Below are 117,500 nucleotides of genomic sequence, written 5' to 3'. Positions count from 1 at the left end.
TCGGTCCGATTATCGGTTATTGATCGGTTATTGGTTGTCGCTTCATTGTGAACAGGTCTGTAAACTCGCTCCAGTGATGTCATCAGTGATGTCACCGCGTTTCCAGGTAAAGCCGTCTCTGGATGAAGCGTTTGTGATCCAGGAGCAGAACGTGGCGCTGAACTTCATCGGCTCCAGAGGAGCGAAACCCGGAGTGACGAAGGAGCGACGGATCAAATATGCCAAAGAAGTTCTGCAGAAAGAAATGCTGCCGCACGTCGGAGTCAGCGACTTCTGTGAGACCAAGAAGGCGTACTTCTTAGGGTGAGTCACACCTGGGGGACATCTGAGTCACACCTTTACAGGGCTGTGCGGGTCTCTCAGGTTTCTTTAATTTAAAGTTAGTCACGACATCGGTATCAAAGAACGTATCGTTCAGGAACCAACGTCCGAGTCGCGACATCGGAACGATAATCAAACATGTTGATGGACATGTGTGTCTTACAGTGTGTCCTTCTGTGTGTGTTTTCAGGTACATGGTCCACAGGTTGCTGCTTGCCGCTCTGGGCAGACGTGAGCTGGACGACAGAGATCACTATGGCAACAAGAGGCTGGACCTGGCTGGGCCACTGTTGGCCTTCCTGTTTCGAGGGTGAAGTTTCTTTCACTGATTTTATCTTCTGTGTTTTATTTTAAATACTGATAGGAAATTGATTGAGTGATTGATTACAGTAATTAGTGTACATTCATGGAGCATGATTCAGTTCACTGTGGATCAATATATTGTCTTGATACAGATGTTTATCTCCTGATAAATGAAGGTTGTCTGATGCTCAATGACAAGTGTTGTTTTTATTTTCATTTGTTGTTTTCATTATAATGAAGATGAAATGGCATGACACCTGTCGTCTCTGTCATTCAGGATGTTTAAGAACCTGCTGAAGGAGATCAGGATTTACGCTCAGAAGTTCATCGACCGAGGAAAAGACTTCAACCTGGAGCTCGCCATCAAAACTCGAATCATCTCAGACGGACTTAAGTACTCGCTGGCCACCGGGAACTGGGGTGACGTCAAAAAGGCTCATCAGGCCCGAGCCGGAGTGTCCCAGGTGAGCTCACCTGTCTGTGGCTGTCTGTCATTAAATACTATAATAAGTACAGTCATTAAATACAGTCACAATAGGGTTAGTTTATTATTTTCACGTTACATGAAACACCACATAGAGGTTTTGCCTGAAACAGGAGGTTCCCATGAAGCAGGAGGGTCATGAATGAAAGTTGTGTGAAGGTCGGCTGTCACACAGCGGTTCTATCACCTGTGATCTGCTCTGACCCACGCACGTTTTCACATCAGTCTTTGTCACATAGGTTCTCAGTCGGTTTGGTGTTTCTGCTCGTAGGTGTTGAACCGTCTGACCTTCGCGTCCACACTGTCTCACCTCCGCCGAGTCAACTCTCCGATCGGCAGAGATGGAAAACTGGCGAAGCCCCGACAGCTGCACAACACGCTGTGGGGGATGGTGTGCCCTGCTGAGACGCCCGAGGTAACCACTGCAGGACCCCAAGTGTCAGAAACAGTTGGAACCAGTCTGACGGTGGACAGTTGAAAGAACAGCTCCTCTGGGCCTGACTGACTGGAACCAGCAGCCGTAGTGACGAGTGTGTTGATTGTTGCAGGGTCACGCTGTGGGCCTGGTGAAGAACCTGGCCCTGATGGCCTACATCTCTGTGGGATCACAGCCATCCCCCATCCTGGAGTTTCTGGAGGAGTGGAGTATGGAGAACCTGGAGGAGATCTCGCCTGCTGCCATCGCTGAGTCAGTCACTGCACTTCATGTTGTACAGTGTGATAAACATGGACTTATGTACAGGTGTGTAACGTGTGTATCCTGCTTTGCATGTTTCAGTGCCACTAAAATCTTTGTGAACGGCTGCTGGGTTGGAATCCACAAAGATCCGGAGCAGCTGATGAACACACTGAGGAAACTTCGCAGACAGATGGACATTATCGTGTCTGAGGTACCAACGCTGATCTCCAGGACACCGGTCCACAGAAACACTGCTGTCAATGCTCACAGACACACAAAGAGCACGAGAAGGTCTAAATTTTAACCAATGCTCAGATTTCATTTGGACCAGCTGAAGCAGTGCTGCTGTCACTATAGCAACAGGAGCAGATGAAAACTCAGGGATCAATTTCTGGTGTAATTATCAGAACCACACTGTGTTGGATCTGTACAACTTCTGAACCATCACCAGGCGTGTTCTCAAAAACACATGAGTATGTTCATGCTGCTTCTGCGTGTTTCAGGTGTCGATGATCAGAGACATTCGAGAACGTGAAATCAGGATTTACACCGACGCCGGACGAATCTGCAGACCGCTGCTGATCGTAGAGAAACAGAAGCTGCTGCTGAAGAGACGACACATCGACCAGCTGAAGGAGAGAGAATACAACAACTACAGGTGAGAGTACAACAACTACAGGTTGGAGTACAACAACTACAGGTGTTCCAGGGTCTGTTGAAGTATTGATGTTTGTTTGTTTGTTTTGATGGTCAGCTGGCAGGACCTGGTGGCGAGCGGCGTGGTGGAGTACATCGACACTCTGGAGGAGGAGACGGTCATGCTCGCAATGACCCCTGACGACCTCCAGGAAAAGGGTGTGGCCTACTGCTCCACCTACACTCATTGTGAAATCCACCCGTCCATGATCCTTGGAGTCTGCGCTTCCATCATCCCCTTCCCTGACCACAACCAGGTACAAACAAACATTTTCCTTCCTTGACTCCATCATACCAAGAGAAGCAGCTGTGTTTGAGCAATAAAACGATGATGAAGATCTTCATGGTCTTCCTCACTAACATGTTGGTTTGTTTTCAGTCTCCCAGGAACACGTATCAGTCCGCCATGGGCAAACAGGCTATGGGCGTCTACATCACCAACTTCCATGTGCGAATGGACACACTGGCTCACGTGTTGTACTACCCTCAGAAACCGCTAGTCACCACCCGATCCATGGAGTACCTGCGCTTCAGAGAGCTGCCTGCAGGTAACACACACCTGTATACACGACACACAGGTGTGTTGCTGTGATGCTCCTCAGGTGTTCAGAAAAATAAAATGATGGCTGGAGGTCAGACTCGGTGGACCTGGACCTGTGTATAAATACAGAAAGGCTGTCTGGAGCTTGCCAGCCTTTTTGCCCTACTGCTCTGATTGGCAGACAGAGCTCTTCTTTGTCTCGAACTGACACCTGATTCATACTTTGTAGGTATCAATTCAATCGTGGCGATCGCCTCGTACACGGGATACAACCAGGAGGACTCGGTGATCATGAACAGGTCGGCTGTGGATCGAGGCTTCTTCAGGTGCGTCACTGCTACACCTGCATCAGTTAATGATGTAACCTGAATATCTCTGTCGGCGTCCATCTTTAAGCCTTGTGTCTGCCCTGCAGGTCTGTTTTCTATCGATCCTACAAAGAGCAGGAGTCGAAGAAAGGTTTTGATCAGGAGGAGATCTTTGAGAAGCCGACACGTGAAACCTGTCAGGGTGAGAAACTTTGAAACAGGAGCTGACCTCTTTAATCACCTGTCAATCAATCACATCAGGTGTGAGAGGAGGGTGGAAAAACTAATGTCACAGACTAAGCTGAAATTATATTCCTCCTCAGGTATGAGACACGCCATCTACGATAAACTGGATGATGACGGACTCATCGCACCTGGTGTCCGTGTGTCCGGTGAGGACGTCATCATCGGGAAGACGGTGACGCTGCCGGAGAACGACGATGAGCTGGACAGCACCAACCGGCGCTACACAAAGAGAGACTGCAGCACCTTCCTGAGGACCAGCGAGACCGGCATCGTGGACCAGGTCATGGTGACCCTGAACCAGGAGGGCTACAAGTTCTGCAAGATCAGGGTGAGGGGGCACAGCAAAACCTGAGATTGTGCCTGAGACTGTATCTGTTGGACCTGTTGTATCTGAGACAATAGTTTGTTTGTTTTTTGATGAACTTCCTGTTTCCTGCAGGTTCGTTCAGTTCGGATTCCTCAGATCGGAGATAAATTCGCCAGCCGACACGGACAGAAAGGAACGTGTGGGATTCAGTACAGACAAGAGGTAAACAGGAAGTCAGCAGGTAGGAGGTAAACAGGAAGTCAGCGGGTAGGAGGTAAACAGGAAGTCAGCGGGTAGGAGGTAAACAGAATATATGTATGTTGTTTCTGAGGACAGGTAAAGCTGCCTCAGGTTCAGGTGTGTCTGCAGGTGTTTCATCAGCTGAACAGCAACAAGTGATGATGTGACAGTTTTCAGACATGTTTATTGGGGTGTTGTTGTGTTTACTCACTGCACCCACTTGAGGTCAGAGTTTTACTAAAGTCGACTTCAGACTGTCGACATGTGATCACATGCTTTTAATCTGAACTTCAGTTTCACTGTGGCTTATTTTATGTGTAATGTGTTTTATTTTGAAGGACATGCCATTTACCTGTGAAGGAATCACACCTGACATCATCATCAACCCTCACGCCATCCCGTCCAGAATGACAGTCGGTCATCTGATCGAGTGTCTGCAGGGCAAGGTAATGACCAATAATATGATTGGAAGGGATCAAAAACACGTTGATCAATCGCCATGTAAGCTGACTGATGGTGTACCTAAAAATGAACAAATCGATTATAAACATGATTCATGTCAGGAAACAGCATCCAAAGTAAAAGCTGAAACAATGAAAGGTTTTATTTTGATAGGGTGTTGGCCAGAGCTACGAAGCAGGTTCAACATATCAGGATCTCTCTCTGTTATCAGGCTTAAATAAACCAAACAGACGAGATCACATGAAGCTCTTCTTCAACTCCATCAACCGACCAGGTTTCTCAATCCAGCTCTGAGCACGCACACAAAAAATGGGTGGGATCAACAGCCTATGACAAATCACAAACATGCACGGGTGTCCTGTCTCACTCCTCAGAGGACTGTCTCACTCCATCATCTTTGGTAAAGACATTTTCCAGAGAACTGATTGGTCAGTGGGCGGAGCTTTTATACGTTTTGATTACCTGGAGCAGGTTAGCTCTGCAGCATGAGTTACCATGGCGAAGTATCTTTGTAAGACTTGAACCAGCTTCGTAGTCGTGGAAAAACCCGAAGTTAAACCTGAAGTTATAGTGGTAACCACAGATGGTGCTTCAGAGTCCAGGCTTCAGTGTTTTGATTGGCTGATAGTTTTATATTTTCCCGTTTCAGGTTTCTGCTAACAAAGGTGAGATCGGTGACGCCACGCCGTTTAACGACGCCGTCAACGTGCAGAAAGTGTCGAACCTGCTGTCAGAGTACGGATACCACCTGAGAGGAAATGAGGTCAGAGTGAGGTCAAGCCGGTTACTTCCTGTTATACTGATATCACCATGTGTTCTCTTGCTCGTGTGTGACAGCAGTGGTTCAGTTCTTCCTCCTCATTCCTTGGGGTTAGGGTTAGTTAAACTTGGTTTAGAGTTAACTGAACTTAGTTTAGGATTCATTAAACTTGGGTTAGTGTAAGTTAAACTTGGGTTAAGGTTATTTAAATCTGGTTTATGATTTGTTAAACTTAGGTTAGGGTTAGTTAAACTGGGGTTAGGGTTAATTATATTTGTGTTAGGATTAGTTAAACTTGGTTTAGAGTTAACTAAAGTTGGTTTAGGATTCGTTAAACTTGGGTTAGGGTTAGTAAAAACTTGGTTTAGGGTTAGTTAAATTTGCGTTAGGATTAGTTAAACTTGGTTTAGGATTAGTTAAATTTGGTTTAGCGTTAGTTAAACTGGGGTTAGGGTTAGTTAAATTTGGGTTAGGGTTTGTTAAACTTGGTTTAGAGTTAACTAAACTTGGTTAAGGATTCTTTAAACTTGGGTTAGGGTTAGTTCAATTTGGCACACGTGTGTGAAGAAGTTTAGATTAAGTTCTGATGTGGAAAAAAGGCTCGGTAAAGTTTTATGTGAATTTGCCGTCAGTGCGTTTCATCGTGACGTGGTTGGCAGGTCTGTGTGTGTGCAGTTGTACATATGTTACACAGGTCACGGTTCGGCTTCAGGACCTTTGGAGCGTCTCAGAAGGAAAAACTTTGTTAAAGGTTGTTTTGTCCATTTTGTGTTTTGTTGTTGTTTCCTGCTTTGTGCTATAATCTGCAGCTGCCCCAGTGCATGGTGGGACACGCTCTGAACAGGTGCTGTCCTGATCAACACGTCTGTTGGTCACTCATGTAGGGTTGGAGTTGATATGGATTATTGATCTGTTATCAGGTTTTGTATAATGGCTTCACCGGGAGGAAGCTGACCTCTCAGATCTTCGTCGGCCCGACGTACTATCAGCGCCTGAAGCACATGGTGGACGACAAGATCCACTCGAGGGCCCGGGGCCCCGTCCAGATCCTCAACAGGCAGCCCATGGAGGGACGATCACGGTGAGTGGTACACCTGTCCACCTGTCCGCACCTACAGTGAGACACTCCGCTGTCTCGCAGGAGGACTGGATCTCACCTGTCTGTCTACTGCCCCTGCCTGTCTGTCCTCAGAGATGGCGGTCTGCGGTTCGGTGAGATGGAGCGTGACTGTCAGATCGCTCACGGAGCAGCTCAGTTCCTCAGAGAACGTCTGTTCGAGGCATCCGATCCGTACCAGGTTCACGTGTGTAACCTGTGTGGACTCATGGCCATCGCCAACACACGCACGCACACGTATGAATGTCGAGGCTGCCGCAACAAAACTCAGGTAAACAAGATAAACAACCAATCACAATTAGACTCAAGTAAACAAGATAAACAACCAATCACAACTAGACTCGGTTAAATATGATCAATCACCAATCACAACTAGACTCGGTTAAACATGATCAATAACCAATCACAACTGGACTCGGTTAAACATGATCAATAACCAATCACAATAAGATTCAGGTAAACATGATCAATAACCAATCACAACTAGACTCGGTTAAACATGATCAATAACCAATCACAACTAAACTCGGGTAAACATGATCAATCACAACAAGATTCAGGTAAGAATGATCAATAACTGATCAGTTGTATTATCTTTTGTTTGTTGCTCATCAGTTTGTCTTTGTTGGTTCATCTTTTGTTTTTTTTGTTCATCTTGTGTGTTCATTTTGTTTGTTTATCTTGTTTTGTTTGTTTTTTAAATCTTGTTTGTTTATCTTGTTTGTTTGTGTTGTGTTCAGATCTCTCTTGTCCGGATGCCGTACGCCTGTAAGCTTCTGTTCCAGGAGTTGATGTCGATGAGCATCGCTCCTCGTATGATGACTTCGTAGCCAATGGGACGCCTCCTTGTGGACTCCAATGTGACATCATCAACAGGAAGTGAAAGTAGTTCAGTCTGATGTTTTTTAGTTTCTCACTTTGATTTTGTACAAGTAAATAAATCCGTTTTCATCTGAGTCACGTGCTTCTGTTTGGCAGTCGTCATTGGTTTATACACAAACATCACATGACACTCCTGATGGGAGGCTGTGGTTCAGTTGGTAGAGTGGGTTGCACACTAATCGGAAGGTTGGTGGTTCAATCCCAGCTCCTCCTGTCCACATGCCTAAGTGTCCTTGAGCAAGACACTGAATCCTAAAATTGCGAACCATCAGTGTGTTGCAAGTCGCTTTGGATAAAAGCGTCAGCTAAATGTAATGTAATGGGTCATATAATAATGAAATATAATAATTATAATATTCTGTCTTTCAAAGAAATGTCTCATTTTCATCTTGAATATTTAAAAATAAATTTCTCTCCAGCAAAGAAAGATTCTACAGAAACAACTTTAATGAATTCATCTGTTTATTCAACAATAACAAATATTGATTATTGATCAGCCTTGTGGTTTTGACATTTAATTCAGAGAAAATTTGTATTGATCAATGAAGTTATATTTTATTGTTTTTGTCACTGAACAAAAAAAGTCCCAAAACAAACTTTTTAATAAACAAAACTAGTTTTATCAATAACAGAACCAATCTGTTTAACATTTCTGTTGCTATGGAGACCTACAGCTCAACTTCATGACTGTTTCAGTCTTTCCAAAATAAAGCCAGAATTATAGTATCTCTGCTGCTCACAAAAGAATAATAAAAGACATTATTTTTTTAAAAATGTAAAGTTTAAATTCAGAAAGAACAGATGAAGCTTTACAGAAGATCATCTTTGACAACAAAATTCTGACTTAAAGTCAAACTAAATGCGTTTTTAAGTTTCAGAAAAAACAAAGTTTCCGATTTTCATCTTTATGTCCTCCAGTGTCTTCGATGATTTCTGATCAGCTGATCACAGCTCGTCCTCCTTCGTCACTGAAAGGAAGTGACATCATCAGTAAGGATACACTTTTTAAATAAACCTTTATATTGTTCCGTTTATGCCAGTGAATTGTGACAATTCATCTGATTAATATTGATATTAATATTATTGGTATTAATTATGTTATAAGTGATCACACTACACTTCCATTTCACCTTTTACCTTGAGACAGGTGAGGTCACGCAGGTAATTCAACCAACAATCAGGATCAATGACAGGTCGACAGGTAGTTCGAGTTCATCTTCTGACTGTGATGTCACTGTCTTGTTATTTGTTTCTCTGTTTGTTGATGATGTCAGTGTTGTTACCTTTCTTGACGATGATGTCATCGATGGACTGGACCAGGTGGATGGCGCCGACAGCTGAAGCATCACCTTTAGAGTTGGTGGCGTGACACTCGTACGAACCTTCTTCTTCTTTGGTCAGAGGGAAGATCTGAAATAACACAGTTCATGTTGATTGGTCCAATTGAGAGCTGCGGTTGTGACATCACTTCCTGTCAGCAGCTCAGTCTCAGCTCACTCTGATCAGCTGTGATTGATTAATGACTCCTGTGTTCAAAGTCCTAAATTAGAACTTGAACACTACATGAAGAGGGTGATAAATAAGTGTGATCAATAAGTGATCAATAAGTGTGACCACTGACCAGCACCCAGCCGGTCACTTCATGTTTCTCCGGTCCTCCTCTGGTCTGAATCGCCAGGTTGTCTCTGTCTCCTGGAAGAAGCTCCATCTTCCTCTTCCCACTGAGGACCTTAAGGAAGACATCATCATCATCATCATCATCATCATCAACAACAGTCTTGACCCTCAGGGCTCCGAGGAGGTCAAACTCTTCGTGATGTTTTCTGCAGCGCCACCTTCAGGTCACCGTTTTTCTGTCTCATGAAACATGTTGATCTTTTCTCAGAAGTTACTGATGTCATGATTAATTAGCTGCTGGAGGAGCTGCTGTTCTCTGAATGGTCAGCTGAGTAAATCTCAGACTGAAGCAGTGAAAATGTGAAACTGTGGCTCATTTCCTGTTTTCGGTTCCAGGTGGAGACTTTTATTGTTTCAAGCAGAAACAGGAAACAGGAAATCAGCAGTAACAGGAAGTCAGACAGAAAGTTAAAACTCCAGCTCAAAGGAATCATGTCTGTATATATAATTCTTCATGTTTCAGTTTTCATGTTTGTTTCAGTCTTTATATTTATTCACTATAAAACAAGAATCTCAGATGAAACCAGCAGACAGCAGACGTTTTGTTTCTCTTCACATTTTAAATCAATGAGCTGCTGTGTGATGACAGAGGAACTCACCTTTTTCCAGGTGAGGACAGGTGTGGGCACGCCCACCGCCTCACAGCTCAGGTACACCTGAGAGCCGCTCACGTTGTACACCTCACCTGGAGGAGTGACGATGACTGGAGCTGCAGAAAGACAGACAGACTGTGAGTGACAGGCAGAGTTAAATTAAAGATAATTAACATGAAGTTTGGTTGGAGGGAATCAGGCTGGAACAGGATGAAACAAGTCCAGGACTCTGTGGCCTCGGAGGAATTCAGTTTGCTGTGAGCGCTGCGAGCATCTCATGTAGAACGGAATGTGATGTTTGCAGAGGGATGAAGTAGGATTACATCAGTCACTGTCTGTTACTGTCGGCCCGCTTCACAACACAGCCTGCTCTCTGATCATCTCTGTGTGAGGGTACGCTGACCTGTGACCTCACCTGTGTTTCAGTCTCACCTGTGGCACAGCGGCCCTTGTTCTGGATGTTGATGGTTTCTTTGCCCTCCGCATGGGCTATCAGGCTGGCGCTCTTCAGTGCGCAGCCGCTCCTGTACGTCAGTCCGTCGGTTCCGCAGACCTCGTAGTTGCTCTTACAGACGCACACTCCCATCTTGTTCTTCTTGTCCTCGTTACTTTTGACGCATTCCAGTCCGGAGCCGCAGCGGCGCGCTGCCGCTCGGCGGCCGCCGCACAGCTCTCCCTCCGCGGCGGCGCACACCGAGCAGCAGCCGCAGGAGTCCTGCAGAGAGCCGGCTGCACAGCCTTCCGCCGGGAGGGGAGCGCACAGAGCCGGATCACACGGTCCGCAACCTGGACCGGCCGAAAGCACCGACAGAAGCGGAACCAGAGCCAGAAAGACGCTAAATGACTTCATGGTGTTCTGGTGGAGTTGTCTGACCCGGACTGAAGTCTGGAGGAGTCTGAGGTCTGATCCGGACTCTGGGCTCTTTAAAGCAGCTGGCTCCGCCTCAAACCGAGAACTGATCTCAGACCTGCAGAGACCGACAAGAACCGAAGAAATACAACAAAAGACCGAAGTTTCGATTTTATTTACTGTTCAGAAGTCGATAAAACTTTTAGTTTGTTTACAGTTTTGCAAAAAATAAAAACAATGAAAACAAAACACAATGAAAAAAAGTTTCATATGAAACACCATGTGACAAATCGGAATGATTGATCAGGATGATGATTGACAGTCGGTGGTGGTTTCACTGTTTTTATCCGTTTCTATTTTTTTTAGTTTTCGTTGAGGTTCCGAACTTCAGACATTCGAGTTTCAGCAGGTCGTGAGAACATAAACAGTTGCAGTCAGAGGTCAGAGGTCATGTATCTTCTTCCTGTTTACTCCACAACAGGAAGAAGTCTGTTTTTATTGTTTAAAGGAACATTTTACTTCATGCCTGAACAGCAGTAAAACAGGAATAAAGGTTCTGTTCATGTTTCCATCCCTTTATTATCAATAATCAATACAACCAATGACAAGTCAAACAGGTTCGCTGTCCTCCAAAAACCCGCACTGAGGACCGGGACGGGTCCGGACCAAGGACCAGGACTCAGTCTGGACTTCAGGTCCTTATGTGGATTTAGACAAAGAACAGAAACTGGACTCTCTTCGAAGCCCCAAATTTGGACCGAACTGACCGGACAGACGCAGAAGACCTGCGTGTAGATGTAACACCTGATGAAGTACTCCAAGTACTTATTTGAAGTATTTGGCGCTGAAAGCAGACAGCAGGTCTCTGTATGGAGTCTCGGACCGGAGGGTCCGGAGTCGCAGGACTTTGTGGACCGCTGGAGAGCGCAGCAGGAGGTTGTGACTGAACCCGACCAGACTGGAGGTGAACCAGTACAGAGCCATGGACTGTAGGGGGGCAGACAGAACCAGAACCATAAAAACTACAGGCCCACGTAAGCAAAGTGATCTGAGAGAAGGTGACCAACGTCAGTAGAGAATCTGAACGTCTCCACAGGTAAAACACCTGGTCTGAACCAAGGTCCAATTTAGTCTGGGACCAACAGTTTCCTTCGGTTCAGGTCTATCTGGGATCATTACTGCTAAACACTTCAGAATCAATTCAGTCAGCAGATCAATCAATAACCAAAATAATCTTTAAGTTAGACATGGTAGATAGTTAGGTCCTGCAGCAGGTCCGGGTCCTAGTTCAGGACCTGATTCAGGTCCTGAAGCAGGTCCGGGTCCTGATTCAGATCCTGAAGCAGGTCTGGGTCCTGGTTCAGGTCCTGCCTCAGGTCCAGGTCCTAGTTCAGGTCCTGCCTCAGGTCCAGGTCCTGCCTCAGGTCCTGATCACTGCCCTGATTTCAGATGGGAGCAGGTTAATCTGAGGATCCGGCAGGAATGCGAGGCGCGACTCAGCACGTTGTCAAACATTCATCGACTCGACAGATCTGAACATGAAACCCCCGCATTCCTCTGTCTGCACCTGAACCTGGATTTGGACTCACTCTGAAGCTCACACCAACCAATCAGCAGCTGGGATACAAAAGTGGCAGAGTGTGAACTCACGGAGGGGACGGCAGCAGCAATGGGGATCATCAGAACGGAGAACCCTCTGATGGCGTTCAGGACCAGCCGCTGGAAACCGGACACTGAGACTCTCTGCAGAGAAAACACCTGAAGAAGAATGGACACTTAGACTGATGACATCATAGGTCAGGTGGTCACTAACCTGCTGACAGACTGACCTCCACAACCAGCAGGTTGGTGAGTCCCAGACAGACAGGTAGGATCCAGGTGAAGTCCGGGACGGTTAGGTCAGGGAACCACAGAGCGCCCCCTGCTGCCAGCTCATCATGCAGGTCTGCACAAAATACACACAGGTCAAAGTCCTGGACCAGGACTGATCCAGAGTCAGGCTATTAGGCCGGTCTGGATTCTGGTCCGGACTCCATGTTCTTACCGGACTGATCCAGGCTCAGGTTTCGAAGGGCCAGAGAGAGACTGATCCAGATGGGCATCTGAACCCAGACCAGCAAACTGGCTTTGAAGGGGTGGCAGTTGTCCCTGATGTAGAGCTGAGAAACGAGGCGGCGCAGGTTCTTCTGGAACTGGAACCTGAACGGACAACAAAGTTCTTCTAACGGTTATACTGAGACCTCTGTAGAACCAGGACTCACTAGACCCTGACCTCTGTAGAACCAGGACTCACTAGACACTGACCTGTGTAGACCCTGACCTCTGTAGACCCTATAGGCCCTGACCTCTGTAGGCCCTGACCTCTGTAGACCCTGTAGGCCCTAACCTCTGTAGGCCCTGACCTCTGTAGACCCTGTAGGCCCTGACCTCTTTAGGCCCTGATCTCTGTAGACCCTGACCTCTGTAGGTCCTGACCTCTGTAGGCCCTGACCTCTTTAGGCCCTGACCTCTTTAGGCTCTGACATCTTTAGGTCCTGACCTCTGTAGGCCCTGACCTCTGCAGGTCCTGACCTCTGTAGACCCTGACCTCTTTAGGTCCTGACCTCTGTAGGTCCTGACCTCTGTAGACCCTGACCTCTTTAAGCCCTGACTTCTGTAGGCCCTGACCTCTTTAGGCCCTGACCTCTGTAGACCCTGACCTCTTTAGGCCCTGACCTCTGTAGACCCTGACCTCTTTAAGCCCTGACCTCTTTAGGCCCTGACCTCTGTAGGCCCTGACCTCTGTATGCCCTGACCTATGTAGGCTCTGATCTCTGTAGGCCCTGACCCTGTAGACCCTGACCTATGTAGGTCCTGACCTCTTTAGGCCCTGACCTCTGTAGACCCTGACCTCTTTAAGCCCTGACCTCTTTAGGCCCTGACCTCTGTAGGCCCTGACCTCTGTAGACCCTGACCTCTGTAGGTCCTGACCTCTGTAGACCCTGACCTCTGTAGGCCCTGACCTCTGTAGGTCCTGACCTCTGTAGACCCTGTAGGCCCTGACCTCTTCAGGCCCTGACTTCTGTAGACCCTGACCTCTTTAGGCCCTGACCTCTGTAGTCCCTGACCTCTGTCAACCCTGACCTCTATAGGTCCTGATGTGTGGTACAACAGCTGTTTGTTTGTTGTTATTTGTGTTGTTTCTTACCGGCTCTGTTTTTCCGTCCAGCGTCTCTCTCTTGCTCGAACTGAAACTTCATATCGAAGCCTCTTCGCCAGCTCGGCAATCTCTGCCTGCAGCGCCTCCACCTGCACATCACCTGTAGGTTACTATGGTTACCAGTATCCAGGGTCACTTACTAGAAGTCCTGTTGTTAAATAGTTCAATAATTAAATGAGTCAAGTGTGAAATAATGTCTGATTGAAAAACATCACCATCAATCAACAACTTTTTCTGTTCTCAGGAGAAACCATCGACATTAGAAAACATCGACATTAGAAACCATCGACATTAGAAACCATCGACATTAGAAAACATCGACATTAGAAACCATCGACATTAGAAAACATCGACATTAGAAACCATCGACATTAGAAACCATCGACATTAGAAACCATCGACATTAGAAAACATCGACATTAGAAAACATCGACATTAGAAACCATCGACATTAATTCAATTCAATTCAACATGAAGGAAACAGTTCTGATCATATTCATCTGGAAATGGTGATTAATGATCAATATGTAACCAACACTGACCTTGGAGATGATGACCAGCTGGTAGGCGGCGAGCGGCAGAGTGATGAGCGTCCTCACCGACAGCGTCGCCATAACGATGTTCAGCCACCATGGCAATCCGCTCACCTGCTGAACGCCCACCAAGAAGTGTTCACACAGGTGAACTGGCGTCGAGTCAGAGAAGTTGCTGTACCAACCGCTGGCACCCGTTACACCTGCAGCATCACCAACACCACCGCTGCTGCCGCCACCAATGCCCGTCAGAGACCGGACGCCCGTCAGAGACTGGACGCCCGTCGGAGACCGGCCACCGGGCAGAGTCCTATGATGCGCTGCAGAGCAGATGAGATCAGGTGCAGGTGACTTCCTGTGGATCACAGCTGGACAGACGCCTCGTACAGAAAACTGCAGGACGCAGGACCTGACCGCCCCCCCCACATTCTGCATGGTGACCCTCCTTAAAGTCCTGAAAGTGAGACACGAACAGGACTGAGGTGATGTGGTGGATTCAACATGAGTCCTGATACACCCAGAGAGTCTTCACACGAAAAAACACAGATGGAAGCTCAACATAAACACAACCGGAACGCACCTGTATGACGTCAGCAGTCAGGTGACCTGGACCCAATAAATAATCAAAACTCGGATTTTATTTTTGTTTTCATTCCTTCACCTTCGTCTCCACATCCACACGCAGTAGAGCGTCCCAGATATATAACGTCACACTATTTACTGCCTTGTGTCGTGTGAATGTGACGTCATTTAGAGGCCAGAGGACGCTCGTAAATCGAAAAAATACACAAATAAATATTTGAAACAATAAAAACCTCGTCGACGTTTCACGATTTCAGCGCAAATTATCAGCAGAAAGACGATTTACCGGAAACTGTCACCACCAGATTTAAGCAGAAAACAACTTCATAATAAAAGAATTGAAATTGTCCAATACAAAAAACATTTACAACGTCACGTGTAAAAGCAGATGAATGCCTCTCAGTTCATATAATTGTAAACAGAAACGTCTGGGTCTGTTTGAATGCCTTTAAATAATGTTAATGTTTGCCTCCACAGACCGCTGAGCTGTGTTACAGTGAAGGTCTCATACGGAAGTGTGGCAGCGACTTCCGGTAGACAGCAGCCATGGCGGAGTACAGCCAGGCCGGGCTCCTGGCAGCTCTGCTCCTCTTCGCGGCCCTCACAATCCGGGACGTTTATCTCGGCAGAACGAACCCGCCGCGTGGACACCAGCCGGCCGACGGCCTTGGACTCTCCCCGGACAGCCTGCCGGACACAGAGCCCGGGAAACCCGCCAAGTCGTCCCTGTATAGCGGGCCCGTTCTCCGGTTCCGGTACTGGTGAGTTAGCATGCAGGCTAACAGCTAATGGCAGCATCAGATAATGTCCGTAATAACCATCAGAGTGTGATCAATAAATAACATAATAATAATATGTTATAACCTACTTTAATCAGGAAACATTATAATAATACTAATAATCTGGGGCGTCACGGTGGTGCAGTGGTTAGCATTGTCGCCTCACAGCAAAAAAGGTTCTGGGTTCGAATCCGGTCCTGGGCCTTTCTGTGTGGAGTTTGCATGTTCTCCCTGTGCTTGCGTGGGTTCTCTCCGGGTTCTCCGGCTTCCTCCCATCATCCAAAAACACGCACGTCAGGTCAGGTTACCTGGCGCCGAGCTAGTGGCAGCCTGCTGCAGCAGCTCCCCCCTGAGAGCCCCCCCTGAGAGCCCCCCTGCTGTAGTGAAGACATTTCCCCTCGGGGATTAATAAAGTAAAATAAATTTTAAAAAACAATAATAATAATAACCATCAGAGGGTGATCAATAAATAACATAATAATAATAATATGTTATAACCTACTTTAATCAGGAAACATTATAATAATACTAATAACCATCAGAGGTTGATCAATAAATAACATAATAATAATATGTTATAACCTACTTTAATCAGGAAACATTATAATAATACTAATAACCATCAGAGTGTGATCAATAAATAACATAATAATAATAATAATATGTTATAACCTACTTTAATCAGGAAACATTATAATAATACTAATAACCATCAGAGGGTGATTAATAAATAACATAATAATAATAATAATATGTTATAACCTACTTTAATCAATTCAATTCAACTTTATTTATATAGCGCCAAATCACAACACAGGTTATTTCATGGCACTTAACACATTAAAGTCTTTACAGCAAGACGTTACAATATTATACAGAGAAACCAACAATTCAACAATTCCCACATAAACTAGGAGGAAAAAACTCCTCATTAAGGAAGAAAAACCTCCAACAGAACCAGGATCAGAGGTGGGCGGAGCATCTGTTAACAGAACCGGGCTCAGAGGTGGGCGGAGCATCTGTTAACAGAACTGGGCTCAGAGGTGGGCGGAGCATTTGTTAATAGAACCGGGCTCAGAGGTGGGCGGAGCATCTGTTAACAGAACCAGGCTCAGAGGTGGGCGGAGCATCTGCCTTGACCGGTTGGGGTGAGAGGAGAGCAGAGAGAGAAAAGGACAGCATAGAGATAGAAGAGAAGAACTGTTGGTGGAGACGACAAGTACAGAGCAGAGACATGCAGCTCCATGACGGGACATCTGGAAAAGAAAGAACAGAAACTACACGAGTGAAGGAACTGAATGGAGACAACAGATAATAAGAAGAAACTATGGGAGAGAAAAAGATGGTGAGGTATGAGTCAGTTAAAGAGTAGGAGGAAAGAAAAGAAGCTCAGCATGTAATGAGGTCCCCCAGCAGCCTCGGCCTATAACAGCATAACTAAGGGTTGGTTCAGTAAATCAGTAAACATAATAATAATTCTGCAGCAAACAGGTAAGTTAAATCATAAATTCATAAGTTTCAGTTTAAACAGACATTAATATGTGTGCGTTTGTTATTTAGTGTGTTACCTGGTTTATTTAAACCTGGCAGATGACGTCACGTGAAGCCGGTGAACAACTAGTTCAGTCATCTCGGGGTTTCAGTGTAATCAATCACAACTGTAGGTGTCAATCACAGACCATTACAGGTGGACTGACAGCAGAGTCACATATTTGATAAACTATAATGTTTTAAAACTATGAAGTTCAACCCAGAGCTGGTGAAGGGTGTTAAAACATCACACTTAGAGGTTTAATATCAGTTCACCAGAAAGTTCCCATGATTACATGTGTGTTGGTGAGTCTGTGTCTTCATGACGTGTGAAACAGTTCATGTTTAACATTTCATATATATATATAATATGACAGGTAACCACATGACCTCTGACAGGTGTGTCCTGTGTTTGTGTTCAGTATCTCCTGAGGATACAGTAAAGTGTTCCAGGACTACTCTCTAGCCATTAGTCAGGTGTACCCGGACATCCGCATCGAGGGCGAGAACTACCCCCCCACCCCCGTCAACAGGTGAGCTCTGACATCACTAAACTAATCCCCCAACCGCCAATGAGCTATGACATCACGTGCAACCCCCCACCAAGATGTGTGCATAACCCCTCCATCCCATCCCCACCCACCAGGTGTGCAGGCAACCTGATCTCCTACCTGAAGCTGTTCTCCATCCTGCTGATCGTCAGCAGTCAGAATCCCTTCGTCCTTCTCAGCTTCGACACGCCCAGATTCTGGACCTGGAGCCAGGACAACAAGGTACTTGTGGCACTGTTAATTCTGTTACTGTGGCAACAGATGCTGCTGCAGCCAGTAACCACAGCAATGGACTGAACTCCACCACCGTCTTTATTGTTTGTCAGATCTTCTCCTGTCTCATGGTCTTCTTCCTCTGTAACATGATGGAGACTCACTTCCTGTCTACAGGAGCCTTCGAAGTCACTCTGAACGGTGAGTTCTGATTGAGCCAAAGCATTGTGACATCATAATGATATCACTCTGAACACTGAGGCTGATTGGAGGAGATGTCTGCTCAGGTTCAAAATCGAAAAATTGGCCGCTGACGTGACAATTGATGCTTAGCACTCAGATTACTGTAGTACTCAGATTGTCTTCCGTCAGTACCGTCCTCCGTCAGTACCGTCCTCCGTCTCATGTTCTCGTAGACAAGTTGATGTTTGTTGGATTCTCTGAACTCTGCAGACATCTTTCCTCATGAATTCTCCATCACAGCTTTTCTTGTGACGTTTTCCACCGAGGTCAGGCACACGTGTTTAGAACGAGAGACAGCAGTCACTTCCTGGTGTAACGCTGTATGTGGTCCCCTCTCAGACGTCCCTGTGTGGTCGAAGTTGCACTCCGGTTACGTCCCCAACATCCAGGAAGTGTTTCAGATCCTCGACAACCACCTGAAGATGAACCAGGTGGATCACATGACCTTCTCCTCCACTTAGACCTGCACACACAGGTAATCACACACACACACACACACACACACACACACACACACACACACACACACACACACACACACACACACACACACACACACACACACACAGACATAGATGTGAGCTTTGAGTCACCTGAGCATGTCGGTCTGATGTTGTGACGTCACTGACAAACTGATCAATGAACTTCATAAATTTTATTCTGCATGTTCAGTCTGAAGTCTGTTTAATAAAACTGATCACATGACACAAACTCTTTCCATCAGCTTGTCTTTGTAGTTTGTGATGATCAGTTTTGATAAAAACACCTGAGACTTTTGACCCTGTGAGGATGCCATAGTGCAGGGGTGGCCAACCAGTCAAGAGACTAAGAGCCACATTTTTTACTGTGTTACCGCAAAGAGCCACATCATACACATGGGCACACATGAACATCACCCCATCCCTTCCTCTACACACACACCTCAGCCAAATGTGTGACATTATCACACACACCAACATGATAATGACAGAAATTGACTCCTACAGTACTCAGACCACAGGCCAGTCATTTTCAACAATGAACATTGTGTGCACTGTCTCACACACACAAACTCTCAGTTCAACAAAGTCCACAAACAAAAACATAATAATTTACAATAGCGTTTTTCACTTACTATGCATGTTGCTTAGTGGGACTTCTGGCACTCCTTGCCTTGAACAATCCTCTTCAAATCTGGCTTGTATTCTGTTGTTGCCACTCGAAGCAATTCTTTCTCATGGGTGTCAGTCAGAACAGATCGATGCTTTGATTTCACGTGTTTCAGGGTAGAAAACACAGACTCAGACGTATGTTGACCCAAACATTGACAGTATCTTAAGCGCAGCCCGTTTGACATTGGGGTATTTTTCCATTGGCACACTTTTCCAGAACTCAATGGTCCCTTCCCTTAAAGCAGGTTTCAGTTGGTCCTCCTCACAACGATCGATCATCTCCAACTCAGCCACAGCCTCATCTGTGACTAGCGGGGCTTTCAAACAGTCCGTCTCCGCATTAAATGGGTCGACGAGGAACGTAATCTGTGGCCTTTTCAGTTGTAGATCACGGAACGGGATGACAAAGCTTTCGTGCAGGTTTTCAACCAGTGTTGCATATCTGGCTCTTTGCTTATTCAGGGCGGCGCTGGTGACTTGCCCGCTGGCTTTTAGCAGAGTGGGAAAATGCGTTAAATCTCCCTTTTGAATATGCGCCTTGAACAGCTTCAGTTTGTTGACAAACGCAAACACACTTTGCACCAGGTCAGGCAGCATTTTTAACTTACCCTGCAGGGTCAGGTTCAGTCTGTCCAACTGACACAGCATGTCGACCAAAAAGGCCAGATCCATAATCCACTCGACGTCCGAGAGCTCGGGATAGTCCTTGTCCTTCTCTTCCATGAACAGTTTCACGGCATCCAAAAGCTCAAAGAAGCGAGCGAGCACCTTGCCTTTGGACAGCCACCTCACAGTGCAGCGGCAGGTCACCTGGAAGTCCTTGGTCCAGCTCAGCGATGAGATTCTTCAATTGCCTGTGGTTAAGCGCATGTGTGCGGATGTAGTTGACGATTTCCATCACAGGCTTCATGACGTTGTCTAAATTCAATGATTTAGACACGAGTTGCTCCCTGTGGATGATGCAGTGGAAATTCCAAAACTCGGGAAATGTTTGGTCAGCTTTGCACAGCCCCACAAGTCCGTTCACAGATCCGATCATGGCCGGCGCTCCATCCGTGGCTATTGCAGTTAGCTTCGGTGTGGGCAGATTTGCTTTCGCAAATGCAGCCATCATTGTTTCTTTCACATCTATGCCACGGGTTCTGTCTTTTAATGGCACAACATCAAGGAGTTCTTCTTTGATCACACAATCTTTTGACACAGACCGTGCAAATATTGCCAGCTGAGGCTCGTCTTGTATGTCACAACTCTCATCCAATGCGACACTAAAATACTCACATGCTTGAAGGTCAGAGTGCAACTGTGATTCAATAGCCGTGTTAATGTCCGATATTCTGTGTTCAACAGTGTGGCGGGACAGTTGGACATCTGATACCATCCGTTTTAGTTTGTCGTTTTCAGGAGACAAGATTTCAACAACGTCACTGAGGCATTTTTTAACGAACTCCCCTTCATTAAATGGCTTTTTAGCCCGTGCAATGTCCCAAGCCAGTTGATACGATGCAAGCGTGACAGTCTCTGAGTGCTTCGTAATTTTTTGGAAAAATTGTACCTGTTTTTCTGCCTGACTTGTCAAAGTGTCCAACTTGTGCTTGCGAAGTTCAGTCCCTTTTGGAAATCCCTGGTCGATGTTAGCAGTGAGCTGAAGTGGCGCTGAAGATTTGAAGCTTTGAAATGCGCTGATGACGTCTGACATATCAGGCAGAATGGCTCGCCATTATGTTCAACAAAAAAATATAAACTTTCCCACTCTGTTAAAAACGTCCTGTGTTCATCTTCATATTTTCGTTTAGCTGTGCATTTTTTTCCTGCCATTTTGAGAGCGAACTGGACACTAATTGTTTCCTCCAATGGGTTTGCCCCTCCTGCTTTGCGGAATTTCACCTCATGCGCATGCGCGTTTGACGAAAATACCATATTGAACTCAAGCGAAGCGAACACGCACAAAAAAAACCACACAAACACAAATGTTGATATGAACGTAAAAGAGCCGCATGAAACCAGGCAAAGAGCTGCATGCGGCTCGGGAGCCGCGGGTTGGCCAGGCCTGCCATAGTGCTTATGACTGATCTGATTGGTCAGTTGGAAGCTCCAGGGTTACCACAGTAATCTGCTCCGTCTCCATGGTAACCTGTTTCATCATACAGACATACTCAGTCAAAGTCGCAGAGATCATGTGACCTAGAGTGACCTCTCACCTGTTTGTCCTCAGCTGTGCTGCGTTCAGGTGTCCCGGGTCAGTGGGACGTTCAGTCGCTGGCGTTCATGAAGGTCCGGCCTTAAAGCAGACTCTGCGGGGCCCCACCGGATTTCCCCCGCCACGTAACGAGCGCCCCCTCTGTTCTGGGTCACATCTCAGCACTACAGCACCCATAATGCATCTGTCAGCTGCTGAAGGGCTGAACACTCTACTGGACTCTACTGATCAGCAGCATCAGTATAACCGATGGTACCACTGTTAGCTTTCTGCTAATTAGCCTCCGTCTGGACAGGAAGTGCCAGATAGGAAACGGAAACAAGCCGAAGTTGTAATTAATGGATGTTTTTTCTGTACTGAATTCTACTCATCAGCTCCTTCTGTTTTTGTTTAACTTAAAAACCTAAAAACTGAATTTTAACTGATGACTGCTTAACAAACATTTATTTGTTTTTGCAGTTGATGCCAAAGTTTCTGTCCAATCAGATTTGTTCTGAGCAGGTAAACAGGAAACACTGCAGACACAATAAAATGACTTCCTGATCAAATACAACTGGCTGTTTATTACTGTTTACATATGTGTGTGTTTGTGTATATGTGTGTTTATATTAGAGTTAGGTTAGTGTTAGAGTTACAGTTAGGTTAAATTAGAATTAGAGTTAGGGTTAGGTTAGAGTTAGGTTAAGGTTTAGGGTTAAGTTAGGTTAAGGTTTAGGGTAAGGTTAGAGTTAGGGTTAGAGCTAGGCTAAGGTTTAGGGTTAAGTTAGGTTAAGGGTTAGGGTTAAGTTAGGGTTAGAGCTAGGCTAAGGTTTAGGGTTAAGTTAGGTTAAGGTTTAGGGTTAAGTTAAGGTTTAGGGTTAAGGTTTAGGGTTAAGGTTAGGTTAAGGGTTAGGGTTGGGTTATATTTAGAGTTGGGTTAAAGGTTGCTTCTGCTTGGTCATTTAATCACTATTTTTCTCGTTTAATCTTTACTAATATGATTTCAGAAAGTAACTCGAGTAAATGGTGGACGTAGCAAGTGTCATTACAGCTTTGTTTTACACCACCAGCAATTGTTAGCTAAAGCTAACTTCCGCTACAGAAAGACCGAATTTATAATATAAAAAGGAATACTTTGTACAAAGTTTTTTTTTTAAATATGCAGTGTATATTTAATGCTATCATTTAACACATACACGTTGCGTTCGCTGCCATTAAAGCAGAAAAAAAATAGTTTTTAGGCATGTTTGTTCAAATATGTATACGTTTGGTTTAGCGGGAGCTAACAGGAAGTGAGGCTAAGCTACACGGAAGTGTAGCAGACCAATACGGAAATGTAGTTCGCCTGTAGTTTTTGTCCAGTCTCACAATTCCTGTAGTTCTCAGCTGTGGCCACAAGAGGGCAGCAAACAACCTGTTCTGTACTATTTATAGACTCCGTGTAAGACCATGGCCTCTGATTGGATCACCGCAAGAGCCCTATTCCCCAGTTCATGACTATTTTCTTCCACTTAAACGTTACCTCATCATCTTCAAGATTGCTAAAAAAGAAACATAAAACACAAATAATGGAATTAAAGTAAAGATTCTGGTTTCATCTGAGTCATAATTTATAGAAACAACAGAAAAATGAATGGAGTTTGTTGCAGCTGCAGGAAACTGTTGGTCATTAGGAAGCGTTGACTGAATGTTTACTGAGCTGTTACAACTAAACCAAACTTAATTTACATTTCATCATACATTTTTTTTCCCATCATCATTAAAACCAGTAGCCGGTTCCGAGAGACGTCTTCTGTCTGTCTCATACACAGATGTCCCATCTGTCTCTCTACATGGTTCTCATCAGTCTCCTTTAATGAAGTTACAAACAGCTTCAACAGCTGATCAATAAACTGCTTTTATCACTGTCCTTCATCTGTCCAACTGTCTTCCATCTGTCCTGCTGAACATCCAGCTGCTGGTGGTCGGACATTGGACCATGGAGGAGCTGGACATCCTCTGGTTCTGTTCTCAGAGCCTGAGACTGGTCCAGTTAAACTCTGTTTAAAGATGACAAGAACCAGAACCAACAATGAGTCATATGTTCTACAAAGAGGAGGAAGAGGTGGTTCAAGAGGATGATGTGGTTCTAAAGGATGATGCGGTTCTAGAGGATGATGCGGTTCTAAAGGATGATGCGGTTCTAGAGGATGATGCGGTTCTAGAGGATGATGTGGTTCTAAACGATGATGCGGTTCTAAAGGATGATGCGGTTCTAGAGGATGATGTGGTTCTAGAGGATGATGCGGTTCTAGAGGATGATGCGGTTCTAGAGGATGATGCGGTTCTAGAGGATGATGCGGTTCTAAAGGATGATGCGGTTCTAGAGGATGATGCGGTTCTAGAGGATGATGGTTCTAAAGGATGATGCGGTTCTAGAGGATGAGGTTCTAGAGGATGATGCGGTTCTAGAGGATGATGCGGTTCTAAAGGATGATGCGGTTCTAGAGGATGATGCGGTTCTAGAGGATGAGGTTCTAGAGGATGATGTGGTTCTAGAGGATGATGTTGTTCTAGAGGATGATGCGGTTCTAAAGGATGATGCGGTTCTAAAGGATGATGCGGTTCTAGAGGATGATGCGGTTCTAGAGGATGAGGTTCTAGAGGATGATGTGGTTCTAGAGGATGATGCGGTTCTAGAGGATGATGTGGTTCTAGAGGATGATGCGGTTCTAGAGGATGATGCGGTTCTAAAGGATGATGCGGTTCTAGAGGATGATACGGTTCTAGAGGATGATGCGGTTCTAAAGGATGATGCGGTTCTAGAGGATGATGCGGTTCTAAAGGATGATGCGGTTCTAAAGGATGATGCGGTTCTAGAGGATGATGCGGTTCTAGAGGATGAGGTTCTAGAGGATGATGTGGTTCTAGAGGATGATGCGGTTCTAGAGGATGATGCGGTTCTAGAGGATGATGCGGTTCTAGAGGATGATGCGGTTCTAGAGGATGATGCGGTTCTAGAGGATGATACGGTTCTAAAGGATGATGCGGTTCTAAAGGATGATGCGGTTCTAGAGGATGATGCGGTTCTAAAGGATGATGCGGTTCTAAAGGATGAGCGGTTCTAGAGGATGATACGGTTCTAGAGGATGATGCGGTTCTAAAGGATGATGCGGTTCTAGAGGATGATGCGGTTCTAAAGGATGATGCGGTTCTAGAGGATGATGCGGTTCTAGAGGATGATGCGGTTCTAGAGGATGATGCGGTTCTAAAGGATGATGTGGTTCTAGAAGGTCATGAAGAATTTTGTAAATCAGCAGCAGGATTTAAATTCTCTTCTGGATTTGACAGGAAGTCGAGGAGGAGATGAAACAGGAGAACTGTGATGTGTCTGGTTGGATCAAGACTCTGAGGGTTTGGATCAGTTGCTTTGATCAATGCTACCAGTTAGCACTGTGAGGAAGAAGAGACTCCTCATCATCACCACAGACATATCTGAAGAAGGAACCGAGGTTGAACGTCCAAACTTGACTGAACCGGTGCAGCAGGAGGATACGCAGAGCTGACCATCACTTCACACTCCGGAGCAAGAGGTGGCGCTACTGCAATTTATAGATCAGCTACCAATCGCAGATAAAAACCAAAGAAGACGACGAGGCGGACGAAGAAGAAGTCCTCCTGAAGCTGGTAGGAGACGCTAACGTTAGCATCTGCAGTCTGGCGGGAACAAGTCAGTGAGCTGTTTATTATCCGGTTAAAACGCTGCACCGTCTGAACGGGAAAGCTGCCGCTGAACCACACACCTGCTAACGGCTACCAGCTACCGAGCGGGAGAAGACTGACGGTGAGTGAAGGAAGCTAACTGTTAGCTGAGAAGCTAACTGTTAGCGTTGTTCTGTGACTCACTTCCTCTTCTAAACTCTGAAACCTGATTCCTCACCTGTACCCGTCTTTTCGAACCAAAACACACCTGTTTGAAACCTGCTGTGACCGTCACACCTCAGACAGGAGACAGACTTTAGCTGCTGTGAGCTAACTAGCTGCTAACTCAGAGCTAACTGTTGTAGAAGCCAACTGACGTCAGAGTTAGAGGCTGTCAGTCAGGCGGTAGTCACCTGTACACTGTTGTTCACCTGTTGTTCACCTGTTGTTTACCTGTACACTGTTGTTCACCTGTACACTGTTGTTTATCTGTACACTGTTGTTCACCTGTTGTTCACCTGTACACTGTTGTTTATCTGTACACTGTTGTTCACCTGTACACTGTTGTTCACCTGTACACTGTTGTTCACCTGTACACTGTTGTTCACCTGTACACTGTTGTTCATCTGTACACTGTTGTTCAGTGTTGTTCACCTGTGGTTTTCACACAGACACTAACACAAGGACACACGTCTCAGGATGTCTCGGTACCAAAGTTTCGGTTCTCCTGACGCCCGTGAACACAGGATCAGCTGATTTAACCTGATGTGTCTCTGTTTCTTGTCCTCAGTGTCCTCAACGTCCTCCGTGTCCTCAACATCCTCCGTGTCCTCAGTGACATGAGTAGCTCTGTAAGTTTTCTTCTTTTGACCTTGCATGTTTTGATCTGCAGCAAAAGCTTCAGTTTGTTTTCATAATAATATCAGATTATCAATGATCAGTTATCAGATTATCAGGTTATCAGATTATCAATGATCAGTTATCAGATTATCAATGATCAGTTATCAGATGATCAGATTATCAGGTTATCAGTCCCCCCAGGAAATGTTGCGATCCTGCTGATTCATCAATATTTATCTCTGAACTATATGCAGGTTTTATAATACCTGTAATTTCTCACTAATATAAATTCAGTCAAATATCTCCAGAAGAAATCAAAACAGGAAGTTAGGGGGAAATGTAGTCTTATCATGAGAATGAGGATCCAATCATCTCACTCCCCTGCATCAGTTTGATCAATATAATGTGTGAAAGAGTTTATTCAGAGAAGCTGCAGTTAAAACAAAAACTCTGAAATCCTGGTGGGACTGTATCAGATTATCTCTGATTATTTCTGTTTATCTCAGATTATCTCACATTTTAGTTTATCTCAGTTCATCGCCGATTATTTTAGATGATCTCAGAATATTTTAGATGATCTCCGTTTGCAGCCTGATGTTACCTGTTCAGGTGCATGAAGCTCTGCCCACAGCTGTAATATCATATGTGTGTTCAGGCTCAGAGGAAAAGGAGGACCACAGGAAGTCCTCTGGTTTCTGGACCCAGCACCAAGACCAGCAGAGCGCCTAACACTAGGAAGACGTCTGACAGAGAAGCTAGTAGGACGGCTAATGCTAGAAGGACGTCTGATGACTCCGCCTCCCCCACAGAGACCATCGATGTGATGGACAACACAGAGGACGGTCAGCATCGATCAACAATAAGGATTACTGTCCTCAATGTTTACCAATAATCAAACAGTAATGTTGGGCTGAGACACGTCAGAGAACTGGGTCACATCTGGGATCTGGTTCTGAGAACTGACCCGGGAACATTAACTCTATGAAACCGTTAATCCACATGAAGAACCCAGAACAACTCAGAACATTTTATATTTATTAAAGATCACAAACATCTAACAGAACCAGAACCAGAGGTAGAGAACATCTGTTAACAGAACCAGAGGTGGAGAACATCTGCTAACAGCTGCTTTGTCGTTCTGGGTTATTTATTGTAGATTGATGGATTTTTTAAATTTATTTAAATGTATTTTGAGTGTTTGTTTACAACAAATGTGAATAAAGTTTTATTTATTAATTGATTTTATTTATTAGATGTGATGTGTTCAGGTGTGGAGGAGGTGGAGGAGGTGGTGGATCTGACCGCCGACGGGTCAGAAGGTGCCGTGGTCGACCTGACGACCAACAACGACTCAGTGCTGGTAATAACAAACAAACGTGTTTCTGGTTGTTGATGTTAAAACGGGCCAGATCTGATTTTTCTTCTCTTCTTTCTGCTGCCGGCCGTCAGCTGCTGGATGAAGGTAAAACTTTGATGAATCATCTCCGTTTGTCCACACGAATTTTCATTAAAGGGGAAATCCAACATGTGCTTGTCTCCATCAGGTCCTCAGAACAGGAGACTTCCTGCAGGAGAGAGTTACGTCGTCAGCAGCGACGAAGACGACGACACCACGCCGGCTTTCAACGCCGCCACCATGTCTTCTGGACACAGTTCCAGGTAGGAGACGGAGGATACATCCCTACCACAGGTCTTTATGGAGACGGAGACAGGGACAGAGAGGAGGACAAGGAGGCTGAATTAGAGCAGCCTGACGAATGGAGAACGTACTGAGGGAACCGATGTGAAATGATGATTAAAGGTAGAACATTGATCCATGTTGTTGGTTCTAACAGTTCTGAGGAAGTCACGACTGCAGTCAGAGAACTGTTCTAAACAGATCCCACGTTCCTGTTCTTCTCCGATGGGAACACTTCTATTAGACTGCTGAGAGCTGAAGGTTCTTCTCTTCTATTCATGATCAATAACATGCGGTTCTGCTGTTACTGAAAAATTTCTTATGTTATCAGACCCTTCCGTAGAGTCAGTAGAACCTTCAGTAGAGTCAGTAGAACCGTCAGTAGAACCTTCCGTAGAGTCAGTAGAACCTTCAGTATAGTCAGTAGAACCGTCAGTAGAACCTTCAGTAGAAACTTCAGTAGAACTTTCCGTAGAGTTAGTAGAACCTCCAGTAGAGTCAATAGAGCCTTCAGTAGAACCTTCAGAAGAAATTTCAGTGGAACCTTCAGTAGAGTCAATAGAACCTTCCGTAGAGGTTTTTTTTTTTTTTTTATAAAAACATGAAGCTTCAGTAGAACCTTCTGTAGAGTCAGTAGAACCTTCAGTGGAGTCAATATAACCTTCAGTAAAACCTTCAGTAGAGTCAATAGAACTTTCAGTAGAACCTTCAAAAGAGTCAGTAGAACCTTCAGTGAAACCTTCAGTAGAGTCAATAAAACCTTTAGTATAACCTTTAGTACAGTCAATAGAACATTCAGTAGAGTCGGTATAACCCTTAGTAGAGTCAATAGAACATTCGATAGAACCTTCAAAAGAGTCACTAGAACCTTCAGTGGAGCCTTCAGTAGAGTCAGTAGAACCTTCAGTAAAGTCAATAGAACCTTCAGTAGAACCTTCAAAAGAGTCAGTAGAACCTTCAGTGGAACCTTTAGTAGGGTCAGTAGAACCTTTACTGTAGAGTCAATAGAACCTTTACTGTAGAGTCAGTGGAACCTTCAGTAGAGTCAATGGAACCTTCAGTATAACCTTCAGTAGAGTCAGTAGAACCTTCAGTGGAGTCTCTGTGTTGCAGGTCGGTTCCGGGGACAATCAGCTGTCCCGTCTGTCTGGACTCGTACTCTGAGGTGAGACACACATTCATCTCCGTGTCACATGACACCAGCAACACACATGACCTGGAGTTATGAATATTAACATTTAAATCCATATAAGTGACTTTTACTTTGAAAAAACTTTAACTGTGATTCACCAAATAACTTCTGAGGGCGGGGCTTCAGGCCGACCCTAACTGATTATTTTCTTATATGTGCTCTGATTGGCTGTGGTTTTCCTCCACAGATCATTGAGAGCGGTCGATTGGTTGTCTCCACAAAATGTGGTCACGTGTTCTGTAGTCAGTGTCTGAGAGACGCTCTGACATCATCGCACACCTGTCCTACCTGCAGGAAGAGACTCACCCACCGCCAGTACCACCCCCTCTACGTCTGACATTACCACTGGAAGCTCTGTGACATCATCAATGACATTATTAGAGAAATTTTTTGCTGCTGAGACATTTTGGACTTTTTTTTTTATAAAACATGAAGCTTCAGTTTGTGCTGCGTTTCATCAGAGACAGTTATGGATGGATGGATGGATGGATGGATATTAATTTATACCTGAGTTCACTTGTTTTCAGCTCAGATTTCTGTTTTCTATTGTTCTCTTACAAAATTTGAAATAAATTCTATTGATTGTGTGATAGTCGTCCTTCCTGTTTCCATTTCTTGATCTTTGATTGATCAGTGAAGGTGATTTATCACTGATCAATACAGAAAGCAGTAGAGATGTTGTAACATGTCAATAAAACCATGAGATGATTTATAAATCACATCAACTTTATGTTTTATTTCAAATAAAAGATAGAAAACATGTTGAAATTGTGACTTTTAGTGTTTTGTTAAAAATATGATTATTTTACATTTGATGAAAGAAACGGACAGACAGACAGGCCGGCCTCTCGGCAGGTATCGCGACAGCGGATTCAAATCTCGGCTACCTAAACATGAAGGTATGACACACGCGCCCTGTCTGACGCCTCCTCGTGCCGCGGCACTGCGCTTGCGCAGTTTGTCCGACACAGAGACGGAGAGATTGGACTCGAGCCTCCGCACTGTGCAGCTCTCACCGGAGTGAAAGCGGAATAAAACACCGATCAACAACTGGATCCGGCCACCGAGAACCCACCGGGCCGACCGGATATTCACCGGGACAGCAGCGAGAGACGAGGCGGGGGGTGAAGTGAGACAGGCGGGGAACGGTGGACAGGGAGCCCGCCTGTCTGTCCGCCGCAGACAGGGAAACAAAGCGGGATGAAGCAGCCGTTGAAGCCGCTTTCAGACGGCGATTAAACACTGAGTCACGGTGCTGCAGCTTAAAATGAGCTTTTATTTAACGGACTTCTGAATGTAAAGAAGGCTTCAACCAGCGCGGGGTTTTCAGGACTGAAGGCCTGGTAATGATGCTCCATGTTCGGACACACTGACATCGCTGTCCCCGTGTCCTCCCCCCGTCTGTCCTCCACCTGACAGGCTGAACCCAGGGAGGACAGGAGGACAGGACACTAGATGGGACCCGACCTAAAATATCTGGAGGACATACAGAGACGATAATAACATCTGGAGGACATATCAAACATCTGGAGGACATACAGCGACAATAATAACATCTGGAGGACATACAGCGGCAATAACAACATCTGGAGGACATACAGAGACAATAATAAAATCTGGAGGACATACAGCGGCAATAACAACATCTGGAGGACATACAGAGACAATAATAACATCTGGAAGACATATTAAACATCTGGAGGACATACAGAAGACAAAGCGTGACGTTTTGAGGTTTGCATTTTGTTTCAGGACGTAGACTGAGACTGGAAATCAAATATTGAGGACATAAAGCTTGTGGTGCAGAGACAGAGACAGAAAGAGGAGTCAGGGACAGACGTGGGCGTTTCCTGTTATACTACAGAAGACGTGAGGAGGACAGAGACATAAAGACACGTTTCAGAGGACAGAAACTAACGACGAGATTTTAAGACATATTCAGACCATAAAAACGTATAGATAACTCCAGGAAGACAGACCGAGACCTTTTGGACGTAGGGGACATTAAAAGACAGAATCTGATCTGACAGAGTAGAAGGAGACGGGGACAATGACGTATACTGGTTTTAAAACATTTTTTTTAAATGACTGAAGACATTGTTTGGAGGACAAGAGACACTTGAGGACAAAAACTGACATTAAAATGTGATTGCGAGACTTCCAGGACATAAAGAGACGTGAAGAAGACGTTTGAGGACTAAATGAGACATTTGAGGTGACTGGAAAACAAAACCATTCAGAAGACATTTAGTGGACATAAAGAAAATGTCTAGTGGACTTGCAGAGACATTAAGGATGAGGACATGGAAGACAGATGTAAGACCTTTAGTGGGTATAAAGACATTCCTGCTCTGGCCGGATGAATGCATACTGAGCATGCTCACCAGAGACTTCCTGTTAGCTCGATGCTAATCGGCATGACCATCCCAATGTTATCCAAACGTAACATCGGTTCAGCGCTGGAGTTCCAGTCGAGGGTTTAGTTCCTCTCACTGACAGCAGGGGGAGACAAACGTCCCACTACAGGTTCCCATGACAACCTTTAGGACAGAACGGGACAAGGACATAAAGACGTCCTTTCGAGGACATAAACCGACGTAAACAGTTTTTTACTGAGGACGGACAAGTCTGTCCCGTCCCTCCGGTTCAGGAGTCACTGGAACTCTACGAGCCTGTAAACCTAATCAGGGATCAATACTTCCTGATCGGGGATCAATACTTCCTGATCAGGGATCAATACTTCCTAATCAGGGATCAATACTTCCTGATCGGGGATCAATACTTCCTGATCAGATATCAATACTTCCTGCCTGAAGGCAGCCAGCTGACGATGATCAATAAACCGTTTGTTTTTAATAACATCTAGCAACAGTAATTGGAGTGAATTAAATTGAAACATATTGATGATTGATTACTGATCGATTTGGTCCTCTGACACATCGTCATGTCCTCTGAGACAGACAGATGAAAAAGACACTGAGACCTGCCTGTCCTCCACACGTGTCCTTCATATGTCCTACATGTATCCTACGTGTCCCTCATGTCCTACATGTATCCCACATGTGTCCTACATGTGTCCTACATGTATCCTACATATGTCCTACATGTATCCTACATATGTCCTGCATGTATCCTACATATGTCCTACATGTGTCCTACATGTATCCTACATGTATCCTACATATGTCCTACATATGTCCTACATGTATCCTACATATGTCCTACATGTGTCCTACATGTATCCTACATATGTCCTACATGTATCCTACATATGTTCTACATATATCCTACAAGTATCCTACATATGTCCTACATGTATCCTACATATGTCCTACATGTATCCTACATGTATCCTACATATGTCCTACATGTATCCTACATGTATTCTACATGTATCCTACATGTCCTATGTGTCCCTCATGTCCTACATGTATCCTACATGCGTTCCTCATGTCCTACGTGTCCCTTATGTCCTACATGGCTCCTACATGTGTCCTACATGGCTCCTACATGTGTCCTACATGTCCCACATCATGTGTCTCTCCAGAAGGACTTCCTGTCTGGTCTGACTGACTTTATTTTTTACTTCCTGACAGTTTGGATGTGACGAGGACCGAGACGACAGCATGACGTCCCTGAGGTGGATCCGTCTCCCGGTCCTGTCGGTCCTGGTCCTGATCCTGGTCCAGGTCTTGGTCCAGGCCCGCTCTGCATCAGCGGCCCGCTCTGACAGGAACATGGTGTCGGAGGAGTACGTGGGCGCCACAGTGAACGCCACAGTGCTGGACGGACGAGGGACAGCCGTCCACATGATGAGCAGCGACGACGGGACGTACGGACAGAACTCACCTAAAGTGGACACCAGGGGTGTCGTCATCGCACCTTCCCCGCATCACGGAGGTACTACACACATACACACCTGAGGACACAACACACATCATAACACACCAGTTGTGCTAAATGTTGTAGTTCTGCTGGATGTTGTAGTTTAGCTTGATGTTGTAGTTCTGTTGGAGGTTGTAGTTCTGTTGGATGTTGTAGTTCTGTTGGATGTTGTAGTTCTGCTGGATGTTGTAGTTCTGTTGGAGGTTGTAGTTCTGTTGGATGTTATAGTTCTGTTGGATGTTGTAGTTCTGCTGGATGTTGTAGTTCTGTTGGATGTTGTAGTTCTGTTGGATGTTGTAGTTCTGCTTGATGTTGTAGTTCTGTTGGAGGTTGTAGTTCTGCTTGATGTTGTAGTTCTGTTGGAGGTTGTAGTTCTGTTGGATGTTGTAGTTCTGCTTGATGTTGTAGTTCTGTTGGAGGTTGTAGTTCTGTTGGATGTTGTAGTTCTGCTTGATGTTGTAGTTCTGCTTGATGTTGTAGTTCTGCTTGATGTTGTAGTTCTGTTGGATGTTGTAGTTCTGCTGGAGGTTGTAGTTCTGTTGGATGTTGTAGTTCTGCTTGATGTTGTTGTTCTGTTGGAGTTCTGTTGGTTGCAGTTCTTTTGGAAGTTGTAGTTCTGTTGGATGTTGTAGTTCTGCTTGATGTTGTAGTTCTGTTGGAAGTTGTAGTTCTGTTGGAGGTTGTGGTTCTGCTTGATGTTGTAGTTCTGTTGGATGTTGTAGTTCTGCTGGATGTAGTTCTGTTGGATGTTGTAGTTCTGTTGGATGTTGTAGTTCTGCTTGATGTTGTAGTTCTGTTGGATGTTGTAGTTCTGCCGGATGTTGTAGTTCTGTTGGATGTTGTAGTTCTGCTTGATGTTGTAGTTCTGTTGGAGGTTGTAGTTCTGTTGGATGTTGTAGTTCTGCTGGATGTTGTAGTTCTGCTTGATGTTGTAGTTCTGTTGGATGTTGTAGTTCTGCTTGATGTTGTAGTTCTGTTGGATGTTGTAGTTCTGTTGGAGGTTGTAGTTCTGTTGGAGGTTGTAGTTCTGCTTGATGTTGTAGTTCTGTTGAAAGTTGTAGTTCTGTTGGAGGTTGTAGTTCTGTTGGATGTTGTAGTTCTGTTGGATGTTGTAGTTCTGCTTGATGTTGTTGTTCTGTTGGAGGTTGTAGTTCTGCTTGATGTTGCAGTTCTTTTGGAAGTTGTAGTTCTGTTGGATGTTGTAGTTCTGCTTGATGTTGTAGTTCTGTTGGAAGTTGTAGTTCTGTTGGAGGTTGTGGTTCTGCTTGATGTTGTAGTTCTGTTGGAAGTTGTAGTTCTGTTGGAGGTTGTAGTTCTGCTTGATGTTGTAGCTCTGTTGGAGGTTGTAGTTCTGCTGGATGTTGTAGTTCTGTTGGATGTTGTAGTTCTGCTTGATGTTGTAGTTCTGTTGGATGTTGTAGTTCTGCTGGATGTTGTAGTTCTGTTACATTACATTACATTTCACTTATCTGACGCTTTTATCCAAAGCGACTTACAATAAGTTCATTTCAACCATGAGGGTTCAAAACCAGAACAACAAGAATCAAGAAAATATAATTTCTTCCAGAAAGCCAAACTACAAAGTTCTATCAGTAAGTTCCATTTTAAGATACTAAAGTTCTACTATTCAAGGTAAAGTCTGAAGAGGTGTGTTTTGAGTTTGTGGTGGAAGATGTTCAGAGTTTCTGCTGTCCTGATGTCGGTGGGGAGCTCATTCTACCATTTAGGAGCCAGGACAGCAAACAGTCGTGATTTTGTAGAGTATTTAGCTCAGTGAGGAGCAACAAGCTGATTGGTAGAAGCAGAGTGGAGGGAGGGGCTGGGATGTAGGGTTGGACCATGTCCTGGATGTAGAGGAGAAGAAGGAGGAGAAGGAGGAGGAGTGGAGGGAGCGGGCTGGGATATAGGGTTGGACCATGTCCTGGATGTAGACTGGACCCGATCTGTTCACAGCATGGTATGCAAGTACCAATGTTTTGAAACGGATGCGGGCAGCTACTGGTAACCAGTGAAGGGAGCAGAGGAGGAGGAGGAGGAGGAGCAGGAGGTCCTGCTTGATGTTGTAGTTCTGTTGGATGTTGTAGTTCTGCTTGATGTTGTAGTTCTGCTTGATGTTGTAGTTCTGTTGGATGTTGTAGTTCTGCTGGATGTTGTAGTTCTGTTGGATGTTGTAGTTCTGTTGGATGTTGTAGTTCTGTTGGAGATTGTAGTTCTGCTAGATGTTGTAGTTCTGTTGGATGTTGTAGTTCTGCTTGATGTTGTAGTTCTGCTGGATGTTGTAGTTCTGTTGGATGTTGTAGTTCTGTTGGAGATTGTAGTTCTGCTGGATGTTGTAGTTCTGTTGGAGGTTGTAGTTCTGTTTGATGTTGTAGTTCTGTTGGATGTTGTAGTTCTGTTGGAAGTTGTAGTTCTGCTTGAAGTTGTAGTTCTGTTGGATGTTGTAGTTCTGCTTGATGTTGTAGTTCTGTTGGAGGTTGTAGTTCTGCTTGATGTTGTAGTTCTGTTGGAAGTTGTAGTTCTGTTGGAAGTTGTAGTTCTGTTTGATGTTGTAGTTCTGTTGGATGTTGTAGTTCTGTTGGAAGTTGTAGTTCTGCTTGAAGTTGTAGTTCTGTTGGATGTTGTAGTTCTGCTTGATGTTGTAGTTCTGTTGGAGGTTGTAGTTCTGCTTGATGTTGTAGTTCTGTTGGAAGTTGTAGTTCTGTTGGAAGTTGTAGTTCTGCTTGATGTTGTAGTTCTGTTGGAGGTTGGAGTTCTGCTGGATGTTGTAGTTCTGCTTGATGTTGTAGTTCTGTTGGAGGTTGGAGTTCTGCTGGATGTTGTAGTTCTGTTGGAGGTTGTAGTTCTGCTGGAAGTGTCAGCTGGTGCAGCGGGTGGAGCAGATGTGTACTGTGTTGAGACACTGCGGAGGTTTTCAGGCAGATGAAGGTCGGAGCGTCTCTGCTCCGAGGTGTCAGATTACAGTCAGATGGTCCAAGGACACTGCAGCTGCTGGATGGAGCTGCAACTGTCTGCAGCGTCGCATTAAAGATCTCAGACACACTGACCACAGCTCGCAGCCCGATGTGTCTTCATGTTAACTAATTGGGGAGGCTGTGGCTCAGCTCGTAGAGTGGGTTGCCCACTAATCAGAAGCTTGGTGGTTCAATGCCCGCTCCTCCTCCTCCTGTCCACATGCCTAAGTATCCTTAGGCAAGACACTGAACCCCAAGTTTCTTCCGATGGCACCATCGGTGTGTGAATGTGCTCCTGATGGCAGCTCAGTCTCATTAGTGTGTTAATGGGTGAATGTACAAGCGCTTTGAGACTGTAAGGTGATAAAGCGCTATACAAGTGCAGACCATTTACCATTTAACGTTTATTATCATATATCAAACCAACGAGGTGACACAAAGAGCCAAAATACATCCAGTGAAGACATCAATAGAATCAATAGAACGTTAGATTCAAGCTTCAAGAATCTCAAAAGTTTAAACTGAGATTTGATGAAAAGATCAACTTTAATAATAAACCTAAAATGTTAAACTTTAAAAATTAACTCTGAGTTCAGCAGCAGAAGGCCTCAAATTAAAAATCAAAGACACCAAAGAAAACATTTTTAAAAGACAAACATTTGGATGAAGAGGACATCTGGATTTCATCAGCTTCAGATTCAACTGGAGACTCAGAAAATCTCTCCTCCCTTTACGGTTTGAAGATACATGGAGGAAAACGTTTCTTTGTCTTGACATCAACATTTACAGCTGCTGCAAGATGAAACAAGAAAAAGACAGATGGTAACATCTGGTCACATCTGGAAACACAAAGACTGAAGAGTCCCCGTCTGATCCTGGAGCCCAACCAGAGGCTGCCGGGTGATGAGCTGAGAAGGTTCAGATCACAGGGAGACAGAGAGGACTCACATCTCGAATGAGGAGTCTCCAGTGAGGAGTCTCCAGTGAGGAGTCTCCAGTGAGGAGTCAGGTGTTCCAGAGTGACTCTGTTACGCTGAATTCCAACCTGTCCGTCGATCGTTCCTTTCAAGCAGGTTTTCAGGTTTTTGTTACTTGTTCATAAATGAGGCGTTTGCTCATCTTAAAATAAATACTATTAAAATAAAAATGTTTTTGATGTCCAGTTTTTTGGAGAAATTCTGAAGCTATCGATTGAGTAAAAATATGTAAGCAGGTTTTTATTTGTATGTTTATTAACTTGTGTATGTGAAGCAGTGAGCACTCAGGCAGTAACCATGGTAACACTGTGTCATCTCAGTGGTGGACCGTCAGGGCTGCGACCCCACCACTCGGTTCCTGGTTCCCCCGCGGAGCGTCCATTGGGTGGCGCTGCTGCAGAGAGGCAACTGCACCTTCAAAGAGAAGATCCTGAAAGCGGCCGCCTACAACGCCACCGCCGTCCTCATCTACAACAACTCCACCGACAAGACCGTCAAGATGGGACACGAAGGTCAGAGGTCAACCACACACACAAGGTCACCTGCATCCTGACAAACACCTGAGCACAGCGTCAGGGAGGTTACAGGTGTAGGAGGAGGGAGGGGGAGGAGGAGATAGAGGATGAAGGTGTGTTTGACTTCCTGATGATGGCAAGTCTAAATATAGATGAACTTCTCATTAATTGATGAAGTCACTGTGACCTCACAGTTTGTGCTTGGATGTGTGGAGGTGTGTGTGTGGGTGTAAACACAAACAGCAGATCTGTAGAAAAATAAACATTTATGTGGCACTTATACTGCAGTACAGTGTAGTAGTTTTATATCTACTCAAAATATATTTGGTCCTGATCCTGGTCCTGGCCCTGATCCTGGTCCTGGTCCTGGTTCTGGTCCTGGTCCTGGTTCTGATCCTGGTCCTGGTCCTGATCCTGGTTCTGGTCCTGGTCCTGGTCCTGATCCTAGTCCTGGTTCTGATCCTGGTCCTGGTCCTGGTCCTGATCCTGGTTCTGGTCCTGGTCCTGATCCTAGTCCTGGTCCTAATCCTGGTCCTGGTCCTGGTCTTGGTTCTGCTTGCAGGTACCGGTGACACCGTAGCGGTGATGATCACCGAGGTGTACGGTAAAGAGATCGTGTCTCACTTGGAGAGGAACCTGACGGTCCTGGTCTCGGTGGTGGTGGGTCCACGTGGTCCAACCAAAAACATAAACCGCGGCTCGCTGGTCTTCGTCTCAATCTCCTTCATCGTTCTCATGATCATCTCGTCCGCCTGGCTCATCTTTTACTTCATCCAGAAGATCCGCTACACCAGCGCCCGCGACCGCAGCCAGGTAACACGCTAAAGTACTAACACGCTAACATGCTGACATTCAAACATCCAGGCTAATGAGCTAATACTGTGTTCAATGACACAGCTAAAAAATCTCTGACCTGCGAAACTCCTCCCGCTCCTCCTGCAGCTCTAGAAACGATATATTCAATTTAAGGTCACCAATGCCTGGTGCTGTGAATCAGTATGTACAGTCCACTTTATAATGAACATGCAAGATCAACCATAGAAATTCACAATGAATCTCAGCAGTCCTGCTGGTTGTGTTTCTAGATGCCCTCTGACCTGTGTGTGACAAATCAGCAGAAAATAACACATTTCAGCCTGATGTACTAAAGTATAATTTACATTCACTTATGTCAAACAAGTCACTGCACTGTCCACTGAAAATAGTGCAGTGGATCACAGCATCTCAGTTCGTCCTCAAAGACAGTTTGTCCCGTTTGTCCCCCTGTAAACCTTTTGTCCATCTAACGCCGTGTGTCGTCTGTCTGTCAGCGTCGTCTTGGCGATGCAGCGAAGAAAGCCATCGGGAAGTTAACGACGAGGACGGTGAAGAAAGGAGACAAGGTAAACCCACCTGACGGTGTCTCCTGTCCCCCGACAGACACCTGATCACACCTGAGGACACCTCAAACCACCTGAACACACCGAGCTCATTCTTCTAATAATGATTTGTAAACTATGCAGCAACAAGAGTTTTACTACATTTATTAATGTGTGTGTGTGTGTGTGTGTGTGTGTGTGTGTGTGTGTGTGTGTGTGTGTGTGTGTGTGTGTTGAAGGAGACTGATCCAGACTTTAATCACTGTGCGGTGTGTATTGAAGCGTACCAGCAGAACGATGTGGTCCGAATCCTGCCCTGCAAGTAAGTCTGTCTGTCTGTCTCTCTGTCTGTCTGTCTGTCTCTCTGTCTGTCTCTGTCTGTGTCTCTCTGACTGTGTGTCTGTCTCTGTCTGGTCTGTCTCTCTGTCTGTCTTTGTCTGTCTGTCTCTCTCTCTGTCTGTCTATCCTGGTGGTGTGTTGCTAACATGTAGGACACGTGTGTCCTGCAGACATGTCTTCCATAAGGTGTGTGTGGACCCGTGGCTGAATGAACACTGCACGTGTCCAATGTGCAAACTCAACATCCTGAAAGCTCTCGGCATCATGGTGAGTCATCGCTGAGATGAGATGAGATGTGATGTGATGTGATGTGATGTGATGTGATGTGATGTGATGTGATGTGATGTGATGTGATGAGATGAGATGATGATGAGATGTGATGTGATGAGATGAGATGTGATGTGATGATGTGATGTGATGTGATGTGATGAGATGAGATGTGATGAGATGTGATGTGATGAGATGAGATGTGATGTGATGAGATGTGATGTGATGAGATGAGATGAGATGTGATGTGATGAGATGTGATGTGATGAGATGAGATGTGATGTGATGAGATGTGATGAGATGAGATGAGATGAGATGAGATGTGATGTGATGTGATGTGATGTGATGTGATGTGATGAGATGAGATGTGATGAGATGTGATGTGATGAGATGAGATGTGATGAGATGTGATGTGATGAGATGAGATGAGATGTGATGTGATGTGATGAGATGTGATGTGATGAGATGAGATGTGATGAGATGTGATGTGATGAGATGAGATGTGATGTGATGAGATGTGATGTGATGAGATGAGATGAGATGTGATGTGATGAGATGTGATGTGATGAGATGAGATGTGATGTGATGAGATGTGATGAGATGAGATGAGATGAGATGAGATGTGATGTGATGTGATGTGATGTGATGAGATGAGATGTGATGAGATGTGATGAGATGTGATGAGATGTGATGAGATGAGATGAGATGAGATGAGATGTGATGTGATGTGATGTGATGAGATGTGATGAGATGAGATGTGATGAGATGTGATGTGATGTGATGAGATGAGATGAGATGTGATGTGATGTGATGAGATGTGATGAGATGTGATGTGATGTGACGTGACGTGACGTGACGTGACGTGACGTGACGAGACGAGACGAGACGTGACGAGACGTGACGTGACGAGACGAGACGAGACGTGACGAGACGTGACGTGACGTGACGTGACGTGACGAGACGTGACGTGACGTGACGTGACGTGACGTGACGTGACGTGACGTGACGTGACGTGACGTGACGTGACGTGACGAGACGTGACGTGACGAGACGTGACGTGACGTGACGAGACGTGACGTGACGTGACGAGACGTGACGTGACGTGACGTGACGAGACGTGACGTGACGTGACGAGACGTGACGAGACGTGACGAGACGTGACGTGACGAGACGAGACGAGACGTGACGTGACGTGACGTGACGTGACGTGACGAGACGAGACGAGACGAGACGAGACGAGACGAGACGAGACGTGATGAGACGTGATGAGACGAGATGTGACGTGATGTGATGTGATGAGATGAGATGAGATGAGATGAGATGAGATGAGATGAGATGTGATGTGATGTGATGAGATGTGATGTGATGTGATGTGATGAGATGTGATGATCCTATATTAGTACCGAAGTGGGGAAATTTACAGGATTACAGCAGCATAGTAGATAGTGCAAACCTTACAAACAAGTAAAAACAACATAGTACAAAGAACGTGTTGACATCATCAACACCTGAGACCAGGTGTGTCCAGATGACTCCTGTTATTGATGGCCTATGTCCTCTCTGTCCCCGTAATGTCTGTCTTTCTGTCACCGTCCTGTCTATCCACAGACCAGTCTTCCCTGTGTGGACAGCGTGGTTTTAGACGTGGAGCGTCTGGGTGTCAGTCAGCCATCTGGCAGCCAGAGGACGCCGCTGGTTGACAGCAACCAGCCATCCATCAGCTTGGAGCCACTCAGCCCCCCCCACCCTGAGGCCACGCCCAGAACGCCTGCTGACATCACCATCGCTGTGACCAGTAAGAACATGACGCAATACGTCCCGACGAGACGGTCAAGAAAGTTCAACAGAGACGTCAAAAATTTACTGCAACTCATGTACAACTTTACACCAATAGAGCAACTTCACAGTAACACAGCAACTTTACACCAACAGAGCAATTGTACCCTGATCCTGACCGTGACCCGGTGTATGTTTCCATGGTTACTAACCTGTGTGTGTTTCCATGGTTACTAACCTGTCATCATGTCTTTGTCCGGTCAGGCGGCGGTCACTTCTTCAACAGGAACTCGATGTCGCCACGCAGCGTCGTCTGTGAGATGGAGTTGCCGGACATCCAGGCGTCCCTCGACCTCTACGACGACAACAAGTCCTGAGGCCCCTCCCCCATCACGGACACCATCACGGACACCGTCATGGACACCGTCATGGACCCACCTTCTGATGGACGGACTGACTTTTATAGACATTGAAGTCTCCACACAGTGTGGGGTCTGATAACACCACGACACCGCGACAAACATTTACCAACATTTACTCCACCAGACTGAACAGATCCTCGGTTTGTTTCTCTGCAGATGGTTTTCAGTCACAAAAAACTAAATAGCCACAGAACTGAATTTAAGAACCAACCTCACTCCAGGAACGAGAGCATTTACTGCAACCCTGTGGTACTAATGGTTTTGTTGAGTTTCTAGAAAAGTTTCAGAGATTCGGGAAAAGTTCTAGAAAGCCCCTAAAAGTTTTTTTTTTTCTTTTTCCCTGTAATAGCTCCTGAATTCCTAAAAATGTTCTGTGAAAGGTTCCTTGGAAAGACTTGTTGATCTCGTGAAGAGTCTTAAAAAGTTCCTAACGTCCAAACAAGGTCCTTGGGCTCCTAAAAGGTTCCGCCTAAATTTTCTGGACTTATAGAACTTCCTAGAAAAGTTCCAGACTTCCTAACGTTCTGAAGATCCTGAAATGTTTCTTGAGTTCCTGCTAAAGTTTGTCCGTGTTTAAAGACCTTCCTCGCTCCAGTAATGGCCCCTGAAAAGGTTGCATCTCGTGTTGGATCCGAAAATACTTCCTGGAAACGTTCTTTTGTGGGTGAAAGAGTTTCTTGAAAAGTTCCTGATTTACTAAAGCGGCTCTTGAAATCTGTTAAAGGTGCCTGTGTTTATGGAAAAGTTTCTGAGCCCCAAAGGTTCTAGAAATTTGTGTGAAGACTGAAAACTTCCTAAAAATGTTAATGGAAGGTTCCTGTAGTCTTCCTGGAGGGTTCTGGAACGCTTTATAAATCTTGAACATCCTCCTGGTTCCTACATACCTTCTTGTTTTGGTTTCTGAGATTCAAAAAGGGAAAAGAGGTGCAAAGTTATCAAGACTGTTGGACCGGAATCTAAATTAAACCTCTCCTGGACTCCCATCAGAGTCTGGAGTTTGTCTGAAGACCTGGATCAGAGTTCCTTGTCTGTAAATACACACCGAGCTGGTTCTTCTCTTTAGGATATGGAACTGGAACCAAAGGGAGTCCTGGACCGGGACTGGGACCTGCACCCGCACCCGGATCCTGGAAACAATCATGTGAACTTTTAACAGTGTTAAATCCTTTGTAGCAAAAAATTCTGTTTCTCTGTATAACAAAGAGACGTCAGACTTAAAGGAACAGTCCACTGCTTCAGGAACCTGCTGTCTGCAACGAGGAGTTCCTCAAGGAACCATTCTGGTCCTCTGACCACAGAGACTTAAAGGAACAATCCTGCTCTCTTCTGCTGTTAGCTTAGCTTGGCACAAAGACTGGGAGCAGGGGACACTGTTAGCTTAGCTTAGCACAAAGACTGGGAGCAGGGGACACTTTTAGCATAGCATAGCACAAAGACTGGGAGCAGGGGACAGTTAGCTTAGCTTAGCACAAATACTGCTTTGTGTGTCTGCAGGTGAAACAGCTGGTTGCTCAGGCGTTGTGTGTACTAATACTATAGTGTGTAGTATATATACTACTGTACTATAGTATAGTGTAGTATATATACTACATATTGCACATATAAATATATATATGTGTGTACCAGCAGAGACTCCGAGGGCTCCTGAAGTGATGGACTGTCCCTTTAAAGTGTATTAAACAGCTTCTGTAATAATAATCAGTATATAAACAGTACTATACAATCTATAACCTGACTGATCAATATTATCTCTGAAGTGACCTGAAGACATCCCGAAGTCCTCCTGGCTGTCCTCGTCTCTCTCTGTCCTCGTCTGTGCGTCTCATGGTGATGATGAAGATGGAGGAGGATGATGATGAAGATGGAGGAGGATATGATGCTTTACCGCCTCAGCATTAAGTGTCATTAAAGTGTCATTAATACCTTCAGTCTCCGCCTCTTTATGACCTCACAGTCTCCACCTCTTTATGACCTCAGAGTCTCCACCTCTTTATGACCTCACAGATCCTCCACCAAAGCTTTAACATGTTTCTCTGTCTCTCCGATCCTGTTTGTGGTCTGAGGGGTCAGCCGGGGGAGAGAGTGCACCTCAAAACTGCCTGTGCTCCTCTGCTGCTGTCGTCTCCATCGGCCCTTCAGCTGGAACCGGACCGGTCTGAATCTGCACCTCCCGGTCTGAGGTCCCGGTTCTCATAATCATCTTCATAACCACAGTAAATACTTCATAACCACACTAAGTGCTTTGTAAATACTTCATAAACACAGCAAGTACTTTGTAAATATAGTAAATACTGTGTGTAAATACTTCATAAATACAGTAAGTACTTTGTAAATATAGTAAATACTGTGTAAATACTTCATAAATACAGTAAGTACTTTGTAAATATAGTAAATACTGTGTAAATACTTAATAAACACAGTAAGTACTTCATAAGCACAGTAAATACTTCATAAATACAGTAAGTACTTTGTAAATATAGTAAATACTGTGTGTAAATACTTCATAAATACAGTAAGTACTTTGTAAATATAGTAAATACTGTGTAAATACTTCATAAATACAGTAAGTACTTCATAAACACAGTAAGTACTTCGTAACCACAGTAAGTACTTCATAAACACAGTAAATACTTCATAACCACAGTAAGTACTTCATAATCACAGTAAAAACTTCATAAATACAGTAAATACTTTATAAATACAGTAAGTACTGTGTAAATACTTCATAAATACAGTAAGTACTTCATAAACACAGTAAGTACTTTGTAAATATAGTAAATACTGTGTAAATACTTCATAAACACAGTAAGTACTTCATAACCACAGTAAATATTTCATAAACACAGTAAATACTTCATAAACACAGTAAGTACTTCATAATCATAGTAAAAACTTCATAAACACAGTAAGTACTTCATAAGCACAGCAAATACTTCATAAATACAGTAAGTACTTCATAAACACAGTAAGTACTTCATAATCATAGTATAATAAATACTGTGTGTAAATACATAAACACAGTAAGTACTTCATAACCACGGTAAGTACTTCATAAACACAGTAAATACTTCATAACCACAGTAAGTACTTCATAATCACAGTAAAAACTTCATAAATACAGTAAGTACTTCATAAACACAGTAAGTACTTCATAAATACAGTAAGTACTTCGTAAATATAATAAATACTGTGTGTAAATACTTCATAAACACAGTAAGTACTTCATAACCACGGTAAGTACTTCATAAACACAGTAAATACTTCATAACCACAGTAAGTACTTCATAATCACAGTAAAAACTTCATAAATACAGTAAGTACTTCATAAACACAGTAAGTACTTCATAAATACAGTAAATACTTCATAAATACAGTAAGTACTTCATAAACACAGTAAGTACTTCGTAAATATAGTAAATACTGTGTAAATACTTCATAAACACAGCAAGTACTTCATAACTACAGTAAGTATTTCATAAACACAGTAAATACTTCATAAACACAGTAAGTACTTCGTAAATATAGTAAATACTGTGTGTAAATACTTAATAAACACAGTAAGTACTTTGTAAATATAGTAAATACTGTGCGTAAATACTTCATAACCACAGTAAGTATTTCATAAACACAGTAAATACTTCATAAACACAGTAAGTACTTTATAAACACAGTAAATACTTCATAAACAGTAAAAGTACTCAGGTATCAGGAGTTTCAGAGCGCCCTAAACCTGCAGAACTAAAACAGTCCAGCAGGTGGCAGTAATGTGGTTACTTCATGACGCCAGGCGTCCAGAGGGCGTGGCTTTTTTTGCGTCACACCCGGAAGTGATGAGGAGTCATCAGACCGAGTGAAAACAACAACATTAGCTCGATGTTTGTCTGAATTAGACGGAGCCTTGAACTTGACTCTCCGGTGTTTCTCCGGTGGAGGGTGAGCAGCAGCCCGCTGACACACCGGCCGTTGTCCCGGTGTTTCCCCTGCGGAAGGAGAGCAGCAGCGGACAGAGATGTGGATCCAGCCGGAGGAGGTGCTGCTGGCCGGAGCTCTGTGGGTGTCGGAGCGGGCCAACCCGTTCTTCATCCTGCAGAGGAGGAGGGGACACGGCCGCGGTGGGGGGCTTTCCGGTGAGTTAATGCTGTGGTCCGGTTCGGTCCGTGTGAGATGGTCCGGTCCGATGTGACACGGTCCAGTTAGGTGTAAGACGGTCTGGTCCGATGTGACACGATCCGGCCCAGTCCGGTTCGGTTCAGTGACACGGTCCGGTCCGGTGTGAGACGGTCCGGTTTGGTGTAAGACGGTCCAGTTAGATGTGACACGGTTCGGTGTAAGACGGTCCGGTCCGGTGTGAGACAGTTTTCAGGCTCCGATGTTGAAGTTTTGTGTTGAAGCGTCCAGTTGAAGGAGAACCTTTCTGATGTTTTCATTCTGGGTCCATCAGAACCGATCTGGCTGAATGTGATGATTCATGAATCACATTTAATTAAAAAAAATACACCAAAAACAACAGAGACCAGATACCGGGTCAGACTGCTTTTAGGACCTCATGGACCAAAACTGTCTTCAACAGGCTCTGATGTGCAGCCAAACACATGAAAGACGACCGATGCGGTCCGTCCCACATCTGTGTACCTGGTTAACCTGGTGTTGGTTTACATGGTTTACAAGATGTACCTGATTTACAAGGTGCACATGGTTTACAAGGTGCACATGGTTTACATGGTTTACAAGGTGCACTTGGTTTACATGGTTTACAAGGTGCACATGGTTTACAAGGTGTACTTGGTTTACAAGGTGCACATGGTTTACAAGGTGCACATGGTTTACATGGTTTACAAGGTGTACCTGGTTTACATGGTTTACAAGGTGTACATGGTTTACAAGGTGCACATGGTTTACAAGGTGTACCTGGTTTACAAGGTGCACATGGTTTACATGGTTTACAAGATGTACCTGGTTTACAATGTGTACCTGGTTTACAAGGTGCACATGGTTTACATGGTTTACAAGGTGTACCTGGTTTACAAGGGGCACATGGTTTACCAGGTGTACTTGGTTTACAAGGTGTACCTGGTTTACAAGGTTCACATGGTTTACAGTGCCTTGCAAAAGTATTGACCCCCTTGGCATTTTTCCTATTTTGTTGCATTACAACTTGGAATTAAAATTGATCTTTATTTGGATTTCATGTAATGGACATACACAAAATAGTCCAAATTGGTGAAGTGAAATGAAAAAAATAACTTGTTTCAAAAAATTCTAAAAAATAAATAACGGAAAAGTGGTGCGTGCATATGTATTCACCCCCTTTGCTATTAAGCCTCTAAATAAGATCTGGTGCAACCAATTACCTTCAGAAGTCACGTAATTAGTTAAATAAAGTCCACCTGTGTGCAATCACATGATCTCAGTATATATATACACCTGTTCTGAAAGGCCCCAGAGTCTACAACACCACTAAGCAAGCGGCACCATGAAGACCAAGGAGCTCTCCAAACAGCTCAGGGACAAAGTTGTGGAGAAGTACAGATCAGGGTTGGGTTATAAAAAAAATATCCAAAACTTTGAACATCCCACGGAGCACCATTAAAGCCATTATTAAAAAATGGAAAGAATGTGGCACCACAACAAACCTGGCAAGAGAGGGCCACCCACCAAAACTCACGGACCAGGCAAGGAGGGCATTAATCAGAGAGGCAACAAAGAGACCAAAGATAACTCTGAAGGAGCTGCAAAGCTCCACAGCGGAGATTGGAGTTTCTGTCCATAGGACCACTTTAAGCCGTACACTCCACAGAGCTGGGCTTTACGGAAGAGTGGCCAGAAAAAAGTCATTGCTTCAAGAAAAAAATAAGCAAACACGTTTGGTGTTCGCCAAAAGGCATGTGGGAGACTCCCCAAACATATGGAAGAAGGTACTCTGGTCAGATGAGACTAAAATTGAGCTTTTTGGCCATCAAGGAAAACGCTATATCTAGCGCAAACCCAACACCTCTCATCACCCCGAGAACACCATCCCCACAGTGAAGCATGGTGGTGGCAGCATCATGCTGTGGGGATGTTTTTCATCGGCAGGGACTGGGAAACTGGTCAGAATTGAAGGAATGATGGATGGCACTAAATACAGGGAAATTCTTGAGGGAAACCTGTTTCAGTCTTCCAGAGATTTGAGACTGGGACGGAGGTTCACCTTCCAGCAGGACAATGACCCTAAGCATACTGCTAAAGCAACACTCGAGTGGTTTAAGGGGAAACATTTAAATGTCTTGGAATGGCCTAGTCAAAGCCCAGACCTCAATCCAATTGAGAATCTGTGGTATGACTTAAAGATTGCTGTACACCAGCGGAACCCATCCAACTTGAAGGAGCTGGAGCAGTTTTGCCTTGAAGAATGGGCAAAAATCCCAGAGGCTAGATGTGCCAAGCTTTAGATACATACCCCAAGAGACTTGCAGCTGTAATTGCTGCAGTTTTTTTTTGGTCTTATTTCTTGTTTGTTTCACAATAAAACATATTTTGCATCTTCAAAGTGGTAGGCATGTTGTGTAAATCAAATGATACAACCCCCCCCCCCCCAAAAAAAAAAAAAAAAAAATCAATTTTAATTCCAGGTTGTAAGGCAACAAAAAAAGAAATACGCCAAGGGGGGGGGTCAATACTTTTGCAAGGCACTGTACATGGTTTACAATGCGTACCTGGTTTACAAGGTGTACTTGGTTTACATGGATTACAAGGGGTACCTGGTTTACAAGGTTTACAAGGTTGTACCTGGTTTACAAGGTGTACCTGGTTTACAAGGTGTACCTGGTTTACATGGTTTACAAGGTGTACCTGGTTTACAAGGTTTACAAGGTTGTACCTGGTTTACAAGGTGTACCTGGTTTACAAGGTGTACGTGGTTTACATGGTGTACCTGGTTCACCTGGTGTACCTAGTTTACATGGTGTACCTGGTGTACCTGGTTTACATGGTTCACCTGCTGTATCTGGTTTACATGGTGTACCTGGTTTACCTGGTGTACCTGGTTTTCTGTGTGCAGGTCTCCTGGTTGGGACTCTGGATGTGGTTCTGGACTCCAGTGCCAGAGTGGCTCCGTACAGGATCCTGCTGCAGACTGGAGACTCTCAGATCTACTGGAACATCGCTTGTGGTGAGTTGGTCGAACTGGGAGCACGGGGATGGGCTTTATTGTGTTATTTTAACCCTTAGCTGTGTCTTTCAGGCTCCTCCAGGAAGGAGATCACAGTGCACTGGGATTGGCTGGAGTCCAACCTGCTGCAGACCATCTCCATCTTCGACAACGATGAAGACGTCACCACTTTTGTCAAAGGAAAGATCTCTGTATGTCACTTCCTGTTTCTGCTCAGACCGTTTTCAAATTATCGCGTGTTCCTGTTGTTGAGTGATGTCACTTCCTGCAGGGCATCATTGCAGAGGAGAACCGACTGAAGCCGGGCGAGGAGCATGAGGAAGACAGTGGGAAGTTTCGGGAGGCGGAGCTGAAGATGAGGAGGCTGTTCGGGATGCCTGACGAGGAGAAGCTGGTGAATTATTACTCCTGCAGCTACTGGAAGGGCCGAGTGCCACGGCAGGGCTGGCTCTACCTATCCGTCAACCACCTGTGTTTCTACTCCTTCCTGCTAGGCAAGGAGGGTACGAGCGGCCAATCACAGGCCAGAGTTTAATGATGCCATCCACACTGTTTCTGACTTTTATTACGTTTCTAATTGAAGTGAAAACAAACCCGTGATTTGTTTGTGGCTTTGACCTTTATGATCTCTGTGACCTCAGTGACCCTGGTGGTGCCGTGGACCGAGGTGACTCAGCTGGAGAAGAACGCCACGCTGGTGTTCCCGGAGAGCGTTTGCGTGAGCACCCGTCACACCGAACATTTCTTCTCCGTGTTCCTCAATATCAACGACACCTTTAAGCTGATGGAGCAGCTCGCAAACATCGCCATGCGCCAGCTGCTCGACAACGAAGCGTTCGCCGCCGACCGCTCGCTGCCCAAACCGGGCAAAACGCTGAAGAACGTCTCTGCGCTGAAGAGGTCTCACTCTGTTCAAAACTCTGAGAACCAGAGAGCTTAAATACAAACTGTGTTCTGTTTCTACACGCTGTGTGTAACATCAAACTACAAACTAACTTCACACTAACATCACACTAACTACACACTAACATCAAACTAATGTCACATTAACATCACACTAACTACACACTCACATCACACTAACTACACACTAACATCACACTAACTCTGTCTCCGTCTGGACGTCTGATCATCTGTTTCCTGTCTGCAGGGATTTGGACGCCCGGGCGAAGAATGAGCGCTACCGGACAATGTTCCGGCTGACGCAAGACGAGCGGCTGGACGGACACACAGACTGCACACTGTGGACGCCGTTCGCTAAGATGCACGTGGTCGGACAGCTGTTCATCTCCAACAACTACATCTGCTTCAGCAGCCGAGAGGAAGACCTGTGTCACCTCATCATCCCCCTGAGAGAGGTACACCTGACCATAGACCTCCCCTGAGAGGTACACCTGACCAGAGACCTCACCTGAGAGATACACCTGACCATAGACCTCACCTGAGAGGTACACCTGACCAGAGACCTCACCTGAGAGATACACCTGACCATAGACCTCACCTCAGAGATACAGTGGGTACGGAAAGTATTCAGACCCCTTTAAATTTTTCACTCTTTGTTTCATTGCAGCCATTTGCTAAAATCAAAAAAGTTCATTTTATTTCTCATTAATGTACACTCAGCACCCCATCTTGATAGAAAAAAACAAATGTAGAAATTTGTGCAAATTTATTAAAAAAAAGAAAAACTGAAATATCACATGGTCATAAGTATTCAGACCCTTTGCTGTGACACTCATATTTAACTCACATGCTGTCCATTTCTTCTGATCCTCCTTGAGATGGTTCTACTCCTTCATTGGAGTCCAGCTGTGTTTAATTAAACTGATTGGACTTGATTAGGAAAGGCACACACCTGTCTATATAAGACCTTACAGCTCACAGTGCATGTCAGAGCAAATGAGAATCATGAGGTCGAAGGAACTGTCCAAGGAGCTCAGAGACAGAATTGTGGCAAGGCACAGATCTGGCCAAGGTTACAAAATAATTTCTGCAGCACTCAAGGTTCCTAAGAGCACAGTGGCCTCCATAATCCTTAAATGGAAGAAGTTTGGGACGACCAGAACTCTTCCTGGACCTGGCCGTCCAGCCAAACTGAGCAATCGTGGGAGAAGAGCCTTGGTGAGAGAGGTAAAGAAGAACCCAAAGATCACTGTGGCTGAGCTCCAGAGATGCAGTAGGGAGATGGGAGAAAGTTCCACAAAGTCAACTATCACTGCAGCCCTCCACCAGTCGGGGCTTTATGGCAGAGTGGCCCGACGGAAGCCTCTCCTCAGTGCAAGACATATGAAAGCCTGCATAGAGTTTGCCAAAAAACACATGAAGGACTCCCAGACTATGAGAAATAAGATTCTCTGGTCTGATGAGACCAAGATTGAACTTTTTGGCGTTAATTCTAAGCGATATGTGTGGAGAAAACCAGGCACTGCTCATCACCTGCCCAATACAATCCCAACAGTGAAACATGGTGGTGGCAGCATCATGCTATGGGGGTGTTTTTCAGCTGCAGGGACAGGACGACCGGTTGCAATTGAAGGAAAGATGAATGCGGCCAAGTACAGAGATATCCTGGAAGAAAACCTCTTCCAGAGTGCTCTGGACCTCAGACTGGGCCGAAGGTTCACCTTCCAACAAGACAATGACCCTAAGCACACAGCTAAAATAACAAAGGAGTGGCTTCGGAACAACTCTGTGACCATTCTTGACTGGCCCAGCCAGAGCCCTGACCTAAACCCAATGGAGCATCTCTGGAGAGACCTGAAAATGGCTGTCCACCAACGTTCACCATCCAACCTGACGGAACTGGAGAGGATCTGCAAGGAAGAATGGCAGAGGATCCCCAAATCCAGGTGTGGAAAGCTTGTTGCATCATTCCCAAGAAGACTCATGGCTGTACGAGCTCAAAAGGGTGCTTCTACTCAATACTGAGCAAAGGGTCTGAATACTTATGACCATGTGATATTTCAGTTTTTCTTTTTTAATAAATTTGCACAAATTTCTACATTTCTGTTTTTTTCTGTCAAGATGGGGTGCTGAGTGTACATTAATGAGAAATAAAATGAACTTTTTTGATTTTAGCAAATGGCTGCAATGAAACAAAGAGTGAACAATTTAAAGGGGTCTGAATACTTTCCGTACCCACTGTACACCTGACCATAGGCCTCACCTGAGAGATACACCTGACCATAGACTTCACCTGAGAGATACACCTGACCATAGACCTCACCCGAGAGAGGTAAAGAGTCCAAATGAACCTCAAACTCTGTCAGCCCGTCTGCTAGTTGTTCAGGAAATAGACTGAGCCAACGGGTATTTCAGAGCTTTGTAGATATGAGAAAAGCTGGAGAAACTGACTCGAATCTAAGTTTATCTAAGTGGTTCTACGTGGATCTAAGTGGTTCTACACGGATCTAAGTGGTTCTACGTGGTTCTAAGTGGATCTAAGTAGATCCACTGTGATCCGCCCATTCTATGTTCTTTCCATTCATCACAAGCTGTATTTATTTATTTTATTTTATTTTTTATATATATATTTTATTTTTATTTTTATTTTTTAAATGTGTGTGTGTGTGTGTGTGTGTGTGTGTTTATTTATTGGTCTTTTTAAAAAAAAAAAACATTTTTATCTATATTATTTTGTATACGTATTTCTAAATTTTTATTGTTATTGTGTGCACCTTTTTGTGTTTCTATGCTGCAGTGACGACTAAATTTCCCCACTGTGGGATTCATAAAATCGAAGTCTATGTGCGTATTGGTTTCAACTGAAGAGCAGTTGAATTAATTTCACATATTTGTAGCTGATAAGTTGTCAATAATTCGAAGAGTTTGTTTGATACAGGGTTTAGTTCTAGTTCACACGCAGCAGGGGGCGCTACTGCTCAGAGGGGGAACCACATTAATGTCTTCTGCATCATTTCAACACGATTTTATTCAAACTTACAAAAGCATGACGCACCAGGAGGACAGAAGGCTTTTTCTTCGTGGTCATTTTATCCATGATTCTCTGTTCCTCAGGTGTCCATTGTAGAGAAGGCCGACAGCAGCAGCGTCCTGCCATGTCCGGTCTCCATCAGCACCAAGAACAAAATGAATTTCCTGTTCGCCAACCTCAAAGACAGAGACTTCCTGGTCCAGCGCATCTCCGACTTCCTGCAGCGAACACCCGACAGCTCGTGGGGCGACAGCAGCCCGCTGTCTCTGATCGGTCACTCGGTACATCATTCACCATTCAGGATCTGCTTTCAGTCATCTGATCTATTCTCAGTTCTCTTGGTGTCATTGTTAATGTCCTCAGGCGTCCTCCAGCGTCCCCTCGTCCTCGTCTGCAGGATCTGAGTCCGTCCACAAGGGGCGTCATTATCACCCAGGTCTACCGACCGCCAGCCAGGGTCTGCTGCAGCTCTACCACCGAGATACTCCGGAGGACCTGGGACCCAAAGCCGTGAGTTCAAGCTCCAATGATACTGAGGAGTGCAGGGATATACTGGAGCTGATCTCTCCTCTGTCACCTCCTCTTCTCTGCAGATGAAGGAGAAGATGAAGGAGGAGGCGTGGAACATCCATTTCTCAGAGTTCGGTCGAGGTGTGTGCATGTACCGGACCTCCAGAACCAGAGAACTAGTCCTCAACGGGATCCCAGAACATCTGAGAGGAGAGCTGTGGCTGCTGTTCTCTGGTCAGTGTTTATTCATTTATCCATCCAACCACCCACCCACCCATCCATCCATCCATCCATCCATCCATCCACCCACCCAATCAACCAATCAATCAATCATCTTCCGCTTATCCGGGGTCAGGTCGTGGTGGCAGCAGGCCCAGCAAGCTGACCCAGACTTCCCTCTCCCCTGCAACATTTTCCAGCTCATGCTGGAGGATCCCGAGGCGTTCCCAGTCCAGCCGGGAGATATAATCCCTCCAGCGTGTTCTGGGTGTTCCCTGAGGTCTCCTTCCAGTTGGGCGTACCCAGAAAACCTCCAGTAGGAGGCGCACAGGAGGATCCTGATCAGATGCTGAACCACCTCAGCTGACTCCTTTTGACACGAGGGAGTAGCGCCTCAACTCCAAGTTCCCTCCTGATGTCTGAGCTCCTTCCCCTCTCTACCATCTCTAAGGCTGAGCCGGCCTCCTACGGAGGAAACTCATTTCAGCTGCTTGTAGCCGCAACCTCGTTCTTCTGGTGACGACCCAGAGAGCTGCTGACCATCAGGGAGAGTCGGAACGTAGATCCAGTAAACTGGAAGCTCCGCTTTCTGAACCAGCTCCTCTTCACCAACACAGGGCAGCACCTGTTGTACTGCTGCAGCCGCTGCGATCAGCCTGTCCATCTCCCACTCTAACCTCCACCTTCCAGCCTCCAGCCTCCATCCTCCACCCTCCATCCTCCATCCTCCCCTCACTGTGAACAAGACCCCGAGATACTTGAACTCCTTCGCTTGAGGCAGGCATTCCGTCCCCACCTGGAGGGATCAATCCACCGGTTTCCGGCAGAGAACCATGGCCTCAGATTTGGAGGTACTAACCTTCGTCCCTGCCGCTTCACACTCGGCTGCAAACCGCCCCAGTGAGTGCTGCAGGTCCAAAGAGGCCAAAAGGACCACATCATCTACAAACAGCAGAGATGCGATTCGGGGACCCGCCGAACCTGGCGTCCTCCCCCAGGCTGCTCCTAGATATCCTGTCCATGAAGGTCACAAACAGGATCGGTGACAAAGGACAGCCCTGGTGGAGGCCATGCCCACCAGAGGCCAACACCCACCGGAAACGAGTCTGATTTATTCCCGAGAATACGAACACAGCTCCTACTGCAGTTGTACAGTGACCGGATGGCCCGTTGCAACGGGGCCGGCACACCGAACTCCTGCAGCACCTCCCACAAAAACCCTTGAGGGACCGAAAGCCTTCTCCAAGTCCACAAAACACATCTGTTCATCCATCCATTCATCCATTCATCCATCCATCCATTCATTCATCCATCCATCCATCCATCCACTCCTTCATCCATTCATTAATCCATCCATTCATTCATCCATCCATCCATCCATTCATTCATTCATTCATTCATTCATTCATTCATCCATTCATTCATTCATCCATTCATCCATCCATTCATTCATCCATCAATTCATTCATCCAGCCATCCACTCATTCATTTGTTCTTTCATCCATCCATTCATCCATCTGTTCATGTTGTTCTGTTTACTCAAACGTTAAGTCACCATTGGTCCCACCCACCTGTCCATCCAGGGGCCCAGAACGAGATGGCGTCTCACCCTGGTTACTATGGTGACCTTGTGGAGCAGGCCATGGGGCTGTGTTCATTGGCTACAGAGGAGATCGAACGCGACCTTCACCGCTCGATGCCTGAACACCGAGCCTTCCAGAATGAGACCGGCATCGCTGCTCTGCGCCGTGTCCTCACCGCCTACGCCCACCGCAACCCAGGCATCGGTTACTGCCAGGTAGGGGCTGTTTTACAGTTGTGGGCGGGGCTATTAGCCAGAAAACATGTAATGTCAGGTAAGGAGGAGACACACCTGCATCATAAGGACCAATAAACATGAACCATGTCAGACCTGACTCGTTGTCTCCTCCACCAGGCCATGAACATCGTCACCTCTGTGCTGCTGCTCTACTGCACCGAGGAAGAGGCCTTCTGGCTGCTGGTGGCGCTCTGTGAGCGCATGCTGCCGGACTACTACAACACCAGGGTCGTAGGTCAGTAACACGACCCAGGTCGGTACGAAGACCATGGTCAGTAACAAGATCTGGGTCGTTAAAGACCAGGGTCAGTGAGAAGACCAGGATCAATGAGAAGACCGGGGTCAGTGAGAGGACTGGGCCCAGTGAGAAGACCAGGGTTGGTAAAGAGACCGGGGTCAGTGAGAAGACCTGGGTCAGTGAGAAGACCTGGGTCAGTAAAGAGACCAGGGTCAATGAGAAGACCAGGGTCAATGAGAAGACCAGGGTCAGTGAGAAGACCAGGGCCAGTGAGAAGACCAGGGTCGGTAAAGAGGCCAGAGTCAGTGAGAAGACCGGGGTCAGTGAGAAGACCAGGGTCGGTGAGAAGACCAGGGTCCAGGGTCAGTGAGAAGACCAGGGTCGGTAAAGAGACCAGGGTCGGCAAAGAGACCAGGGTCAGTAAAGAGACCAGGGTCAATGAGAAGACCAGGGTCAGCGAGAAGACCACGGTCAGTGAGAAGACCAGGGTCGGTAAAGAGACCAGGGTCAGTGAGAAGACCAGGGTCAGTAAAGAGACCAGGGTCTTCATCCAGAAACCAACCCATTATAAACCAATGTTCATCAGCTGCAGTGAGGTCACAGCGGTGCTGACCCAGTCTCAAGTGGTTTCTGTCCCTGCAGGCGCTCTGGTGGATCAGGGGGTGTTTGAGGATCTGACCCGGGCCTTCCTCCCCCTGCTGTATGAGCACATGCAGGAGCTGGGAGTCATTTCCACCATCAGCCTGTCCTGGTTCCTCACCCTCTTCCTGTCGGTGATGCCCTTCGACAGCGCCGTCCTATTGGTCGACTGCTTCTTCTACGAGGGCATCAAGGTTACTTTCCAGGTACCAACGCTTTACTCACTGGTTACCCACTGGTTACCGACTGGATACTAACTGGTTACCGACTGGTTACTGACTGGTTACCAACTGGTTACATATTGGGTAGTGGCTGGTTACGGTTTACTGGCTGGTTTCTGATCAACCAGTGATGGTCCTCACCGTGAGTACAACCCTGGTCTGTGCAGGTGTGTTGTAACAGAACATCATACTAACCCTAACCCAGCTCCATGCACCTCTGACCTCTGTCCTTTACTGGTAAATACGTGACCTTCTGTCTACCTACAGGTGGCGCTGGCTGTCCTCCATGATAACATGGACGCCCTGCTGTCCTGCAGCGACGAGGGAGAGGCCATGACCATCCTGGGCAGGTAGGAGTCCAGACTGGTTCCAGACCGGTTCCAGACCGGGTCTAAGTGGGAAAAATGTTAACATGCTCAGTAAATTAAACCTGTTCTGCAGGTACCTGGATAATGTTGTGAATAAACAGACGGTGGCTCCGCCCATCCCTCACCTGCACGCCCTGCTGACGAGCGGAGACGACCCCCCACCTGAGATCGACGTCTTCGATCTCATCAAGTCATCTTATGAGGTCAGACTGATGTCACAGAAGGGCATGTTTACATCTCCGTTAAACACTGCGGTGTCTCGGTTTAAGTCCTGGAGCCGTGGCGTCTCGGTCTAAACTGTCAGTGTCTAAATCCTGGATGTGTTTTCGAGGTCATCCGAGTCTCTTTTTCTCTGAGCAGAGGTTCGGCAGCCTGCGCTCTGATGTCATCGAGCAGATGAGGTTCAAGCAAAGGTTAAAGGTCATCCAGTCTCTGGAGGATACAGCAAAAAGAAGTGTGGTGGGTGTTGTTAACATGCTGTAAGCTAATGCTAACATTCTTGTAATAACACAGAGCTTACAGGTGTGTGTGTGTGTGTGTGTGTGTGTGTGTGTGTGTGTGTGTGCGCGCAGGTTAGGGCAATGATGACGGAGTCGGCCTTCAGTATCGAGGAGCTGGAGGAACTCTACTGTCTCTTCAAGGTCAGAATGTTTTTATATGAATGACTCCACAAGTTCTTTTGTTTACGTGATGCTCTTTTGGAGGTTTCAAGTTTCTGGAGGTTTGTATCACCTGTGTTTAACCCCACCTTCCTCTGCCTCTGTTCTTACCTGGTTCAGTCCAAACACATGACCAGCTGTTACTGGGGCTCCAGCAGCTCTGCGGTGGAGCGTCATGATCCCAGTCTGCCGTACCTGGAGCAGTATCGCATCGACCCGGCCCAGTTCACTCAACTCTTCTCTGCACTCGCTCCCTGGATCTGTGGAGGCCACACCCCCACGCTGTCAGCCCGCCTCTTCAAGCTCCTGGACCAGAATCGTGACGGGTTGGTGAACTTCAAAGAGTTCATCACCGGACTCAGTGAGTCCAGATCCAGAACCAGATCCAGCTCCAGAACCTAGAACAGAGCTGCTTCCTCAGTGTGTGTGTGTGTGTGTGTGTGTCTGCAGGTGCGATGTATCACGGAGACATGACCGACAAACTTAAACTGCTCTACAAGCTCCACCTCCCACCAGGTAAGAGCTCACCTGGACAGGTGGAGGCTCGTATCACTCATCAGAGCCGAGGTTCTGTTCAGAACCAGAACTCACCTCATAAAGTTTGTTTCATATCAAACAACCTATTAATTGATTAGGTCGATCGGAGGTGATCAATTACTATTTAGATGTTTAACAGGTCAGAAAAGTTGTAACTAGAAACACATGTTAATACACAGATTGTTATTTACACGTGTTTGTTTGTTTGTTTGTTTGTTGCAGCTCTGTGTCCTGAAGAGGCGGAGTCAGCTCTGGAGGCCGCACACTTTTTCACTGAGGACGAACCAAGAGGTGAATACACACACACACACACACACACACACACACACACACACACACACACACACACACACACACACACACACACACACACACACACACACACACACACACACACACACTTTCCATTAACACGTCTGAATATTTCACTCTTGTCTGCTTCTTCCTCTTCCTCCTCCTCCTCTTCTTCTTCCTCCTCTTCCTCCTCCTCCTCTTCTTCTTCCTCTCCCTCCTCCTCTTCTTCCTCCTCCTTCTTCTTCTTCTTCTTCCTGTTTCCCTACAGAATCTTCCTTCCTGTCTGATCTTGACAATTTGCGGCAGCAGGAAGTGGCATCAGGTTTGTGTGTTTGATTTGAGAAAACCTGTTCTGTGGCCCCGCCCACAGGCAGTGATGTCACAGAAGTATGTTTTCCCCTGTAGTTTTGCAGCAATTCTGACGATCCGTCACTTTGTCTGTGACCTCTTGTTTAAAGCAGACTACTCTGATGTTACTCAGATTTACTGATGGTGGTGATGATGATGATGATGATGATGGTGATGACGATGATGAAGATGATGATCTCCTTTCTGTGAACAGGTGAAGAGGGCAAGGATGGGGAGGCAGACGGTGAGGAGAAGAAAGGTAAATGCCCTTCCTCCTCCGAACAGTAAACAATGAGGCTTTTAGCTCCCTGATTTTAGTCTTCAAGGCAGAGCCTCTGTTTGGCCCATGACCTCTGACCTCTGACCTGTTTCAGAGGTGAAGGACTACAGGTACTACCTGAGGATGTGGGCCAAAGAGAAGGAACCAAAGAGAGAGACGATCAAAGACCTGCCGAGGATGAACCAGGTAAAGGGGGTGTGTCCAGGTGAGTGTGGGGGCGTACCTGTGTGTGGTTAACCTGCGTGTGTGTGTGTGCAGGAGCAGTTCATCGAGGTATGTAAGACTCTGTACAACATGTTCAGCGAGGAGCCGCTGGAGCAGGAGCTCTACCACGCCATCGCCACTGTGGCCAGCCTGCTGCTGCGCATCGGAGAGGTCGGCAAGAAGTTCAACAATGGCGCCAAGAAGGCCGAGACCACCGCCCAGGCCACGCCCACCGCGCGGGCCCTGCCCGTGAACCTTCAGGAGCAGGAGGGGCCTGGTGACACAGCGTCGGATGAGGCTCAGATGTGCCGGGCTCTGGCTGACGCCCAGCTGGAGACGGCGACGCCGCAGACGTCAGACGAAGACGCCAAAGACGACACGTCGGCGTCCTCGTACTCGGTGGTGAGCTCCAGCTCGCTGCAGTGTGAAGACATCGCCGACGACACCGTGCTCATTGGCAGTGGTGAACATAGGCGGGGCAGCGTGCTGGATGTCGATTGGTCGATCACCTTCGAGCAGGTGCTGGCGTCACTGCTGACGGAGCCGCCGCTTGTCGACTACTTCGAGAAGAAGAGGGACATCCACACCAAGATGGCCGCCTGTAAAGCTCAGCGTGCAGTGGAACGCCAGACAAGCTCCACCTCTGATCACGAACTCATCCAGCACTCCACCTGATCACCTAACTCACCTGATCCACCTGATCACCTGACTCACCTGACTCACCTGATTACCTGACTCACCTGATCACCTAACTCACCTGATCCACCTGATCCACCTGATCACCTGATCCACCTGATTACCTGACTCACCTGATTACCTGACTCACCTGACTCACCTGACGCACCTGATCACCTGACTCACCTGACGCACCTGACTCACCTGACTCACCTGATCCACCAGACTCACCTGACTCACCTGATCCACCTGACTCACCTGATCACCTGACTCACCTGATCACCTAACTCACCTGATCGTCCCTGATGATGTCACCTGGCAGTTAGTCTGATTGGCAGGTTGGTCTTTCAGAGTTGATCAGGTGTCAGGGCATCGATCTGATCACTGAAGTCACCGACTGAACTGTGGTGACATCACTCACTGACATCACCGACTAATTAAGCGCTGGACCTTCAGATTTCGTTGACGACAGGAGAACCAATCAAACTCTGGGGTAATCGATCAAGTAACGGGTCATTGATCCACATGAAGGCTACTGACTCTGGAACTATTGTGATCGTGAGTCATGTGACTGTGCCACTGAAACGACTCGACACTTCCTGCAGGTGTTTCACAATAAAAGCCTTTTTAAAGCCTCAAGCTTTTAATGTGAAAGAGATGGAGGAAGTGTGTTTAGAGGAAACACCTGAGGTGATCGAATGATTAGTGATCAGTAGGTGGCGCTGCCTCTATTGATTTTTGAATGATTAGTTGATCTGTTGCTGTGCAGGACCAAACAGTGGAGCAGGTAAACACACCTGTGGAAGCCCTGATGTCCTGACAGCTGTGTCACATTTCAAAATGAGTTCTTGAATAATTTGTCTCTACTAAAATAAAAAAAAATCTTTAAAAAAGTTCAAACCTGCAGTTCAGTGAGATTTCATCCTGAAATAAAGACAACATCCTGTTTACTGACCCTCCACAATAAAAGTCCAATTGTAAATAAGTTGAATTATGTCTTTAGTTACATGAAAACGACTGAAAGGAAATAAATGTGTTCAGTGTTCAACGTTTCACCAGGTGAGTTCACACCTGGGGACTTTAATTTTGAAGCCTTGTTTGTTTCTCCTGCTGCCTGTTTCTGATGACATCACCCTTGTTTACTTCCTCTTGACGATGATGTCATAGTGTTTCTAAACCAACCTGCTTTTCAAACCTTCATGTTTATCAGCTATTGATCTACTGTTCTAATAAATACTGGAGGAAGTCTTCTGTGGTGTTTCTGAAACTGTAGTATGATTTTAACACGTTATCGTCATGTAATTAACTGATCAAACTTTTTATTTTAATTTTGCTCATCAGCAAAAGTCAATGGATGAACTAATCAGTGTTTATCAAACATTTAAAGGGACATTTCTCTGTTCTTATGTTCAGTTAATAAAAGTCTGATTTGTCCATCTGAAACAGCGTCTGTTTTATTTGTTTTCTTTCTGTTTCTTGTTTTCTTATATTATTATTTATGATGAGGATTATTATATTTATGATAAATCATATTTATATTATATTTATGATTAATAATATTTACGTTATTTATAATGAAGAATATTTATATTATATTTATGAAGAGGAAGTTGTAGATCATTCCTGCCCACTGCCATAAGACTTTACAATAACTCACCTCTGGCAAAATCCATCACAGTACAATAACACTGTTGACTGTGTTTCTTGGCTGCTTGTATATTGTATGTATATTATATATATAGATATATACTGTACTGTATGTATATATATATATGTTGACTGTGTTTATTGGTTTGTTGTATATAATATATATAGATATTTAATGTACTGTATATATACTGTATGTACTGTGCATTTTATATTTTATATTTATATTTTTTATTTTATTGCTTTTCTATTATATTATTCTATTCTATTATTATTTTATTCTATTGTTTCTATTATTGCTCCTGTATGTATGCTGCTGTGGCGAAAAAATTTCCCCTCGGGGATTAATAAAGTATATACTGTACCTACCTACCTACCTACCTAGTTTTTACAGACGGCAGAGAATCGTTCAACCGCCGGCCTGTAGGGGGCGCACTCACGTCACTCCCACCGTTGCTGCTGTGACGTACACGATGACGTAGCCATCGCTCAAACGAACCCGCGAAACTCAGGCGGAGGACCAGAGCCAGCAGACCTAGAACCAGAGCCAGAACCAGAGCGGACCGTGTGTTACCTGGACGTCATGGCTCAGGAGTTTCACGTCGTCAGGTGTTTCAGCTGCCAGAGCTTCCAGGTTCAACAGGTGACACATGAAACACCACGAGACGGGCGTAACTATAGGCTAACGGGCTAACAGGCTAAAAGCTAATGTTCACTGGGCAACGTTTAATAATCACTTTCACAGCTTACTACCTGCTGCGCAGGCGCATCACGCCCACATAAGAAAACACGTGCCACGTGTATAAGACGTGTAGTATTTTGTAAAAAGTCACATTAAACATTAAAAGTCTTGTGTGAACCGAAACAGGAAGTATATATGACCTTTATTTAACCAGGTAAAATCAATTGAGAACCAATTCTCATTTACAATGATGACCTGATGTTGCCATGGATACAGGAGGTCCCAATAATCAGTCAATCAATAGTTCGACTGCATTGAGGAGATCAATTATTCACAGATGATCAGTTGGCTGCTGTGTTTTTGCCGTTTTTGCCTGTCAGGTGAAGAAGGTCAACAGGTGGTGCTGTAACCTGTGTGGAGAGAAACAGTCGATGCTGAAGGTTCCTCACTCTTCATCACCTCATCAATACACAAACACAATTAATCACCAGCAGGCTGATTGATGGGTGTTACATCGTCTGACAGTTTTTGATTGACAGGAGTTTGGGCGGGGCTCCGGTGCCGACTGCAGAGGTCGAGTTCAGAAACTGAACGCCATGAGAGGAACCGTGATGGAGGAGCAGGAGCGCAGCAGTTGGTCGCTATGGTAACCAACCTGCTGTCCTTCCTTTACGCATCTGTTAATCCAGGTGTGGTCAGGTGTTTATGATGACTCTGATTGTTGTTTCAGGGAGCTGGCAGGTGAAGAGGAGGAAGAAGACCAGGTGAGACAGGTGTTCTGTCTCCACACCGCCATCCAAAAGGATCTCATGAACCATGTTTCTCTGTGACTGTCTGCAGGTGAGCCGGCCTCAGGTGAGCCACTGGAACAAATACCTGGACACACCGGAGGAGAATGTGTTGATGAACAGGCAGCAGCTCCATGGCAACAGTGCGATTGACAGGTGACATCAGAGCGTATTTATGTTGTCAGAGGCGACGCCTACCTATGTATAGAAATACACCTGTAGTGATAGTGATGGACAGGTGAGATACTTAAACATTAACACCAGTTTAGAACCAGTTTAGAACCGGTTCCCGCCTCCAGAACTGGTCTGATGACCAGAACCGTCTCATGTTCTTCAGCTGTGTTTCGTACAAAATCAATGAGTCAGGCTGTCTGAACTTTGACCCTCCTCCTGACAGGAAGAGGAGGAGGTCAGAGGACCAGACAGACAGAGGACGAGAGGAAAGATGGACACCTGAGCAGGTAACAGTGATGTCACTGATGACAGTTCTGAGGTTGCAGGTCAACGTGAAGACTTGAAGTCACCTAGAATTTAATTATATTAAAGTTCAATTAAAGTTTAATTAAACATGTATTAATGTGACCTTTGTTCTCTCTGCTGAAGAAACCACAAAGATCCTCTACAACCACCGTTCCTCCCAGTACTGTTCCTCCTAGTACTGTTCCTCCCAGTACTGTTCCTCCCAGTACTGTTCCTCCCAGTAAGAAGTGTGATCTGGTCTCAAGGTGGGCTCATTTCCTTAGTGTTGACTGTCAGGTGCAGGCAGGGGCGGGGCCTTCTTTTTGTAGGTGGAGTGAATCTCCTTTATCCTGCCCTGACATAATCAACAGGCCCCGCCCCCTGCTTCCCGTTTCCTCTATGTTTGAGAGCGGTGAGGAGTTCAACTTCGATGACAACGACTTCCTAACACATCAGAGGGTTTAAAGACCTTGTTTATCTTTGTTTATTTAAGTGTGTAGTTTCTTTATTGTTGTTTATTTACACGTGTTTGTTTATCTTTGTTTATTTACACGTGTTTGTTTATCTTTGTTTATTTACAAGTCTAGTGTTTATCTTTGTTTATTTACACGTGTAGTGTTTGTTTATTTACATGGGGTTTGTTTATTTACATTGAGTTTGTTCATTTACACATGGTGTTTGTTGGTCTGTTTGTTGTCGTTTAAAACAGAAAACATGAATCAGTTTAAACTTCTGACTCACTTCTTCGTGACTTTATTGTTAATATTAATCGATAACTTTTGATCAATAAAGGAAACAGTAGAAACTGATCAACGAGAAAATTAGTTATTGATTAACAAGTAAAAGTAAAACAGTAATAAACTGATAGATTAGATCAGAGGAAACAAACAGTATAAATCATCTCTTGGTTATGTGTTTAGTATAGACGATGATGTCAGCAGTGACATCATGTGATGACACGTCAGGGCTGGTGGGGGCGGGGCTGTTTGGCGTACTGGATGGCGTCGAGAGCGGCTCCGATGTCGAAGTTCTTGGCCTGAAGGAGTCGAGTCAACCAGCCGCCTTCATCGGTGAAACCCATTGACAGCATGAGGGCCAAAGACTCCACCAGCCGGGGGTCCGCCTCTGAGGGGGAGGAACCAGAGGTCATTTAAGAGGAGGGGTCAGAAGTCACAAAAGGAAGGACTCAGAATCAGGATGTTGTCTTACCTTGGGGCAGGTGGGGGTACAGAGCTGCCTCCCTCAGACCTGTTGGCCCCCGGTCCTGGTCCCCCTGGTCCTGCTCCCGGTCCTGGTCCCCCTGGTCCTGGTTCCCAGGCTGCAAGGACTGCAGCTCTCCTGTGGAGGGGTCGACCTCTTTGGAGCTCAGGTGAGTCCACTCCTCATCAGAGTCTCTGCTCACCTGGAGAACAGAATCAGGGGTTCTGGTGAGTGATTCCTGAAGCGGGCCCAACTGATCCAGGATACGTAGATCAATGGGCGGAGCTCTCTGATTTCAGACTAACCAGTGACGTCTTTATTGTGTCTGATGAGGACTAACTGACCTTTGACCCCTCACTGCTGGCTCCGCCCTCACTGCTGGCTCCATCCATCTCCACGTTGTCTTCGGTCCCTCCACCCTGAGTGGGCGGGGCCACCTTTGTCCTTTGACCCTGGTGCTCCACATCGATGTCCACGTCGATACCTGCACACACGACATCACTTCCTGTTTAAACACAACGACCTCACTGCTCTCCAAACAGCCAATCAGCTGGATTGACCTGTGACATCACTTACCGAGTGGGCTCAACATGGCTGCCACGCCCTCTCCAATGTTCTTTAGGAAGTCCACATTGGCCTGAGAAGCTGCAGACAGGTCAGAGGTCAGTGATTATGTTATTATTTAAGATTTCAGTCAGAACATCAGTTAGGATCACAGCACTAACCAGAGGGGGTGCTACAGTCAGCTGCAGGTCTTGAGGGTCCAGTCTGCTCCTGGTCCTGGTCCTGGTCCTGGCTCTGAGCCTGGTTCAGGTTCTGGTTCCACATGCAGTGTCTCATCCTCTTCATCCACTTCCCCCGTTGAAACCACTGCAGACAGACAACATCCTGTCAGTCCTGGAGCAGTGCAGACTTAACCTGACAGTCACAGAGCAGGGCAGAGATGCTCACCGGATTGTTAGAAACCCTGTTATTGATCTAATTTTAATCAAAGAGCAGACTGAGTCATTAAATGAGGCCCCCGTTGATAAATATCAGATGGTGACCTCGCTGTGACATCATCAGGTGCCCCCCCTCACCTGCGACGGGTGCCAGATGGGCAGCAGAGCGTGCTCCGTGTGCGTCCCGCGGGCCTGGCAGGCGGAGCACAGGTCGTAGTTCGGACAAACAGAACACTTGAAGCGAGTCCCGACCACGGGCCCTTCGCAGCCATCACAGGTGACATTAGGGTGCAGAGTGGGGGGCGGAGTCATGTGAAGGGGCGGGGCGTGATGAGCTCCGGGTGGAGGAGGGGGGCAGAAGGTGAAAGGGGGGAAGCCGTGAAGAGGAAAGTCCCGGCGGTGCTCCTTCTTCTCTGAAAGAGTTTATCCAAACTTTATTAGTAACACCTGGCCAGGTGGACAAGCGACGTGATGACATAATCTATTAAAAGGTGTCAACAAATTCCTGTAAGCACGGCGTACCTTTGATGAAGAGGCGGAAGGTGGCGTCCTTCATGCACCCCAGCCCCATCATCAGCTCGTCATCAGAGGAGAACGCCACCAGGTCTCCATCTTCATCTGAAACACAGCAGCATGACATCACACCTCACCTGGTCTCAGGTGAACGTCGTAGTTACGTAGTAGAACGTTGCGTATCAACAATTCATAATCAATATTTATTGGTTTAAAAGAGGAGTTTACATGGCTGGAAGTAATTGCTGGATCTGATCAGCTGATCATGTTTACATGTCTAGGACATGTTTGCATGTCTAGGACATGTTTTCATGTGTAGAACATGTGTAGGACATGTTTGACTGTAGGACATGTGTAGAACATGTTTTCATGTGTAGAACATGTTTACATGTGTAGAACATGAAGAGCATGTTTACTGCTGTAGAACATGTTTACCACTGTAGAACATGTGTACCTCTATAACATGTGTAGAACATGTGTACCTCTGTATAATGTGTAGAACATGTGTACCTCTGTATAACGTGTAGAACATGTTTACCTCTAAAACATGCTTAGAACATGTTTACCTCTAGAACATGTTTACCGATAAAACATGTTTAGAACATGTCTACCTCTGTAAAACATGTGTACCTCTGTAGAACATGTGTAGAACATGTTTACCTCTGTATAACGTGCAGAACATGTTTACCTTTGCAAAACATGTTTTGACATGTTTACCGATAAAACATGTGTAGAACATGTTTACCTCTGTAAAACATGTTTTGACATGTTTACCGATAAAACATGTGTAGAACATGTTTACCTCTGTAAAACATGTTTTGACATGTTTACCGATAAAACATGTTTAGAACATGCTTACCTCTGTAAAACGTGTACCTGTGTAGAACATGTGTAGAACATGTTTACCTCTAAAACATGTTTACATGTGTAGAACATGTGTACCTCTGTAGAACATGTTGAAGCAGGAGTTCTTCAGGTTGGTAAAAACTGCCGCCGTTTTTCTGCTCAGATACTCGAAGCTGCACGAGACGTCCTGATCCACCGCGAACCTCCGGATCTCCTTCACCGCCTCGTCTTTCCCCAGCAGGTAGGCCTTCACCGTCACCGACATGCTGCTCTGGGTACCGGGCACACTGCGCGCTCTGAACAGGACCCAACTCAACCAGACTCCGGGGACACCGACTCGCTGCTGACAGTGAGCTAGACTCCGGGGACACCGACTCGCTTCTGACCGCTGACAGTACACCAGACTCCGGGCAGAAATCACACACTTTCAGGCTCTGGAACAAAGTCGAGAACTTTGTGACGCAGTGTTAAATCTCTCGGCCGTCTTTATGTTTACTTCCGTGATGAACGTCAGTGACGTCAAGAGAGCCAAATATTGACGCACCCTCCCATTGGTCCGCTCTCAGAGTCTCACCCGGACGACCAATGGCAGACCGAGGAATGACGAAGTACTTTTCAGTGAGGGACTTTCCCCTGAGTCACCTGAACATCAGGCTCGACCTGCTCTGAGTTCATTAAAATAATGCTGAGTCATTGTTAGCAGATAAGCAGGACGGCTGCTCGTAAAGGGATCTTACCTTTCAACAGGTGGGTTATCTATCAGACACCTGATCAGTGATACTGATCATAACTTCTGTGCAATGAAGTAGCCTCAGTAAAGAAAAGTAAATCGGCCTCTCACTATGTTCTTTGTTATTGATTATTGATTGATTGGTGTATTAAGAATAAGTGATGAATAGTTCCAACATCCATCAACTATCTGTCATCAACACGTCTGACTTTAACAAGTTGACACAATAGAAAAAAACAGGAAGTCAACAGAAACCTTTTCTTTCTTTTAGTTTGTGTATCTGCTGCTGCTATTTGTTTTCTTTGTTTCCAGATGTTTCCAGGTGCATGTCACTCAGGGTGGATGTTCCTACAGCCAATCAGCAGCAGAGTGCAGGTCAGGTGACAGTGAGTCATTTGTAGTGACTCAGAGTCACAAGACTTGAAGCAGCTGACCTGAAAATAATGACCAAGTAGAAACTGCAGTCTGACGTCCCAGAATGCATCACTGTACCCAGCTGATTTCCAGCTGCACAGTAAGTGAGTACTTTAACTGAGTACTTACTGAAGACATATCAATAACAAATAGAACGAATCAATAGAAATAACAGATCAACTCCTCAATGAACAACTGTTATAAAACAGGAGAGACGCTGTGTAACATGTAAATAAACACAGAATGTAAATCACAAACTCATATTTAATAGAAAATAGATCAAAGACAACATATTAAACATTGAAACTGAGACATTTTATTGTTTAAAAAATATCTGCACATTTTGAATTTAATGTCAGCAACACGTCTCAAAAACGTTGTGACAGGATCAACAAACTAAAAGTTGTGTAACACTAAACACTGTGTACACAGTGTAACACTAGTCTCTCAGCAGTGAAGATGGGGAGAGGTTCACCACTCTGTGAAAGACTGTGTTGGAAAATAGTTCAACAATCTAAGAATAATGTTCCTCAACGTAAAACTACAAAGAATTAGTGGATTTCATCGTCTACGGTTCATAATATCATTAAAAGATTCAGAGAATCTGGAGAAATCTCTAAACACAAGGGACAAGGCTGGAAACCAATATTGGATGGTGGTGATCTTCGGGCCCTCAGGCAGCACTGCATTAAAAACACACTATTCTGGAGTGGAAATCACTGCATGGGCTCAGGAACACTTGTGAAAACCATCGTCTGTGAACACAGTTCATCGCTGCGTCCACAAATGCAGGTTAAAACTCTCCAAAGAAGAAACCAGATAAAAACATGATCCAGAAACACCGCCGCCTTCTCTGGACCGAGATCATTGAAGATGGACTGAGGTGAAGTGGAAAACTGTCCTGAGGTCTGATGGATCACAATCTGAGATTCGGTTTGGAAATCATGGACGCTGCATCCTCCAGGTTAAAGAGGAGAGGGACCATCCAGCTTGTTATCAGCTCAGTTCTAAAGCCAGCATCTGTGATGGTACAGGATGCATTAGTGCACATGGCATGGGTAGCTAACCCTAAACCACTGAAGGTCTGCAGCGACTCCTCTCTGCCTATAGGAGGCGCCACATCTTGTTTCTGCTGTGTTCATGAAGCTTCAGGAAGGAATCATGAAACAGAAAGTTTGAATAAAGATATTGATCGTTTATTAGTTTATCAATGCTGTGACAGGAAGTCAGAAGATTACAGGAAACAACGCATCTTCCCCTCCAAATGTCCCCAAGTAGACAGGACCGTCCTCTGTGGAGAACGTGTTCTTCAGTTTTGTTTCTCACACATCATATGGCCTTTCTTCTTGCTCCGGCTCCTCCTCCTCCTCCTCCTGCTCCTCTTCCTCCTCCTGCTCTTCCTCCTCGGTCTTCTTGATGAAGGCAGATGACAGCTCCTGGAGGAGCAGCTCCTGTGACTGTGTGACCCCCTGCAGCAGCTGCCTCCTCCTCCTCCTCCTCCTCACTGCAGGCTGATGGGAGGTGCTAGATTCCTGAGAGCTGCAGTCTGCTTCATCACCTCCTCCTCCTCCTGCTCCTCCACTGTTGCTACTGTGCTCCAGAGTCTCCCCAGAACCCAGGACCTCCTCTGGGAGCACCATGTGTCCCTCCAGGGGAACCAGTCTGAGTGGGTCATTTTGGACTTCCTGGGTCTCTGCTGCGCTGCTGGACAGGAAGCTGGTCTCCAGAGACTTCAGGACCTGCAGGCCGAAGTCTCCCACCTCCTCGTAGAGCGGCTCCGGGAGGTCCGGGGAGTCGGAGCGCTCCTCCGAAGAATCCTGCTGGACCTTCATGGGCTGGAAGAGAGAATGCATCATCATCTTCAATCAACTCATCAATCAGTCAACCAACCAACCAACGGACCATCCAGGTTTGATTGACAAGTTAAACTATCATGGACCAGAACCAGAACCTCATGTTCATAAATACTCACAAAGTACATGGAGAGGGTCCTGCGGTCGTGTAACTTCCTCTGGAGACACAAACAGAACCGGTTTCAACCTGTTAGTCTCATGAACTGAAGCGTGTTTGACGTGTGGCCTCTGTGAACTGAAGCGTGTTTGACGTGTGGCCTCTGTGAACTGAAGCGTGTTTGACGTGTGGCCTCTGAACTGAAGCGTGTTTGACGTGTGGCCTCTGTGAACTGAAGCGTGTTTGACGTGTGGCCTCTGTGAACTGAAGCGTGTTTGACGTGTGGCCTCTGTGAACTGAAGCGTGTTTGACGTGTGGCCTCTGTGAACTGAAGCGTGTTTGATGTGTGGCTTCTGACCAGCGTCTGATTGGCCGACAGCAGACTGCTGTTGCTCTCGTGTCCTCTGATGGGGACGAGCGGCATGGTGCCAAACTTCTGCTTGCAGATGTCGGAGGACGAGTGGCGGCGCAGCACCGCAGGACCGGGCTCGTCGTTCTGGAAGAGAACCGGATCAATGCAGATGTTATTGTAACAAACGGACTCCTTAAAGTGGGTCAGAAACGTAGCAGCAGGTGTCAGAGAACACCTGAACGGACTGCAGGTAAACAGACGACAGCTCAGCTCACCTGAGCCTTGAGGAAGCAGGTAATCCAGTCCCAGAGCTCCGCCTCACAGCTGCAGCACAGGTACCTGAGGAGTGTAGATGATGTCAGCACAACTAGATGGCAGCCAACGTTTCAGACAGGAGGAAGTGGTTACACGTCGGCCATCTTTGTTTACAGTCTACAGCAGGAGTCTTCAACCTTTTCTCCTCAGAGCTCTTTAATACACCTGAGCAGGCGTCCAGGTAAGTCTCTGTGGGAAACAGCATATTGTTTGAACCTTCAACGAGCTCCCCAGAAACAGGTAATGAGCTGGTGGTGGTTCGTGAGCAACAGGTGAGAGACCTTCAATAAAGGATTTATAACATTTAATATAATAATCAATTACTGGTTTGATGATCTCAGTCACTGCAGATCAATACACATGACCAGAGCTTCGCCCTGCAGCACGATGGAGGAAACAGGAAGTTGGTACTTGACAGGAAACGTCTGGGATACTTACAGCTGGTGTTTCTCTGACATTACTGTGAACCCCCACCTGCAGGGGGAGACAAACGGCATGCAGGCAGCGCTGAGTGACAACAACAACAACACATTTAAACTGATCGATCACTTCCAGCGCGCTGACATAGTTCCAGGGTGTGTGTGTGTATGTGTGTCTGTGTATGTGTGTATGTATATGCGTACGTGTGTGTGTGTGTGTGTCTGTGTGTGTGTGTGACCTGGTCGGAGCTTTGAGCTTCCTGCGGATGCCGATGTAGATCTTCATTGACTTCAGACTCCAGTCCTTCTCTGGTTTGATGCTCTGAAGAGACAGAAATCAGTCAGGACTGGTTCTATCTGTTTTTTTCTAGCTCTCGCTGGTTCTTTCTGATTGTCACTGGTTCTATCTTGTTCTCACTGGTTCTATCTGGTTCTCATTGGTTCTATCTAGTTCTCTCTGGTTCGCACTGGTTCTATCTAGTTCTATCTAGATCTCACTGGTTCTATCTGCCTCTCTCTGGTTCTATCTGGTTCTCACTGGTTCTATCTGGTTCTCATTGGTTCTATCTAGTTCTCGCTGGTTCGCACTGGTTCTATCTAGTTCTATCTAGATCTCACTGGTTCTATCTGGTTCTCACTGGTTCTATCGGGCTCTCTCTGGTTCTATCTGGCTCTCACTGGTTCTATCGGGCTCTCTCTGGTTCTATCAGTTTCTATCTAGTTCTCTGGTTCTATCTGGTCATCACTGGATCTTTCTGGTTCTATCTGGCTCTCACTGGTTCTATTGGGCTCTCTCTGGTTCTATCAGGTCTTGGTCTTGGTCCTGATCCTGGTTCTGGTCCTGGTCCCTGTCTTAGTCTTAGTCCTAGTCCTGTTAATGGAGATGAGCAGCAGTGTCTCTGGGCTTTATCGTAGCAGTACATGGGCTGTCTTCTGATTGGTTCGTGAGTATAAACATCTGTCACAGGGTGCGGAGGCGGTTACATGTACTCATAGAACTGCAGTTACATCCAGTAACTACTGTTTGTTTCCCATCTCACCTTCTTGTCTTTGAGCAGCAGCAGTTTGTGATCTCGGATCTGGAACGTTCTCTCCTGGAACCGGGTTCCCTGGAGGAGTTTCGGAGGTTCCTCACGGCACCGCAACAGACCCACCTTCATGATGTCACTCTTATAGGCTGAGAGAGAGATAAGTAGTCAGACAGACAGACAGGTAGTCAGATAGACAGGTAGTCAGACAGACAGACGGGTAGTCAGACAGACAGAGAGACAGGTAGACAGACAGAGAGACAGACAGGTAGTCAGACAGACAGGTAGACAGACAGACAGGTTAGGGTAAAGTGTGTTCCACCACAGGTGACCACTTCACCACTGTGAAGCAGCTCATCCAGGTGATGTGACCTACAGGTGAGGATGGTGAGTCCTTCTCCTTTAGGAACCTTCTTCACCACCAGGTAGGCGGAGCTTGGGTCAGCCATCTTACACCACTGCAGGGCCTGTTCCAGAACTTTCTCTTTGGGGTGTAACGGACGCTCTAAGACGACAACAACAACACACCTGTCAGGGACCACACCTAAGAGAGAGACAGGTACACCAAAGAGAGAGGCAGGTGTAGCAGACACACAGGTGTACAGGTGTTGCTCACCCAGCTGTCCGTCCTCGATAGCCTCGAACGTCATCCAGATGTGTTTGTCTCCGGCCGGGACGTTCCTCATGTACAGAACCTGATTGGTCAGCTCCTCAGCACACATGGTGGGCGACACCTGCAGGGGTCAGAGGTCACACACCTGTAAACTCACTATGGCATCATCAGGTGCTGAGTGACGGTGAGACGTACTTTGAGAGTGATGCAGCAGTCAGGGATTTTCATCTCCAGGTAGACCTCGATGATGATGTCACCAGCCTGAGAGAGCTGCAACGTTATCAATCCGTTATTTACCGATCAACAGCTGATCACCATCAACACTACAGAGGGGTGTGGGCGGAGTTTCAGGGCATACCTGCGTGTCCTTCCAGGTGGTGATCAGGCTGATCTCCAGCTCGATCTGAGTCTGATGCTCCTCGTCGATCTGAAACAGCGTGACAGGTCAGAGGTCACAGGTCACAGGTCAGCAGAGGTCAGTTTGAAGCGGAGTCACTCACATCGAAGACGTGCAGGTAGTTATCGATCAGGTCCTCCACCACCTTCACCTCCTGCTCACCCTTCCCATCCGTCTGGAACAGACTGGGAGCAAACAGCAGGGACAGGTTCTTGGTACACATCTGGTTCAGACCACAACACTTCTGGACCCTGGAGGAGGAGGAGTTACAGCAGGAGAGGGAGGAGTTACATGAGGGGGAGGAGGGGAGAGGGAGGAGTTACAGCAGGAGGGGTTACAGGAGGAGGAGTTACAGAAGGAGGAGGGGTTAAAAGAGGGGAAGGAGGAGTTACAGGAGGAGCAGCTCACCTGTACAGGTGACTGATGAGAGCAGTCAGAGTCGTCCGGTTCACTCGAGGAAGACTTCGGATGATTTCTTTGTAACGATCCAACCTTTGACGCTTCGCTGGGATTTCTGAACATGAACACAGAACTCAGTTACAGGAAATAACATCCAGGACCAGGACCAGCAGGAACCTAAAATAGACCAGAGGTCAGAGATCTGAACCCTGACTGGACTCTGGATGGACTCACTGGCGGCGTCCTGCCACAGCGGGTGGAGGTCGGCCATGAAGACGGGGTCGTCCACCTCCCTGAAGAACCTCTTCAGGACGTCGGTCACGTCCTCAATGAAGTGGTCTCCGATCCGCAGTTTGACGTTCCGAGCGTCTTTCCGGAACTCCTCCATCAGCAGCTTGATCCTGGATTTGGCCCCGTTCTTACGGTAGATCCCCTCATGACCCAGACCTGCACACAACCAGAGAACATGTGACAGGAACATGTGACGGTAGTTTAACGTGACAATAACATGTCAGTAACATGTGACCCCCCCGCCCTCCTCACCGTACTGCGTGATGAAGGCAATGCAGCTGTCTACGATAATCGGGATGTCGTTGCGACTCAGCTGTTGCTCCCTCAGACTGTTTCCATTTCCTCCAGCCGCTCGCCGGATGTCCGAGAACCAAAGAGAGAAATCTGTCCGTCCAACGCCCTGCAGGTGGAGAGTCCTGATGAAAACGGAGACAAGGAGACGTCAGGAACATGAAGCAGGACGGACACGCTGTCCAGCAGAGACACCGTCCTCACCTGCCCTTCTCCACCAGGACCAGGACGTCTCTCTTCTCCTGGTTTTCTGTCTCCGTGGTGACACCTTCAACACAAAACATCATCACAGTCAGTCAGACAGGTGTCTCTATAAACCGGGACCGGGACCGGGACCAGGACACTGACTCAGCTCCTGCAGCCGGTTCAGGTTGATGATGTCCTCTGCTGCTCCGTCATTCTGCGGACAGATGAACAGGTTGGACTTCTGCAGGACAAAGAAGGCCTCCTTCCACTGCCTGGGGTCCAACATGGCTCGGTACTGCAGGACCCCGACCCGCTCAAACTCCCGGGTCAGCAGGCAGTGACAGCTGAGCGGCGTTGCAGCCTGATGAACAACACGGAGGTTAAAGGTCACATGACAGCCGAGACTTTTCAAATTAAAAGCAGAAATTCCTCGTTTGTTTGTTTCAGAAACAGTTTTGAGATTTAAAGTAGAAACGAAATGAAACGTCTTAATTTAAACTTTTAAAGTTAAACCGAGACTTTACAGTTAAGTTGGAAGGTTTTATCCTCCTGCTCCTCCCTCCTCCTGCTCCTCCCTCCTCCTCCATCCCCTCCTCCTGCTCCTCCCCCTCCTCCTCCTCCTCCTGTTCCTCCTAGTTGTCCATCCCCTCCTCCTCCTCCTGCTCCTCCATCCCCTGTTCCTCCTGCTCCTCCCTCCTCCTCCATCCCCTCCTCCTGCTCCTCCCCCTCCTCCTCCTGTTCCTCCTAGTTATCCATCCCCTCCTCCTCCTGCTGCTCCCTCCTCCCGTCTCCATCCCCTCCTCCTCCTCACCTTCCCGATGGCTCTGGTCCAGCTCTGAAGGGCGTCGGCCGTTTCCAAACCAAACAGGTGGAGTTTCTCTGACGCCAGGTATAACTCGAAGGTGTAACGGAACCTGAGAACCGACACAGCTTCAGACTCACACACTGCTTCTATAACAACAAAGGATGGATCACCATGAGGTCAGCGTGAACACCTGTCGATGAAGCCGTTGTTGGAGGTGTCGGGTCGACTGACTCCCAAACACACGATGTCTTTCACGCTGATCTGCAGGACCGGACCGGCCGACCGATCCGCTGACCGGTCTGACTCGTAGAACAGCAGAGACCGGTCCACGGAGCACCAGAACTTCTGGAAGTCTGAGGACACCGGAGCAGAGTCAGCGTCCTCAGAGGACATAGACTTTACAAGGAAGACAGTCCAGCCAGAGGATCCTCACGTTTGTTACCGTGGCAACCCTCCCTACCTTCTCTAGTTTTCCTGGACAGCGTTCCTCTATGAACAGAACCAGACTTGTAGATGTAACCAGAGTGAAGAACAGGCTGCATGATCTCATCGTACACGCTGGGGTCTGATGGACAAACATCTCGGTCAGCTTTTAATATTTCAACTATATATTAAACGACAGTAGAAGACAGTAGAGGACACACCTGACGTGGAGCAATGATCCAGCAGGTGATGATGTCGTTGGTTGGAGTTGTTGGCAAGGTGAGCTGACTCCGCCTCCGAGAAAATCTGAGTCACAGTTTTCAGGAGAGTTTGTTCAGAGACCGCCGAACACAAGACCTATGGACACAGAGAGACATGTGGACATGTAGAGAGACATGTGAAGCCAAACACGGAACATTCAGACACAAAACACGGCTTGGACAGACGTCTACACGTCGCGTGTTTAACGGTTCTGATCAGAGTAGTCGGTTAGTAGAAAAGTAGAAATCACGTGTTCGTTTCCACATTACAAACTGCCTCCGTCACCTTGAGCAGCTCCTCCTGGGTGCTGATAGCTGGGTGGGGCAGGCGGTACCGGCCCACTCTGTACTTCTGGGTGATGAAGTCCCTCCTCTGCTCCGGCGAGGCGTCACAGTCCAGCTCCTCGGACACAGACAGACGGGCCGCCCAGAACTCGTTGGCCCGGTCGTTCCCCAGCATGATGAAGAGCTGAGACACAAAACACACACCAATGGACAGGAAGCAGATGCAGAGAGGGGACTGAGCAGCGCTGGGAATCCACCAGAGAGTCCACCAGAGACTACCATAGTCCACCAGAAAACACTATAGTCCACCAGAGTCCACCATAGTCCACCAGAGACCAAAGAGTCCACCAGAGACCACAGAGTCTACCAGAGTCATCAGACACCAGAGAGTCCAACACAGACCATAGAGTCCACCAGAGACCACAGAGTCTACCAGAAACCACAGTCCACCAGAGTCTACCATAGTCCACCAGAGACCAAAGAGTCCACCAGAGTCTACCAGAGTCCACCAGAGACCATCAGACACCAGAGAGTCCACCAGAGACCACAGAGTCCACCAGAGTCCACCAGAGTCTACCATAGTACACCAGAGACCAAAGAGTCCACCAGAGTCCACCAGAGACCACAGAGACCATCAGACACCAGAGAGTCCACCAGAGACCACAGAGTCCACCAGAGACCATCAGACACCAGAGAGTCCACCAGAGACCACAGAGTCCACCAGAGTCTACCATAGTACACCAGAGACCAAAGAGTCTACCAGAGTCCACCAGAGACCACAGAGACCATCAGACACCAGAGAGTCCACCAGAGACCACAGAGTCCACCAGAGACCATCAGACACCAGAGAGTCCACCAGAGACCACAGAGTCCACCAGAGTCCACCAGAGTCTACCATAGTACACCAGAGACCAAAGAGTCCACCAGAGTCCACCAGAGACCACAGAGACCATCAGACACCAGAGAGTCCACCAGAGACCACAGAGTCCACCAGAGACCACCAGACACCACAGAGTCCACCAGAGTCCACCAGAGGCAGACTGATTCTCACCTGGACGATCTCGTTGCTCCAAACGCTGGTGTCCAACTTCAGACTCTGGACTTTAGACACCATCGTCCCCAGACCTCTGTGCTGGCCTACACACACAGACACACACATGCAACACACAAACACACACATAATCCCGTCAGTGAGTTTCACCTGCAGTGATTCGTGTCTCCACAGGTATTTAGGTGAGACCTGCGTCTGAGCAGCAGCTGTTTCATATTTTCATATATTATGTGGTTAGTTTGTGATTACTATGTGGTTAATATGCAGTTAATGTGCCGTTAATATGTGGTTAATATGCGGTTAATGTGCGGTTAATATGTGGTTAATATGCAGTTAATATGTGGTTAATATGCGGTTAATATGCAGTTAATATGCAGTTAATATGCAGTTAATATGCGGTTAATATGCAGTTAATATGCAGTTAATATGCAGTTAATATGCAGTTAATATGCGGTTAATATGTGGTTAATATGCAGTTAATATGCAGTTAATATGCGGTTAATATGCAGTTAATATGTGGTTAATATGCAGTTAATATGCAGTTAATATGCGGTTAATATGCAGTTAATATGCGGTTAATATGCGGTTAATATGTGGTTAATATGCAGTTAATATGCGGTTAATATATAGTTAATATGTGGTTATATGCAGTTAATATGCAGTTAATATGCGGTTAATATGCAGTTAATATGCAGTTAATATGCGGTTAATATGCGGTTAATATGTGGTTAGGTCTGGGTACATCATGTGGCTGTGTTTTGGTTGTTGCGTGAGTTATCACAGTTATCAATTTGAAAAGTCAAATCCAGTTTACAGAAAGATGAATCAGTCCAATAAAAGACATTTCTGATCCGATCCACTCTCATCAGAACACCTGAAGGTCCTACCTGCGCAGTTCTTGCAGATGACCACACACAGGTTGATGGAGGCCCAGTCCGGGTTCAGGGCCTTGCAGTCGGCACACGTCCGGTTGGATCGGTTGGACCAGATCTTCTCAGCCACCTCGTAGTCTGACAGCGTCTCTGCGATTGACTCCTGCAGCGCCTCCATCCAGTCCCGTTTCTCCCGGTCCGACTCCGCCGTAAAGCTGAGGAGGCGGAGCAAAGATCGGCCGTGAGGCTTGTTGGACCACACCAACAGCATTTTTAGGACACATTGTGTTTGTTAGTTGTGCTAGTTTCACATTTAAGAAGAGATGTCTGCACTGAACAGGAAACCAAAGAGCTGAGTGTGACGGTTCAGTCCGAATGTTGAAATGTGCAGCAGAACTGACGGAACGCTCAGTTTTTATTTCACTGAACAGGAAGAAATGACTGAAACATCTGTCAATGTGGGATTCAGTTCCTGACTTGGACCCACCTGAAGGTTTTGTACGGAGTGATGAGCTCGAAGCTCTTGTGTTTTCCCTCTCGGATTGTCGCTCCTCGAGCTTCGATCACCGTGATGCCGATTCCGATACGAAAACACTGCAAACAGAGACATTCATGATTCAGTCTGAAGCTTCAGGATCCATTAGGACTCCAGAACCAGTCGACAATCAGAAGATCAACATTTGGATCCTAACAGTCTGATCAAAGGATAAAAACCACTAGGGGCTGTCTCCATAGACTCCATCTGTAGTACCACTGAGGACCACTAGGGGCTGTCTCCGTAGACTCCATCTGTAGTACCACTGAGGACCACTAGGAGCTGTCTCCATAGACTCCATCTGTAGTACCACTGAGGACCACGAGGGGCTGTCTCCATAGACTCCATCTGTAGTACCACTGAGGACCACGAGGGGCTGTCTCCATAGTCTCCATCTGTAGTACCACTGATGACCACTAGGGGCTGTCTCCATAGTCTCCATCTGTAGTACCACTGAGGACCACTAGGGGCTGTCTCCATAGACTCCCAATAAAAAGTCAGTAAATGTTTCCATCATGGTGTCGTTAGAAGTCATCTGACCTTGTGCTCTTCCTGTCTTCCTTTGCTGTCTCCCTCAGTCCTTCCTCTCCTCCTCACAAAGGTTGGAACCACCTGGACTATATTTCACCACAAACTGCTCCACATCTAACCTCACTGTAACTCCACTTCATGTCTCCGACCACTTCTTTATCTCTGACTCTCTCAAACTGACAACCTGACCACATCAACAGACTCTGGACCTGTCCGTCACAACATTCCCTCCCTCCTCTCCCTCCTTTCCCTCCTCCTCTCTCCCTCCTCTCTGGCCTCCTCTCCCCCTCCTCTCTCCTTCGTCTCTCCCTCCTCTCTCCTTCCTCTCTCCCTCTCTCCCTCCTCTCTCTCTCTCTCCCTCCTCTCTCCCTCCTCTCTGGCCTCCTCTCTCCTTCCTCTCTCCCTCTCTCCTTCCTCTCTCCCTCCTCCTCTCGCCCTCCTCTCCCTCCTCTCTGGCCTCCTCTCTTCCTCCTCTCTGGCCTCCTCTCTCCCTCCTCTCTCCTTCCTCTCTCCCTCTCTCCCTCCTCCTCTCTCCCTCTTCTCTCTCTCCCTCCTCTCTCCTTCCTCTCTCCCTCTCTCCTTCCTCTCTCCCTCCTCCTCTTGCCCTTCTCTCCCTCCTCTCTCCCTCCTCTCTGGCCTCCTCTCTTCCTCCTCTGTCCCTCCTCTCTGGCATCCTCTCTCCTTCCTCTCTCCCCCCTCTCTCCCTCTCTCTCTGCTCTCTCCCTCCTCCTCTCCCCCTCCTCTCTGGCCTCCTCTCTTCCTCCTCTGTCCCTCTCTCCTTCCTCTCTCCCTCTCTCTCTCCCTCCTCCTCTCTCCTTCCTCTCTCCCTCCTCCTCTCTCCCTCCTCTCTGGCCTCCTCTCTTCCTCCTCTCCCTCCTCTCTGGCCTCCTCTCTCCCTCTCTCCTTCCTCTCTCCCTCTCTCTCTGCTCTCTCCCTCCTCTGTTTTATCTGCCCTCCCTTCAAATGACTATTTCTCCCTCATGCATCCTAACTCAGCCACAGACACTCTCCTATCTCCACCATAATAACCTTCTTGACCACCAGTCTGGTTTCAACAGACCACTCAGAGATGGTCCTCCTTCTGTCTCTGAGCAGCTTCACACTGCTAGAGCAGCCTCTCTGTCCTCTGTCCTGATCCTTCTAGACCAAGGGTGAGCAATTAATTTTCCCAAGGGGCCTCATGAGAAACTGGGACTGTTGTAGAGGGCCGGCTCAATAGGCTGAACTCCATTCTGCTCAATATTATTTATGTCTTTATAAAAAGCAGTAAATTGTATGTTTTTTTATTAGCTGCTACTGGTAGTAGTAGATGTTACAATTAGGCTATTAAAATGTGGTGCAGGCATTTTAAAAACGTCAACATTATATCACAATTCAATCAACATTCACAAAAAAGATTTTGAAAATGAGCATATTTTTGCAGTATTCAAAGAACAGCATTAAATTAAGTTTATACAAAAATGTAGTAAGTGCTATTGATATTTTGTTTGAAGTGTAATTACCTCATTTGTGTTTTTCAGTTATTTGTTTTTATTCAGTGAGAGAAGGGTTAGTAATAAGTATAAGTATAAGAGCAATGACACCTCCAGCCCACAAAGCACACAACCAATGATTCAAGTCTTAAAAAGGGTTTATAATTACTGAATTAAAGAAAGGTTTTTACTTTGCCATGTTCCTTAAGGTAAATTACTCACAAGTCTCTGACACAACTTAGTTAAACCTCAGGTAGCAAATTAATGGGGAAGAAACGCCCGACGGAGTTGGTCCCGGTGAGAACTTCTCCCTCCACAGCTCTGCTGCGACTCAGCAGGTAAAACTGGAAAAACTGATAAATTCACTCGATATCTCTTGGGAATCTCAAAATGCCGTACTTTGCTCCAGATCTGCTTCCTGCACCTGTTTTAGCTGCAGGGTCTCCGGTAGGTGAGTGGTGGTTCAGAGAGGAGGAGGCGTGGCTAAGGGCTCTGCTACGTGCAACCGCCAGGACGTTCAGACCACTAGCTCGCGTGGTGAGACGTTTAGGGAATGTCTGTAAATTAGGCTACTGAACTTTACCTGGATTACACATGCCTGATGTACACTTATTTACGTTTGATTCCTAATTTACCATTGAACTCACGCGGGCCAGTCAGGGACAGCCAAAGGGCCGGATGTGGCCCGCGGGCTGTACAATGCCCAGGTCTGTTCTAGACCTTCTGCTGCATTTGACACAGTGAACCACCAGATCCTTCTTTCCTCCTTCAGGACCTCGGTGTCTCAGGCTCTGCTCTCTCCCTGTTCTCATCCTACCTCAACGACCTCATCTACCGGGTAACTTGGAGAGGATCTGTGTCTGAACCTTGTCCTCTCACTACTGGTGTCCCTCAAGGCTCCGTCCGGGGTCCCCTCCTCTTCTCTCTGTACACCAACTCTCCACGTTCTGGGCCAGGTTCTGGTCATCTCACGTCTGGACTACTGTAACTCCCTCCTGGCAGGTCTACCTGTTAGTACCATCCGACCTCTGCAGCTCATCCAGAATGTAGCAGCTCAACTTTAACCTCCTAGATTCACTCACACTACTCCGCTCCTCTACATCCAGGACATGGTCCAACCCTACATCCCAGCCCCTCCCTCCGCTCTGCTTCTACCAATCAGCTTGTTGCTCCTCAGTGAGTTAAACACTCTACAAAACCACGACTGTTTGCTGTCCTGGCTCCTAAATGGTAGAATGAGCTCCCCACCGACATCAGGACAGCAGAAACTCTGAACATCTTCCACCACAAAATAAAAACACACCTCTTCAGACTTTATCTTGAAAAGTAGAACTTTAGTATCTTAAAATGGAACTTACTGATAGAACTTTGTAGTTTGGCTTTCTGGAAGAAATTATATTTTCTTGATTCCTGTTGTTCTGGTTTGAACCCTCATGGTTGAAATGAACTTATTGTAAGTCGCTTTAGATAAAAGAGTCAGATAAATGAAATGTAATGTAATGTTAGATAAACTTCCTCCTTCTGATCAGTGTTCCCTTCTGGAAATAATTCATCATTCATTACATAATAGGACTAACAATGATATGTTTGGGGGCGGGTGCTGGTTGATTGACAGGCCTGGAGTACAATCAGGTTTCTGTTGCAGGTAGACAGGGCATCATGTCAGCTCCACCCCTGGCTCCTCCCCAGCTCGTCCTAATATGGACACCTCTGGGTTTTACTGTTACATTCTGTTTAATTTGAACATTTCCTGTCTGCATGTGTTTGACCTGAACTGTGCTCACCTGTGGCCGTCTCACCTGTTCACTCTTGTAGATCCAGATCTGGTCCGTGTTGATGGCGGCGTGGACTTTGGACTTGGTTCCTTTCAGTTCAAGGGCTCCGTGTTTCTGACAGTGAGATCCGGGACCAAAGCGCCGCCGGCCGAAGACCAGCTGATCTCTGACATGTTCCTGTAGTGTGGACATCCAGCGCCGTCGCAGCACTGACACGGGAAACACACGGTCACCCCGTCGCCAAGGCAACAGCAAACAATCACATCATCGCCACGGCAACAGCAGACAATCATATCACCACAGTAACAGCAGTAACTACTGTTGTCTGTTTATTTCAGTTATTTTATTTTCACTGCAGTGACAGCTGTCAATCAGAGTTTATTATCAACTTTTTACCGTCTGCATGCGTCTAATTTATTTACATCATCATCATCAGCTAGTCTGTCCTGAAACGTCCTGACATCCTTTCTCATTTGATCACAGCGCCACCTTCAGGAAACTGCATGCACTTCCTGTCCCACCCCGCAGAAATAAAAGAAGCCACCACACAAAGGCTGGTAAAGTGTGTGTGTGTGTGTGTGTGTGTGTGTGTGTGTGTGTGTGTGTGTGTGTGTGTGTGTGTGTGTGTGTGTGTGTGTGTACCTTCATTATCAGTCCTGAACACAAAGATCCTGTGACTCGTCACAATTTCAAATTTATTGTCTTTGGCTGGGCGGGCCATCTGGATGGCAGCCAATGGGATCACCCCTTTAGGGTAGACATCCTGGAAGACAGGACAGGTGAGAATCACACTGAACACCTGGTCTGTGCTTTACTTTCAGGAGCGGAACACCTGAAGGAAGTGAAACCTGACAGCCTGAACACAGGGCTACAAACACTTTGTCTAGGGTCACCTGGTTATCAGGTGATGATCTGCGTACCTTCTCACTGCCAAAGTACATCAGGTTTTTGCCGTCAAACTTCACGTATCGCTTCTGAAAAACGTAGTTCCTAAAAAAAGAAACAGTCACATGACAACTTTTATTACAGCCGAAACACGGGATTGGTCGAAGACAGCTCGTTTATGTCATGTATGCTTCATGACATGAGATAAAACACGTCAGTCTGAGAGAGAGAAAATGTTTTGAGGAGCAGCTGAAGAGGAAGGAAGCAAAAACACACCGAGTGGAGGAAGAGGAGGAGCAGGGGGAAGAAGAGGAGGAGGAGAGGAAGGAAACGAGGCAGAAGCAGTTCCTTATGAGTGAGGAGACACAGGGAGGAGCAGAGAGGAGGAGACGTAGCAGACCAGCCTGCGCTGACCTCCGACCCCTGACAAACACAGAGACAGAAAACCAGTGAGGCAAAGCTGAGGGTTAAAAACTCTGTCACGTTCAGGTCTAACAAGGTGTATTAATGAAACGCACCCCAGGTCTAACCGGCTGTATAAATCAAACGCACCCCTGTGGCGACAGCTTGTCCAGCCAGCTACTGATGATGGGCGGGGCTCTCTCAGTCAGGGAGGCGTAGCTGGCGTAAGGGGAGATGGTCAGGTCCTCGTCGGCCTCGGGGGGGAAGATGTGGGGGGGCAGGGAGAGGCTGCTGAGGGGGAGCGGAGCTTCTCCGACGGTGCTGTAACCCTGAGAGTCTCCGGAGTGAAGCACCTGAGACAGACGCTTCGTCCAGGACGACTTGTGAAACCTGAAACAAACACAACCTTTATCAACACAGCTGAGCAGACAGAGAATCCAGAACCACATCCAGAACCCGTTGAAGATCCAGATGAAACCCAGTCGTACCCATGCTGAAGGTTTCTCATTCTTCTTTTACTTTCTGACTGATGGATTTTATAAACTGATTGTGGCCTCGGCTGCAGGCTGTTACTCCACCAGGAGGGGGCAGCACCTCCCACAGACAACAAACTCACCAGGAGGAACAAACTGCAGGTCATCGGTCCACTACCATCCTGCTCAGTCAGCACCGAGTCGATCGTCAGACCAGATCTAAAACTGTATCAGTCCATAAACAGAACCACAGTTCGGATCTAAAACTGGATCTTCTACCATAATTAAATAAAACATGCAGCTCACACTATGAAGCAGAATTATTCTGTAGCAACTGAAGCTGTACCAGTTAAAACTGATGATCCAGTTGTATAATTCGTTCTAAGTCTGGAGACCCGTGGATCTGGTTCTGCTTCCCCACCGGCTCCGTCCGGCTGAGGTTCTGGTTCTGTTCTTTGAAACATGCGGAGCAGCTCTTACCCATGATCCTCTGCGTGTCTGTCCTCGTCCCTCCTCGTCTCTCGTCCGCCCGGCCCACTTCTTTCACTCTGCAGAACAGAACACAGATCTGAGAACGTCTAGAACCGTCTCTTTTAGACCTTCCAGAACCGTCTCTTTCAGAGACATGGGGTGGTTCTGTCTCACCTCACCGCCGGGATGTCCTCTAGTCTGGAAGACGGTCTCACAGTACGGGCTGATGTCCTCTGGGTCATCTGTGGAGAGAGGACAACCTGTCTTTAAAGACACGGCCCTCATTGTCTCGGACCCAAACTTGTTCTGTTTCCTGTTTCTTTTCAGAAGTGGTCTGAACTCACCTCTAACGGATCCTGAAGAGTTGTTACTCAACATGCTGCCACTGAAACACACATCAACCAGTCATTAGTACCTGGACCACTGCGGTCCGGTCCTGGTCCTGGACCACCACGGAACCAGCTCTGACACACATCCAGGTCCAGGACAGACGACAGCTCAACATGTCACATGAAACCACCAGACACCAAAGACCAGCTCTGAGCCCGGGGTCAAAGGTGAGAGGGAGACCTGGAGGGGCAGGTCGCTGGTTCTGGTTCTGATTATATGGACCCACCTGTTCCTCTCACGGTTCCTGTGTGCAGTGTGTCTGGGTGGAGTGGGAGGGACCAGCTGCTGGCTGCAGTAGTTCCTCCCTCCACCAGATGCCGTAGAACCCCAGTAGATCTCATTAGAGACCATCTGCAGCCCCCCCGCTCGAGACCCGGAGGACCTCCTGCTGTCAAGACCTCGGGGACAGGAAGTCAAACAGGAAGTCGAATCTGCGCCCACAGGTGAAGAAGACGAGGACGAGGAGGGTGGCAACCTCTGACACATGGAGGGAGGGGTGGACCGGTTCATCCTCGGGGGAACCGGAGGGACCAACCCGGCGGCGTCGGACAGAGACAAACTGCGACTGGGCCGCGTCCTCCTCGCCTGGCTCCGTCTCCGGCTGGCCAACTTGTCGTTGATGTCAGAGGTCAAACTGTGGTCCATTGTGGGCGCGGTTGCCGAGGTCAGACCCTCCAGCACAGTGAAGCAGATGGACTCCTGGGACAGCCTCCTGGGAGGGGGCGGAGCGGGGTCGGGTGCTGGACAGAAGTGGACAGGGGTGGTCCGGCGGCGGTTGAAGACGGTTCTGGGTTTGGGGACCGGCTTCACCGTCCCGCTGCCGTCGCTGTCGGCGAGCATGGCGACGAGGTTCGGAGCCGAACTGTTCCTGAACACCTCAAAGCCAACGGGTCCCGGTGGACCGACAACCGTCACTGACTGACAGCGGTCACGTGGGACGTCAGGCTTCTGGTTGGCTCTTTGGCCTTCTGTCCTCTGGATGTAACCGACCAATCGGAGAATCCTCTTCCTGTGTCCGGTGGCGTTGATTCCCAGACTGACCAGAGCGTCGAGGTCCAGCTGGGAGACGTCTCGAGCCAACAGGAGACCGGCTGCACGGAAGGTGTCCACGTACCTGGAGGACAACAGAGACACACTGAGACAAACGGAGACACACTGAGGACATCACCATGTCTCCAGGTGACAGGACGACATTGAGACGGTAAAGATACTCTGATTGGTTGGTTTGTTGTTGTACACATTCGAACACACACTGAACTACACACTGTAACACAATGTGAATCCTAAAGTAACTGTAGTGTCCTGGTCTCTGTCCTCACCTGTCCAGATGGATCGCTGCCAGAAGTGTCTCAACCGGCGTGCTTCCATCCAGCGCTGCCATGACGACCAACATGGAGTCGGGATCCGTCTCCACCTGCAGTGAACAGGACGTCCATCACTGACCTACAGGGACACACGTCTGTCCATCTATAGGAGACAGAGACAAAAGACAATAGGAACTCTGCCTTGACATCACTGACACACACACACACACACTGAAACACACATTGAAACACACACACACACACTGAAACAAATTAAAACACACACACACACACACACACACTAAAAAAAACACACTGAAACACACACACACACTGAAACAGACTAAAACACACAGCGGTCCGCCGGAAGTGAGTCGCAGCAGCTTCCTTCTATCGACCTTTTTCTTTCTTCAGAGTTTCACATGAAAACAGATTCTGTTCTGAGATCAGGTCCACCGGATCCATCAGATCCACCAGGTCCATCAGATCCACCAGATCCATCAGATCCATCAGATCCATCAGATCCATCAGTTCCACCAGGTCCACCAGATCCACCAGGTCCACCAGGTCCATCAGATCCACTAGGTTCACCAGGTCCACCGGATCCACCAGATCCACCAGATCCACCAGGTCCACCAGGACCATCAGATCCACCAGGTCCACCGGGTCCACCAGGTCCACCAGATCCACCAGATCCACCAGATCCAACAGGTCCACTAGGTCCCCCAGGTCCATCAGATCCACCAGGTTCACCAGGTCCGCCAGATCCACCAGGTCCACCAGATCCACCAGATCCACCATGTCCACCATAGACACCAGGTCCACCAGATCCACCAGGTCACCCAGATCCACCAGGGTCCACCAGATCCACCAGGTCCACCTGATCCACCAGATCCATCAAGTCCACCAGATCCACCAGGTCCAGCAGATCCACAAAGTCCACTAAATCCAAATACAACCTCTGTAGCCCCCCCCCCTCTTATTTGTAACAACTGTCCTTCAAACTGCTGCACAAAGAGACATTCAGAGACACCGAGAGACATTCAGAGACCTTGTCACAGACACAAAGAGACACTCAGAGACACAAAGAGAGACTCAGAGACACTCACAGACACAGAGATATTCAGAGACACTCATAGACACAAAGAGATATTCAGAGACACTCAGAGACACAAAGAGACATTCAGAGACTCAAAGAGAGACTCAAAAACTCACAGACACAGAGATATTCAGAGACACAAAGAGATATTCAGAGACACTCAGAGACACAAAGAGACACTCAAAGACACAAAGAGACATTCAGAGACACTCAGAGACTCAAAGAGATATATATTCAGAGACACAAAGAGACACTCAGAGACACAAATAGATATTCAGAGACACTCAGAGACACGAGACATTCAGAGACACAAAGAGATATTCAGAGACAATCATAGACACAAAGAGATATTCAGAGACACTCTGAAACATTCAGAGACACTCAGAGACACTCACAGACACAGAGATATTCAGAGACACTCAGAGACATTCAGAGACACAAAAATATATTCAGAGTCAGAGATATTCAGAGACATTCAGAAACACTCAGAGACATAAAGAGAAACTCAGAGACACAAAGAGATATTCAGAGACACTCAAGAGACATTCAGAGACACAGAGATATTCAGAGACACTCATAGACACAAAGAGACACTCAGAGACACTTTAGAGACATTCAGAGACACAAAAAGACACTCATAGACACAGAGATATTCAGAGACACTCACAGACACTCAGAGACACAGAGATATTCAGAGACACTCAGAAACACAAAGAGACACTCAGACACAAAGAGACACTCAGACACAAAGAGACACTCAGAGACACAGATATTCAGAGACACTCATAGACACAGATATATTCAGAGACACTCAGAGACATTCAGAGACACAGAGAGATATTCAGAGACACTCAGAGACATTCAGAGACACAAAGAAACACTCAGAGACACGGAGATATTCAGAGATACTCAGAGACACAGAGATATTCAGAGATATTCAGAGACACAAAGAGATATTCAGAGACACTCAGAGACATTCAGAGACACTCAGAGACACAAAGAGATATTCAGAGACACTCAGAGACATTCAGAGACACATAGGACAAACTTTGTCCTGCACTGGACCGGACCGACTGTGACCGGATGCGTCCTGGTCCGATGAGTTCAGGGACACCAATTCAAACAGACAGAGAACAGTGTCCTCATTCAGGCTCCGCCCCCCTCTCCCCAAACACACAACACACCCTTTCCTGCCACACTCCCTGAGGCCGCCGCCCACATTCCTTCTGAGGTCACTTCCTCCTTCACATGACCTCTGAGCAGAAGGTCCGTCTGCACCACAAATTTCCCCTCGGGGATTAATAAAGTGTATAAAATCAAAAAAAAAAAAAAATCAATCAATCTGCACACAGAACCAGGACGGACTCCTCAGAACATAAACAAACCGTCTGAAACTGCTCTCTGGCCACGCCCTCCAGGTGGCATCACCTGCCTTTACCTTGAAAGGCCCCTCCCACTCCAGACACTTCCTTGTTAACTGAAACAAAGGGAGTTTGAGACAGATGCGTCGCTTTAACCCCAAAACGTCGGAACGCCAAAGGTTCGACTTTACAACGTTCCACTATCCAACGTTCGACTTTACAACGTTCCACTATCCAACGTTCTACTTTACAACGTTCTACTTTACAAGCAGCACTCAAGTCCTGGAGCTGCAGGAGGACGAATCCCATAGGTGGGGAGGGGGGGTCAGAGGGACGGGGGGTGAGGGGGATGTCACAGTGAGTTGTATTGTGACCAACAGAAGGCTGATTGTTCTGTTCTGACTGGATCCAAACACCGACGCTCACTGGGAACTCTGGGACAGACTGTCCTCCACCGCGGTGAGTTCAGGGACCCACGCAGTGCGTTCAGGGACCTCCTGCTGGAGGACTCAACTTCTTCTGCTGTTGTTATTCCTTCCACTTCCTGTTTTTGTCAACACAAACTTTTTACTCCTCTTAAGTTGTTTATAAATAAACTAAGTGGGCGGGGCCACAGTCCTGCTGTGTTGCTGTGTGACAGCTGCCACTGGTCATGACAAGGAGGCAGGAACCTGATGTAAACAGACAGGAAATTACATCACAGAGAGGAGAGGAAGACACACACAGACACACACAGGCAGACACACAGACAGACACACACACACACAGACACACACACACACACACACACACACACACACACACACACACACACACACACACACACACACACACACACACACACACACACACACACACACACACACACAGAGGTCGCTGGTTCGAATCCTGGTTGAACCTTTACCTGTCCCTCTGTCCCTGGACCGTATGAGGACTCCCAGGACGACCTGCTTCTTGCAGGACCCTGAGACCTGCATCGTGTTCAGATTCAGGAGAATACAGATTGAAAGTCTCACCTCTGATCCCGTCCGGTCGGGTTCCTCTGGGTCCGGATCTCGGAGGTCTCTGCAGTTTTCTGTTCCGGTAAAGGAACCTGTGAAGTCCGGAGCGGCTCGCGCTCCGTGTGTTGGTCAGGGAGGAGAAACTCCGGTCTGAACGGTGACGGCAGGTCACACCGAATAACAGCTGCCGCAGCTTCCGCCTCCTTTCACAATAAAAGTATTGAGCGAGAACATACTGCTTCCGCTTAGACTGTTTCCTTCCAAATTAAATCCATTTGAGTCAATAAGGAATCATTGTCATGAATATTAAAAGAAAACATGAATATAAATGGTAATATAATCATCATCAGCAGAAGTAGAAAATAAATTCACCAACAATCAGGATAAAATAAATAAAACCATTAATACTGAAAATAATCAAATTACTTTTTGAAATAATCACAATCATTTATTTTTTTATTTTATAATAATTAAAGTAACAAATTCATTTTATTGTGAAATTTGTTTGAAAAGTACAAAGAACCTAATCCTAAATAATAATAGCAAAATATTATATGTCCACGTGTTCTAAATGTAATATTAATAATAATAATAAATTAATTTACAAATGAAATAAAAATTCCCATCAGAACCTGCATGTTGCATTCAAATAAATGTTTGTTTGTTTGAGATTAATAAATAATAAACTGAATACAGTTTGTTGTTCATAATTTTGTTATTTTAAACATTTTCTTATTTCCTGTAATTTGATAGCAAAAAAAAATTCTAATGTCCCAGTGACATTATATTTTGAAGGGTGAAGTTGAAGATGCAGTTTCCTGTCTGCTCTCTGTTCTCATTGGATGATGAAGGCAGGTGCAGCCATGTTGTGGTGAAGACCTGAAACCTCCTGAAACCTGAAACCACCTGAAACCACCTGAAACCTCCTGAAACCTCCTGAAACCTGAAACCTGAAACAACCTGAAACCTCCTGACACCTCATGAAAACTCCTGAAACAACCTGAAACCTGAAACCTCCTGAAACCTCCTGAAACCTGAAACCTGAAACAACCTGAAACAACCTGAAACCTCCTGAAACCTCCTGAAACCTGAAACCACCTGAAACCTGAAACAACCTGAAACCTCCTGAAACCTCCTGAAACCTCCTGAAACCTGAAACAACCTGAAACCTCCTGAAATCTCCTGAGACCTGAAACCTGAAACCTCCTGAAACCTCCTGAAACCTGAAACCACCTGAAACCTGAAACCACCTGAAACCACGTGAAACCTCCTGAAACCTCCTGAAACCTGAAACCTGAAACAACCTGAAACCTCCCGAAACCTCCTGAAAACTCCTGAAACAACCTGAAATCTGAAACAACCTGAAACCTCCCGAAACCTGAAACCTGAAACCTCCTGAAACCTCCCGAAACCTGAAACCTGAAACCTCCTGAAACCTCCTGAAACCTCCCGAAACCTGAAACCTGAAAACTCCTCAAACCTGAAACCTCCTGGTGGACATGAGGGGGTCCTGGTGGACATGAATGGGTCCTGGTCAAGTCTGTGTCCATCCCCCCAACAGCAGCAGTGGATGATGGTGGAGTTTCCTCCTCAAACCCCAAACAACAATCAAAACTGCAGACAGGAAACAGGAAGTGGCTGAGACAATAAGAGCGTCCGGAGTCCAGCTACATTCTTCAGCTCTGAAGGAGGATGTAGTCCAACAGAAAGTGTTCCTCCTCAGGACAGGAAGACCCGTCGCCTAGCAACCGTCCTCGATGACATCACTGAACATCCTGCTCTCCGACAATCCAACATCAAAACATCCACCTTCAACGGATTGGTTGAGCTGCAGAGGGACAAACTGGGGGGGTGGGGGTCACATGACCCGCTACTGGTGAGCAACACAACAACACACAACAACGACACAACAACACACTCCAGGTGTGCTACAGCTCACCTGGAGTGTGTTGTGTGTACCTGCTGTCCGACAGAGCTCTGATCGACCACTCTGTGTTCCAGAAGATGTTCTTCTGTGATTGGCTGCTTCAGGTTGATGATGCGTCAGTCAGTCAGTCAGGTTTCATGTGATCAGGTGTTTGAGGATCAATTTGTTCAGTTATGTATTTTAATGATCGTTTTCTATATTGATTAATTTAATGATGACGACGAACGTTGTTAAACATTCAGTTTAAAAATACATTTCCTGTTTTCATCTTTTCTCTGATCGATCAATTGATCGTCAAAATAACTGATTGATCTGCTGATCAGTTCTTCATAGCATGAGAGGAAACAGCAGTGTGTGTGTGTGTGTGTGTGTGTGTGTGTGTGTGTCGTGACACCAGCCGTTGGTGTGAGCTCACACCATCTGAAGTCGAAGGTGTCTGTTTTAAACTCCGCCCCTTCAGATCTCACCGACCTCCAGGTCAGTTGACGTCAAACACAAGGTCACAGTTTCAGTTTTCATCTCCACTGGAGCTGAAACCCCATTGGACGCTGAGATCACATGATTCATGACATCATCTTTATTCAGTCACATTTTATTGACACAACAGATGACAGAGAAATTTTTTATTTTTTTCAGATTTTCAGGTGCATAAAAACAGGTCACTTCAGGTGTTGAGCTCTGCCCCCAGGTATTAAACCCCACCCCCTCGTGTTGAGCTCCTCCCTTCATGCATTAACCCCACCCTTAATATTTTAGCTCCACCCCTTCAGGTGCTTTTACTGGTGTTACCTGGTTCATTCCAGACCAGTGGACAGTACGGATAGACTAAGAACAGACTGAAGGCAGTGTGGACAGACTGAAGGCAGTGTGGACAGACTGAAGACAGACTGAGGACGACTTTGCGTATTTTCCACTAATAAAGAGAGAAACAACACGAGAGACATCAGATGCCCTGTTGACATGGAGCAGGTTCTGTCTCTTGTCCTCTAATTGTCCTTCAGGCTTCAGCAATGTAATCAATTCATGGACAGAAAGTCCATCGTGATCATTCTGATAATTTATCATTTAGTTTTTTTCTTTGTCAGATAAAACTTTTAAACAGTTTGATGGACGGCTCAAAGAAAGAAATATGTTTATTAATAATCATAATAATCATAATAAATATTATCATCATCATAATAATAATTTTGTCATCGATCACCAGCTGCTGAACAAGTCCAAAACCATCCTGATCAACACAGTTAGGAGGCTCTGCCCAACTTCAACCTAATCAAAGGCCTCATCAGAAACACCTGGAACACCTGGAAACACCTGGAAACAACTGGAAACACCTGTGAGTCTGTGGATTTCTCTCAGCAGACAGAACAGAAGTTGACTAGAAACAGAATCGGTTGACACGTTTCCAGCTTCAATCCATTGGATCAAACAAACCAACAAACAGTGTGGAGACAGAGAGACGTCCTGCTGCGAGTCCAACCGTCTTTAGGTCTCGTCGTCATCACTGTGGTTGGTCCTCTCCTCGCTCACAGCGCTTTCGTCGATGTTCTCCAGAGAGTCGGTCCGCTGCAGTGTCAGATCCGACACGCTGATGCATGGCAGCGTGTTCTGCTCCGGAAATATCCACGGTTTCAGGCTCGGGTTGTGTTTCCTCTTCCACTCCGGGTACTTCACTGACGCCTTGTAGATCTTCCTCATAGCCTGAGAGGACGGACACAGACCGGGAACAGACACTTTAAGACCAGAGACAGACACCGTGAGACTACAGACAGATAGAACTTTTCTCTACAGGACAAACTCACCTTCGGAGCCACAAACTGTGAGACTCTGTTCACCACCCACTTCGGTAAAGAACCTGGGGACAGAGAGGACAACAATCAGAGAGGACAACAGTCAGAAAGTACAACAGAGAGGACAACAGTCAGAGAGGACAACAGTCAGAAAGTACAACAGTCAGAGAGGACAACAGCCACAGGACAAAAGTCGGAGAGGACAACAGCCAGAAAGGACAACAGTTAGTGGACAAAAGTTGGAGAGGACAACAGTCAGAGAGGACAACAGAGAGGACAACAGTCGGAGTGAACAACCAGAGAGGATAACAGAGAAGACAACAGACAGAGAGGACAACAGCCAGAAAGGACAACAGTCAGAGGACAAAAGTCAGAGAGGACAATCAGAGAGGACAACAGTCGGCAGGACTTAGTGTCTTTTTGCTCTGTGTGTGTGTGTGTGGTCCCACCTTTGGGGTCCACCTGGGTCAGGTAATAGAGGGTGGAGCTGGAGGCTCCGTTGGACTGGATCAGGTACCCAGTCAACAGAGACACGGCTCGGACGTAGTCCTTCTTCGGAGGATGTTGCTATGGAGACACACAAACAGAAAGTGTTTAAGGGCCAGTTCACTGTTTTCAGCTGGAAGTATTGATCATCTTCATCACTGGATGTATTGATCATCTTCATCACTGGATGTATTGATCAGTAAACAAACTTCCTGGTTTGTAAACTGTGTTTGACTTTCTCTTACTCTTCGACATGTTTGATTCTATCCGAGTGGTTTCTGGTTTCTGAGGCTCACCGGGTGTTTGACCGAGTAGTTGATGATCAAGTAGTCGTCGCCGAGTGGAAGCCAAGATCTCATCGTCACAAAGTCTCTGTTCTTCAGAGGGGTCGGACACTTCCCTTCAAACACAGCAGAGTTCAGCATCAGAATCAGCTGTTTCTACACTTAACAACATCCGGCTACTATTGCATGTTAGTGTTAGTACACAAGTAGAACATCTGGAACACATGTAGAACATCTGGAACACAAGTACAACATCTGGAACACATGTAGAACATCTGGAACACAAGTACAACATCTGGAACACATGTAGAACATCTGGAACACATGTAAAACATCTGGAACACATGTAGAACATCTAGAAAATAAGTACAACATCTGGAACACAATTATAACATCTGGAACACATGTATAACATCTGGAACGCAAGTAGAGCATCTGGAATACATGTAGAACATCTGGAACACAAGTACAACATCTGGAGCACAAGTACAACATCTGGAACACGTGTAGCACATCTGGAATGCATGTAGAACATCTGGAACGCAAATAGAACATCTGGAACACATGTAGAACATCTGGAACACAAGTAGAGCATCTGGAATACATGTAGAACATCTGGAACACAAGTACAACATCTGGAGCACAAGTACAACATCTGGAACACATGTATAACATCTGGAACGCAAGTAGAGCATCTTTAACACATGTGGAACATCTGGAACGCATGTAAAACATCTGAAACACATGTAGCACATCTGGAATGCATATAGAACATCTGGAACGCAAATAGAACATCTGGAACACATGTAGAACATCTGGAACATAAGTAGAGCATCTGGAACACATGTAGAACATCTGGAACACAAGTAGAACATCTGGAACAAAAGTAGAACATCTGGAACGCATGTAGAACATTTGGAACACAAGTACAACATCCGGAACACATGTACAACATCTGGAACGCAAGTAGAACACCTGGAACACATGTGGAACATCTGTAACGCATGTAGAACATCTGTAACCCATGTATAACATCTGGAACGCATGTAGAACATCTGGAACACATGTAGAACATCTGGAACGCATGTAGAACATCTAGAACGCAAGTAAAACATCTGGAACACATGTAACACATCTGGAACGCATGTAGGACATCTGGAACAAATACAACATTTGGAACGCATGTAGAACATCTGGAACACAAGTACAACATCTGGAACGCATGTAGAACATCTGGAACACATGTAGAACATCTGGAACACGTGTAAAACATCTGGAACACAGGTACAACATCTGGACCACATGTAGAACATCTAGAAGACATGTTGAACATCTGGAACACAAGTACAACATCTGAAACGCATGTAGAACATCTGGAACACATGTAAAACATCTGGAACACATGTAGCACATCTGGAACCCATGCAGAACATCTGGAACACAAGTAGAACATCTGGAACACAAGTACAACATATGGAACACAAGTAGAACATCTGGAACGCATGTAGAACATCTGGAACACATGTGAAACATCTGTAACGCATGTAGAACATCTGGAACGCATGTAGAACATCTGGAACACAAGTACAACATCTGGAACACATGTAGAACATCTGTAACGCATGTACAACATCTGGAACACAAGTACAACATCTGGAACACAAGTACAACATCTGGAACACAAGTACAACATCTGGAACACATGTAGAACATCTGGAACGCATGTAGAACATCTGGAACACAGCATCTGTTGGAGGAACTGAACGTCACGTGTTCAATGAAACATGTAACATACAACTTAAGTGCGTGTGATGTCACAGGGTCAAACTTACAGGAGTAATATCCGACGTCTGCGTTGACGGTCAGCCGGCCGATGTCGTATGTGTCGATCATGTTGGTGTCCCACTTGCGTCGGTAGCTGGTGTCGTGGAGGACATCGTAGAGCGTCTCCGCCACCACGTCTTTACACACAATCCTCATCTGAGACACGGAGATGGACATGATGTCACACACCGACACGCACACCTGGACAGGTTGTGGTTCTGTGTTTTGCCCAAAGATAATGTGGACCGGAGGAGCCGGTGATCGACCCCCCCCTCCCGCCCCCACATACAGGCTGCAGGTGTAAACAGAAGACGTCTCTGTCCTCTGTCCGTCATGTGAGACGTCCTCCTGGAGGACAGTTTTCCATCCTGTAATCTTCCAGCAGTCATCAGATATGAAGCAGAAACGCTACGAGTAACTCGATCCATCTGCAGCCTGAATCATTCATCACGTCTTTGTGTGTCCGTCCCTCCATCCCACCTTCCCTCCTTTGTTCTTCCTATTGGAGCGTGACCTTTGAACCTACAGCGTGACCTCTGAATCTGCAGCGTGACCGTTTATACGGTTCTAAAAACAGAACCACAGGAACAGAACCTGATAACCTCTTAGAACCTCTGAAAACCTTTGGAAACCTCTGGAAACCTCTTAGAACCTCTTATAGACTGAGGGACAGACTGACGGACAGACAGACTCAGGGACAGACTAAAGGACATACTGGGGGACAGACTGAAGGACAGACTGAGGGACAGACTGATGGACAGACTGAAGGACAGACTGAGGGACACAGTGATGGATAGACTGATTGTTTGCAGTTTGAACTTATTTCCATTTGAATTATTTATGGCTCTGTTTTTGTTCTTCGTTCCACAAACTGGAGGAAATCAAATCTGCGTCGGTGTGTAAATGACCGTCTGAGTTCCCAGCATGCACTGCTGCTGCCCGCTCACACCGTATGACATTAAATATTGACTCTGAGTGTCGATTCACTTTCCAACAAGCTGGAACCGGCTGAGCGGGTTGTGGAGGAGAGTCGGGTAAATGTTGACTCAGCTGGAGCGTTGATGAGACGGTCGACACGTCTGATTGACAGACGGAGTTTAAACATAACGAGCTGCAGGTCAAAGTTGAAGCAGGAAGTCTGAGAGATAAAAATCTGCTCTCTGATCACAGATCAATATTCTGGGATCCAGCTGTAAACAGCTGTGCTGCACGCTGACGTGTCGTCTGAGGTCGACCCTGAATGCATCATCATTTCACAGTTTTGCGGACTTACAGGTCACTGGACAACACATGAGCCGTCTCCATGACAACCGAACGACTCTCCTTGAGGAAGGCTGCAGATGTAGCTGAAAGCTCTGGAAAGAAGCGAGTAAGGTGAACAGAGTGTTTATTGATCCAACTGTACAAAACAGACTACAGTCGGAGTACAGTCAGTGTACAGAGTACAGTCAGACTACAGTCGGTGTACAGTCAGACTACAGTCAGGTGTACAGTCAGTGTACAGAGTACAGTCAGACTACAGTCATAGTACGGAGTACAGTCAGACTACAGTCGGAGTACAGTCAGACTACAGTCGGGTGTACAGTCAGTGTATAGACTACAGTCAGACTACAGTCGGGTGTACAGTCAGACTACAGTCATAGTACAGTCAGTGTACGGAGTACAGTCAGAGTACAAAGTACGGTCAGACTATAGTCTGAGTACAGTCAGTGTACAGAGTACAGTCAGACTACAGTTGGAGTACCATCAGAGTAGAGTTAAAGCTCCAGGTCATTTTCACTATTGATTAATTTGATTAATATCTGATCAACAGGTGTTTCTGTAAATCTTCATCAGTTACCCTTCACAATAAAACACTCTGATGAACGATTAAATGATCAGAGATATAGTAATAATTAAAAATAAAAGTCACTTCCGATGATCAATTCAGTCTCTAATCGATTGCTCACCATTAATATCATCTCCATATTTCAGAGAAAATTAAATCTTTTGTTTAAAGAGTGTTAAACAAGGACGTTACTGCAGCTGTTTTCAAAAGAAAAAGTTCTAACGTGCACTTCCAGAATGTCCCGGGTCCGGACCGTGCCGGGCTCACCTTGAGTTTCTGGACCGTCCTGCTGTCTTCCTCGCGGCACCACACCGTCACCCCGCCCTTGTTGTAGCGGCTCGTCCATCCGTCCGCGCTCAGACACTGATCTTTGAACGAGGAGAAGTCCGAGTCGTCCGGGATCTGGACCGGCATCTCCGCGCGAACCGAGTCACACCGGAAGAACTGATTTACATCAGTGAGCGTCCCGTGCAAAGCCCTCACACCGGATCACGGCGGCTGGTCCTGGAGGTCTGACGGAGTCCGTGAGGTCTGTGGGGCAGAAGACCTGGATCAGAAGGGGGTCATCTGAGTCGCAGCATCTGATCCCGCAGCTTTTATCTCTGCACAGATAGGACGGAAAGGAGAGAGGTGTCACTCTGCTCCAAGCCTCCTCCTCATGTGCTCTCTTGATGCTGTTACCATGGAGACCAAACCCTCAGAGGGGCAGCGGGTTCTGAGACGACCCGAACTGATCCAGAACCCGAGAGTTTTCATCAGTCTTCATCAGTCTGAAGGTCCAAACGTCTCTTCATTCAACCAGACGGATAAAATACTTCAAAATATAACTGCCATCTTTTTATAGAAGTTGAAAGTCTGAGATGTTATGAAATGTTGAGTCTGAAGGACTTCTGGCCAGCTGACTGACAGCAGTTCTCTCATGTTGTGTAGTTTTATCTTTTTTTAACACATTTATTTGTCACCGTGGGATTTCTGACGGTAACCTGAACGCAGCAGTACCTGACACCTGTTGTTTAGGTAGAGCAGTGGGCGGAGCAAAGTGTGTTCAGTGAAATAGGTATCACCTATCAGCAGCTTTTAGTTTCCATCACGTAACTGAAACACACAGAGGGGGTCGGTGGGGTTGGGGGGTTTACATGAAGTTAACATGAACACATGAAGTTTAGATGAAGTTAACATGAACACATGAAGTTTAGATGAAGTTAACATGAACACATGAAGTTCACATGACAATTGTTTTATGTCACTTTTGTTCAGCTTCAATCAGTTTTCTGTCGACAGCAGGGGGAGCTCTGACACCAGTCTGTCTGTGTGTGTGTTTTATGTGTGTGAGACACAGAGCTGCTTTGTGTTCAATTTTAGGTTTCCAGTAGATGTTCTCAGGTCAAAGGTCACAAGCTAGAAGGAAAGAGCAGTTTTCACCCACTGATGTCAGAACTTCACCAGAGTGTGAACACACACACACACACACACACACACACACACACACACACACACACACACACACACACACACACACACACACACACACACACACACACACACACACACACACACACACACACACACACACACACACACACACACACACACACACACACACACACACACACACACACACACACACACACACACACACACACACACACACACACACACACACACACACACACACACACACACACACACACACACACACACACACACACACACACACACACACACACACACACTCACACACACACACACACACACACACACACACACACACACACACACACACACACACACACACACACACACACACACACACACACACACACACACACACACACACACACACACACACAGGTTGGTTCCTGCCCGGTCCCTCTCAGGTCTTGGTCCCTGCCTGACTTATTTTTCTGCTTTTAAAGGTTTTACAGGTGGAACAGGTCAAAGGTCAGAGGTCAAGAATTCAGGTCATACACATCCAGGTCACACCGAGCTGTTCGCTGTTAGCCGTTAGCTATTAACGGTTATCTGTACTAGTAACAGTCATGAAACCCGGTTACGCCAATCTCAGGTTATTAAAGTTAAAGTGGAATCGCTGTGAAACTTTGCAGAAACAATGTGGGACTCCGTGGTTTCCTCATCGGACCAGTGAGGTCACGTTGAGCCGCATGTCGTCACCCCGCCGGTTGTCCAGCTGGTGTCCCGCTAACGATGTGGCCTCATTGATAACCGGAACACTTTGTAGGGAAACCTGCTCCGATCCGGAGACACGGGTTCTTCCTACTTTGGATGATGCAGCTCTTCTTTCTAGAAATATGGCGTCTCTTAACTCAACATGACATCATGCAGAGCTGCAGTCTGACAGCTTCTTCAGAGTTTCTTCAGACACCATTTAACAAACTCAACAAAAGATTTATCAATACAAATGTAATATGAACAGATCCTACCAATTTAATGGATCAAACAAATATGACAATTAAATGCAAACTATTAAATATCAGATCTCTGATTTAAATCTCTGTTAGTAAATGATTTGATAGGAGGAGGAAGAGGAGGAGCAGGAGGAACAGGAGGAGGACAACAGGAGGAAGAGGAGGAGGAGGAGAAGCGGCATCAATCTTCCACTCAAGTTTATCAATTAAGACCTGAACTTCATCGTTCATTTGAAAGTCTGACTCTGAGTCTCTCACCGAACTGAAACACAGAACAGATTGTATTAGCTGTTGTTTATTTATTGTTTATTATTATTACTATTATTTGTTGTTTGTCGCCCAGCTGGTCCTGATTCACAGTTTCTACCTGAACTGTGACTTGTATGTGATTTGGTGCTGAGTTCAGGTAACGTGATGATAGTGGGAGACTTCAACATTCAGTTCTCCTTTCAGCTCATTATTACACTCTACTGGCTCTCAGCATGTAAATAAACCCCGTCACCGTGGTAACCACGTCCTCCATCTGCTGCTGGCACACGGAAACTACACATTTCATCATATTTTCTGTCGGAGCACAAATTCCAGTAATGGAGGACACTATGTCTTCTGGTTGTGGTTCTGGTTCTGAGTCTAGTTCTGAGTCTAGTTCTGAGTCTGGTTCTGAGTCTGGTTGTGAGTCTGGTTGTGGTTCTGAATCTAGTTCTGAGTCTGGTTCTGAGTCTGGTTCTGAGTCTGGTTCTGAGTCTGGTTCTGAGTCTGGTTGTGGTTCTGAATCTAGTTCTGAGTCTGGTTCTGAGTCTGGTTCTGAATCTAGTTCTGAGTCTGGTTCTGAGTCTGGTTGTGAGTCTGGTTGTGGTTCTGAATCTAGTTCTGAGTCTGGTTCTGAGTCTAGTTCTGAGTCTGGTTCTGAGTCTGGTTCTGAGTCTGGTTGTGGTTCTGAATCTAGTTCTGAGTCTGGTTCTGAGTCTAGTTCTGAGTCTGGTTCTGAGTCTGGTTCTGAGTCTGGTTGTGGTTCTGAATCTAGTTCTGAGTCTGGTTCTGAGTCTGGTTCTGAATCTAGTTCTGAGTCTGGTTCTGAGTCTGGTTCTGAGTCTGGTTGTGGTTCTGAATCTGGTTTTAGTTCTGGTTCTGAGTCTGGTTCTGGTTGTGTCAGAGAGTTCTTTCCTGTTGACCCTTTGGTTCCTCTGTGAGGTTCTGAGGTTCTGTTGTTAGAACTTTTCTGGGTTACAGAACCTCAGATGGATTATGTTGATTTGAAGTTTGAAAGTCATTTTACAAACTAAATTAATAATTAATCTCCTTCTCCTTCTCCTTCTCCTCCTCTTTCTTCTTCTCCTTCTTCCTGCAGGGCTCCGGTGTCCCGCCCCCCCCACCCGGTCTATATAGCGGACTCTCGCGGAGCCTGCAGGGTCGTCAGAGCAGCGAACGGAAGAAGGAGAGGTGGAAGTAGTAGAAGAAGAAGAAGAAATAAAACGGGAAGAAGAAGTGAAAGTAGTAGAAGAAGACTCGGACTGAGCGGCGGGATCTTTTCAGCAGGAAGTCAACATGAAGCCGTCCGTCCTGGTTCTGGGTCTGGTTCTGGGTCTGGCCCTGGTCCTGACCGTGTGCGTGGCCCGGTCTCCGTACCAGGCGGTCCTGCAGCACAGCCGGATCAGAGGCCGGCAACAAGGGTTAGTATCCTCCCGAACCGAGCCGAACCGCGCCAGGTTCTGGTCCGGTTTCAGCTGATCACCTCACAGCAACGATCGATAACTGATGCAGTAAAAGTACAACAATGCAGTGTGAAAGTACTGCGTTACACTGAAAATACTGAGGTACCCCAGTTCTCTAAATCAATGTAAAAGTACTTCGGTCTGCAGTCACGTGACGACGGTTGAAGTTTGAATGTTTTCAGCCTGTCAATCAAATCAAACCGGAAGTTTGAGGTGTGGCAGGCTTAAATACAAATACTGTAGTACAAGTACATGTACTGTAGTACAAGTACAAATATTGCTGTACATGTACTGTAGTACAAATACAAGTACTTTAGTACAAATACAAGCACTGCTGTACAAGTACATGCACTGTACTACAAATACAAGTACTGTAGTACAAGTACCTGTAGTACTAGTCTAGTACAAGTACTGCTGTACAAATACTGTAGTACATGTACTGCTGTACATGTACTGCTGTACATGTGCTCTAGTCTAGTACAAGTACATGTACTGCTGTACAAATGCTGTAGTACATGTACTGTAGTATAAGTGCAAATACATATACTGTAGTACAATTACTGTAGTACAAGTACATGTACTGTGTTACAAGTACGAACATTTCAGTTATAAACAGTTTCTTGTTCTAAAATTTTTAATACAGAATTTTTTTAGACCAGACAGGTGAAGGTGGAATAAGTTTATTGATCAGAGATGTTTATTGATCAGTGAAATGTTTATTGATCAGTGTGAGATGTTTATTGATCAGAGATGTTTATTGATCAGTGAGATGTTTATTGATCAGTGTGAGATGTTTATTGATCAGTGAGAGATATTTATTGATCAGTGAGATGTTTATTGATCAGTGTGAGATGTTTATTGATCAGTGAGATGTTTATTGATCAGTGTGAGATGTTTATTGATCAGTGAGATGTTTATTGATCAGTGTGAGATGTTTATTGATCAGTGAGAGATGTTTATTGATCTGTGAGATGTTTATTGATCAGTGTGAGATGTTTATTGATCAGTGAGATGTTTATTGATCAGTGTGAGATGTTTATTGATCAGTGAGATGTTTATTGATCAGTGTGAGATGTTTATTGATCAGTGAGAGATGTTTATTGATCTGTGAGATGTTTATTGATCAGTGTGAGATGTTTATTGATCAGTGTGAGATGTTTATTGATCAGTGAGATGTTTATTGATCAGTGAGAGATGTTTACTGATCAGTGTGAGATGTTTATTGATCAGTGAGATGTTTATTGATCAGTGTGAGATGTTTACTGATCAGTGAGATGTTTATTGATCAGTGTGAGATGTTTATTGATCAGTGAGATGTTTATTGATCAGTGTGAGATGTTTATTGATGTTTATTGATCAGTGTGATATGTTTATTGATCAGTGTGATCAGTGATTGTCTCCTGATCGGGTTCATAGATCAGAGGTTGAGTGGTGAGTTTCAGTGTCTGACTGTCCGTCTGTCTCTTGCAGGCCGAATGTTTGTGCCATGCAGCAGATTAAAGGCACCGACAAGAAGTACTTCACCAACTGTAAGCAGTGGTACCACCGGAAGATCTGCAGCCGGCCCACGTGAGTCCACCACTTCCTCTCTCAGCTGCTCGGAGCCTGTTTTTCTTTCTGGATTTCTACTCTGGTCGTTTCATTTGACTTCAGTCCTGCTGGACGGAGCCGTTTGTGTTCGGGGGATGGAGGAATGTCCGTCTCTGGAGGTGTCCTCACCTCTTATGTAACCACAGAAGAAGAAAAGACTTAAGCAGAACATTCAGTGTCGGTTTACCTCCGAGTCCCCGACTGCTGCAGGGTTCATGGACAGGACAGCAGCCAGGTCTCCGAGTCCAATGTTTCCTGCACTCTCGACTAATTTATTTATTCTGAACTCTCTGAGTTTATCTAAAGTTACGTATCATTAGCTGCCTAAAGCTGACGTTAGCTGCTGTGTTCAGACCAAACGAGGCCGTTGTGTTGGATGATGAATGAAGCTTTTATTTTGTTAAACTTTCCCACAGTTCATCCTCTGGAGTCCTCCAGGAGGACTTTATGAACGTTAGCAGATGGACGTTTCTCAACTTTTGATCTTCGTTTTACTGCAGGACAACTCAAACACGCCTCCCTGTTCTGCTGTCTTTGTGGGGACCCTCACTGACAGCATGGACTCTGAGGACCCTGAAGTCCTACATCCAGGTCTGACCCTCCAACAGCTCCGTGGGGGTCTGTCCTGAAGTTGGACTGGACTAAATGTCCTCACAGGGCAGAAGTGTCCCCGGTCCTCAGAAGGATAGGCAGGCCGACCGCTGTGTGTTAATCCTGCAGGTCCTGCAGCGAGATCTGCCACACAGCTGGTCCTCGGCTGCCGGAGCCTCATTAATACCATGTGTGTGTTTCAGGCAGGAAAATGCTGCGCTTGTAAATGTGTTAATCAGCTGAAATCCTGCCATCTGCTCTGTACGTCCTCCTCGGTGGGTCGTGAACGCAGCGCTGCTCTGCAAAAGAAACCAAATCCCACAATCCTCCTCAGCTCTTTATGTAAACACATTCTTTAGAGGAGCCCAGCGCTGCAGAGGAGGTGGAGCAGCAGCTGCTCACAATAAAACCCTGCAGCAGCTTGCTGTGGGTCAACGACCCGGTTCTGAAGGTCCGGTTCAGACAGATTTCAGTCAGAACTCACGAGAACCGTTTAATGTCACAGAGCCTGAAGCTGCTGATCAACACGGATCAACATTAATCAACACAGATCAACATTAATCAACACGGATCAACATTAATCAACACAGATCAACATTAATCAACACGGATCAACACGGATCAACATTAATCAACACGGATCAACATTAATCAACACAGATCAACATTAATCAACACGGATCAACATTAATCAACACGGATCAACATTAATCAACACGGATCAACACAGATCAACATTAATCAACACTGATCAACATAAATCAACACGGATCAACACTAATCAACACGGATCAACACTAATCAACACTGATCAACACTGATCAACACTAATCAACACGGATCAACATTAATCAATACGGATCAACACGGATCAACACGGATCAACACTAATCAACACTGATCAACACGGATCAACATTAATCAACACTGATCAACACGGATCAACATTAATCAATACGGATCAACACGGATCAACACTAATCAACACGGATCAACATTAATCAACACTGATCAACATTAATCAACACGGATCAACATTAATCAATACGGATCAACACGGATCAACACTAATCAACACGGATCAACATTAATCAACACGGATCAACATTAATCAACACGGATCAACATAAATCAACACTGATCAACATTGATCAACACGGATCAACATTAATCAACACGGATCAACACTAATCAACACGGATCAACATTAATCAACACGGATCAACATAAATCAACACTGATCAACATTGATCAACACGGATCAACATTAATCAACACGGATCAACATTAATCAACACGGATCAACATAAATCAACACTGATCAACATTGATCAACACTGATCAACATTGATCAACACGGATCAACATTAATCAACACGGATCAACACTAATCAACATTGATCAACACGGATCAACATTAATCAACACGGATCAACACTAATCAACATTGATCAACACGGATCAACATTAATCAACACTGATCAACACTGATCAACACGGATCAACATTAATCAATACGGATCAACACGGATCAACACTAATCAACACGGATCAACATTAATCAACACGGATCAACATTAATCAACACTGATCAACACGGATCAACATAAATCAACACTGATCAACACGGATCAACATTAATCAATACGGATCAACACGGATCAACACTAATCAACATTGATCAACACGGATCAACATTAATCAACACTGATCAACACTGATCAACACGGATCAACATTAATCAATACGGATCAACACGGATCAACACTAATCAACACGGATCAACATAAATCAACACTGATCAACACGGATCAACATAAATCAACATTAATCAACACGGATCAACATTAATCAACATTGATCAACACGGATCAACATTAATCAACACTGATCAACATGGATCAACACTAATCAACATTGATCAACACGGATCAACACTAATCAACATTAATCAACACAGATCAAATTAATCAACACGGATCAACATTAATCAACACGGATCAACACTAATCAACATGGATCAACATTAATCAACACGGATCAACATTAATCAACACTGATCAACGCGTAGGTTTAAGTTTGAGGCTCCGCCCCTCATGACCTAGTTCAGGAAGATTTTTATGTTTTCAAACGTTCTGTTGGTTCTCTTGGTTCTGTTGGTTCTGTTCACCCTGGACGTTTCTTACAGATTGTTTTAGCTCAGGAAAGAAACAGGAAGTGAATCTGTTGGAGGACTTGAACACACACACACACACACACACACACAGTGAGGAACATCTCCTGACAGTTTAATTGGATTTACACTGGTGGTGGAGGAGGTGGAGGAGGGGGGAGTTGGACAGTCCTGTCTTTGTCTCTTTGTATATCTGGGCGTCTGTGGAGGAGGATATGAAGAGGTCAGAGGTCAGCAGAAGGAAGACTCATAACCATCAGCAGGCGTGTGAATCTTCAGGCACATGTAATGTTCACATAATGTGAAACATACGTGACCAGCAGCTCAGGATATTTATTTACATTCTCACCTCTTCAGCCCGACGCTTTATTTTGAAAGGAACAGGAATTCAGGCTCCCGGTGGTGGTTCCATCCCCTTCAGGATTTGGTCTGGCTGCAGATTCTTCTCTCTGAGGATGAAGTCATTCATTTATTAAGGAAACCTCGACAGGAAGTGTAGCCAGCCGCACACCTCATTACAGACCACATGTGCTCCGAGTCCAGATCTTCACTGGGGCCTCCGGGGAACCTCGTAAATCCTCAATGGCTGCTCCTCGGAGTCCAATCCACCTCTGGTCTGGAGGTCCTAGTGGTCTGGAGGTCCTAGCGGTCTGGAGGTCCTGCTGATCTGGAGGTCCTACTGGTCTGGAGGTCCTAGCAGTCTGGAGGTCCTAGTTGTCTGGAGGTCCCGTGATCCTGATGGAGGTTTAAACTTGAACCCCAGAACAGGAACACCACCTGTGGTCTGGACACCTTCTGGTCCAGGTCCAGAGTCAGGTCCAGGTCCAGGGTCAGGTCCAGGTCCTCCTCCTGTGGGTAGAGACAGACCCGGGTGTGTAAACAGCTCCTGGCAGCTCTCCGTCAGTCACCATGGAAACAGCTCTGCATCATAACTTTACAAGCATCATTATTCACAGACAGGAATTTATGTGTCTCCTGCAGCGAGATGTTGGACGGTTACAAGCTGAGGATGGGGGGGACGCCGATCTTATGGACAGACAGGGTTTTATTGTGGAAAGTGAAGCTGAGTCAGACACTACCTGAGATGGAGACATGGGGGGTCTCTGAGCTTTGTCATCACATGTCTTCCCCTGTCCTCACATGTCCTCTTCTGTCCTCCTGTCTCCACTGCAGGGTCATCACCTACGAGTGCTGTCCTGGTTATGAGAAGATTCCTGGAGAGAAAGGGTGTCCTGCAGGTCTGACTTCTGATCTGTTTGAATGTTGATGAGCAGTGTGATGATAATGAATAATGATGATGATGATAATAAATTATAAATGATGGTGATAATGAATAATAAATGAAGATGATAATGATGATGATGAAGATGATAATAATAATAAGTGGTGTGCTTGCAGCTCTTCCTCTGGTGAACATTTTCAACACTCTCGGCGTCGTCGGAGCTTCGACTACTCAGATGTACTCTGAACGAGCCAATCTGAGGGAGGAGGTCGAAGGACCGGGCAGCTTCACCTTCTTCGCCCCCAGCAATGAGGCCTGGGCCGCCCTGCCCACGGTATGGGGTTGGAACCAGAACACGTGGGGGGAGGAGGTTTGGGGGGTCGGTGATGATGATGAAAACTATAATAAAGATGATGATGATGATGATGATGAAGATGTATCTGGTCCTGGTGCAGGAGATCTTGGACGCTCTGGTGAGCAACGTAAACATCGAGCTGCTGAACGCTCTTCATTACCACATGGTGAACCGCCGGCTGACCTCCGAGGAGCTCCGACACGGATCCTCCTTCTCCTCCATGTACCAGGATGCACACGTCCACATCCACCACTACAGCAACGGGGTAACACAACACACTGGAACACACACTGGAACACACACACTGGAACACACACGGGAACACACACACACGGGAACACACACACACTGGAACACACACATACTGGAACACACACTGGAACACACACACGGGAACACACACACACTGGAACACACATGGGAACACACACGGGAACACACACACACAACACACACACGGGAACACACACACGGGAACACACACACTGGAACACACACTGGAACACACACGGGAACACACATGGGAACACACACACACACACTGGAACACACACACTGGAACACACACACGGGAACACACACACTGGAACACACACACACACACACACTGGAACACACTGGAACACACACTAACACACACATGGAACACACACACACACACACTGGAACACACACACACTGGAACACACACGGGGACACACACACACTGGAACACACACACACGGGAACACACACGGGGACACACACACACTGGAACACACACACACGGGAACACACACACGGGAACACATGGGAACACACACACTGGGAACACACACACACACACACGGAACACACACACTGGAACACACACGGGAACACACACACTGGAACACACACACACACGGGAACACACACACACGCACACTAACACACACTGGAACACACACACTGGAACACACACACTAACACACACTAACACACACACTGGAACACACACGGGAACACGCACACTAACACACACTGGAACACACACACGGGAACACGCACACTGGAACACACACACTGGAACACACATACTGGAACACACATACTGAAACACACACGGGAACACACACACACACACACACACTGGAACACACACATACTGGAACACACACACACACACACACACACACACGGGAACACACACACACGGGAACACACACACTGGAACACACACACGGGAACACACACACTGGAACACACACACACACACACTGGAACACACACGGGAACACACATGGGAACACACACACACACTGGAACACACACACTGGAACACACACACTGGAACACACACACACACTGGAACACACATACTGGAACACACACGGGAACATACACACGGGAACACACTGGAACACACACTAACACACACATTGGAACACACACACTGGAACACACACACTGGAACACACACACTGGAACACACACTGGAACACACACTGGAACACACACTGGAACACACACGGGGACACACACACACTGGAACACACACACACGGGAACACACACACGGGAACACATAGGAACACACACATGGGAACACACACACTGGAACACACACACGGGAACACACACACGAACACACACACTGGAACACACACACTGGAACACACACGGGAACACACACACTGGAACACACACGGGAACACACACACTGGAACACACACACACTGGAACACACACACTGGAACACACACTGGAACACACACACTGGAACACACACTAACACACACTGGAACACACACACGGGAACACGCACACTGGAACACACACACTGGAACACACACGGGAACACGCACACTAACACACACTGGAACACACACATACTGGAACACACACACACGGGAACACGAACACACACACGGGAACACACACACTGGAACACACACACTGGAACACACACACACTGGAACACACACATACTGGAACACACACACACCGGAACACACAGACTGGAACACACACACGGGAACACACACACACACACTGGAACACACACACACACTGGAACACACACACCGGAAACACACACACGGGAACACACACATGGGCACGCACTCTCTGTAACATAGTTATCTCGTCACGTGTCCCAAACATTCCCCGTGACGAATGATCAGGAGTTACCGTGGTTACTGATCGATGGATAAACGACTCTCTCCTCGTCTCCTCAGATCATCACGGTGAACTGTGCTCGTCTCATCAAACCAGACCAACATGCCACCAACGGCATCGTACACGTGGTCGACCGCGTCATCACTGCCGTTTCCAACGACATGCAAGCAATCATCGACATCGACGACAACCTGGAGACGCTGCGTGTGAGTACACCTGTCAATCAACCAGTCAGGGACTTCCTGACTTCCTGTGTTTGTTACTTCCTGTCTCTGACTTCCTGTTTTTATTACTTGCTGTTGCAGATGGCCTTCGCTGCCGCAGGTCTGACCACCATGCTGGAGAACGAGGGTCAGTACACTATCTTCGCCCCCACCAATGATGCCTTCGAGAAGATTCCTCCGGAGACCCTGAACAGGATCCTGGGAGACCCCGTGGCTCTGAGAGGTGCCCAGCAGGAGGCGCTGTCTCCCTTAGCTCATTACTGTCTCTGATGTGGTGTAGTGACAGTCTGATGTGAGACCTCCTCTATGCCCCGCCCCCTCAGATCTGCTGAACTACCACATCCTGAAGCACATGCAGTGCGCCGAGTCGATCGTGTCGGGGACCCCGATGGAGACGCTGCAGGGCACCATGCTGGAGGTGGGCTGTGACGGAGACCAGCTGACCCTCAACGGGAAGGCTGTCATCAGCAAGAAGGACCAGCTGGGAACCAACGGGGTCATTCACTACATCAACGAGCTGCTCATCCCCGACTCAGGTAGCACGCAGTACCTGTGGCACTGGTACTGCATTCAATACTACTGATCAGTACTTCTTCAGTACCGCTTCAGTACTACTGATCAGTACTCCCTCAGTACTCTGCCAATACTCTGCCAGTACTCTGGTAGTACTGCGTCAGTACTCTGATAGTACTCCCTCAGTACTCTGTCAGTACTAGTACTCCGTCAGTACTCCTTCATTACTCCATAAGTACTGTCAGTACTCCGATAGTACTAGTACTCCGTCAGTACTCTGTCAATACTCCTTCATTACTCCATTAATACTCTGTCAGTACTCCGATAGTACTCCCTCAGTACTCCGTCCGTGTTCATCATCAGTGGTTCGACTTCAGACCTCAGACCAGAATCGGGGTCCTCGCTAAGACCAGCAGAGACCAGGATCTGATGTGGTCCATGCAGGCCTGTCAGGAGGTCTGGGACGGTCCACTTCCTGTCTGGACACGTCTGGTCCCTGCTGGTGATTTCACTCTGTGTTTGTGTCTTGCAGCTAAAACTCTCCTGGAACTGGCCGAGGATTCATCAGTTTCCACGGCGACCAAGCTGTTTGTTGAAGCCGGTCTGACCCCCCACCTGACTGGGTCTGAGGCTCTGACCATGCTGGCTCCTCTGAATGACGCTTTCAAAGGTAACCCCGCCCCCTCTGTAAAACTTGGTGAACAGAAACGGGGCTTCTATCGACCTGCTGCAGACACAAACATGATCAGAATCAGGTGTGTCCTTCTGTGTGTTTCACCACGTGTGTAACAGGAAGTGTGACGATGACTCCCGACATGAGGAAGATGATGACCAATCACATGGTGAAAGAGCAGCTGTCCTCCAAGTCTCTGTACCACGGTCAGGAGCTGGAGACGCTGGGGGGCCTCCGACTCCGAGTGTTCGTCTACAGAAACGTGAGAACTTTGTTTCTTCACGTGGATTCATTCATTCATCTACCCATTTATTCTATCATTTATTCATTCATTAATCAATCCATCTAGCCATTCATTCAATAATTAATTAATTCATCCCTCTACTCATTCAGTCATTCATCCATTCATCTACCCATTAATTAATTAATTAGTTTATGGGTGTTGTTTCGATGGATGGATGTTGGTTGGATGGACGAATGATGGATGGTTGGATGATGGATGGATGTTGTTTCGATTGATGGATGGTTCTCAGGTGTGCGTCTCTCCGTAGAACCTGTGCATCGAGAACGCCTGCATCGCTGCTCACGATAAGACGGGACGTTACGCCTCCATGTTCACGGTGGACAAAGTGCTCAGTCCCCCCATGGGGACCGTCATGGACGTCCTGAAGGCTGACGACCGCTTCAGGTGACCTTTATTTATGTTACACCTGGTAGGAAACTACGGCTTCCATGTTGGATCCAGCTTCAACCTCACAGCAACATACAAGCTTTTAATCAAGAAACCTCAGGAAGTTGTTACTGAAACAAATTCAGGAGAAGAAATGAAACACAACCGGAGCTGAAAGAGAAAACTGCAAGACTGAGTGTAGGGGAAACCATTAGCCTAGCTTAGCACAAAGACTGAGTGTAGGGGGAAACTGTTAGCCTAGCTTAGCACAAAGACTGAGTGTAGGGGGAAACCGTTAGCCTAGCTTACCATAAGTAATAAGTGTAGGGGATACTGTTAGTCTAGTTTGACGTATGTTCCTGAACTGGTGAGAAAACATGAGATGCTGTTGTACTAGCAGACGTTAGCATTGGAGCAGCATCAGTAGCTAGCATTGTGTTAGCAGGAGTTAGCCTCGCAGGGTTTTGTTCAACAACCATTCTGTTGGAACTTTTTCAGTCTCCTGGTCGGTGCCATCCAGACAGCCGGTATGACTGAGCTGCTAAACCAGCAGGGGGCGCTCACCTTCTTCGCTCCCACCAACGACGCCTTCACCACCATGACACAGGCCGAACTCAACAAACTGATGCGTGAGTATTTAAAACCTTTGATTAGAGGAACCAGGACTGTTGGATTGTTGGACCTTTTAAAAGACGCCTCCGACAGAGATGTTCTGTCTGCAGTGTCCATGTTGGACAGAATAAATTGCAGTCTGAGGTGTTGTCCTCGTGTCCCTCAGGTCTTGTGTCCCTCAGGTCTCAGCCGGCTGTGTCTTGTCTCCTTGTTTGGGTGGACGTCCTCAGTGTTTATGAGACTGAACCTGTCTGCTGAATGTCTCTGAACTCATTTAAACAAATGTCAGCTGATGAAGACCAGCAGAGCGTCTCCGAGGTTGTCTCTGAGGTCCCAGCAGCGTTGAAGGTGTCGACTCACGGTCGCCATGAAGCTGTTAACTTGTCAGTTGTTTGTCTGGTGGACGGTTTGAGTCCATCCTCAGAGACGGAGATATGTTCCTGAGGACACGTTCCTGAGGACACGAGGACACTCTGACATGTCAGGACTCTGTCAATACGACCGATCAGTACCTGTCCTTGTCTGTCTCTGTCTGCAGGTAACGCCCAGCAGCTCTCAGGTGTGCTCAGGTATCACCTGGGGGAGGGCCTGCTGGTCAGCGGGGGGGTCGGATCTCACACCAGACTGCAGCCTGTGCAGGGGGAGAAGCTGGAACTGGGCGTGGTCAGTTCACCTGTCATCACACATCATGTTCCAACCTGTTACACCACTTTACTCACGTAAGGTGTGTTGTTGTTGTTGTTTGTTTGTTCTAAACTGTTCTGTGATTGGTCGCCCTCCCTCCTCTGTGTCTCAGCGTAACTACACGGTGTACGTCAACAAAGTCCCGGTGGCCGACGCAGACCTGATGGCGACGAATGGAGTCGTCCACGCTGTCAACAGCATCATCAAACCGCTGCGTGAGTCACGTTTACCTGCAGATGTTTGTTTGTTTGTTGTTTAGATCAAACTCTAAACAACAAACAAGCTGCTGCAGCGGACCGAATACACCGTCCTGATGAGGGTGGAGCTGCAGGTGGAGTTGACTCCTCCAGATGAACCGCAGCAGAAGTCTCAGGTGTTTCAGAAATGTTCTCTTTCTGTCTGCAGCTCTGAAGGTGGAGCGGGAGCAGAACGACGGGCCGGACCCCCCCCTCAGATCAGCTGACTCCTCCAGGGTGAGAACATCACCAACGTTCTCCGAGGAACATTCATCCTTAGAGTAGAACCTGCTGCCAGCTCATTAAGGTCACATGATGTTCTGAAAAGTAGAACAAAAGTAGCTGTTAGATCAGCTGTTAGATGTGAGTTGTTGGTCCTGGTTCTGGTCCTGGTTCTGATTCTGGTCTGACCCCCTTCCTTCTGTCTTGCAGGTCGACTCCCGGAGCTTCAGGAACGGTGAGTCTGGGTTCTGTTGATCCTGCAGGTCCAGGTGAGTTTGATCGGACCATGATGAGTTCTGGTTCTGTTTGTGCAGACGATCTGTTCCAGAAGGTGGTCCGCAGTCGCTCCAGCAGAACCATGAGTCAGTAGAACTGCAGAACGGCAGAACCACGACCTGAGGAACCAAAGAAGAAGGAGGCAGTTCTGACCCGGAGGGTCAAAGGTCACGTGTTAAAGGCAGTGAGGCGCTGCAGGATGTCGAGAGGTTCTGATTCTCAGTGAGGAGGAGAAGAAGAAATGTTGTTTTATTTTGTAAGAACAGTGTCACTTCCTGTTTGTGTGAGTATTTCCTGTCGTCCTGCAGCATGTCGCAGGTTGAAGCTCTGAACGCTGCGTTCAGGAGGTTGTTTGAAATAAAGATGAAGGTCAGACACCGTGTTGAGTTCAGGTTCACCTGCAGCCGTTCGCGTGTGCTCCGTTCACGCTGATGAAACATTAACGAGGCAACACGGAGCTGCTTTTTACAGGTGAGGGTGGAGCAGCAAAAAATAAAACACGATTAAAATAAAACATTAAAATAAAACAATTAAAATAAAACACGTCAAATAAAATATAACCCGTTGATTCAAATAAAACACGATTCAAATAAAACAACACGTTATTCATCAGTTATTGATGTTATTCATCAGTTATTGATATTATTAATCAGGTATTGATGTTATTCATCAGTTAATCATCAGTTATTGTTGTTATTCATCAGTTATTGATATTATTCATCAGATTGATGTTATTCATCAGTTATTCATCCGTTATCTGAATTCAGGTTCTGTTGAAGAACGCTAATAGACAGAACTTCTTTCAGAACATTTAACCTTTTATAGTCTGTGATCACAAAGTGTCACTTTGCTGCCCCCTTCAGGTCAACGTTAACAACAGGGTTTTAAAGGAATCAGTTCAACACACTTCAGACAAGGGTTCCAGAGATCTGTAACAACTGTAACAAACATCTGTAACACCTCTAACACCTGTAACATCTCCAAAACCTGTAACACCTGTAACATCTGTAACACCTGTCAAATTTCCCACCTGTTTCCCTTTAATCGGTCTAAACCAGACTTCTTTCACCAAACACTACATTTAAAGAACAAACACCAAACATGAAGAAATAAATTAGGAAGACCTCCGAAGAAGAAACCCCGCCTGCTGTTCCTGCAGTGCAACAGTTCGGTGAAGTCAGAGCGCCCCCTGCTGCCCACCGAAACGTTTTATTTTATAAAGTGAAGTCCTCTCCGTTAAAATGAGCCGTTGAACGACAGAAACACGTCGGAACAAATTAAACGTACACAGTTTGTGTGAGTGAGTCAGGTGATCTCCACACATTTAAAACCGAATTAAAGATGTTTCTGTGTTTCTGTCTGTTCTTCTCCCGTTAAAAAAAAAAAATGCTTTAAACGGAGTAGAACCCTGTCCGTGGTGTAGTTCCTGCCGGCGGCAGAGAGCGCTGCACAGTCCTCCTGTGTGTCACATTTATTTCCGTCCGACACATTACAACAACAGCACGTGAAGGAGCAGCATGTTCTCCGGTCTGAAGGAGAAGGTCGGGGAGGTTCTGGTACCGGGAGATGAGTTCTTCTTCGAGGCCACCGACACCATCTCTCTGGCAGAGCCCGCGCGGCCAGAGAAGGTGGTGTGCGGACCGGGGCTGCGGCGCCGCGGTGACCGGCTGCTGGTATGTAAGAGCGGCGTGCTGCGGCACAAACAGCCCAACGTGTTCTGGATCGACTCCCAGCAGCGGAGGGTGAGTTTTTACCTGGACACCGGGCAGGAGGGAGGAGGAAGGGAGCAGGAAGGAGGGAGGAGGAAGGGAGCAGGAGGAAGGGAGCAGGGGGAAGGAGGAAGGAGGGAGGAGGAAGGGAGCAGGGGGAAGGAGGAAGGAGGGAGGGAGCAGGGGGAGGAGGAAGAGAGCAGGAGGGAGGAGGAAGGGAGCAGGAGGAAGGAGGGAGGAGGAAGGGAGCAGGGGGAAGGAGGGAGGAGGAAGGAAGAAGGGAGCAGGGGGAAGGGAAGGAAGAAGGAGCAGGAGGAAGGGAGCAGGGGGAGGGGGAAGGGGGAGGAGGAAGGGGGAGGAGGAGGGAGGAGGAAGGGAGGGAGGGGGAAGGAGGGAGGGAGCAGGGGGAAGGAGGAAGGGGGCAGGACAATGGGGGTAGGGGGAAGGAGGGAGGAGGCAGGGTGAAGGGGGAAGGAGGAAGGGAGCAGGGTGAAGGAGGGGGCAGGAGGAAGGAGGCAGGAGAAAGGGGGCAGGGGGAAGGAGGCAGGAGAAAGGGGGCAGGGGGAGGGAAGGAAGGAGGAAGGAGGCAGGGGGCAGGTGGAAGGAGGCAGGGGGAAGGAGGAAGGAGGCAGGGGGAAGGAACTACCTAAACTAACCTAACCTAAAAGTATGTTGATTGCTAAGTGTATTGTTTGAAATCGACCTGTCAATGAGCGGTAGGAACAAAATCCGAGGAACTTAAAGGATCCAATTTTATTTGCACTTTGTTTTCTGAGGTCTCAGTTTTTTGGGATTCAAACAAACAACCGAAAATTCCGAACCCTTCTCTAACTGAACAAAAACAAATAACTGAAAAACAGCAAATGAGGTAATTAAACTACAAACTAAATATCAACACCACTTATTACATTTTTGTATGAAGTTAATTTAATGCTGGTCTTTGAAATACTGCAAAAATATGCTAATTTTCAAAATATTTTCCGGGAATGTTGATTGAAAAGTGATATAATGTTGATGTTTTTGCAATGCTTGCACCACAATTTAATAGCCTAATTGTAACATCTACTACCAGTAGCAGCTAATGAAACCATACGATTTACTGCTTTTTATAAAGAGATAACATTCATGTTGAGCAGAATTGAGTTCAGCCTGTTGGTCCGGCCCTTCACAACAGTCCCAGTTTCTCACGAGGCCCTTTGGGAAAATTAATTGCTCACCCCTGCTATAGCGCGTCATAAAAAAGTCACACTATAGTATGTCGTCTATAATATGATAAAAAAGTCACACTAAAGCATGTCGTCTATAATATGATAAAAAAGTCACACTAAAGCATGTCGTCTATAATATGATAAAAAAGTCACACTATAGCATGTCGTCTATAATATGATAAAAAAGTCATACTATAGCATGTCGTCTATAATATGATAAAAAAAAAGTCACACTATAGCATGTCGGCTAAAATATGATAAAAAAGTCACACTATAGTATGTCGTCTATAATATGATAAAAAAAAAGTCACACTATAGTATGTCGTCTAAAATATGATAAAACAGTCACACTATAGCATGTCGTCTATAATATGATAAAAAAGTCACACTATAGCATGTCGTCTAAAATATGATAAAAAAGTCACACTATAGCATGTCGTCTAAAATATGATAAAAAAGTCACACTATAGCATGTCGTCTAAAATATGATGAAAAAGTCACACTATAGTATGTCGTCTATAATATGATAAAAAAGTCACACTATAGCATGTCGTCTAAAATATGATAAAAAAGTCACACTATAGTATGTCGTCTAAAATATGATAAAAAAGTCATACTATAGCATGTCGTCTAAAATATGATAAAAAAGTCACACTATAGCATGTCGTCCATAATATGATAAAAAAGTCACACTTTAGTATGTCGTCTAAAATATGATAAAAAAGTCATACTATAGCATGTCGTCTAAAATATGATAAAAAAAGTCACACTTTAGTATGTCGTCTATAATATGATAAAAAAGTCACACTATAGCATGTCGTCTATAATATGATAAAAAAGTCACACTTTAGTATGTCGTCTATAATATGATAAAA

The 117,500-nt window shown here is 46.4% G+C and overlaps 12 protein-coding genes and 2 long non-coding RNA genes across 21 annotated transcripts in view; 7 read left to right on the top strand and 7 right to left on the bottom strand.

The window, feature by feature from the left end:
* The window catches only part of polr2b (RNA polymerase II subunit B), a 10,339-nt gene extending 2,919 nt beyond the window's left edge, over positions 1 to 7,420 (top strand). Inside the window, exons 8-25 of the mRNA XM_069687548.1 lie at positions 107 to 303; positions 512 to 631; positions 902 to 1,088; positions 1,380 to 1,523; positions 1,657 to 1,796; positions 1,887 to 1,998; positions 2,291 to 2,445; positions 2,542 to 2,740; positions 2,863 to 3,031; positions 3,254 to 3,350; positions 3,440 to 3,534; positions 3,656 to 3,906; positions 4,018 to 4,107; positions 4,464 to 4,571; positions 5,237 to 5,350; positions 6,268 to 6,428; positions 6,540 to 6,735; positions 7,205 to 7,420. Coding sequence (XP_069543649.1) covers positions 107 to 303; positions 512 to 631; positions 902 to 1,088; positions 1,380 to 1,523; positions 1,657 to 1,796; positions 1,887 to 1,998; positions 2,291 to 2,445; positions 2,542 to 2,740; positions 2,863 to 3,031; positions 3,254 to 3,350; positions 3,440 to 3,534; positions 3,656 to 3,906; positions 4,018 to 4,107; positions 4,464 to 4,571; positions 5,237 to 5,350; positions 6,268 to 6,428; positions 6,540 to 6,735; positions 7,205 to 7,294 — 2,625 coding nt within the window. The 3' untranslated portion in view covers positions 7,295 to 7,420. The remainder of the gene's footprint in view (positions 1 to 106; positions 304 to 511; positions 632 to 901; positions 1,089 to 1,379; positions 1,524 to 1,656; positions 1,797 to 1,886; positions 1,999 to 2,290; positions 2,446 to 2,541; positions 2,741 to 2,862; positions 3,032 to 3,253; positions 3,351 to 3,439; positions 3,535 to 3,655; positions 3,907 to 4,017; positions 4,108 to 4,463; positions 4,572 to 5,236; positions 5,351 to 6,267; positions 6,429 to 6,539; positions 6,736 to 7,204) is intronic.
* A 370-nt stretch (positions 7,421 to 7,790) lies between these two features.
* igfbp7 (insulin-like growth factor binding protein 7) lies at positions 7,791 to 10,541 on the bottom strand. The gene is made up of 5 exons (XM_069687542.1): positions 10,049 to 10,541; positions 9,623 to 9,732; positions 8,968 to 9,075; positions 8,630 to 8,756; positions 7,791 to 8,314 (listed from the first exon to the last, which is right to left on the bottom strand). Exons 1-5 carry the CDS (start codon positions 10,464 to 10,466, stop codon positions 8,292 to 8,294), a joined length of 786 nt encoding a protein of 261 aa, XP_069543643.1. The 5' UTR covers positions 10,467 to 10,541; the 3' UTR covers positions 7,791 to 8,291.
* An 81-nt stretch (positions 10,542 to 10,622) lies between these two features.
* On the bottom strand, positions 10,623 to 15,078 carry cox18 (cytochrome c oxidase assembly factor COX18). 2 transcript variants are annotated; one of them, XM_069687540.1, is made up of 7 exons: positions 14,779 to 15,078; positions 14,208 to 14,652; positions 13,654 to 13,754; positions 12,511 to 12,665; positions 12,280 to 12,411; positions 12,117 to 12,209; positions 10,623 to 11,453 (listed from the first exon to the last, which is right to left on the bottom strand). In XM_069687540.1, the coding sequence occupies exons 2-7, from the start codon at positions 14,631 to 14,633 to the stop codon at positions 11,176 to 11,178; spliced, it is 1,185 nt and encodes a 394-aa protein (XP_069543641.1). In that variant the 5' UTR covers positions 14,634 to 14,652; positions 14,779 to 15,078; the 3' UTR covers positions 10,623 to 11,175. The 2 variants fall into 2 exon arrangements, with proteins under 2 accessions (XP_069543641.1, XP_069543642.1); XM_069687541.1 differs by having other exon boundaries at positions 11,200 to 11,453; positions 12,117 to 12,224; positions 12,296 to 12,411; positions 14,779 to 15,075.
* A 221-nt stretch (positions 15,079 to 15,299) lies between these two features.
* On the top strand, positions 15,300 to 21,997 carry selenot2 (selenoprotein T, 2). Of its 2 annotated transcripts, none has more exons than XM_069687538.1 (6): positions 15,300 to 15,541; positions 17,512 to 17,622; positions 17,736 to 17,862; positions 17,967 to 18,054; positions 18,436 to 18,571; positions 21,460 to 21,997. In XM_069687538.1, exons 1-5 carry the CDS (start codon positions 15,327 to 15,329, stop codon positions 18,555 to 18,557), a joined length of 663 nt encoding a protein of 220 aa, XP_069543639.1. In that variant the 5' UTR covers positions 15,300 to 15,326; the 3' UTR covers positions 18,558 to 18,571; positions 21,460 to 21,997. The 2 variants fall into 2 exon arrangements, with proteins under 2 accessions (XP_069543639.1, XP_069543640.1); XM_069687539.1 differs by lacking the exon at positions 21,460 to 21,997 and adding an exon at positions 18,821 to 18,890.
* A 3,005-nt stretch (positions 21,998 to 25,002) lies between these two features.
* Positions 25,003 to 29,401, top strand: rnf4 (ring finger protein 4). 3 transcript variants are annotated; one of them, XM_069687556.1, is made up of 8 exons: positions 25,012 to 25,246; positions 25,895 to 25,955; positions 26,600 to 26,786; positions 27,213 to 27,304; positions 27,394 to 27,406; positions 27,489 to 27,603; positions 28,736 to 28,787; positions 29,002 to 29,401. In XM_069687556.1, the coding sequence occupies exons 2-8, from the start codon at positions 25,944 to 25,946 to the stop codon at positions 29,149 to 29,151; spliced, it is 621 nt and encodes a 206-aa protein (XP_069543657.1). In that variant the 5' UTR covers positions 25,012 to 25,246; positions 25,895 to 25,943; the 3' UTR covers positions 29,152 to 29,401. The 3 variants fall into 3 exon arrangements, with proteins under 3 accessions (XP_069543658.1, XP_069543657.1, XP_069543656.1); XM_069687555.1 differs by having other exon boundaries at positions 25,017 to 25,246; positions 27,198 to 27,304; XM_069687557.1 differs by lacking the exon at positions 27,394 to 27,406 and having other exon boundaries at positions 25,003 to 25,246; positions 27,198 to 27,304; positions 29,002 to 29,159.
* On the bottom strand, positions 28,496 to 28,733 carry LOC138614247 (uncharacterized). The gene is made up of 3 exons (XR_011310242.1): positions 28,678 to 28,733; positions 28,611 to 28,633; positions 28,496 to 28,577 (listed from the first exon to the last, which is right to left on the bottom strand). It is a non-coding gene; the product is annotated as an uncharacterized lncRNA (long non-coding RNA).
* Positions 29,402 to 32,414: 3,013 nt separating the features above from the next.
* Positions 32,415 to 42,316, top strand: rnf130 (ring finger protein 130). The gene is made up of 8 exons (XM_069687552.1): positions 32,415 to 32,714; positions 36,948 to 37,139; positions 37,705 to 37,955; positions 38,453 to 38,524; positions 38,740 to 38,822; positions 39,010 to 39,106; positions 40,715 to 40,901; positions 41,147 to 42,316. The coding sequence occupies exons 1-8, from the start codon at positions 32,441 to 32,443 to the stop codon at positions 41,257 to 41,259; spliced, it is 1,269 nt and encodes a 422-aa protein (XP_069543653.1). The 5' UTR covers positions 32,415 to 32,440; the 3' UTR covers positions 41,260 to 42,316.
* A 2,801-nt stretch (positions 42,317 to 45,117) lies between these two features.
* LOC138614236 (TBC1 domain family member 9B) lies at positions 45,118 to 59,399 on the top strand. 2 transcript variants are annotated; one of them, XM_069687545.1, is made up of 23 exons: positions 45,118 to 45,431; positions 48,344 to 48,454; positions 48,527 to 48,645; positions 48,726 to 48,948; positions 49,096 to 49,354; positions 49,605 to 49,812; positions 52,472 to 52,669; positions 52,752 to 52,898; positions 52,982 to 53,132; positions 54,701 to 54,915; positions 55,054 to 55,171; positions 55,817 to 56,019; positions 56,302 to 56,384; positions 56,476 to 56,605; positions 56,763 to 56,861; positions 56,975 to 57,043; positions 57,182 to 57,422; positions 57,512 to 57,577; positions 57,821 to 57,889; positions 58,161 to 58,214; positions 58,455 to 58,499; positions 58,615 to 58,706; positions 58,779 to 59,399. In XM_069687545.1, exons 1-23 carry the CDS (start codon positions 45,314 to 45,316, stop codon positions 59,397 to 59,399), a joined length of 3,639 nt encoding a protein of 1,212 aa, XP_069543646.1. In that variant the 5' UTR covers positions 45,118 to 45,313. The 2 variants fall into 2 exon arrangements, with proteins under 2 accessions (XP_069543646.1, XP_069543645.1); XM_069687544.1 differs by having other exon boundaries at positions 48,726 to 48,957.
* On the bottom strand, positions 59,397 to 59,751 carry LOC138614237 (uncharacterized). 2 transcript variants are annotated; one of them, XR_011310241.1, is made up of 3 exons: positions 59,675 to 59,751; positions 59,551 to 59,639; positions 59,397 to 59,464 (listed from the first exon to the last, which is right to left on the bottom strand). It is a non-coding gene; the product is annotated as an uncharacterized lncRNA (long non-coding RNA). The 2 variants fall into 2 exon arrangements; XR_011310240.1 differs by lacking the exon at positions 59,397 to 59,464 and adding an exon at positions 59,469 to 59,490 and having other exon boundaries at positions 59,534 to 59,639.
* Positions 59,752 to 61,605: 1,854 nt separating this feature from the next.
* On the top strand, positions 61,606 to 63,440 carry mrnip (MRN complex interacting protein). Its single transcript, XM_069687546.1, has 8 exons — positions 61,606 to 61,689; positions 62,109 to 62,168; positions 62,268 to 62,374; positions 62,459 to 62,492; positions 62,569 to 62,672; positions 62,914 to 62,977; positions 63,120 to 63,241; positions 63,347 to 63,440. The coding sequence occupies exons 1-8, from the start codon at positions 61,630 to 61,632 to the stop codon at positions 63,438 to 63,440; spliced, it is 645 nt and encodes a 214-aa protein (XP_069543647.1). The 5' UTR covers positions 61,606 to 61,629.
* A 272-nt stretch (positions 63,441 to 63,712) lies between these two features.
* On the bottom strand, positions 63,713 to 66,980 carry sqstm1 (sequestosome 1). The gene is made up of 8 exons (XM_069687554.1): positions 66,572 to 66,980; positions 65,639 to 65,734; positions 65,255 to 65,529; positions 64,901 to 65,045; positions 64,752 to 64,820; positions 64,520 to 64,659; positions 64,185 to 64,377; positions 63,713 to 64,100 (listed from the first exon to the last, which is right to left on the bottom strand). Exons 1-8 carry the CDS (start codon positions 66,738 to 66,740, stop codon positions 63,937 to 63,939), a joined length of 1,251 nt encoding a protein of 416 aa, XP_069543655.1. The 5' UTR covers positions 66,741 to 66,980; the 3' UTR covers positions 63,713 to 63,936.
* A 1,813-nt stretch (positions 66,981 to 68,793) lies between these two features.
* Positions 68,794 to 89,442, bottom strand: arap3 (ArfGAP with RhoGAP domain, ankyrin repeat and PH domain 3). The gene is made up of 36 exons (XM_069687543.1): positions 89,271 to 89,442; positions 85,810 to 85,957; positions 84,717 to 85,604; positions 84,445 to 84,485; positions 84,275 to 84,342; positions 84,110 to 84,177; positions 83,307 to 83,546; positions 83,031 to 83,177; positions 82,790 to 82,859; positions 82,512 to 82,632; positions 81,894 to 82,078; positions 78,044 to 78,150; positions 77,572 to 77,771; positions 76,685 to 76,770; positions 75,635 to 75,817; positions 75,310 to 75,445; positions 75,126 to 75,230; positions 74,856 to 75,018; positions 74,672 to 74,774; positions 74,023 to 74,221; positions 73,879 to 73,942; positions 73,636 to 73,799; positions 73,327 to 73,539; positions 73,102 to 73,207; positions 72,797 to 72,944; positions 72,655 to 72,723; positions 72,492 to 72,566; positions 72,300 to 72,417; positions 72,060 to 72,188; positions 71,696 to 71,832; positions 70,895 to 70,977; positions 70,675 to 70,710; positions 70,197 to 70,260; positions 69,928 to 70,065; positions 69,592 to 69,630; positions 68,794 to 69,454 (listed from the first exon to the last, which is right to left on the bottom strand). Exons 2-36 carry the CDS (start codon positions 85,881 to 85,883, stop codon positions 68,942 to 68,944), a joined length of 5,280 nt encoding a protein of 1,759 aa, XP_069543644.1. The 5' UTR covers positions 85,884 to 85,957; positions 89,271 to 89,442; the 3' UTR covers positions 68,794 to 68,941.
* Positions 89,443 to 91,801: 2,359 nt separating this feature from the next.
* On the bottom strand, positions 91,802 to 97,958 carry stard15 (StAR-related lipid transfer (START) domain containing 15). 2 transcript variants are annotated; one of them, XM_069687550.1, is made up of 6 exons: positions 97,659 to 97,958; positions 95,572 to 95,719; positions 93,752 to 93,855; positions 93,419 to 93,536; positions 92,982 to 93,034; positions 91,802 to 92,880 (listed from the first exon to the last, which is right to left on the bottom strand). In XM_069687550.1, exons 1-6 carry the CDS (start codon positions 97,803 to 97,805, stop codon positions 92,665 to 92,667), a joined length of 786 nt encoding a protein of 261 aa, XP_069543651.1. In that variant the 5' UTR covers positions 97,806 to 97,958; the 3' UTR covers positions 91,802 to 92,664. The 2 variants fall into 2 exon arrangements, with proteins under 2 accessions (XP_069543651.1, XP_069543652.1); XM_069687551.1 differs by lacking the exon at positions 97,659 to 97,958 and adding an exon at positions 96,837 to 96,865.
* Positions 97,959 to 101,215: 3,257 nt separating this feature from the next.
* Positions 101,216 to 114,083, top strand: tgfbi (transforming growth factor, beta-induced). Its single transcript, XM_069687553.1, has 17 exons — positions 101,216 to 101,487; positions 103,000 to 103,098; positions 107,057 to 107,121; positions 107,282 to 107,439; positions 107,561 to 107,725; positions 109,658 to 109,804; positions 109,904 to 110,045; positions 110,146 to 110,358; positions 110,868 to 111,005; positions 111,128 to 111,270; positions 111,560 to 111,696; positions 112,177 to 112,307; positions 112,829 to 112,953; positions 113,087 to 113,189; positions 113,380 to 113,447; positions 113,643 to 113,667; positions 113,747 to 114,083. Exons 1-17 carry the CDS (start codon positions 101,363 to 101,365, stop codon positions 113,800 to 113,802), a joined length of 2,040 nt encoding a protein of 679 aa, XP_069543654.1. The 5' UTR covers positions 101,216 to 101,362; the 3' UTR covers positions 113,803 to 114,083.
* The last annotated feature ends 3,417 nt before the right edge of the window (positions 114,084 to 117,500 follow it).

Source organism: Brachyistius frenatus, unplaced genomic scaffold, assembly GCF_029030835.1.
Source record: "Brachyistius frenatus isolate BFR_SWC_R1_liver_20210118 unplaced genomic scaffold, ASM2903083v1 Contig_472, whole genome shotgun sequence".
NCBI lineage: Eukaryota > Metazoa > Chordata > Actinopteri > Embiotocidae > Brachyistius > Brachyistius frenatus.
Note: the sequence above shows the minus strand (reverse complement) of the source record. Positions and strands in the feature narration are given on the sequence as shown.

Coding starts and splice junctions, on each gene's coding strand:
- igfbp7 (XM_069687542.1), bottom strand. CDS start 10,466: ATGAAGTCATTTAGCGTCTTTCTGGCTCTGGTTCCGCTTCTGTCGGTG. Junction 9,733..10,048: donor CAAGGGCCGCTGTGCCACAG/GTGAGACTGAAA, acceptor GTCTTTCTGCAG/CTCCAGTCATCGTCACTCCT. Junction 9,076..9,622: donor CTGTCCTCACCTGGAAAAAG/GTGAGTTCCTCT, acceptor GTCTTCCTTAAG/GTCCTCAGTGGGAAGAGGAA.
- cox18 (XM_069687540.1), bottom strand. CDS start 14,633: ATGCAGAATGTGGGGGGGGCGGTCAGGTCCTGCGTCCTGCAGTTTTCT. Junction 12,666..13,653: donor TGGACGGAAAAACAGAGCCG/GTAAGAAACAAC, acceptor TTGTCCGTTCAG/GTTCCAGTTCCAGAAGAACC. Junction 12,210..12,279: donor GGAGGTCAGTCTGTCAGCAG/GTTAGTGACCAC, acceptor TTTTCTCTGCAG/AGAGTCTCAGTGTCCGGTTT.
- rnf4 (XM_069687555.1), top strand. Junction 26,787..27,197: donor GATGGACAACACAGAGGACG/GTCAGCATCGAT, acceptor TTTATTTATTAG/ATGTGATGTGTTCAGGTGTG. Junction 28,788..29,001: donor GTCTGGACTCGTACTCTGAG/GTGAGACACACA, acceptor TTTCCTCCACAG/ATCATTGAGAGCGGTCGATT.
- rnf130 (XM_069687552.1), top strand. CDS start 32,441: ATGACGTCCCTGAGGTGGATCCGTCTCCCGGTCCTGTCGGTCCTGGTC. Junction 37,956..38,452: donor GCGCCCGCGACCGCAGCCAG/GTAACACGCTAA, acceptor TCTGTCTGTCAG/CGTCGTCTTGGCGATGCAGC. Junction 38,525..38,739: donor CGGTGAAGAAAGGAGACAAG/GTAAACCCACCT, acceptor TGTGTGTTGAAG/GAGACTGATCCAGACTTTAA.
- LOC138614236 (XM_069687544.1), top strand. CDS start 45,314: ATGTGGATCCAGCCGGAGGAGGTGCTGCTGGCCGGAGCTCTGTGGGTG. Junction 48,455..48,526: donor CTACTGGAACATCGCTTGTG/GTGAGTTGGTCG, acceptor TGTGTCTTTCAG/GCTCCTCCAGGAAGGAGATC. Junction 56,862..56,974: donor ATACAGCAAAAAGAAGTGTG/GTGGGTGTTGTT, acceptor GTGTGCGCGCAG/GTTAGGGCAATGATGACGGA.
- mrnip (XM_069687546.1), top strand. CDS start 61,630: ATGGCTCAGGAGTTTCACGTCGTCAGGTGTTTCAGCTGCCAGAGCTTC. Junction 62,673..62,913: donor GGCAACAGTGCGATTGACAG/GTGACATCAGAG, acceptor TCCTCCTGACAG/GAAGAGGAGGAGGTCAGAGG. Junction 63,242..63,346: donor AAGTGTGATCTGGTCTCAAG/GTGGGCTCATTT, acceptor CATAATCAACAG/GCCCCGCCCCCTGCTTCCCG.
- sqstm1 (XM_069687554.1), bottom strand. CDS start 66,740: ATGTCGGTGACGGTGAAGGCCTACCTGCTGGGGAAAGACGAGGCGGTG. Junction 64,821..64,900: donor TGACTGTAGCACCCCCTCTG/GTTAGTGCTGTG, acceptor ACCTGTCTGCAG/CTTCTCAGGCCAATGTGGAC. Junction 64,101..64,184: donor GTACCCCCACCTGCCCCAAG/GTAAGACAACAT, acceptor CCTCCCCCTCAG/AGGCGGACCCCCGGCTGGTG.
- arap3 (XM_069687543.1), bottom strand. CDS start 85,883: ATGTTGGTCGTCATGGCAGCGCTGGATGGAAGCACGCCGGTTGAGACA. Junction 77,772..78,043: donor ACTCCGTACAAAACCTTCAG/GTGGGTCCAAGT, acceptor CCGCCTCCTCAG/CTTTACGGCGGAGTCGGACC. Junction 75,019..75,125: donor GTCCAGGAAAACTAGAGAAG/GTAGGGAGGGTT, acceptor CGGTGTCCTCAG/ACTTCCAGAAGTTCTGGTGC.
- stard15 (XM_069687550.1), bottom strand. CDS start 97,805: ATGCCGGTCCAGATCCCGGACGACTCGGACTTCTCCTCGTTCAAAGAT. Junction 95,720..97,658: donor GGACGGTCCAGAAACTCAAG/GTGAGCCCGGCA, acceptor TCCGTGTCTCAG/ATGAGGATTGTGTGTAAAGA. Junction 93,856..95,571: donor AGACGTCGGATATTACTCCT/GTAAGTTTGACC, acceptor CTGTGTTTGAAG/GGAAGTGTCCGACCCCTCTG.
- tgfbi (XM_069687553.1), top strand. CDS start 101,363: ATGAAGCCGTCCGTCCTGGTTCTGGGTCTGGTTCTGGGTCTGGCCCTG. Junction 112,954..113,086: donor AGAAGCTGGAACTGGGCGTG/GTCAGTTCACCT, acceptor TCTGTGTCTCAG/CGTAACTACACGGTGTACGT. Junction 113,448..113,642: donor GATCAGCTGACTCCTCCAGG/GTGAGAACATCA, acceptor TCTGTCTTGCAG/GTCGACTCCCGGAGCTTCAG.